Source organism: Sarcophilus harrisii, chromosome 2 (genome assembly GCF_902635505.1).
Source record: "Sarcophilus harrisii chromosome 2, mSarHar1.11, whole genome shotgun sequence".
NCBI lineage: Eukaryota > Metazoa > Chordata > Mammalia > Dasyuromorphia > Dasyuridae > Sarcophilus > Sarcophilus harrisii.
The window spans coordinates 453,078,295-453,222,473 of NC_045427.1; the positions used below are offsets into that span (position 1 = coordinate 453,078,295).

At 36.3% G+C, this 144,179-nt stretch overlaps 2 protein-coding genes across 2 annotated transcripts; one reads left to right on the plus strand and one right to left on the minus strand.

Annotated features, from left to right (window-relative positions):
• Positions 1–18,099: 18,099 nt before the first annotated feature.
• LOC100913383 (cathepsin L1-like) lies at positions 18,100–92,459 on the minus strand. Its single transcript, XM_031949329.1, has 9 exons — positions 92,388–92,459; positions 89,037–89,146; positions 86,793–86,856; positions 85,877–85,999; positions 23,331–23,480; positions 22,876–23,091; positions 21,419–21,584; positions 18,850–19,003; positions 18,100–18,399 (listed from the first exon to the last, which is right to left on the minus strand). The coding sequence occupies exons 1-9, from the start codon at positions 92,457–92,459 to the stop codon at positions 18,300–18,302; spliced, it is 1,155 nt and encodes a 384-aa protein (XP_031805189.1). The 3' UTR covers positions 18,100–18,299.
• A 31,711-nt stretch (positions 92,460–124,170) lies between these two features.
• LOC100917819 (olfactory receptor 10A5-like) lies at positions 124,171–125,118 on the plus strand. Its single transcript, XM_012540789.1, has one exon. The coding sequence runs from the start codon at positions 124,171–124,173 to the stop codon at positions 125,116–125,118; it is 948 nt and encodes a 315-aa protein (XP_012396243.1).
• Positions 125,119–144,179: the final 19,061 nt, after the last annotated feature.

Sequence of the window (144,179 nt, forward strand, 5' to 3'; positions counted from 1 at the left end):
TGGAAGAGATCCATGTCCATCAGAATTGATCATCATGTAGTATTGTTGTTGAAGTATATAATGATGTCCTGGTTCTGCTCATTTCACTTAGCCTCAGTTCATATAGGTCTCTCCAAGCCTCTCTGTAGTCATCCTGCTGGCCATTTCTTATAGAACAATAATATTCCATAATATTCATATACCACAATTTATTCCACCATTCTCCAATTGGTGGGCATCCTTTCAATTTCCAGTTTCTAGCCACTATGAAAAGGGCTGCCACAAACATTTTTGCACATATGGGTACCTTTCCCTTCTTTAATATCTCTTTGGGATATAAGCCCAGTAGTAACACTGCTGGATCAAAGAGTATGTGTGATGACCATGTATTTTAAAATCAGCCTGAATCAGGAATTCATGTTAAGGGAAAATCTTCAATCTTTATTCTCAGTAGAGGTAAAGAAGTATTGGAGGTAAAAGAGGATCGGAGGTAAAGGGAGATTAGCAATGTCAGCAGCTGCCTCAAGAAGCCAGCCAGACCAGAAGCCAGGAGACCAGAATCCACCAAACCAGAACCCAGCCAGCAGTCTTTCTCTGCCTCTCTTCCTCCCCTCTGCCTCCACCCACCAAAATCGTCATTTCCTATACAACACATCAGGATTTGCACAGAGAGTGGACGGGGGCCATTCTTTCTCCAAGCATATATATTAATCGAGTATGGTCCAATTACTATTTAGCCTCACGTGTTTGGGACCTCAGTGCATCAATTCAAGCCTCAGCCCATCACAGGTATGCATAGTTTGATAACTTTTTGAGTATAGTTCCAAATTGCTCTCCAGAAAGGTTGGATCCATTCACAACTCCACCAACAATGCATCAGTGTAATGGGCTGAGGTTTGAGTTGATGCACTGAGGTCCCAAGTACATGAGGCTAAATAGTAATTGGGCTATACTCTATTAATATACATGATTGGATAAAGAATGGTCCCTGCCCACTCTCCGTGCAAGTCCTGATGTGTTGTATAGGAAATGACAATTTTGGTGGGTGGAGGCAGAGAGAGAGACAGGAAGAGAAGCTGGGAGAGATTAGGCCTGGGTTTGAGACTCTGAGCTGCTGGTTGTGTGGCTGCTGGTCGAGCTAGCTTCTTGACTCAGCTGCACACATTGCTATCGCTGATTCTCTTCCACCTCTGATCTTTCTTCACTGAGAATAAAGACTGACGATTTTCCCCTAACCTGAATTCCTGACTCCCGTCGATTTAAAAATACACGATCTTCACACATCAGTGTCCCAGTTTTCCCACATTCCCTTCAACATTCGTCATTGTTTTTTCCTGTCATTTTAGACGATCTGACAGATATGTAGTGGTATCTAAGAGTTGTCTTAATTTGCATTTCTCTGATCAACAATGATTTGGAATATCTTTTCATATGATTAGAAATAGTTTCAATTTCTTCATCTGAAAATTGTCTGTTCATATCCTTTGACCATTATCAATTGGAGAATGGCTTGATTTCTTATAAATTAGAGTCAATTCTCTATATATTTTGGATATGAGACCTTTATCAGAACCTCTGAATGTAAAAATGTTTTCTCAGTTTATTGCTTCCCTTCTAATTCTGTCTACATTATTTTATTTGTATAAAAGCTTTTTAATTTAATATAATAGAAATTTTCTATTTTATGATCAATAATGATCTCTAATTCTTTGGTCACAAATTCCTTCCTCCTCCAAAGGTCTGAGATGTAAACTATCCTATGTTCTTCTAATTTATTTGTAATCTCATTCTTTATGCCTAGATCATGAACCCAGTTTGACCTTATCTTGGTGTACGGTGTTAAGTGTGGGTCAATGTCTAGTTTCTGCCATACTAATTTCCAATTTTCCCAGCAATTTTTGTCAAATAATGAATTCTTATCTCAAAGCTGGGGTCTTTGGGTTTGTCAAACATTAGATTGTTATAATTATTGACTATTTTGTACTGTGAACCTAATCTATTCCACTGATCAACTAGGTTATTTCTTAGCCAATACCAAATGGTTTTGGTGACCGCTGCTTTATAATATAGTTTTAGATCTGGTACAGCTAGGCCACCTTCATTTGATTTATTTTTCATTAGTTCCCTTGAAATTCTTGACCTTTTGTTCTTCCATATAAATTTTGTTGTTATTTTTTCTAGGTCATTAAAATAGTTTCTTGGGAGTCTGATTGGTATAACACTAAATAAATAGATTAGTTTAGGCAGTATTGTCATCCTTATTATATTCACTTGACCTATCCAGGAGCACTTAATATTTTTCTAATTGTTTAGATCTGACTTTATTTGTGTGGAAAGTGTTTTGTAGTTTTGCTTATATAGTTCTGATTTTACCTTGGCAGATAGATTCCCAAATATTTTATACTATTAACAATTATTTTAAATGGAATTTTTCTTTGTATCTCTTGCTGTTGGATTTTATTAGTAATGTATAAAAATACTGATGATTTATGTGGATTTATTTTGTATTCTGTAACTTTGCTAAAGTTGTGGATTATTTCTCATAGCTTTTTAGGAGAGTCTCTGGGGTTTTCTAAGTATACCATCATATCATCTGCAAAGAGTGATAATTTGATTTCCTCATTACTGACTCTAATTCTTTTAATTTCTTTTTCATCTCTTATTGCTGAAACTAGCATTTCTAATACAATATTGAATAGTAATGGTGAAAATGGGCAACCTTGTTTCACGCTCAATTTTATTGGAAATGGTTCCAGTTTATCACTATTGCATATAATGCTTACTGTTGGTTTTAAATAGATGCTACTGATTATTTTAAGGAAAAGTCCATTTATTCCTATACCCTCTAGTGTTTTTAATAGGAATGGGTGCTGGATTTTATCAGATGCTTTTTCTGCATCTATTGAGATGATCATATGGTTTTTGTTAATTTGATTATTGATATAGTCAATTATGCCAATAGTTTTCCTAATATTGAACCAGCCCTGCATTCCTGGTATAAATCCTACTTGGTCATGGTGTATTATATCCTGGAGATGATTTTCTGTAATCTTTATGCTAAGATTTTAAGATTTTTGCATTGACGTTCATTAGGGAGATTGGCCTATAATTTTCTTTCTTTGTTTTCAACCCACCTGGTTTAGGTATCAGTACCATGTCTGTATCATTACTCCTTCATTTCCTATTTTTTTAAATAGTTTACATAGCATTGGAATTAATTGTTCTTTAAATGTTTGGTAGAATTCACATGTAAATCCATCTGGTCCTGGGGATGTTTTTTAGAAAGTTGATTAATAGCTTGTTCTATTTCTTTTTTTAGAAAATGGGACTATTTAACCAATTTACTTCTTCCTCTGTTAATCTGGGCAACCTATATTTTTGAAGGTATTCATTGATTTCATTTAACTTATCAAATTTATTGGCATAAAGTTGGGCAAAGTAACTCCTAATTATTGCTCTAATTTCCTCTTCATTAGTAGAAATTTCTCCCTTTTCATTCTTAAGACTAACAATTTGATTTTCCTCTTTACTTTTTCTAATCAAATTTACCAAGAGTTTGTTTATTTTATTGGTTTTTTCATAAAACCAATTCTTAGTTTTATTCATTAATTCAATAGTTTTTTTACTTTCAATTTTATTGATTTCTCCTTTTATTTTTAGAATTTCAAGTTTAGTGTTTGATTGCGTTTTTTAAATTTGCTCTTTTTCTAGCTTTTTTTTAGTTGTAAGCCTAATTCATTGATTTTATCTTTCTCTATTTAATGTAAGTAAGCCTCTAGAGATATACATTTTTCTCTTATTACTGCCTTGGTTGCATCCCACACATTTTGGTATGATGTCTCATTATTGTTATTCTCTTGGGTGAAAGTATTAATTGTGTCTATGATCTGCTGTTTCACCCAATCATTCTTTAGGATGAGATTATTTAGTTTCCAATTACTTTTTGGTCTATTTTCCCCTGGCTTTTTATTGAATGTAATTTTTATTGCACTGTGATCTGAGAAGGATGCATTTACTAATTCTGACTATGCATTTGAATTTGAGAAGACCCCAGCTTTTGGGATAAGAATTCACTGTTTGACAAAAATTGCTGGGAAAATTGGAAATTAACATGGCAGAAAGTAGGCATTGACCTACATTTAACACCATACACCAAGATAAGGTCAAAATGGATTCATGATGTAGGCATAAAAAATGACATTATAAATAAATTAGAAGAACATAGGATAGTTTACCTCTCAGACCTGTGGAGGAGGAAGGAATCTGTGACCAAAGAAGAACACAAAATAGAAAATTTTGTTTATATCAAGTTAAAAAGTTTTTGTACAAACAAAACTAATGCAGACAAGATTAGAAGGAAGCAATAAACTGGGAAAACATTTTTACAGTCAAAGGTTCTGATAAAGGCCTCAGTTCCAAAGTATGTAGAGAATTGACTTAAATTTATAAGAAATCATGCCATTCTCCAATTGATAAATGGTCAAAGGATATGAACAGACAATTTTCAGTGAAGAAATTGAAACTATTTCTAGTCATATGAAAAGATGCTCCAAATCATTATTGATCAGAGAAATACAAATTAAGACAACTCTGAGATACCACTACTCACCTCTCAGATTGGCTAAGATGACAGGAAAAGATAACAAATGTTGGAGGGAATGTGGGAAAACTGGGACACTGATGTATTGTTGGTGGAATTGTGAACGAATCCAGCCATTCTAGAGAGCAATTTGGAACTATGCTCAAAAACTTATCAAACTGTGCATACCCTTTGATCCAGAAAAGATGAAATTCAGTACTGAATAAAAAATACTACACAGTATGTTGATGAGATGGAGACAGTCTTCTATTTAGAATTACTGAATTTCGTCTTTTCTTTTCCAGAGGTGATAAGAGTTTAAAATCTCTGCTCTCTGGAGACTTTAAGAAAGAAATTTCCTTAGGGAATGATTGCCTATCCCTACTGGCAAGATGAACCACTTTCATTCACAGGGACTATTCGGGTACCATTGGGAAGGAAGTGATGGCCTCATACCTTACATCTGCCAGAGATCACACTTCACACTCAATGTGTAATGAATCCAGTTCTCCAAACGACATTCACTTTATTATTTTCAAGTGTAGCATATTCAGCCATAACCTGAAACAAATATTTGTGGTAATGAGACAATTCCACCTAGCTAAGAAAGTACATAGTTGAGAGTATGTGGTTTGTTCTTAGGTATTAGGGTCTCTCATTACATCTGTGGCCTAGAAGCATTGTTCACTTTGTTTCTTACAATTTAAGCATATCCAGCTAACATTTGTATCCAATATGTATCCTAAGGGTCGATGAAGAGGATTTCTTTTTCTGTAGGCCACAAATTCTAGTTGCTAGCAGTGATGAATTCACTGGGTTATACCAAAAGATACTTGATTTTGGTAGTAATATAATTATTTTTCATTCCTTTGCCATGAAGGTGTAACCTTGGTCATTCCATTCTTCATTCCACTTGAAAAGCAATATAGAAGTCAGATAGCAATGGGATTGTCTTATTCATAAGTGAGGAAATGAGAATTAAAAAGAAATTTTTCCTTTTCTCTTCTCAATCCACTCAATCTAGAGAATGTGACATTGAACCATAGCAGGGTGCAAATAAAAACTTAGAATATAGTGAAAAAAGATTAAATTCCCAGAAATTCTAAAACTGGCCTTTAGCCATCTTGGTAAGGTGAAAAGACATTGTCTCCATATCCAGATTTCCTAATTGAGGACAACTTTCCCAACTATTAGAATTCAGATTGTGATTTTTTTTGACGAGGGAAGCTAATGGATAGAAAAGTCAACTATGTCAAAGATATACCTCCCCCCAAAATGCAGTGAAGGAAGATGAAAAATCTTATTGATGTCCCTAGTTTCCATAGTCTCCAAGCAAAACTACATAACCTACAGAAACTCCCCTAAGTAGGAGGAAAGTGTACTCCCGTTCCCTAATTTAGATCCCATCTGAGAAGCTTCCACTCTTGTACCAAAGCCATTATTTCAATTTAGACTGAATATATGCAAACATGACAATGTTTCCTACCAATTTTTAATGATCCAGACTTCTTCCTACCTGGATTTTCTGTTTTATATATATATATGGCCCATAACCACGATCCATGGTCCAATTGCTGCAATACTGTTCATATTAAACTCCTGGAAAATACAAGGTAGTAGTAAAAATAAAAATCTAGGGCAGAATTCTGCATAGGTTCACTACATACTTCATTGACAAAAACCAGTAGGATAACCTCCTGCTATTAATTGAGCAACTAATACAGATATTGGCTTCAGCCATACTTTGCATGACAGAAAATCCATCTTCGGGGCAAGGTCTGCAAGTCCAGTGACTTTAATAAGTGCATACTCAAGTCTTTTGGAGTACTTGGGATATTTCTGAAATAGAAAATTGCATGTGAAACTCTCACTTTCCAAATCCATGAAGTCATCTATTCCAAATTTCAAATTGTGTTATATAACATATGATGGTCAGTTATTGTCTTATTTTTCTCTAGTATTCTCTAATATTTCTCATTGGTCTAAAAGAGTTTTTAGTTATTATATGTTGAGCCATATCAACCAGTTCCTACTTCATTTAAAAATGTGTTTACCATACACTTACCAAGTAGTGAAAAACATTTAACCCCACCTTATAGCTGTGCTTTTCCTTATTATATATGATTGTTATTATTAATGATTTTCAGATTCTTCTACCACAATAGCCTCCTTCTCCAAGGCTCTTTTTGCTATGGGAAAATTCTAAATTTTCCCATAGTAATGCTAAGATGTGACTTGCCATAAGCTCTCTTTGCCTTAACATTCTGAATGTTCAAGAACATTGTCTGGACTCTGAAAGCTTGGGCGTGTTTCATAGGAGACATAAATTGCCTCAATTCAAATAAAAAAAGATCTGAACCCTATGGCCCAGACATATGATTCTAATATGTGGAACTGGCAACTTTAACCTAGGAAATAAGTTAGGGGTCATCCAATTCATACCTAAGCAATAACTTCCTCTAAAATATTCCTGTGGAGCTGTCTTTCTTCTTGAGGACCTCAGTCAATTTAGACAAGCAGTGGTAGCCTAAGTCATGAATAGCTCAAATTGGCAAGCAGTTTTTCCTTTTTGTGAAGCCAAGAGCTAATGTTTCAAGCTTTGCTCTGGGATGATTTAGGCAGAAATGTAAGCCAAGTTGATTGGTTTTCCACATGAATATGCACTGGAATACACCAATTGTACCCATATATCCTTTTCTTATGTCCTCAGTTTTCCAAATGGCTTTAATCAAGCAAGATGTATCAGAGTTTGGAACTTTCTCACTGTGGTGCTAGCCATCCTCTGGTAAAAATTCAGTTTATTAGCCAATATCTTTTCTTCAATATGTCACTAAAATTGACAATACTGTAGTAGAAGGCTTAGTAGGAGGTAGTTCAAGGGAATTATGCCCTCTCTCAGTTTTGGATTACAAACATTTCCATCACCTAGAGCAGGAGTGGACAATGTCTGATCTGCAGGTTACATCATTTGGTCTGACCCTGACAAGGCAACCACAGGCAAAACTTGAAATTCAATAAATCTGGGGGCCTTTTTAATAGCAAGGGACAAGCAAGGAATTTCCATTATAGGTTAGGGCAGGACACAGACAAGTACATGACAGAATAGACATGTATGCTTCTCATTGGCTGCCTTTGGCTCCATCTGCCAGTATTGTAGTGACTTCAAGGACAGTCAATGCCAGGCAAGCTGGAAGTATAGATGTTGCAAAAGTGTTAAAACCTTGTGGTAAAACTATGGCAATCCAGTAATGATGAGACTAGAAAGAATAGAATCATTTCAGGTTTGATCCAAATGATTAATTTATATGCCCCTGCATCATACAACAAGAAAGTCTGTGTACAGTCCTCGTGGCTCAACAATGTGATGTCATAAAATTTTGCATAAAATTTGTCAAAAGTAGAGGATTTAACAGCCACCAAATTTACCAAGTTACTGAGTGATCTTGACTCTGAATATCGTGATCTTGTTTATCACTATGAGGTGAGGTGACTTGAGTCATGAGATTATATGAATTGTGGGATCAAGTCAATCAATTCATGGAGATGAAGGGAAAACCTGTCAGGGAACTCAATGACAGCCAAGTAGCTATGTGCTCTGATTATTCATGGGGAATATTACCAAGAACCTCTGAGAACTGAACATCAAGCTGCGGGGCTCCAACCAGCTTCTTGACTCCCTCTTTTCAAATGTGAAATCATTTGAAATTAAATTAAGGCTGTGGAAAGTACAACTGGAAAAGAATAATGATGCATTTCCATACTCTGGAAGACCAAAATCCTTCTATGACACTTGAATATGATAAATATGCAAAGCTAATTGATTCATTTAGTGAAAGATTGAAGGATATGAAAAATAAACACATGGAATTGAACATCTTTGTTATACACTTCAATGTGGAACCAACTAATGTGTCTGATAACCTAAAATATGAAATCATTCAGCTGAAACATGATGATGAACTGAAAGCTAGATACAACAACCTTCTACTGCTTGAGTTCTATAAACATTATATAGGCAATAATGAATTTCCCATTTTGGGGAGATATACATTGAAATATGTATTTGTGTTTAGAAAAACTTACTGCTAAGAAGAGTTCTTTTCAAAATTTAAAATCGCAAAAGTTGACTGCCCTCCAGATTGACTGATGCAAACTTGGAAAAGCAGTTTTGTGAGTACCAACATCAATATCAGCTAACAAGACAAGTAGTTCTAGCCATCACATTAAGGGTGAGTTAATTAAATGTTTGACCAAATATATCATCAGATTAATTTTTAAATTGACAATTTTGTGTGGCTCATGAGTGATGTTATAAATATCCAAATGGACCTTGCCAGAAAAAGGTTCTTTATCGCTGATCCAGAAGAGGATTCTCCCAGAAGAGAAGACATTCTCTACTTCAGAATAGTTCCTCCCATATGTGGACTTGTACCATTTCTAGTCATTCTCCAGGACTATATATAAAACTTCCATACATGAACCAATTTTGAATGCTCAACAAAAGGAAGTAAGTCCAAGAGAAAGCCTCAGTGGAGATGCTTTCAGTACTAGAGAGGTACTGTCTATTGACATGGATGAGGCAGAATCTACATACTATATAATGCTAGTGACCTTCCTTTATATTTTCCCAATGCTTTAAAATAGAGATGTCTCCTTTCCAAAGACAAGTGGCAGTATCCTATGTCTATCTCCCTCTCCTGTCCACTACCTCTATCAGCTAGTGAGTGGTAAATCATGCCAACAATAATCCAGTCTGATTCATATAAGGGCTAAGTAGCTGAGACTGGACTTAGATGAATGTGGAAAAGATTTGGAGAAGGTGGAAAAAGGTTAGTGAATCTTCAGATTTTTGGCACCTTTACCCCCAATATTCTATTCCTAATCTCATTCCAGTCTTCCCTTATATTATTTATTTTAGAATCTTTAAATGCTTACTCACCTGATTTGACCTTGTCTAAAAGTCTTAAGAAGCTGTAAGGATCAGATTTAACTTCCCATATTTCTTAAGGTCCCAGATACCTTAAAATCTCATTCAAGGATTTATTTTGAATGACAGTAAGATTAAGTAATTACAAACATACTTCAGAGATATGGTGGGATTAGTTAAAAAATTATCACTGCAAGTTATAGATTTTTTGTTCTCCATATAAAAAGTTAAGTTTACTTTATATTTTAGTTTATTAAGTGAACAGTAGTATGTCTAAAATGTAAATGCTTTAAGAAATATTTTATTGATAAAAGAAATATTAACCATCATTTGAATTTTCCGTGAATCTTTATAAATAGAGGGTCTTAATACCGATGCTAATGATTGCTAACTCATCAAAGTGAAAATACCTCTGAGACTAATGTCTCTTTCCCATAAATTTCTTTACTATACAGATGTAATGGGCACAGAGTAAACCTTTTTCCCCAATGGAACCAATTAGGAGCCTGAAGTAAGCCAAAAATGTTGCTCTATACATCTTTGCTGGTGTTTGCTGGATGATATTGCAGAGTTGTGTACCTCAAACTGGCTGGCTTAAATCAATCTTATGGTCAACCTTTGCTGCAAAACATTTTGCTTCTCTGTCCCATCTAGACAGGACTATCCATTCTCCACTATAAACCCTACCCTTTGTGGTTTTCAAGCATTACTTACCCTCTTCTGCTGTGGGCTCCTTTGTACCTCAGGATATGGGGGCCTGACATGCATACCTCTTTCCCTTTTAGTAAATAATTTTACTCAACCAGAACATCTCTATATTGGAGGAGTGTTTCTTTTCTTTTCTTTTTGTATTGAAAGGATGTGGTTGCTGAAGGCTGGAATGGTGGTGGCAATTTCTTAAAATAAAAAGAAGTGTGCTGCATAGACTGACCCTTCCAGTTGAATACTTAGAAGCCATGGTAGGGCTATTAATTGGCCTAATTTCAACAGTATTTTTATGTCAGGGAACAGGCAAGCTCCAGAAAGGGATAGAGACAGAGGAATGGCTCAGAAGTACATCAATCAGAACATAAATAACAATTACAGATTGCTTGCTATTTTACATGGATATGGCTCAAGGCACTCCAAAAACCATTATAATAATAATAGCAAAGATCACTGATCACATATTACACATGTGTAATCACATATGTGTGAAACACATAGTGATGAAAATTTTGAAATACTGCAAGACACAGATGTGACACAGAGATAGGATATAAACACTTTGCTTTTGAAAAAAAAATATCTTGCTTGACGCAGGATTGCTGAAAACCTTCACTTAACTAAAAACATTACCTGTGAAGAATAATAAAAGAACCATAAAACAAAGTATGCTTGTACATCATAAACTTCACATATCTACATAAACTTTCTCAAGTTCCATCCCTACCTCATTCTTTTGCCAAGATAACAACCAAATTTCTTATGCTTCCCAATTCTGCTTGTTCTTCTAGGCTTCTGCCCCATGACTATGAAAATAAGGCTCAAAAAAGACCTATAATTCACCTGGAGAAGAAAGCAGTTGTAAGGGAGCTGAGGAACGGACCTCAGTATAGTTGTGGATTTTGGCCTTCTCAAGTCCCTTAAATTCTATTTAGATCTGTGCTTTGGGATCAGCTCCACATGGGTTTTGTGGGCTAGCCATCCATGACTTGTGTAAGCATAGGGAATAATTTGAAACAGACCAAAATGCTTTGAATGAATATCTGGAAGACAGCCTAAATACAGGCATAAGCAATATATATATATATATATATATATATATATATATATACACATACATATACATACATATATACATATATACAATTGTAAATATCATAGGTAAATTTCTTTTTAAAAATAGATTGTACTTGGGATTTTATATTCATTTCTGCTTAGTATCTTGTTGAGGGCTCATTAAGTATTCCCATAGTTGGGGGAAGTGAGCTATTTTGTAAGAAATGATAGATTAAGTGAGGGGAATGTGAAAAACTCAAGTAAGTTCAGTCCTGTGAAATACTTTCAAGTGTGCCTCCACTCACGTTCAAATCATCTTTGGATGAGCTCTTTTTTTTTTTTTTTTTTTTAAATTTAATAGTCTTTTATTTACAGGTTATATGCATGGGTAACTTTACAGCATTAACAATTGCCAAATCTCTTGTTCCAATTTTTCACCACTTACCCTCCATCCCCTCCCCCAGATGGCAGGATGACCAGTAGATGTTAAATATATTAAAATATAAATTAGATACACAATAAGTTTTGGATGAGCTCTTAAACCCTTGTTCATATATATAAAGTACTTGAATTTAGTAGCTGAACATTCCTGGAAAAGTTAGGCTGTGTATTAATATCTTTTTTTTTTTTTTTAACAAAATCTCATTAGACTTTTTTGATTTCTTTTTATTTGTTAGCAGTGGTTAGTTCCTACTCCTTCATCACATTTCAACAACCTTAGCTCAGGTCTTTATCTTATATTTCTAGGCTATTCTGAACCACTAACTGAAACCCTCTTTCTGAATTATGGTTTCACTTTGACATTTAGCAATTGTATTATTTTCCCATGAGAGTTTTATTTGAGATTTTCAAATGATAAAAGCATTTATTTATTAATTGATACTTTGTGTTAAGCACAATGTAAAGCATGGGGGGGGGGAGTTGAAAGTAAAACATTCTTTGCTTTCAAAGAACTCTCATTTTATTGAGGGTAAATATCAGAAGTTTTTCACAAGTTTGGAGGCAGATTCACAAGAATATTCCTTTCAGGTTTTTAATACAAAGGTGTCAATGCTCAGCTTCTTCAATACAGGGATCTTGCTTTTCCCAACCATACCTAGCTCAGCTTTGTCCTTGACACATAGTAGTAGCTTAAAAGTATATTAACTGGGAGCAGCTAGGTGGTGCAGTAGCTAGAACACCAGCCTTGAAATCAGGAAGACCTGAATTCAAATCTGGTCACTTAACACTTCCTAGCGTTTGACCTTGGACAAGTCACTTAACTCCAATTGCCTCAGTAAAAAAAGTAAATAAATAAATTGATCCATGCTAATCATTACTTTATATGTAATGCCAGAGAAACTGAGGCAAGATAGAGATTAGAGAATTATAATATTTTATTTATTGGAGAGCTTAATTAATTTGACTGGATCAGGCTCATGTCTCAAAGTATCCAGTAGCGAATGTGAGATTCTAGAGATTCTTTATAGGGTTTAGTGATAACAGAGAACAAAGACAGAAGGGGTGGGGTGGTGCAGAATGAGCACTGGACATTCTGATAAATTGGGAAGGTCTGGAGTCATGATGTCTAAAATAGAATCTTCCCCTTATCTGGGATTAAACATTTACAGTTTATAACCTTGGAATAGCAGCCCTAAGTTATATCAACCCTAATGGTCGGGGATGGGAAAGGAGGAGTGTTGCAACCAGGGGGACTGAGGCAGAACAATTAAGGAAATTGAGGCAGAACAATTTAGAGAAACTGAGGCAGGACAAAAGGAAATTGTGGCACAACACATAGGTTTTGCTTATATGCCCTTTAGCATATATATTTATGCTAATGTCTTTAGCTTGTTCAAAATCCCTCGTATCTCTAGGCATATATTTTTTCCTGGACCCATAATTAAAAAAAAAACGATAGATTGTTTTTAACTCATTCACATTTCTACCTATATCTTTTCTCTTTTCCTCCCAGAGAGCTATCCTGTATAATAATTTATTTTAATCTTTAGATTTTTAATATATTTTTATTATTTATTTTATTAGATTTTTAATTGGTTTTTTAATTTTTAAAATTTCTTTTAAAAAACAGTAAGAAAAAAAACAGAAAAGAAATACAAAACAAAATAAAAGAGAACACTGTCATGTGCTCAGCAGCACATCAGAGAGGATTCAAAATATATAATAACAAAGGACCAGATCAAGAAAGTATATATATTAGTAGAAGAAATCATATTCATGAATGTCCTTTTTAAAATTTCTGATAAATTGTTCTTTGGTTTTCTGTTGTGCAACTTATTTATTCTTTTTTCCCCCCTTTCACTTCCTTACCCTTACCCCAAGCAAGCTACAGTTAAGAAAAGATATATTTATGCATACATATGTAGATATATACATACACACACACAATGACACTGCCCCTCCACATACATACAGGTCTTTCCTATCCCTGCTAACTCTTTAATTAAATTGTACTCCATAACTTGTCTTGCTATTACTTAACCTGCCCCTGCCTATGGATCCCTCTCTTGTTTTTTTCCCTCACTCTTTGCTTCCCCATCTGCCCATCCCTTCCCTTGATTTATTTTTTTTTTGAAGATGTTAAACCCTTCATGGTATATTGCCCATTGAACCCATTATCGAAGTGAGTAGATTTTCAGAACTTCAAGCCCTCCTTCCCCCTTTTAATATCTCTGTGTCTATTCTTCTTCTGCACCTCATTTGTATACTTTAAGTCTGCCAATCTTTCTTTTGAGCTACTCTATTGTTGATGTGAATCTTAAACATATAGTATACATTTCCCATGTAAAAAAAAAACAAACAAACAATTTGTCCATGTTTAAATAGTTTGTCCGTGTTGACTGATTTCCTTAAAAATTGATCTTTGATTTTGGCTCTTATATGTTAAATTTTCTGTTAAGTTCAAGTTTGGTTGATAGAAAGTCCTAAAAATCTGCAAGTTCGTAAAATGTCCATTTTTTCTCATTCAATATTATACATAATTTTGCTAGACATGATATTTTTGACTGCAGTTCTAATTCTTTTGATTGTCAATAGATATGATTCCAGGATCTATGGTCTTTTATTGTGGCTGCTAAGTCTTGTATAATCCTAATTGTAGCTCCAATGTATTTGAATTGTTTTTTTCCCCTTGTTTCTTGCAAAATTTTCTTTGATTTTTTTTTTTTTTTGGAAATTTGGCAATAATATTTCTGTGTTTTCCACAAAAGATCTCTTTGAGGTGGTGATAGGTGGGCTTTTTCTGTATCTGCTTTCCCCTGATCTACTTATTGCTCCAAGACAATTTTCTTGGATTATTTTTTATATTCCTACAAGGTTCTTTTTTTGGTCACAACTTTCTGGTAGTTGAATTATTCTTATATATACTTTTCTTGATCTGTTCTCCAGATCTATCATTTTTATTATAAGATGTTTCATATTCTGTTCTATTTTCTCATTCTTTATAATCTTTTTTGGTTATTTTTTTGGTCTCTCATTTATTGGCTTCCCCTTGCCCAGTTCAAATTTTCTTTTCCTTTTTTTTTAATTAAAGCTTTTTGTTTTCAAAATATATACTTGGGTAATTTTCAACATTCACCCCTACAAAACCCTGTGATCTAATTTTTCCCCTCCCTTCCCTCATCTTCTCCCCCAGTTGGCAACCAATATATATTAAACATGTGCAATTCCTCTATACATATTTGTACAAGTATCATTTTGCACAAGAAAAATCAGATCAAAAAGGAAAAAAATGAGAGAGAAAACAAAATGTAAGCAAACAACAACAAAAAGAGTGAAGATACTATGTTGTGGACCACATTCAATTCCCATGGTTTTCTCTCTGGATGAAGATGCCTTTCTTCATCATAAGACCATTGGAATTAGTCTGAATCCAGGTTCAAATTTTCGAAGAATTATTTTCATCTTTGAGACTGTACTAGTCTCAAAAATGCTAGTTAACTTTTTTCCATAATCTTCTTGCTTTTCTTTAATGGTTTTTATTTTTTGTTTTTAGTTTTTCCTCTCATTTGATTTTAAAATTCTTTTTTGAGTACTCCAATATATTCTCTTTGGGCAGGGAGCCATGTTTCATTACTCTTTGGGGTAGAAGCTTTTTTTTTTTTTTTTTTTTTTTTTTTAGTAAAATGTCCTTCTCTGAAGATGAACCCCTTGTCTTCCCTATTCCCATAATATGTTTCAGTGGTGGGGTTCTTTCTTCTTTGCCGGTTCATTTTTTTTTTTTTAAATAAGAGGTATTAGTGTAAGCACCCTTAATTGTGAGGTGAGAGGATGATTCCTCAAGCTTCCCTTCAGCTCCCCACTCTGACCAGGAACCCCAAGCTCCACCCTCCATCAAATGCCCACAGTATCTCTGCCCACTTGCTTTTGCACTCATCGGGTGCTGCTGCCTTCTCATCAGCTCAGCTGGGCCTGGCATTCCTTATCACATTGCTTCACTCAGTCCTGGACTCAGACTCCAACTCGACAAACAGGCCAGGAGGTTTCTGTGGGTCTTGATGAGACTCCAGCCAGTTTTAGCTAGCACACTTGATGTTTAGGCAGAGCTAGCCCAGAGGTATTTGCCCTTCGGACAGCTTAATACCTAGCTCCAAGGTATTTCTTCAGATCTTCTAGGGTTGCAACCAAAGGACCCCTGTTCTGTCCCAAATCTGCTTGATTTTTCACGAGTCTGTGTTCACTCCAAGGGGCAAATTTGTTTTGTTTGTGGAGGAAATCGAAAGCTTGAAATTTACTGACGACTTATCCCATCTGTCTAGATTCTTCTCTCTAATAAAGAATTTTTAAAAGAAAAAAAAATGAAGGCAGAAAAACTAATCCATTTATTGAAAAAAAATTTCTTTAAAATATATTCAGTGTTCTATGTCCATGGATCTTCCACCTCTGCAAAGGAGGTGGATGACATATCTTTTCACACCTCTTCTTTGTGGCCAAATTTGTGCTATGTAACAGTAATTTTTGAGTGTCTTGTGGTTGTTCTTTCCATTTACATTATGGTAATTGTATTTAATTTTTCTGTTTACTTCACTTTGTTCGTGTAAGTCTGTATGATTCTCTTATCATTTTCTGTAGAATAGTAATATTGAATGATAGTAATATAATCACAAAATTTATTTAGATATTCTTCACTTGATAACATCTACTTTGCTTTTAGTCCTTTGCTACCAAAAGACCTAGTATATAGGGCCTTTTTATAGCTACCCTTGGTATGGTACTATGACTGGTAGTAAGCTAGATGGTATGGGAAGTTTCAGCATTTTATTTGTATAATTGGAATTACTTTCTAAAATGTTTGTATTATTCTAGGCTTTTGCTTTCTATCAGATTGTTTCCTTAAAATATAAGAACCACATTCTTGAGAGGCTTACCCACAATTCCAATTGTGTCACAGAAAGGTTAGATCATGCTAAACAAGAATATCTGATTTCAAGATTCTTTTGATATAGGAAAAAGTGCCCAGGAATATCCCCAATTCATTTATTTGCTTAACCAACATTTATTGATTTGCTTGTGTGTGTGTGTGTGTGTGTGTGTGTGCGCGCGTGCATGTGCCCACGTGTGTGTTAAGAAATAGAATCAGGTATGAGCTAGATCTTGCCCTCAAAGAATTAAAAGACTAGTAAAAACAATATAAAATATAAATAACTACAAATTAGGGGTCTTTGTAGTGAGTCATGTCAGTGGCAAACACAAAAACATCTGGAGTGATTACTTTCAGTTAAGTTGACCAGGGAGAATTTGAGGGATATAAAAACTTTGAGATTAATCTTATTATTGGTTTTCATTCTCAAAGAGTTTTAAATAAAATGAGCATTCCCATTTATATAATAGAACAGAAATCTCTATTGTGTATAGTTTTTTTTTCTTTCCTTTTTTCTTCTTTCCTCTTTTCCTTTTTCTTATTTCTTACAAAAGCTAGCTAACCCCTCTGAGAGCCTGCTCAAATGATTCCATTCCATTTATTCTAACAGATTGCCCTTTCTGTCACTCCCATGATATCACTTACTTTTAGTCTTTCCTTGTTTAGTGATCCTTCCCTACTGCCTACAAATATATCTATGTCTCCTCATCTTGAAAAAATCCTCAATCCTTTCATCCTATAGTTCCTCTTCTTTGTTTCTCACTTTAACTCCTTACAATCTTTTTTTTACCTTATCATTCTACTAAAACCTACTCTTCCTAAAATTTGCAATGATTTGTTGCCAAATACAATGACTTTTTTTCAATCTTTATTTTTGTTAACCTCTCTGCAAAGTTTGATACTATTGATTACTGCATTCTTTGATATTCTCTCCTATCTATCTGAGTATACCTTCTCAGTCTCCTTTGCTAAATCCTCACCTAGATCATATCCTATAATTATAAATGGATTCTGCCCTGGGTCCTTTTTTTCTTCTCATTTTAGGGTACTTTTGCTTAATGAGCTCAGCAGCTTGAATTTATTGAATTGAAATAGTATGAATTAAATATCATTTCAATGCTAACAATTCTCAAATCTATCTTGCCTTAATATCTCTACTAACCTCCAATCTTCCATCTCCAACTACCTTTTCACCATCTCAGATTGATTGTCCAATAGACATATTAAACATATCCAAAATAGAATTATCTTTACTTCTAAATGTATCCCCTTGTCTTCAACTTTCCTAAATGTGGTATAAGATAATATTATCTTTCCAGTTCTTCATGCTGACAACTTAGGAGTTATCCCTGACCCTTCAATCTTTTTCCAAAATGTATTAATTTGGTCTTTGCAACATCTTTTGATTATTTGCCCTTCACTCTCTGACAATGCATGAAGAAAAACCCCAGTTTCTTTTAAAATATCTATTTTATTTTATTTTATTTTTTTTACAATTTTGGTACAGTCAGCTAACATCTAGATCCCACATTTGTGGCAAAACAATATCCCAAGTTATGAAAGTGCATTGTTATTACAAGATTTGCTCCCAGGTATTGGGGTTTTATATTACTGCTGAATGAATGAATAGAAGAGCATTTCTTTTCTTCTACCAATTACAAACTTCAATGACAGAAAATTATCTTTCCATTGAGTTACAGAATAGGATAGATGGCACGCGTAGCAACACCACAGTGGTTGTTCTTGTCTTTTGCAATGTACACATATCCTTTTTTACCCCAGTTCACACCCCAGCTGAAAGGGGAAAAAGCTGGATTAGTAGTATATAGATAGGAAGTGAGCCTTAGAAATGGAAGTGGATCATTTTCATTCTTTTATTTTCATTCCTGTGAGTGTGACAGGGAGACTAAGGGCTCAAACACTAGAATTTGGGAAAATCCTAAAGCTCGGGGAAGATGAGAGATTGGTTTCATGTCTGACCTATTACTAATGCAGGGGAAAGAGAAATTTAGTATGAAGATTCAGAGGAACTAAATTCCTTATTTATCAATAAAATCGGGGGGAAAAGGCATCTGTCAAAGTGATATAAAGGTCTCCCTCACACAGATTGGTTTGAGATGAAAAATTCAAATGTGAGACCCGTATCTTAAATGTACGGAAACCTCACAGAATAAAAGATCATACTAGGTCCCTCCCTCCTCCCCAAGGAACTGCTATACCTTTGTCATCTTTCATCTTCCATACCTATTTTTAAGAATCCAGAATTTTGTCTCTTCATATTGGTTTTCTTCTTCCAATCTGCTCTTTTTATCTTTTGTTCCTTCCTTATATCCATATCCAACCAATAGTAAAGCATGATTTGTGTAACGTGGTTTGCATTTTGGTTCAACATAAATTCCTAGGAAATGCAATATTATGGTAAAGAAAAAAGCTCTTTGGATTAGCTGGGTACTTCAATGAAAAGAGTACCAGACCTGATGTTACAAAGACCTAAGCTAAAACAGATACTTTGTAGCTGTGTGATCCTGGGGCTAGTCATTTAATCTCAGTTTGGTTCAGTTTCCTCATTATTTTTCTTATTTTTTGTAAATACAAATATAAATATATTTTTTCTCAATATTGTTTTGTTTTTCCAAATACATGTACAGATAATTTCCAACATGAATTTTTGTAAGACTTCATATTCCACAGTAACAACAAGATTATGTGATGATCAACTATGATGAACTTGGTTCTTTTCAACAATGAGGTGATTCAAGGCAATTACAATAGATTTGTGATAGAAAGAGCCATCTGCATCCAAAGAGAGAACTATGGAGACTAAATGAAGATTAAAACATTATTTTCACCTTTTTTTTCTTGTATCCCCCCCCTTTTGGTCTGATTTTTCTTGCATAACATAACAAATATGGAAATATATTCACAAGTATTGCACATGTTTAATCTATATCAGATTGCTTGCTTTGTTGAGGAGGGGGAAGGTTAGGAGAGGAAAATTTGGAACAGTCTTTTTTTAAAATAGTATTTTATTTTTCTAAATATATTTTAAGATAATTTGCAACATTCATTTTTATAAGACTTTGTATTCTAAATTTTTCTCCTCTCTCTCTTCCTCCTCCTACACCCCCCCCCAAGACAGTAAACAAATTGATATAGGTTAAATAAATGCAATCCTTTTATGAAGACTTGTCATGTTGTGCAAGAAAAATCAGATCAAAAGGGAAAAAAGCAAGAAAGAAAAAAACAAACAAAAAATAATAATAACACAGAAGATGAAAATACTGTGCTTCAATCCACATTAAGTCTCCATAGATCTTTCTCTGGATATGGAAGGCATTTTCCATCCTAAGTCTATTGGAATTGTCTTGAATCATTGATGAGAAGAGTCAAATTTATCACAGTTGATTATTATATAATCTTGTTACTGTGTGCAATGCTCTTTTGTTTCTACTCACTTCACTATATAGCAGTTCATGTAAGTCTTTTGAGGTTTTTCTTAAATTAGCTGGCTCATAGTCTTTTATAGAATAATAATATACCATTACATTAAATATACTATATCTTATATTCAGCCATTCTCCAACTGATGGGCATCCATTTAATTTCCAGTTCCCTGTCACTACAAAAAGACCTGCTGCAAACATTTTTGCATATGTGGGTCCTTTTCTCTCTTTTATGATCTTTTATGAGCAATTGTGAAACTGCTAGATCAAAGGGTATGCACAGTTTGATAGCCTTTTGAATATAGTTTCAATTGCTCTCCAGAATGGTTGGATCATTTCACAATAATGTAATAGTGTTCTAGTTTTCCCACATCCTCTCCAATGATCTTTTCCTGTCATTTTAGTCAATCAGAGGTATGGAAGTTTTCTTATTTATAATATGGGAGTGATAACAGTAAGTACCTCCCAGTTTTGTGAGGATCAAATAAAAGATAGTATTTGCAAACAGCAACTAGCAGCGTGCCTGCTACTTAGTAGGGTTTATATAGTTGTGATTATTATTAAGCTTAACATGACCCACTTGGGCATTCATTTTTTAAATTATAAACTTTTATTGTCAAAATATATACATCTGGATAATTTTTGACATTCATTCCTATAAAACCCTGTATCCTAATACCCTCCTTTTCCCCTTTCCCCTCCTCTAGATGGCAAGTGATCCAATATATGTTAAACATGTGCAATTATTCTATACATATTTCCACAAATAAGCTGCACAAGAAAAATCAGATCAAAAAGTAAAAAAACTGAGAGAGAAAACAAAATACAAGCAAATAACTACAAAAAGAGTGAAAATACTATGTTGTAGTCCACATCAGTTCCCACTGTCCTCTCTCTATGTGCAGATGGCTTTCTTCATCACAAGATCATTGGAATTGGTCTGAATCACTTCATTGTTGACAAGAGCCATGTCCATCAGAATTGATAATCATATAATCTTGCTCTTGCCATGTATAATGATTTCCTTGTTCTGATCATTTCACTTAGCATCAGTTCATGTAACTCTCTTCAAGCTTTTCTGAAATTATCCTGCTGATCATTTCTTATAGAATAATAATATTCCACAATATTCACATACTATAACTTGTTCAGCTATTCTCCAATTGATCGGCATCCACTCAGATTCCAGTTTCATGCCACTACAGAAAGAGCTTCCACAAACATTCTTGCACATACAGGTCCCTTTCCCTCCTCTAAGATCTCTTTGGGATATAATATATGCCCAGTAGAAACACTGATGGATCAAAGGGTATAGGCATTCATTTTTTGACACCACATCTAACTGCCATCATACCTGGTTCATCCCTTACCTCCTTTGTAGAAGTGCAAGGACTTCTGTGCATTCAGTGACACAGACACCGGTCCCACGATTGCCACAGCCTCCATCAGAATTTCTTCATTTCCATAGGGGAGTACCACATAATCTCTGATTTTAACAGCTGCACATTCACTTCTGTATGAGCACAATGAATTTTTCTGAAAGAGAGAGTCAAATGGAGGAAATCAGTAGGTTTGGTAAGGGAAGACACAGTAATACATAGTTAAACTTTTATACAGAAATGACTATAGTCTTGCTGTCATATTTGTTTATTAAGTCTCAGGAAACTCTGCCTAGGATTCTGAGCTGCCATTTCCTTGGGAAAGCAGAACTGTAAGACTTAACCTGTTTACTAGAGGGACTGCTTAAATTACTGGCCAATTTTCTTCAGACGTGTATAGATTTTTAAGAAAAGGCCATACTCACAATTTCTGTCAAACTTTCTTGAGAAATTTTTTCTTCCTTTTTTTTTCATCTTTTTTTGGTGGTTGTTGTCATGTGCTATGTGTATGTCCTTTAAATCTAGAAAATATGCCTTCCATAAACCTTTTATTGGATTTATGAGCAACTGGGTCCCCTAGGTTTTATCCACAAGGCAGAAGTTTTTTTTAAAGAATGTTCTTTAATATCCATTAAGACTCCATCAGTTCTTTCTCTAGAAATAGAGGACTTTTTTGGTCATGAGTCCTTCAGAATTTTCTTTTTTTTATTATATAACTTTTAATTTACAAGCTATATGCATGAGTAATTTTTCAGTATTGACAATTGCAAAACCTTTTGTTCCAATTTTTCCCTTTCTTCCCCCACCCACTCCCCCAGATGGCAGGTGGACCAATACATGTTAAATATGTTAAAGTATAAGTCAAATACAATCTATGTATACATGTCCATACAGTTATTTTGTTGTACAAAAAGAATCGGACTTTGAAATAGTGTACAATTAGCCTGTGAAGGAAATAAAAAATGCAGGCGGACAAAAATAGAGGGATTGGGAATTCTATCAAATGGTTCATAGTCATCTCCCAGAGTTCTTTTGCTGGGTGTAGCTGGTTCAATTCATTACTGCTCTATTGGAACTAATTTGGTTCATCTCATTGTTGAAGAAGGCCATGTCCATCAGAATTGATCATCATACAGCATTGTTGTTGAAATATATAATGATCTCCTGGTCCTGCTTATTTCACTCAGCATCTCAATTCATGTAAGTCACTCCAGGCCTTTCTGAAATCCTCCTGCTGGTCATTTCTTACTGAACAATAATATTCCATAATATTCATATACCACAATTTATTCAGCCATTCTCCAATTGATGGGCATCCACTCAGTTTCCATTTTCTGGTCACTACAAAAAGGGCTAAGGCAGAAAATTTATTTAACTTTTCCCAGTCTTGGCAAAATTGACTAGTCCAATATTCAAGAATGGGAATTCAAAATGAATCTGTCATTTACCTTGGCCACATAAGGGTAGCACTCCTCAGAGACAATGCCCTCATTTTTTTTAATATATTTGAAAGCACTAGTGACAGTTCCTCCATGACAGCCTTGGAATTTAGAACAGTCAATTAAGTTCTGTTTACTCAGTTCCACAAGTTTGCCTGTTTTCAGGAAGAGCTGGCCTTCCACAGCTCCAGTTGCTGAGAATGCCCAGCAGGAGCCACACCTTCCCTGAAAAAGAAGACGATAACTAAATGATCTTTGAACTCCAATGCCTAATTAGTGCAAGATTCTGAACGTAACAGGACAGATCAGTTTCTGTTGGAAGGACAAACGAATTCATGGAAGTAAATAAAGTTCTGCTTTTTCTGTCCCCTGAGTAGGATTTGTTCATCTTAATTTTATCCTGATCTTCAGTAAATCTTCAGTAAATGCAAACCTTAAGAATAACATTAGATGAGGGATAATACCTGCTGTCTAACAGGAGTGATGAAACCCTTCTCCCTCCAGTCCACTGATTTGGGAAGGTGAGAAAAAATGGAAAAATTCTTGGTAGTAGTATCTCTTCTTACCCTCTGTAACATGCTAGGATTCAGCATTATCTTGAATTCCTTATCAGTCTGAAAGAATAGCAAAGTGGGCACAGAATCAATATTTCTTATTGAATGAAGATAATTGTCTTTGATGTTACAGCTTCCCTCTTTATCCTCTACATCAGTACTGGCTGTACCTTCTTTCATTTATCCCTTGCCTCACATTGCCACTTTTCATTACATTTTTTTTTCTCACTAGATGACCTTTCTTTCTTTGAGGTTCCTGCTATTCATATCTACCCAATCAAAATCCTGGTAACTGTTGTTTATAGGTCCTCTAGGTCACTCCCCTTTTATCTTTGTTTAATTTGATACCTGCCTTATAGGTTTTTTTTTTCTCTTCTCCAAGTCCTACCCTCATACTAGGGGACTTCAACATATATACTGATGCTCCCTCAAATAACCTAACCATCCACTTCTTCAACTTGTTTAAGTCTCATGAGCTACTCCTTTTTCCCACCTGTGTTACATAAAAAGATGATCCTACCCTCAATTTTGTCACTACCAAACAAATGTAGCACCTTTGTGTTCAAGAATTCTAAAATTCCCTTATCAAACCATTATCTTTTGGCTTTTCATCTCTCCTACCTTCCCTTTCATAACCCTATTCTTCATCCTCAGCATGACCTCCGATCCCTTGACTCATTTCTCTCCCAGGCCATGTCCTCTGCACTGACTTCTCTTTCTTCTTCCCCTCTAGATTTCTTTGTGAACCATATCAATTCCACATTGTCCTCCTGTCTCTGAGTCCTTAGTCTGCCTATCATATTATGATTATGCCCTTTTAAGCCTCATTCTTGTATCACTCCCACCATTCATCTTTCCTCATTCATATATGCTGCTTTTAAATGAAGGTAGAGAAAATCATACAACCATTAGTGATTGTGTCCATTATAAATTATGTTACATACCCATTCCATCCCATTTCCTCCAACATAGATTCCTCTGTCATCTCCATGATTTCACTTATTTTCAATCTTGCCCTGCTTACTGGCTCATTTCCTACTATCTCTAAAATATCCATATCTCCACTATCCTTAAAAACCCTATCTTGATCCTTCCATCCCTGATAACTGTCATCTGGTTTCTCATTTTTCTTCATCAAAATTTATCCAAAAGGCTAATTGCAGCTGTTATTGTTAAGTCGTTTCAGTTGTGTCCAACATTTTCTTGGTAAAGATAATGGAGTGTTTTGCCACTTTATTTCTCCTGCTCATTTTACATGTGAAGAAACTGAAGCAAACAGAGATAAATGACTTGCCAAGGATCACACCTAAGTAAGTGTCTGAGGCTGGATTTGAACTTGTGTCACATCGGGTGCCTGGACTGTCCCTTTACTTCTCCAAGTATTTACAATAGGTGCCTCCACTCTCTCTGCCTTCTTCTTAATTTCTTACAATCTGGTTTCCAATATTAACATTCTGCCAAATCTGTTCTCTACAAAATTACTAATGGTCTTAGTTTCCAAATTCAATGGCTTTTTTTCAGTCCTCATTCTCCTTTACCTCTCTGCAGCCTTTGACACTGTTGATTCTCTTTTCTCCTTGAAATTTTCTTCTCTCCAGATTTTTGGGACAGTACTCACTCCTGGTTCTCTTACTCATTTGACTACTCTTTTTTCTTCTTTATGGAATCCTTTTCCAGATCATGTCCTCTAATTGTAGGTGTCCCTCAAATGTCTGTTCTATGCCCTCTTCTCCCTCTATACTACTTCACTTTGTAATTTCAACAAATCCCATGGATTTAATTATCATCTCTATGCTGATGATTCTCAAATCTGCCTCTTCTGCCCTAGTCTCCCTGCTGAGTTTCAACCTTCAATCTTAAACTGCCTATCAGATTATCTCAAATTAGACTTCTGAAATTCAATATGTCCAAAAACTGATCTCATCATCTTTTCTCCAAACCCAAGCCTTTCCCTCTTCCAAATTTCCTATTATTGTAGAGGACAACAGCATCCTCTCAGTGCTTCAGGCTTATACCTAAGAATCATCCAACATTTCTCAATATCTCTTACTCCCCATTCCAAACATTTGCCAACAGCTGAAATTTCACCCTTGCAATATCTCTCCAATATACATCCTCCTTTCTTGTCATTACCATCCTCCTGATGTGGACTTTTATCTCATGTTTAGTCTCCTGCACTAACCTACTGGTAGGTCTGCTTGCCTCAAAGCTCTGCCCATTTCAGTTTATCCAGTTTATCCAGTTATCCAACTATCCTACAAATAAGGTAGTCCAGACTTTTTCTCTAGTTGACACTCATTCCTCTAATACTACCTCCTCTGCTCTACTACAGTCTTCTTTTTAACTCTCTGTTGCAATCCCACCATCTTTAGGAAGCCTTCTTTAATCTCTCTTAATTCCAATGTTTTCCCTCTTTTAATAATTTCCTATTTGTCTTCCATAGTACTTGCTTTGAATATATGTTTGCATATTGTCTCCCTAGTTAGGCTGTGAGCTCTCTTTTGATAGAGTTTGGGCCTCTACTCAGAGACTTAGGTTTAAAAGTGGCCTCAGACACTAATTGAGCAAGTCATTTAATCTTATTTACCTCAGTTTTCTCATCTATAAAATGAGCTGGAGAAGGAAATAATAAACCACTCCAGTATCTTTGTCAAGAAAACCACAAATGGGCTCACCAAGAGTAGGACAGGACTCAAGAACAATAGTGGCTTTTGCCTCTTTGTATATCCAGCACTTGGCAGAGTGCCTGACACACAATATGTGCTTGATAAATGTTTATTTAATTAACAAATGAATGAATTTACCACCCACTTACCAGGTCTCCCAAATTATTCATTCCCAAGTAGTAACTCAGCTTCCCCTCTTTGTAGAGAAGATTTTGGTCATTAATGAACTTCATGTTCTTTTCCCACACCTGTTTCCTAAAAGACTCCTCTTTCTATGGGAAAATTTAGAAATACAAGCAGAAAAGTTAACCAATGGTTAGCCATGAGCACTCCTTTTCTTCTTCTTCTTCTTCTTTTTTTTTGTAAATAGTGTTGGATTTTTTTCAATTACATAAAAAGATAATTTTTAATATACTTTTTCAAAAATAAAAATCTTTTCAGTTCTAAATTTTTCTCCCTCTCCTTCCTCTACACAAAATGGCACAGAATATGTTATAATCTTCAATCATGTTAAACATATTTCCACATTACTTATATTGTGAAAGAACACAACAAAAGGGAACACCTCTCCTCAAATAAGAAAAACAGTTAAAAAAAAAAAGAGATAATAATATGCTTTGGTTTTAACATTCAGACTCTATAGTTTTCTCTCTGGATGTGGATAACATTTTCGAATATTAGTCTTGAAATTGTCTTGGATACTGTTGAGGAGAGGTAAGTCTCATAGTTTATCATTGTACAATGTTGCTCTTATTGTGTAAAATGTTCTGCTGGTTCTTCTCACTTCAAGCAGCATCAGTTTTGAACTCTCTTTGCTCTAAAGTTCCTAACGCTCAATCATATTTTCTAGATCCTTAAAATATGGGTATATCCCAGTGGGAAGATAAATTGCTTCTTAATACCAAGGGAAAGTTTAATTACCTTAAATGGTTTCTATTTCCTTATGACATATAATTTTAAGATGAAAAATTGACAGCTTTAACCTCAGAAGGATCAAAGGTCTTCTAATCCAATCCATACCTAAGCAGAAATCTTTAAAATATTTTTGAATAACTTCTTTCCCTTTGAGGTCCTTGAGGACAACTTAAGCCATTAGGGACAGCTCAACATGTAGGCAGTTTTTCCTTATAGAGCTAAAATTTCTACATTCCAAGCTTTTCTTAAAAGGTTGTTTTGTGCAGAAAAGTAAAACTAAATTTGGTTACCTTCCCATATGGACATGCACTAAAAATCACTTATCATAGTCATACATGTTACTCTTTTGACTTGAACTTTCCAAGTGATTTCAATTAAGCAGATTGTTGTAAGGGTTTCAAGGTCCCTCACCTTGGTGATAGCTATCTTATGGCCAAATTTCATTCTCTCAAGTGATTTCTCGAATTGGTTACCAGAAATTGAACTCAGTATTACAGTGAAAGGTCTCAGTAGGGTAGAGTTCAAGGAAATTATACCCTCACTCAGTTTTTGTGGTATGAAAATTCCCATCCATTACCTAGAGGGTTCTCATAAGAGATACTACTTACCTCAGTATAGTTCTTTTCATATGTTGACTTAAACAGTTCCCATTCACTATCTAGCTCTGGATTTCTGGTTGAAAAACAATATGAAAATGCCCCACAAAGTGAAATCAGACAAAATAATAGTCTCATGGTGGCTCTCCTTTGCTGCCAATAGAATTTTCAGATTTTTCTGATTGCTAGAACCTATTTCAAAAACACCCAGATGTGATGACCGCGTATTTTAAAATCAACCGGAGTCAGGAATTCAGATTAAGGGAAAATCTTCAATCTTTATTCTCAGTAGAGGTGAAGAAGGATCGGAGGTGAAGGGGGATCAAGAAGCCAGCCAGACCAGAAGCCACCAGACCAGAAGCCAGCCAACCTTCTCTCCCCGCCTCTCTTCCTGCCCCTCTGCCTCCACCCACCAAAATCGTCATTTCCTATACAACACATCAGAACTTGCCCAAAGAGTGAGCGGGGGCCATTCTTTCTCCAAGCATATATATTAATAGAGTATGATCCAATTACTATTTAGCCTCATGTGCTTGGGACCTTGGTGCACCAACTCAAGCCTCAGCCCATTACACCCAGAGATCTTTTACACAAAGTCAAGGTCTGATTCCTGTTATGGGCCAGAACTCTGAACTTGAAACAAAGGATTCTTACAAGGTACAAAGTCAGTGGAAGTGATAGAAACAATGGTTATTTAACATGGTGCTTAACAGTTCTCTAGTTCAGTACATGTACTTAGTACTTACTATAGTTTTACAAGATTCACAGCTTTGATTAGAGAGGATATAAGCTCTAACAAACTCAGCCAGAAGCAGCATTGGAAGATAGAGACTATGGTGGAGGTCCCCCTACCTCCCCCACAGGAACCAAGACACATTCAGGAGGACCTCAAGAAGCTGGCAGAGACAGAGAAGACAAAGGACTGGCGGGAACTAAGGAGAGAGATAGGCTTTTAAGAAAGCTAAACAGGCCCCAGGAAAGGAGACAAGATTTGGAAAGAGACAATAAAGGATTTGAACCTTAATCCCTGGCTATACTTGTGGTGATTACTGAACTGAAAGGAAGGCTGCTCCCAGAGACCCTCAAAGAAAAAGAAACAGAGAACATTACATTTTAGACAGAATATTAGATTCCAGTTTTTTATTCATTTGGAGTTCAAAATAATTGAGAGAGTAAAACTAGTGTGATGAGAGGAGGACCTATCTGTAAATATCAAAATTCAAAGAGAAGCTAGGGCTGGTATCTGTTATTGGCTATTCAATGAAATGCAGAATTTAATGAGAGGGGGGAATCAAGCAACTCCATTCGAATTACAATGGACTATTTCAAAACTTGTTTTTTCAGAGCTGTATTTTAAGAAATCATAAATTAAAATGATGCACACACACCGAGTCAATTGTCATAATCTTTTGAAGGAAAAAAAAACCTTATCAGGCCATCCTCAGCAACGAGATCAACCAAATCATTTCTAATGGAGCAGTAATGAACTGAACTAGCTATACCCAGAAAAAGAACTCTGGGAGATGACTAAAAACCACTACATTGAATTCCCAGTCCCTATATTTATGCACACCTGCATCTTTGATTTCCTTCACAAGCTAATTGTACAATAATTCAGAGTCTGATTCTTTTTGTACAGCAAAATAATGTTGTGGTCATGTATACTTATTGTGTATCTAAGTTATATTTTAATATATTTAACATCTACTGGTCATCCTGCCATTTAGGGAGGGGGGGGGTGGGGTAAGAGGTGAAAAATTGGAACAAGAGGTTTGGCAATTGTTAATGCTGTAAAGTTACCCATGTATATATATCCTGTAAATTAAAGGCTATTAAAAAAAAAAAAAAAAAAAAAAAAAAAAAAAGAAAAAAAAACCTTATCCCATGGCCAAAAATTATATTACTTTAGACGGCACACATACAAGTAAGAGTATAACTCCTCATAAGGACACAGAAGGCAATGAGAGAAGAAGAAGGAAGAGCATAAGAGGCCATAAAGGGAAGGGTAGAAAGGGAAGATGAAAAACAAAAGAAATAGCAGCATTGCTCAACTCAAACTGGCCATTTGAGTCCCTTGAGGGCAGCAACCCCTACACTCAGATTGTTACTTGTCCTTCTTTCCTTAACCTAGGAAGGATCTTACTAAAAGTTGGGTTATCATTGGGCTGTGTATCATTTTTATTTATGATTGACAATGGCCATTCTTTTTGGCAAAAAGTAGATTTATTTAGGGCAATAGATTACAGACAAAATAAAGGGATACTGTAGACACCTGTAATAAGGTCTTCAATGTTAGTTTGGTTAGTTGAGGAATTGATAAAAGTGATTCCTGAGGCAAGCAGTCAGGCTCTGATAGAGATCAGTTTAGCTCTATGGTCCCAACCTTTGGGAAGGTGGCTGAAATCCAAATTTTGTCAAGTTCCTGACTCCCACTTTCTGTAGAAATCCCAGTCATGTCCTTAAGGACATGTAGATATTTCATATCTAGCATTCCTAGTGTTTATTGTCCCCCTTCATTTTGTCTGTAACCTATTCTTTAAATAAATTGTAATGCTGGAGAAACTGAGTCAAGATAGAGATTAGAGAGTTTTTAATATTTTGTTTGAAAGGGAGAGATTTATTGGCACCAAAAGGATCCATGGTTTGGTCCCAGGGCTGAATAAGACTGTTGTCTGCAAAATTCCAGCATCCAGCAGCCAATGTGAGTTCTCCATGACATTTATATATATTAGTAGCTAAACAAAGGCAGCGGGGTGGAGTCCAAATTCTGGTGATTGAGAATCTCCAGGCAGGAACCATTAATCTGGTTCTGACAGGTTGGGGGGGGGGGAGGGGAGGACCATAAATTCTAACAAACTGGGAGTTAAGAAAGTGGCTAGAGCCAAAAAGTCTGGATTCCCCCAATTTGAGTTTACACATTGACAATTTATAACCTCTGAGTTATACCAGTCTTAATAAACCAGAGGGGTGGGGTGGGTTTACAACCAAGGGGATTGAGGCAGAACAATTAAGGAAACTGAGGCAGGACCAATTAGGGAAATTGAGGCAGAACAATTTAGGGAATTTAATCAAGATAATAAGGAAAACTGAGGACAATAAAAGAGAACTGTGGCACAACAAAATCTACCTTTTGCCAAAGAGAATGGCCATTGTCAATTCTTCATATGACTAAACCCTAACTTTTGGTGCCTGTCATCATTTGGTGACAAACCTCATGCCATAGATCACATCACTGGGAATGGTTCCTTAATGGAACTCACAATTACCCAGTAGAAAGGGAGCATCCCATGATGTTGGGGCATGTCCTTAGCTGGCAGGCAAAATCCTGAAAGGGACTTAGCACCCTAAAAGAATTAGTCACCTCTAAGGAGAGGTGGGATTGGGAAGCATAGTAGAGTAAGAAGAGAGACCACATGGCATGGGGGAAGACACCATCATGCAGAGTATTGTGGCAGGCTGTCCCAAAGGAAGACAGCAGCCATAGGATGGCCCATAAATTGATTCTATTGGGAAAATTTAACCTCAGAGTCATGACTGGGATTTCTGACAGAGTATAGCAAGGTAGGTCTCAGTAATTTGATATAACCTGAATTTCAGACAGACTGTATCACCTCCCCAAAGGATAGGGCCATGGAGCTAAACTGATCTCTATCAGAGCCTTCTGCTTGCTTGCCTCAGGGATCAAGTCTTAAGACTCTTGGTTCAAAAAACCATTCAGGACTTGAGCAGCAGCACTGCTCAACTCAGACTGGCCATTTGAATCCCTAGAGAGTATCAACCACTACTTTCAGAGAGTTGTTTGTCTTTCCTTAAAGAGCACCAATAACATCTGAAGGGTGTTGTCTTGTTCAGAATGCAGCCTTTTTAAGCTGAGATCTGTTCCAGGAATCAATTTGTCTGAGGCACTACCCATTCACTCATTAAGGGCTAGGTAAGAATTGAGAGAAAAGATGACCTACATTTCTGGCCAAAACAGAAAAAAAAATTGTTGTTAGAGGTATTTTGAACCATCAAAAGTCAAACATTGAGCAAGAAAGGTTTATTTTTGGCTGTTCAAGGAAAGACAAAATGGATTGTTTAAAGAGGCAAACAAGTAATTCCATTTGAATCACAATGGACTTTTTCAAAGCCTGTATTTTAAGAAATCATAAATGGAAACTATGGAAAGTACACATAACAAAGAGTCAATTGTTCCAGTCTTTTGACGAAAAAAAAAGGGAAAAAAAAAAAACCCTCCCTTCCCCTCCCCCCGAGCCCCATGAAGTTTTCTGAAGTATGAAGGACCAAAAAATTATATTCCACAGGTAAGGGACATCCTTCATCTCACTACAGGAGATGGACTCCCTACATGGACATAGGAAACTCATGAAAAGGAGGAGGAGGAGGAGGAAGAGCAGAAGGTGATAGAGAAGGAAAAAGGGGAGAAAGAGAAGATAAACAAAGGAAAATGGCAATGTTGCTAACTCAAACTGGCCATTTGAGTCCCCAGAGAGCAACTACTACTACTCTCAGATTATTTGTCCTGAAACTGTCCTCCCTGACTTGGGGGGTGAACTCTGAGAAACTCTCCTCTGGGAGAGGTCTGCCTTAGGGAATCAAGATAAGGGGCCTCATTCGTTATCTTAGTGGGACCAGCTGCAGACCTATTAAGTTGAAAATTAGTCCAGGATCACTTCTAGTTAGCTTGAATTTAAATGGTCTCATTCAGTTGGAAATCTTGGCCTGGGAGCAGTGACAACGTTGAAGGAATCTCCTTCAATTGAAACCTCCATTTCAAATATCAAAGAGAATTTAAAATTCATATTTTTGCAGAAGCTCGAAGTAGGAATTATGCTTTGCCAAGAGAACCTTTCCTCTTGGAACAGCTGCCTACCAGGACTCCGGCCCACTGTGAAGACACCTTCTTCTCAGTGATAACCTTTTGTTATTTCTCTGCCAGGACCTTATCACTAAGAAATATGCCTTCCTAGCAAAGATGGCTTCTCAGTGTTAATAGAATAAACTTCCATTTTGCCATTCAAACTTTTCAGATTGGTGAATTCTTTCACATTTGACTTGTGTCTAACAGAAGGGGTTCCCACAACTCTCTGCACTGCCACTAACCATCAATATTACAAGAGTGTTGTGTTGACTTGTGAGTGGATTGAATTTTAGTTAGGCATGTATGAGACAGCAGTGACTGTAGAGGGTCAGGAGGTAAGATTCATCTCCAGGTTTATAGTTACTTGGCTCACCAAAACTCCCTTATTGAAATAGCAGAGACTGCTTGTCAATATAATAAATTAATAATCTAGTGACTGAAGCAAAATGCAAACACTACTCTTTGGATTAAAAGCTAAAGTTTTGGATTTAGGACAGGAAAGAATGCCCACAAGGAGACTAAAGGTTTTTGGGAGAAAAATACCTGAGATAATAGTATAATAAACTTTACTCTGATGTGTATTTCAACTATTTACATTTCTGTCTTAAGTTACCAAGATCTGGGGCTTAAGGAGTTGAATCATTTACATCATAGTAGAATTTTGTTAGGCTATAGAAATTTTAAAAGAGTGTACTTTGTATCAAACCTCTGAGTATTTGAGGTATACATATTTGTGTCTCTGATCAATAAACTTCGAAAAGTCCATAAACAGAACTTCTCCACCTGGCCCTGGTATGTCACATCCTTCATCTCACTACAGGAGATGGACTCCAACAAGCAACCACAAAAACAGAGACTCTCAGAGTAAGAAAAAGCAAAAAGGGGTTTATTTCAGTCTCACAAGAAGGGGCATCTACCATCTAATAAGGTGTTTTATCAGTAAAGAAGCCTAAACTGCAAAACACAAGATTAAATAGAACAGAAGCAACCCCCCTCTTGACCTATTCTCCCATTGTTTGAGGGAATCCAGGCTTACACCCTAACCCAGAAATCTATTCCAGAAACAAAAGAATATAAGTCAATAATAAACTCTTAACATGAACTTCCCTAGAGAAGTGCTTTACAAGCAGCTATCCTCATATGAGAGAATTCAAAACTATCAACATCTTTAAAAGAAATGAAGAGGTTGTGGGTAACAGGAGGGGAATGTTCATTCAAGACAATCTAACATCTGCAGCTTTTTAGGTATTGTTCAACTTATTAAAAAAAAATCAAGCCATAATTAGGTCAATATTCCCATGAGAGGGTCTTCACTTTTTCTTCAAAAGACTGGGAACAATTGACTTTTTGTTATGTGTAGTTTCCATTTATGATTTCTTAAAATACAGGTTTTGAAAAAGTCCATTGTGATTCAAATGGAGTTACTTGTCTGCCCCTTTAAACTTAATCCATTCTGGCTTTCCTTAAACAGCCAAAAATAAACCTCTCTTGCTCAGTGTTTGACTTTTGATGGTTCAGAATACTTCTAATAGCAATTTTTTTTTTTTCTGTTTTGGCCAGAAATGTAGGTCATCTTTTCTCTCAATTCTTACCTACCCCTTAATGAGTGAATGGGTGATGCCTCACATAGGCATAACTGTTCAAATTCATCAGTCTCATTGTCATGGTCACTTTAGTCCAGTGGCAAGACAAGAGTCAAGTTAATAAAGCCATGGCTCAGAATGAAGTGGGTAACCTTGACCTTTTTAAGGTGAGGCCTATTCTAGGTCTCAGTTTGTCTGAAGCACCACCTATTCAGTCATTAAGAGCTAGCTAAGTTTGGGAGAAAAAGTGACTTAGTTTTACATCACAAAGAAATCAATCCAACTCTTCCACTCCTGGAGTTCCTGCACTAACCAACTAACATTTGTATCTAAGGTGGCAAACATAATCTCCAAACTATAAAGATTCCCTGCTAAGGTGGGAAGATTTGATCCCAGGTATAAAGTTCTTTTATAACAATTGAATGCTTGAATAGGATTTCTTCTGTGGGCTGCAGATTCCAGTTGCTGGTAATGATGATTTTGTTATATTTCACCAATGGATAGTTACCACTGGTATTGATGCGGGGAAAGATTCCAATCTTTGATTCCCAACCCCCCCTAGCTAATGTAAATTACTCTTTGACTCACAAATCCTGGTCCCTTTGAATTCCAATAGAAGATCCGGACCTGTCCCAGCCCCACACAGATCTGAGCCAACTTTGGGGCTACACCCCAAAGCCCCTAGAGCTAAGTCTCTGACTTAAAAGGACCATACTGGGAACCCCTCTTGGCAGAGATTCTAAACATGGTAGCCATGTGAGGACCCTGTGTCCACTGGACCCTCTGTCCAGTGCCCTCCTTATCTCTATCTTCACCTATCTCCTACTTCTAAACTCAGTAATAAACCTCTTTTATCAATCTAGCTCTCCGGGCCAATAAATGCTTTTACTGGGAATTCCGCGCCGCTACTAGACCTCATATACTGCCGTATCCTTGCTCCGAATTCAAGAGGGTTGCAGGGGAACTCTGTTTGACTCCCTGTACCCCAAACCTGCCACTAGACCTTAACTAAACCCTAAGTTCATTTAGGTACCCCAAGTCTAGACCTCAACATGTGGTCTACACCTCAACATTTGGTTCCTGACCGCAACATTATTGTCCTGGTCCTTTGCCAGGAGGGTATATGTACTCTTTGTCATGCCATTCCTTATCCTTGCTGAAAAGCAACATAGAGCCCAGTTAGCAATAGAATCCTGCTTAGCATATAAATGAGGAAATGAGTAGGAGGAAATTTTCCTTTTCTCAGGAAGTGTGACAATAAAGCCCAAAGGCCCAAATAAAAACTTAAGACTTGGTGAAGTAATAACTGAAGTCCCAGAAATTCCAAAAAAAGTGAGTAGTCTTGGGTGAGGTAAAAAGACATTGATTCCATGTCTTAAAATTTCCAACTATGGGCAAATGAAACATTGACCATGTGGGGATTCAGATTAAGAACCCCTTTTTTTGACCAAAAAAGCTAGTGGATGAAAAAGTCAACTATATCAAAGATAAATCTAGATCTAGTTCCCCTCAAAAGGAATAAGGTGACATGAAAAATCAAAGTGATGTTGATGAGGTTTAGGTTTTGGGGCTCCCTTCTATTAGGGAACCAAATGATAAGGTCTAGATTTAGGGAACCAAAATGAGATTAGGGTTTCTGGAGGTCAGGAAGTTAAATGATATAGTCTAGTGGTAGGTTCGGGGGTTCAGGGAACCAAATAGAGAAGTTAGCCTCCTCTATACCCCCTTGGGATTCGACCCAAGGGATTTGTGAGTCAAAGGGTAATTTACATTAACTGGGGGGGGGGGGGGGTTGGGAATCAAAGATTGGAATCTTTCCCGCATCAATACCAGTGGTAACTATCCATAGGGAGTTTTGGGGAACCCTCTTCTGGCAGTTCAGGATTCTCTGTAAAGGAATTCTTATAAACTCGAAGAGGCTAGATTGATAAAAGAGGTTTATTATTGGCATTGGGAAGTTAGCCTTTATTATGCACGAATAGGAAGATTGAATTTCTCAGTGGAGGAGTTCTGGCAGAGAAGTGAAATTTAGAGAAATCCTGTCAGAGAGGCAAAAAGTCTTGTTAGGGAAATAGGTAAGGGAAATAGAGAGAGGGTAGCGCTGGAAGAGAATATCATCCCAGCCGGCCGAGGTTTCCATAGCATAGCATAACATAGCATGGCATGTAGGACCTCTGCAAAAAATTGTTTCAAGTTGTCTCTTTTTATCTACAAGCTGGGTTTCAGCTATAGCTGGAATTTGAATAGAATTGAATGAGTCTCTTTAATTCAATAGGGTTAGAATTCTTTAGCTCAGGACTGAACCAACCCCACCTAGATAAACCATTTTATCTGATTCCCTGGGGCAGGCTCTCACAGAGGCAGAGTTGAAGGAGACTTTCTCCTTGGAGGAATTTTAGAGTTTTGGGATCCCTTCTTCAATGTCACCAGTTCCCATAGTCCTCTTAACAAAACTACATAGTACAGGCAAACTCATCTGTCAACTCTGAAAAATAAATTATCAAAGAGTTCACAGAGATTGTAGCTAAAAATCTTTATTCCATTGGGGGAGAGAAATTAAATACCTGTACATGTAACTGTAGAAGTTATGAGACTGAAACAGAAGTAATATTCTTGGTGTAAATTATGAACCATATGGACAGAAGATGTGTTCATCATCATTGAGGATATTTAGGAAACATTATAGAATTGGTAGAAAGGCATGATATAATAGTGATAGAGGGGTGCAAAATTGTTAGATTTGTCTATTTCCCCCAAAGAAATCAACTAACATATTAGTTCTCTCTTTGAGTTTGTGAGAGAGAAGGGTTTAGTTTATGCACTCTAGATTGGGGAAACCAAAGTTAAAGTTATCCAGAGAAAGGTCAAGGAGGAGTCACATAGGCAAAACTCCTACAGAAAAACTTAACTGATGAATAATACCAATCTTTCAGTAATAAGATTCTGAAGAAATATTAACAATTATGCTGAGGAGGGAGATGTCATTAAAAGTCCAATGTGAATGCAAAGGAAATCTACAGCCAATTTAAACTTTTTAAAAAAATGCATGCTTAATGTATAGAAGAAAAAACAGATAATTGAAGAGAAATACAAGTGAGTATTGGTCTGTGAGAAGTGTGTTAGGAACAGTATTTGGGAATGTTGAGAACAATAAAAAGGTTCTTTAGTTATGCTGATGAAAATAGCATGTTTCAAGAAGGCGTGGTCTCACACCTTCAGGTGATGGGCTAATGATAATGGATAGAAAGTAGAATTACTCAGCTTTTTTTTTTTTTTTTTTTTTTTTAAATCTCTGACTGACAGTAGGGCTCAAGATTGTGTTGTATATATAAGGATCAATGAAAGGAACAAACTAGGTTTGTTTTTTGTTTGCAAATGCCACAGAAGTGACAGAGACCTAAGGTACAAGGGTTGGGGATTCGCTGGCATGGGATGAGAATGGAGAGGCCTTCCCATCCCTATGGATTGTTGTTGGGAGCATGTAATTAGCATGGGCCCTGAGAAGTGCTGTGGGCCGTTACTTTGGGTCTTCTATGTACAATGTTGTGGTGGGAGATAAACTCTGAAATGTGCACCTGGGGTTAGTTCATTAATATATCCATCTCATCTCAACACTGGTGTTCTGCTGGTCTTACTTTGGATGTCTGGAGCTCATCTGAGGCTCACAAACCATCAGCAGTTCTCAGGTCCTTACATCTTAGACAAAAGTCTAACTGGTTCCTCCTGGGTTAGCTCCTGTCTCAGGAGGGGATTTTATAAAATTTGAGACAGTGTACAAGTACATATTATTATGTTTCTTTGATCTATGGGTCTCTTTATAATGACTTCCTGCTTCCCCTTTGCAATTATACTTTCTGTTATTGTATAGTGACTCCTTTTAAACTTACTATTTTAACTAGAAAGTTGAGTAGAGCAGTCAAAGGAACTGTAAAAATAAACAATTTTAACGTAGCTGTGATCTAACTGGACTCCTTTTGATACTGGTCATAATGGTCTGGCAGGAGTTTTGCTCCTTCTTTCTTAAAGTTATCATACATTTGATTTTTATCTTGGACTTGAGAATTCAGGAAAGTGTGAAGCACCTGGTGAGGAACTCCCTCTACTAACTGAGTGTTACCTCAGTCACTTATGAAGAAAGAATTGTCTGAGGCACTTGATTTGTCCTGGGGTCCTGAAAGGGCCACACAAAAGCATGTGCCAAAAGTAAGCCTTGATTCAAAGTTGCCTTGAGGGTATATTCTGTATATTACATAATGCTGTCTCCTATAGAACAATAGCTGTTATTTACCACTAAATGTGGTAAAACTGATAAGAGGAAATATTTGAAGTTAATATTATGTAGGATGCTAAATATTTTAGTAAGTTTTTTAGTGTGGATCCAGTTGGAGTGTATTTCAAGAAAGATGTAAAATCTTTATAGCTCAGGAACACATGCTTACCTCTCTAAATTGGCCCTTTCTCATTTAGCTTTTTAGTACTGGACAGAAATGACATTTGCTTAGAAACTTAATGAAAATGACATTAGAATTGTAGCACTACTTTTCTGATAATTTGTTTAGAAACTTAATGAAAATGACATTAGAATTGTAGCACTACTTTTCTGATAGCATTGTTGCTTCAGAGTTCTAATTCTTGCCTAGTATTGTAATGAATTTGTTTGGGATAAGCCCTTTTATTCAGACATCTGTTTCTGCTTGTTCTGCTCCTAGTTGCAGTTGCCTTCTTTGATCCCCAAAGAGATGGTATGTAATGGCTTCTTTTCTCCAGAGGTAACTCAGGTTTTCCTTTAACTTAAAGTTCCATCCATGATTCTTTAGTTTTGACTCCTTTATGGGTTAGGATATCTACTGTTATAAGATTTTATTCCATATGGAATATCGTCATTATCCTGGGGATACAACAATTGATTAAGCTGTTTTCCTGCTTTTTTCCTTTTCTCCAAATCTGCCCACAAGCAGTATCAGTGCACTAATCAGTGAACCTTCTTTCATCATATACTGTTTTAGCCTCTAGGGATACAAAGGTAAAGGAGGACATGGACTTCATTTACTTAAAAGTTTAATCATATCTAAAAACTGCATGAAGTCCCTTTGCCTTCTTCCTCTGTCAGTGAACAAGAACAATAGCACCAAAAGAAAGAAAAAGACATCCTATAAGAAATATGCATAGGAAAATAAAGCAGATTCTCTCAGTGATGAGTAAAAATGAAGTCTCATCCTGTATTTTGAGTCTATTCCCTCTTCATCAGAAAGTTGGTGATTTTCTACATCTTTGTTCTTCTGGAAATGATTTGTGTTTTCATCATCCTAGAGTCTTTCAGATTTGTTTTCTTGATAATATTATTGTCATTCCATAAATTGTTCTGCTGGCTCTGTTCAGTTTACTTTGCATCAGTTCAGAGGCTAATCTATTTTGCTATAATACTGTCTATTTCATGACCAGCAGGACGAATACAGAGAGGATTGGCGTGACTTACATGAACTGATGCTGAGCAAAATGAGCAGAACCAGGAAATCATTATATACCTCAACAGCAATACTGTATGAGGATGTATTCTGATGGAAGTGGATTTCTTCAACAAAGACAAGATCTAACTTAGTTTCAATTGATCAAGGATGGACAGAAGCAGCTACACCCAAAGAAAGAACACTAGGAAATGAATGTAAACTGCTTGCATTTTTGTTCTTCTTCCCAGGTTATTTATACCTTCTAAATCCAATTCTCCCTGAGCAACAAGAAAACTGTTCGGTTCTGCACACATATATTGTATCCAAGATCTACTGTAACCTATTTAACATGTATAGGACTGCTTGCCATCTTTGGGGAGAGGATGGAGGGAGGGAGGGGAAAAATCGGAACAGAAGTGAGTGCAAGGGATAATGTTGTAAAAAATTACCCTGGCATAAGTCTGTCAAGAAAAAGTTATTTAATTAAAAATAAAATAAAATTAAATTAAATTAAAAAAAATACTGTCTATTTCATCACTTCTTATGCAAAGTAATATTAAACTACTTTAATGTATCCTAATTTGTTTGGTAATTCTTCAGTATGTAGGCCTCCTTATAATTTCCAGTTTAGTGAAAACCTTAGTGGCTACCAGGCAAGCAGCTATCATGATGAGATTCATCATCAAAGTACCCCAGCTCTTGGCTCACGTGGTCCAAATACTGTATTTGGGAAAGATGGCAAAGTCCTAACGATAGTCCCTGTTATGGCTCATGTTACTACCGCCAGCCAGATTCCAAAAGAAGGAAAAAAAGGGATTTTAGTTAGCAAGAATTTGCCTTATTTATGAGTGAAAAGATGTGCAGCCATGAGCAAGGATGGTTTAGAATATCAACTTTTGTAAAATATAAAGGGGAAGGGTAATGAAAAGAAATCTTCCTGAAACAGAGAGAAACAGTGCTAGTTATTTCCATTTTGAAAATAACTTCTCAAGAGACTAAGCTAAGCCAAATTATAACAAATTTTTAAAGAGGAAAATGGAAAGAAGATATCAAATAATACAATTTCAAAGGGTTTTCATATATATGTGTGTATGTATATATGTATACACATACATATATGAAAACCCTTTGAAATTGTATTATTTGCCTATTTTATACTTTTTCACATATATTTTATACCTTTTCACCAACCAGATCTGGAGTCAGCTTGCTTACATCTCTGACATCCTAGTCTGGATTAAGATTATCAAGGAGTTAAAACTGGAATTATAGAAAATAATGATGAAAAAAGCAGGCGTATTGCTAAAATTGTACATAGAAACAGTTTATGTTGGAAGTCAGAGACTTATGAAAGTACAAAATTTATTAAGTAGTTACTGAAAAAAAAATTTTGTGTTATTAATGTCAAAATATGTGACTAAGAATATATCAATGGAGAACTGTCTTCCCATATAATATTTTTTTTAATTTCATGAACCTAATCTATATCAGAAATAAAAGCAAGAAAAAATTCTTTTTTCTATGAAGTTTTAAAATTTTTTTATCATCTCTTTTTTTAATTAAAAGTTTTTACTTTAGAAACATATGAATGGATAATTTTTCAACATTGACCCTTGTATAGCTTTGTGTTCCAAATTTTCATAAGAAAGATGCAATGTTATCCAGATATGAACACGGTCTGTAGTAATTTCTTTTCCTACTTATCCTAATAGGTTTCTAAAATACAATGCTTTCAATTGTGAGAATGAGAAGCTGATGAAATGCTAGGTATTTACATACATGAATGCTCTTCAAGGCAGTTGTTCAGAGCTGGAATAGGCTGTAAGACTACTGTATTAGTTCTTTACAGGCAGTTGTCCAATGAATTACAATTACAGAATGTAGTTTAACCGGCATCAGGTATTGGGGCTTGACATATGGTATATATGATGCAGCGTCCCATTCAGTGAGAATTGAAGGAAATTTGGAAATTTGGATCCCTGATAAACGTTGCAAAATGAGGAGTCGCCAACGGGTTGAAGGTAACCTCATACGTAGGAGGAGATAACCTGTGCTTCATTCATAAATGCCATCAAATACCTCCTTGTTCCATGTTGTTGTTTGTTTCCCTCTGCTTTACAGCGATGACCCCTTCTTTTTGAGGTGGTCCAATATCCTGGTATTATTTATTAAAATTGAACAAACACACTTGGCATCTCTTTGCAGGTTTCAAATATTCTTTTGCATTTTGAAAGGTCCTCGTTGCACCACTTGTAATGGGAGAGGTTGAAAATATCACTCCAGTGTCAGTCAGATATGGGATAATGATACCGAGAAGTTAGCAACGATTATGGGATTATTATTAACTTTCTGGGATAAGGCAGCGATGTCTTAAGCAATCATTATTATCAGGCCAAATATGATCTCATCTCCCAGAGTCTCTCTTGTATGACAAAGTTGCGTAACATAGGAAGGGAGAGATTCTTCAAGATTTTGCATCTAGCTAAGAAACTTACAAAGTGTCAGACGGCTTTTGGACAAAGTTCTGGGGACAGGTTCACTTTCTGTATTCCAATACAAAAGTAGCAAGAATCTCGATCCCAATCCTCTCTCTACAACGAGATTCATACCGTAGAGGAAATGGTTCTGATAACTTACAATGAGCAGTTTTCTTTTCACCTGGGATTGACAGCTCCTCAGAAATAGTGCTTGTGGACACGATGGATAAGAACGGTGGTCCTGGGGTCAGGTAGATCTGATTTTCATCTATTATCAGAAACACACTGTTTCTCTGATCCTGGGAAAGTAAGTCACTTAGTGATTATGTCAGTTGATGATACAGAAATATTGAGTTGTCCATGCCCTCTAGATTATGGAAAACAAAGTTCAAGGTGTCAGAGAAGGTCATGGAGTAATCCACATGGATAGAAATTCTACAAAACATTTAAGAATAGAAATTTCGCAATCTTTCAGTAATAAAATTATAGAATACTAACAATTCTGCTGAGGAAGGGATCTATCTTTCAAAGTCCAGTGTGGGTCAACTGGTAGTATAATGGATAGGTACTGGTCCTCTCCTCCAGGAGGACATGAGTTTAAATCAGCCTTAGACTCTTAATATTTCTAACTATGTGACACTGGTAGTGTAACCCATACCTCAGTAAATCAACAAAAACGTCCAATGTGAATAAAGGAACTCTACAACCAAATTTGTACTTTCAAAATGCATGCCTAAAATATTGAAGAAGAATTAATTGAAAGGAAATACAAATTATGCTGGTCTGTGAGATGTGTTTTGGGAACCTTCTTTCAGAATACTAAGGACAGTAAAAATGGTTCAAGAAGGTGTGGTCTCACAGCTTTATGTGGATGCCCTTAATCATAATGAATAGAAAGTAGAATTACTCTGCTCTTTTGTTTTTTTTCCTATTTTTAATGAGAAGAAAAAGATCTGTGACTGGACAGAACAGTGAGCCTCAAGATTCTGCTCTATGTATGAGGATCAATGAAAAACTAGGTCTATTCTCAAATGCCTGAAGGGACAGAGACTCAAGATACATGGGCTGGGGACTCAGTGGCAGGGGAATGAGAATGGAGGTCTTTCCATGGCTATGGATTGTTGTTGGGAGCACATAAGTAGCATGGGCCTGAGTGCTATGAATGGGTGCTTTAGATCTCTAATATGATGTTGGTGGGGGATAAACTCTGAATTGTGCACCCTGGTGGAATTTTAGTTCAGTAATATATATATATCCATATCACCTCAACAACAACTGGGTGTCTGGAGTTCATCTGAGGCTCACAACCATCTACAATTCTCGGGCCCCAAAGTTTAGACTCAAGTCTAACTGGCTTCTCTGGGTTTGGCTCACCTGTCTCAGGGGGTGATTTTAGATAATTATGAGACACTTTGCAAATTACATTTATATGTTGTTTGATGTGGGCATTCTATCATGACTTCAGGTTCCCTTTACTAGTACATCCGCTTCTGTTTATTGCCTCCTTAGAAACTTCTTATTCTAACTAGAGTGTGAGTTGAATGTTCAAGGAACTAGAAACAAAAATGCAGTTTTAATGTAGCTGTGATCTAACTGGAGTCCTTTTTAATGGGGGTCCCAATGGTCTGGCTTGGGAGTTTGCCATTTCTTTCTTAATCTTATCATATGTGGGTCCGTACCTTTGTTTTTTTCCTTGGACCTGACAATTCAGGGGTAAACACCTGGTGAGGAACTCCACTCTACTAATTAAGTGTTATCTCAGTCACTTATGTGGAGAATGACTGAGAGCATGACTTTGTCTGTGGGCTGGAAGTCACACAAGCTTATATGCCAGAAGGAAGCCTTGTTCAATGTTGCCCAGAGAAACTTCTGTATATTGCATCATGTAGCCCTATAGACAATGGCTATTAATCATGATATTTCAAGGCACTAATCGTGGTAAAACTGTTAGGAAGAAACATTTTCAAGTTAATCTCATGTGGATGCTCCTTATTTTAATAAGTTTTAGTACAGGATCAGTTGGAATGTATTTCGAAAAGATGTAACATCTTTATAGCTCAGAAGCACATGCTTCCCCTTCTAAATGGCCCTCTCTTTAGCTTTTAGGACAGAGCAGAAATGACATTTGTTTAGGAAACCTAGAAACTTAATGAAGTGACATGAGAGATCTTCTTTTCTTTTCTGATATTGTTGTTTTCAGGATTCTTATTCTTGCCTAGTATTACAATGATTTATAGGATCATCTGGAATAGCCCTTTATTCAGACATCAGTTTCTGCTTGTTCTACTCCAGTTGCAGTTGCCTTCTTTGATCCCCAAAGGAAATGGTATGTAATGGCTGTATCTTTCTGCTGAAACTCGGTTTTCAGCTAGCTTGAAGTTCCATCAAGTTTTTTAGTTTTGGCACCTTTACTAGTTAGGATATCTATTGTCTAGTTTTATTTCATAGGAAATATCATCCTTATCTAGGGATATAATATTGATTAAAGTGAATTTCTATTTTTTCCCTTTCTCAAATCTTCTCACAAGCAGTATCAGTGAATTAATCAGTGAACTTCTTTGATCCTTTTTGTTTTAATACAGGATACAAAGGTAAAAGGAGGGCATGGCCTCAAAGAATCTTTCATTTAATTAAAAGTTTAATTATATCTAAAACTGCATATAATCCACACTTCTTCACTCTCCCAAGGAACAGATTCTTAGCCCCAAAAGAAAGAAAGAAAGACATCCGTGTGAAACATGCATAGGCAAATAAAGCTTAGTTCTCTCAGTGATGGGTAAAAGTAAAGAGTCTTATCTTGTATTTTGAGTCTATCCTTTGTATCAGGGTTAGTGACTTTTTACATCTTCTTCTAGGTTGATTTGTATTTCATTATTCTAGAGTCTTTCAAATTGTTTTCTTGATAATGTTAATTTTATTCTTTAAATTGTTCTTAGTTCTATTCAGTTTACTTTGCATCAGTTCAAGAGGCATTACCCTCTTTTTTTGCTATAATGCAGTCTATTTCATCACTTCTTATGGTGAAGTAATATTAAACTATTTTAATGTATCTTAATTTGTTTGGTAATTCTTCAGTATGTAGGCAAACTTACAATTTCCAGTTTAGTGAAAACCTTAGCGGCTACCAAGGAAGACAGCAAAGGCAGCTATTATGATGAGAGTCATCATCAAAGTACCCCAGCTCTTGGCTCATGTGGTTGAAATACTGTATTTGGGGAGGATAGCAAAGTACTAATGATAGTCTAATTCTGGATCTACCATGTTTACTTCTACCAACTGACTTCAAAAGAATAAAAATAGGATTTTAGTTAGTAAGAATTTGCCTCATGTATGCGTGAAAAGATGTGCAGCCATGAGCAAGGATGGTTATGAATATCAAGTTTTGTAAAATATAAAGGGAAAGGAGAATGAAAAGAAATCTTCCTGAAACAGAGAGAAGCAGTGCTAGTTATTTCCAGTTTGAAGATAGCTTCTCAAGAAGACTTAGCTAAATAACATATAACAAGTTTTTAAAGGAAAATGGAAAAGAAGACATCAAATAATACAATTATTTAATATATTGATATTATTTTATTCTTAATATATACGTTATATGTAAATATATACATACACACATGTATTTTATATCTTTTATAAAGCAGTGGAGTCAGCCATTGGAGTCAGCTGCAACATTCTGGCTCTGGCCAGGTACTTAACTTCTTGCCCCCAGGGTCCCTGTGCTTTGGTCTGGGCTTGGATGACTGGCTCCTGCCTATTTGAAACAGACTTATCCTGAAGTTGTTCAGTAGAGAAGCTGATACTAACTAAAATCCTATTTTTTATTCTTTTGAAGTCAGGCTGGTAGTAGCTAAAACATGGTAGATCCAGAAACAGGGACTATCATTAGTACTTTGCTATCCTCCCCAAATACAGTATTTCAACCACATGAGCCAAGAGCTGGGGTACTTTGATGATGACTCTCACATCATAATATACTTTGCTGTCTTCAACTTAGTGGCCTTAGGTTTCACTAAACTAGGTAGCAAGTTTGCCTACATACTGAAGAATTACCAAACAAATTTCTTCCGGAAATGTGTTGTCCTCAGATGTTGTAGGTTCTGTCACTCCAAAACCAGGTTAGAGGCTTCATCTGCTTTTGGTTTGAAAGAGTCAGAGGGGTATAGAAAATCCTATCTCTCTAACACCATCTTGACTCCACTCACCATTAGACCAACATCAATACAGACTGGCTTCCCATATCTCAATTTTTTTAGCTTCATGAGCCCTAATCTATGCAGAGCATTAAAAGCATTCTTGTTGAGAGAGGAAGGATGTTCCATTACAATATTATTCTATGATACAGAACACTTTTTAAGCACACAGGTAACTGAAAGATGCAGATCTCAACACTTGCATTCTCTCTGTCATATCTAGAAATATTATAAAAATCACAAACCTTTTTAGCAAAATGCAGTCCATCCAAGAAAGACTATGGATTATGACTGCAAATTGAAGCACTTTCAAATGTTTCTTTTCTTTCTCATGTGATTTTCCTTTTATACTGTTTCTTGTTATATACAAAACTAATATGAAAGTATGTTTTACTATGTACTATGATTGTGGAAGTGCACAAGGAAGGAACTATTCTGAGCCATGGGATATTTTCTCACTCTTCCAGAATGCACTAGGTGGTAGACATAGCCAGAACCCAGAACTCAGATGACACCATAGCATTATGTTCAATTATTTGTGACACACTAGATGAACTGAAGAAAGAACTGAGATTTGACCAGTGGATACATACTTCAGAGTGAATGGTTCAAACTCATGTATAGTTTGTTTAGTTGAAGTCTCATCTGCAATATTTAATGTAAGAATAAGATGTGTGGAATACTTCTCGTTATGGAAAATAGAAAATCAGTAAACAAATTAAAACTCCATGATGATCATCTGTATCATAGCATTTATTGAATTGACAAAATTCAAAATTGAAAGGAGAGGCAGCACCTCAAAGGAATGTTTTAGAAGAAACTGATATCTAGAGATCATTTTCCTGATTCAAGTTGCCCAATTCACAATTAGAGAAAAATATGTCTCAGTGACATAGAGACCATGGTAGTTCAGGTTGTTTGTATTAAAAGAATAGATTAATTACTAATAGGACATACATGTGCCTTAAGTGTCTGGACAATGTCGTTGGACATTCACAATACTAGGCCAAAGAGAGCTTAAAGAGTAAGTCGTATCTTATCTTTATTGTTTGTGGTTTTGAAGGAATATAGCTTCTAGGGGAAACTGGAATTTTAGTCAGAGGACCTTGGGAAACTATTGTAACAGTCTGTCAACAATTCTAAAGTCTTCTGGCTTTGGAGTCAGTGATTCCAAAGTCTGTCCCTCTCCCATCCCAACCTTAGAGAGCTATTGTTTTAACAATCTGTCTGTCCATAATTATAAAATCTTCTGGCCTAGAAACAAAATAATAATTCTTCCCTTAGACTTTAGGGAAGATATATTAGTGATTCTGAGACACACCAACCTTAAAATGCTACTGTTCTGACTATCTGTCTGTCAGTGGTTCTAAAATCTTATGACAATAGCACAGTTGTAGATATGATACTCAGTGATAAGCAGATTCCTGAGACCAGTTCCCAGTTCAACCTCTAGCCATCAAATTAGTTTATCAGTGACATGAAGAACTGGATAAATATATTGCATTTCTCCTAGTTCTTTGGTAAATTCTTTGGGAATTAGCCTGCTTCAAAAGGCATTACAATTACAAAAAACTTTGCCCTTTGACTTGGATACAAGCTCAAGCATGCAAATAATTTGAGAGACCATGAACATGGAACTATGACATGCAATCTTTAGGAGTCCTTTCTGAGCTCCAACAGTTTTAAATTTTCCCATAGTAAGAATAATTTTGTTGGAAACTGTTTTAGGTAAAGAACTTGAAAATCACTAATGATCATAATCTTATGCAAAATGAGAAGCATAGGAACAAACTGGGGCTGTATCTTTTGGGGACAGGGTAAATTTATGGAAAGCAAAACAGCTTTTCACCGAAGAAGGAACTTTCGTTGATTCTCTGCTCCACAAAGAATAACTTAAAACTCTTTCAGACTACTGAGAAAGACTAGAGAATGATGGAAAAGAAGGAGATAATAGCTGACCATTCAAATTTCTTATATGATATGGAGAAGAACACTTCAAGCCCGGGAATAGGTGACTTCATTGACTTACAAAGAGTATGAGGTTGTTTTCTGCTGAAGAAGGAAGAGTGATCAACATAAATCATTTTATCCTTTCATGTTAATGAATAAGATTCAAACAATGGAGACTAACACCTGGGAAACATAATTCTTTCAATTAGTGTTTGAGAGCTTAAAAACATTTGAAAGTCCCAAGTTTCAGGAACTGGAGGAAGCATGACTACCTGAAATCCAAGTACAGTTCTTGTTTTCCCATATCTTTATAGTCTTGGATTAATATATTTCTTTGGTATCCCCAAGTGCATAAATTGGATCTCTTCCTTCTTGAGGAAGCTGCACAGCCTGTAGTTGACATCATTGGGAGCAGGATGTTGACTGCCCTGGATCATCTTCATGGAAAATGACCAGACAGTAGGAAAGGACAGGAACATGAAGTGAAGGCATCATAACCTGGGGATGGTAATAACAGTCACTTTTGGGGACTTCCCTGGAGCTCTGCTTCTTTTGCATGAATTCTTTTCCTTCTACAAAATAATTCCTGATGTGTTTTATTTACTTTGACCATATGGAGTAGCAGTCATTGCAATATCTCATTTTCAGAATAAATGTTACTTCTGACAGACAGTCAGCCCAATCAAGTCTCTTTGAAGGTCATCTTTCCTGGGAAACAGACAAATTTGTGGATCACAGTGAAGAGAACCTGAATCAAAATTTGGCATATGGTTCAAACATGTTGCTTTTAATTACAACATGAAGAAAGAAGGCATTTCTTCTGAGGAGAGCCAACCTCAGAAGGCAAATGGAGAAATTCTATGATGCTGTTCTTCACTTTTGGCTGTGCACAGTTCACAAAAAGTCATCCCAGATTTGTCCCTGGGAATCGCATGGGACTTGAGGGAAGAGGATCAGGAAAATGATAAGGAAGTTCTGCAGCAATGATGACCATTTTATTCTTGTAATTCAAGAGAAATTACTTAAGGAAGATTGTTTATAGTACAACAGAGTGATATGATTTTTAAAAATGAAGAGGAGAGAGTTTGACTAAATTGTGCATTCACTATCTTTCCAATGATTAGAATCTTATTACATTTAAAAAGTCTCCAAAATTTGAATGAACTGAACAATGTGATGGGAAGCCTTCTATTACAAAGAGTAGATTTGGTCTTATGTTAAAACTTCATTTGATAGACATGAATAGTGAACCAATGGACAGATTTAGCTGTTTTTTTTCTATACTAAATTATGAAAATAAGGATACTTCCCTGGAGGAATAAAAGTGAATTTTTGATTCTTCTTTAAAAAGTATTTGTAAAGTTTTCCTCAGATCATTGATGTTATTCCATGGACAGCCACTTATATGTCCATATCCAATTTAGTATATTCCAGAGATAAGGAGAGTACTCCTACATAACTGAGTGTGCTTCTTTTAACTTAAGTGCAATGGTAGACATTGGCCAGAAGATGAATTACTCTTATGCAAAAAGTTGCTGATGCCATTATATGTATCAGTTGATTAGTTGAGAGCAGGTGGCCATCCTTCCACTATTATCAGTAAAGTATGAAATGGACATGTTCAGCATTTCACTGCACCTTGCATTTTCCAAAAATTTACTAGGAGCCATACACAGGGTTTGGACAATGACTTTCTGCTCATGGACTAAGAACATAGAAACAATTTAGTAGGACAGAAGGGTCATCTCATAAAAAAAGTCACATTGCATTGTGACAGTTCTACATATATTATCCGAGTCGAAAGAATGGCTTAATTGTAGAGCAGAATCATGTCAAAGGAGGATCCAAGCTTGGTGAGGGTGGGGGGTTCCTTCACTCTACTTAGATGACTTTCCCTGGATTATGTACTTTTCCCTGAATTATGTACTTTTAACAGATATTATAATGATGAAAACATGTAAAATATGTTGAAAGGATTATCAACACATAGGAAAGAAACACCATGTAACCTTTAGTTCTGGGGGAAATGGCACCTATAAACCTGCTTGATACAGGATTGTTGAATCTTTGTTTTGTTAATAAAAAGAAAAAGAAAGAAATTTTTGGAAAGCATAAAAAGCAAAATGAGTTATGAATGCATCATGAAGTTTATCTCCATTGTAGTGCTATCTGAGGGTCCAAGCTACGTTATTTAATCCATTTATGAAAATCCTATCAAATAGTTTTTGCTCCCCTAATTTGCTTACCATCTAAGCTTCAATAACAAGATTATGAGGAGAAGGCTTTGAGAAAACCCATAAGGCAGTTGGAAAAGGAAGCAGCAGGAAGGATATAGAAAGATGGTCTTCAATCTCTTTGTAGATTCTGGCCTTCTCAGATCCTTCAAATTCTGTTTAGACTCTGCTTCAGGCTCAGCTCCATTGTGTTCCCTTGTGCTGAATTTAAATCTTTTTTTCATTATTTTTTTTTTCAAATCTAAGTATCTCTTCACTCCCTTGTAGAAAGGGCAAATTTTTCTTTCCTTTCAGCAGAAAAGTTGTTAGGGACTGGCAGAAACTCCAACCCTCCCAAGATTATAGTCTAGATTTTTTCCAGTATTGAATAATTAGATTACTTCAGGCTAGATGAAGATTGCTCTTCTCATAGGCTCACCATAAACACTGAATGTCTGAGTATGTGTCTTCATTTATTCCCAGAGTACTTTAGGTGTGGGAATGGTGGTTGGGGTGAGGATGTTTTGATCTAAGTCAAGGTAAATCTTGGTAGTTAAATTTCTAGTTATTTTAGGCTAGCCTGTTGTGATTTGAGTAAAAAGTCAGGTGAACATATAGAGTGATTTGTAACAGACTAAAAGGAGGAAAAATCATGCATTTGAAAGACTAAGTAGGGACTTAAAGTAATGGACGTCAGTGTGAATGCCATAAAGAAGCTGTTCTTTTTAAAGCAATATCTATCTGTCACCAAGCACATAGTAGATGCTAAATAAATATCAAATGATCTGTGTGCAATCATGATTATTATAGGTAAGGATTAAAAATATTCATGCAGAATTTACTATTACTTAATTTGATATAGTTAGAGAAGCCCCATTGTTTTGCTGCATGGTGTGATGAGAGAGACAGATTTTTGCATGTGTTAAATGCCATTTGTGTGAGAGAGACTGAGGTGCAAATCAGTGGCAAAAGAAATATTGTCTTCATGGAGGATACTAGGCAATTTGGATCTGCAAGTGGCTGGTTGAAATATAGAGGATTGCTGGTACTTGCATGGGGGTTCTTCTCAATTATGGAATACAAATCTTCTTCTCTTATTTAAATTATGTGGAGTCCTGGTAAGCAGGTAGATCTCAGTGATGCTAATTTTCTGGCTTCCATTTAAAAACACTGAGAATGTTGTGGTCCTCTCATGGCTAAGATACTCTAATAAACAATGAAGCTCAATATATCTATACTGCTTTCTCTCTTAGAAGAACTTTCAAGATTTTCATCTGCTGGATATCAACCCTTCTAGCTGCAATGCAGAGAAAAACCCCAGTGCTGTTTAAAATTATGATATTTTAAGGGGCAGCTGAATTGCACAGTAGTTGAAGCACTGGCCCTGGAGTTGAGAAAGGACCTGAGTTCAAAAAGTAGGGTCAGATACTAAATACTTCCTGGCTGTGTGACCCTGGGCAAGTCACTTAACTCAATTGCCTCAGCCAAAAAATCGAACAAAAAAAAAAATAAAATATTTGCTTTAATACAGAATATTGTATCATCTGGATCCTTCATTGGTAGCAAAGGAATAAGAAGCAGTTGTGAAAGTCCTTTGTTAGGCTGAGAAGACTTGATCTTAGATATTAGAGTCTTATCTCACTGGTGAATGCTGACAGAATTTCTTCTTCTATGTACTTCCCAGAACATGCAGGGAACGATCTCTCGCTCAGCTTACACAACAGGATAGAGAGAATCAGATGCAATACCACAGTGGTTGTTCCCGGTCCTTGCAAGACGCATGTAGCCATTTTCACCCCAGGCCTCACCAAAGCTGAAAGCAAAGAGATCTGAATTATTACATGGATAGCTATTAAGAGAATCAACCTTGCAAATGAAAGTGTACGTTTTGTCCTCTATCTCCATTTCTGAGAGTACAATGACAGTGAGTCTAAGGCATCCATACAAAAGACTGGATTTGGATATCCTGAGCCACATGGCAAATGGGAAATTGGCTCAATCCCCAAATGCAGCTGAGGGAGGGGAAAGAGGAATTTATTATCAAGGCTCAGAAGGAATCAATGCCAGCTTGTGAAACACAGCAAGTGGTAAAAAGCCAGCTCTGTCAAGGAGATATGATACTCTGCTTTTCATGGACTAAGCGTAGATAAAAAATCCCAGTGGATGTCCAGGTTCTTAAATGTAGGTAAACTCCACTGACTACAAGAGTCCTCAAAGCTCCTCCCTCCTTCACAAGGCAATTCTACAGCTTTGTCATGCTCCTCCTTCCATACCTATTTTTAATAATCCAATATTTCCTGCCTCCAAGGTGGTCTTGGTCATTTAACTTATCTGAACTACAAGAGTTTTCTTCTAATTTCATTAAGTTATTGTTGGATTCTTCTTCTCCATATCCAATCAGCACTACAGCATGGTTCAAAAGATTCGGGTCACAACTTGGGTCACTGAAGAATCCTAGAGAAGGCAAGAAAAGAGCACTTTGGGTGAGTTAGGTGGCTCAGTGGAAAGGGACCAGAGCTTGTGTTGGGAGGACCTAAATGCAAAGGGACTCTTCCTAGCTGTGAGATGTTGGTCAAGGCACTTATTTGTGTTTTCTTAAGTTCACTCTTTTTAATCGGGGAATGATAATAGTACTCATCTTCCTGATTTTGGAAGAATCAAATGAAAGATAATTCTTATAGAAACGCCAAGCGTAACGCACAGCAGTAGAGTCAACATTTAGCTCAGTCTGCCGCAGTTGAGACTTTATTTTTTGGACACCATAGCTGACTGACACCAAGTCTGGCTGATGGCTTACCTCCTCGATAGAAACGGAAGGACTGTGTGGCGTGCATCGCCACAGACAATGGCCCCACGGTTGCCACAGCTTCTATCAGAGCTTCTTCATCTCCATGGGGCTTTTCATAATCTCTCAATGTAAAATGTGGACATCTAGGTGCGGAGTAGCACCACTCATTTTCCTGAAAGATATTCACAAGGAGGAAGTCAGCAAAGGTTGGGGATGAAGAGAAGGACATCATTTCCAGGAATCTGAGGAAAGCTCAATTATCTTGTATTTATATTTACAAGTCAGACCAGCTGGGTTGCTGTCTTAACCTGCAGGTTAAATGTGTGGAGAGGGGGCCCTGGAACATCTGGCATGCAGCCCTTGGTCTGAAAAGGGTAAAAGAGTGAAGTTTGCCATTCTGTCAGCGTGGTGAGGACTTCCACCACATGCTGAGCCCTCCCATAATACAGGGGAAGAGAAGAGATCCCCAAACCCCATTTTTATTCACTGAATAGAAGCTTGCCAAGTCAGCAGACAGCATGGAAGCCTAAGGATTTCTGGCTGTTGTACTGAAAAAGCATTTAAGGCAATCAGGTGATAGAGGACTTCAAATACTAGTTTGTTCATTACTGAAGTTACATGCATTTGTGAAAAAAAAGAATGGCATAGTCACTGTCTTAGTTGAATTTCTACCAATTTTCTGGTGGTTATTTGCCATTATTTGCAGTTAGGTGCTATGTGAGCATGCTTAAATTATAGAACTTGTCCCTCCCTTCAGTGCAGCTCCCTTGCACATTGGGACATCAGCTCCCAGAGGTCACGGTCCTCTTGGAGATGGAAGGACAAACACCCTCATCCCTTCCACAAACGTTTTCTTGGTTTCAGGAGCAAGTGGTTTCCATGGCCTTGTGTGAGGCAAGCCTGGATGTATTTCCTCAACATGGCCAGGCCAGCCCGTACTTAGGATAGAAGGTTTCCTCATATACCTGGCCCTGGTATGGGTAGCAGAACTCAGTGGTAATGCCTCCCTGTTGTATGATGTAATCGTGGCCTCAGTCATAAATCTAGCACAAATTACTTCTTTCTGTACAGTCAATGGCTGCACTGTTGCTCAATTCCACAGTTTTCCTGTTTCAGGAAGAGAGTGGCCTTCAGAGCTCAGTTCTGCGGGCTTGTAGCAAGGAGCCACAGCTACCCTGAAAGAAGAGACAGCATTAAGTGAGCCTTGTGCTCAAGTTCCCGAGGGGCTGAGTGAGTGCAAGCTTCCGACCATGACAGGACAGGTCCACATTGGTTGGGAGACAAAAGAATCCAGGAGAAGCAGTTAACATTCTAGTAAGAGTCGTGGTTTTCTGTCTCCTGAGAAGGACTTTGGGGGTTCTGTTCCATGGCTCATCACTTAGTGGGAAGGAGACATGGCCAGGATCGGGACCCACAGCTAAGTCCCTTGATGTCTCCCCTATTTCTGTTGATTTTTGCAAGTTCAGACGCTGTTAATGAAATACGCTCAATAAATGCAGCAGAAATCCTGGAAAGCGGGGAATACCTGGTTTACCACTGGTGTTTGAAAAGCCATGCTTCTGATCTACTGATCAGGGGTATCACGTAAGGTAGATGACCCTGGGTTTTGGTGTGTCTTCTTGTCCTCTGTGTTATGGGCTGGCTCATCAGGACATTGAATTCCTCATCAGTCTGTAAGAATGGCTTTTATAGTCATGGGGCACATGGAATCAGTCTTCGTTTCAGAGAAAGTAATTGGGGGGGATGACCCATCTCCCTGAATCCTAATCTAGGATTGACTGCATCTTCCCTCACTCCTCCCAACTCATTGGTTAGAACTTTAGGAGTTAGAATACTCTTGACTCCAGTGCTTCTTATTTTCCTTCCCTTCACTGGGAACTTCTCTTCCTTTGTGGCTGCTGCCATTCACCTTCCTTATGTAGTATGACTTTATCTACAAACTGCCCCCTAAATCACTCTGCTTCGTTCTGTGATAAGTTTGATGCCTGGCTTACAGTTTGGCTCTGCTCCCCAACTGCTGTCCCAATACTATGGGACTTGTATATCCTTACTTAGGTTTCCTCCAGTTCTTAATCACTCATTTTCTCCACCTTGTCTCCTTCCATGAGGTGCTCCTCCATCCGTATCAGCCTCACACTAAGATGATCACATATTCAGTTTTGCCATCTCCCACCAAGGAGCCCTTTTAGGTTTCAGAATTCAGAAAACCTGTTGTATAACCATCATCTACTGGCTTTTCTCCTCTCCTTTGTTTTCCCTTACATAACCCTATTCTTCATCCTTACCATGACCTCCAATCCTTTAAGCTCCCAATTCTCTTCTAGGTTACTTTGTTTGGGGGCCTTCTCCATTACAGTGGAAGCTGTTTGAGGGCAGGGCCTATGTTTTGTCTCTTTGTATCCCCAGCTACTTTAGTGTGTTAAAAGCACACTGCCTGGAATTATAATAGATGTGATAAAAGTTAGTTGAATTAATGAATTTATATCACACACATACCTTGTCCCCAAAGCATTCATTTCAGGTAGTAACTCTGGTTCCTATATACTGAGTGTGCTCCCTCAATCAACTTCAAGTTTCACTCCCATACTTTTCTCTAAATGTGTCCTCCTCCTATGAAAATTGAGAACCAAGGGTAATGGTAATAGACATGGCCATAAGTTCTGTGCCCTAGAGTTCTGAGTGCCCTACCACATTGCCATGATTTTCAAAGCATAGATGTTACCATGGGGAACATAAATTGCCTCTTCAAAAGCAAGTCAAATTTAGTCACCTTCCATTGCTTCTCTTTCCTTGCAATGTCTGCTTCTATGATGTGCAATTATTACAACCAGGCAGTACCTCAGGGCTTCATTAATCAATACATACCTAAATAGTCAGTCTTCTCTGAAATCATTTTCTTCTATACATGTCAACTTGATCCATATAATATATTTCAAGTCACTTTGCAATAACATTTATTATAGGTCATTTCTCAGCAATTAAGAAGATCTCAGATCTGCCATTCAAACAGTTCTAAAGCTCATGTGCGGAAACAGCTAAATTATGAAATAAGCTTTGTGCCTTCCTATAAGTACATATTCTAGAAGTCACCATGGCAGTCATAACTACTTAATTCTTTTGACTTTCAGCTTCCAAGTGACTTCAACTAAACAGCCTTTGTTAGTGTTTCAATTTTTCTTATTTTTGTAGTAGCCATCTTATGGTCAAATTCTTTGTCACGGTGATTGGTTGCTAAAAACTGAACTCAATGCTGCAAAGAGAGGTCTCAGTAGAGCAGAGTTCAGAACTATCCCTCACCCCAGATCTTTGGTATGCAAGATCCGTGTGTATTCTGAGTTCTCCCAAAATACTGAACACTTACATAATATAATTCCTTCCATGGGTGGACTTAAACAGTTCCCATTCAGTGTCAGCTTTGTGTTTCTTGTTGGGAGACAATAAGAGATCCCCAAAAAGGGAAACAAGACAAGGGATAGTCTCATGGTGGCTTCCTTTGCTAACAGGTGTTCAGAGACTCTTCTGACTGCTGGAGCCTATTTCAAAGACATTCAGTTTGTGTTATACATATATCAAAACTCTTATATCCTATAATATCTTTTGGACAAACAGTGTTTAAGGTCAAAGTTGAACTTTAGAGTGGACACTAGTTATGATGGATATTGAGAATATGATTCTAGTCATTGCCTCTAAATGTGTGCTCACTTTTCCTCTGTTTCCTCACTCTTGTTTCCTCTTTAGGCTTTATATGTCTTCCATATTCCTAGATATTTACACATATCTTTCTCTATACCATAATCTCTTTTCAGTAAACATTTTTCATTTAGTCATATAATGGATGAGAACTAAAAACTTAGAACTCTTTGAAATTATTTCCAAAATATTTGCCTGATTTCTCCTGCTCTGCATTTGTTATGTCTGAACATAGGCCCACACTGGAAAGACAAGATCCCAAATATTCTATATATATAACTCCTGTAGGGAAGTAGTTGCAGTCTAATGGAAAAGTGAGAATGGTTCTTCAACAGTGTTGAGAAGTCTGCTTTTCTCACATCCACCAAACTCTGAGTTTAGCTCCTTGTGTTTTTCCCATCCACTATTTATATGTGTTTTTTTTTTCCTAACCAGCCTGAAGGCTGCGTATCATATCTTATGATTTCACTTTGCTCTTGGTTTAATACCTGAGGCATTAGGAAGAAGTTGAGGAAAAACTCAAACCTGCTTATCTTTGCTAAGTCTCAAGTCATTTTAGGTAAAATTACTGATTGATGTTTTATTGAGGCAATTATGAAAATTCATAGGTAGATGCTTAGAAATCAAAAGAGAACCTGAGTATAAAACTGTTCTTAGAATTCTGCTCATGGAGGACTTGAAGTGCTTCTGTCCCAGAAGTTTGCATGGTCAACTAGGGACCTCATAATAGTATTACCATAGGTTCCCTCTTCTCCATTTACTCATTTCAGTGTATAACTGAGGAATTACCTCCTTTCCTTTGTGACAGCAGACATTAATGGTGGCTTTTATCTTAGGAAATTATTAGACCAGGAATGGAATGGAAAGATCACTGATTTTAGAAGGGTCCCATCAGGGCAGCTATCATTCAGTTGGAGGTTCTTAGCCACTTTGGGTAATCTTAATCTCTTTCATAAGAAAGATGCAATGTTATCCAGATATGAACACGGTCTGTAGTAATTTCTTTTCCTACTTATCCTAATAGGTTTCTCAAAATACAATGCTTTCAATTGTGAGAATGAGAAGCTGATGAAATGCTAGGTATTTACATACATGAATGCTCTTCAAGGCAGTTGTTCAGAGCTGGAATAGGCTGTAAGACTACTGTATTAGTTCTTTACAGGCAGTTGTCCAATGAATTACAATTACAGAATGTAGTTTAACCGGCATCAGGTATTGGGGCTTGACATGTGGTATATATGATGCAGCGTCCCATTCAGTGAGAATTGAAGGAAATTTGGAAATTTGGATCCCTGATAAACGTTGCAAAATGAGGAGTCGCCAACGGGTTGAAGGTAACCTCATACGTAGGAGGAGATAACCTGTGCTTCATTCATAAATGCCATCAAATACCTCCTTGTTCCATGTTGTTGTTTGTTTCCCTCTGCTTTACAGCGATGACCCCTTCTTTTTGAGGTGGTCCAATATCCTGGTATTATTTATTAAAATTGAACAAACACACTTGGCATCTCTTTGCAAGAACTTTCAAATATTCTTTGCATTTGAAAAGTCTCGTTGCACCACTTGTAATGGGAGAGGTTGAAAATATCACTCCAGTGTCAGTCAAGATATGGGGATAATGATACCGAAGTTGTAACGATTATGGGATTGTATTAACTTTCTGGGAGTAAGGCAGCGATGTCTTAGCTTAATCATTATCAGGCCAAGCCATGATCTCCATCTCCCAGAAGTCTCTTGTATGACAAAGTTGCAGCAACATAGGAAGGGAGAGAGATGCTTCCAGAGAATTTTGCATCTAGCTTCTAAGAAAACTTACCTGAAAATGTCAGACAGCTTTTGGACAAAGTTCTGGGGGACAAGTTCACTTTCTGTATTCCAACCCTGCAAGAAAGTAGCAAGAATCTCACAGTCCCCAATCCTCTCTACGAACAGGAATTCATACCGTAGAGAAATGGTTCTGATAACTTACAATGAGCAGTTTTCTTTTCACCTGGGATTGACAGCTCCTCAGAAATAGTGCTTGTGGACACAGTGGATAGAGCAGTGGTCCTGGGGTCAGGTAGATCTGAATTTTCATCTGGCCTCAGAAACACACTGTTTCTCTGATCCTGGGAAAGTAAGTCACTTAGTGATTATGTCAGTTGATGATACAGAAATATTGAGTTGTCCATGCCCTCTAGATTGTGGAAAACAAAGTTCAAGGTGTCCAGAGAAGGTCATGGAGTAATCACATGGATAAAATTCCTACAAAAACATTTAAGAGATAAATTTTCGCAATCTTTCAGTAATAAAATTATGAAGATACTAGCAACAATTCTGCTGAGGAAGGGGATCTATCTTTCAAAAGTCCAGTGTAGGGTCAGCTAGGTAGTATAATGGATAGAGTGCTGGTCCTGTCCTCAGGAGGACCTGAGTTTAAATCTAGCCTTAGACTCTTAATATTTCCTAGCTATGTGACACTGGTCAAGTCACTTAACCCCACTTACCTCAGTAAAAATCAACAAAAACGTCCAATGTGAATGCAAAGGAACTCTACAGCAAATTTGTACTTTCAAAAATGCATGCCTAAAATATTGAAGAAAAGAGAATTAATTGAAGAGAAATACAAGTGCCTGCTGGTCTGTGAGATGTGTTTTGGGAACCTTCTTTCAGAATACTAAGGACAGTAAAAATGGTTCAAGAAGGTGTGGTCTCACAGCTTTATGTGGATGCCCTTAATCATAATGAATAGAAAGTAGAATTACTCTGCTCTTTTGTTTTTTTTTCCTATTTTTAATGAGAAGAAAAAGATCTGTGACTGGACAGAACAGTGAGCCTCAAGATTCTGCTCTATGTATGAGGATCAATGAAAAACTGGGTCTATTCTCAAATGCCACAGAAGGGACAGAGACTCAAGATACATGGGCTGGGGACTCAGTGGCAGGGAATGAGAATGGAGAGGTCTTTCCATGGCTATGGATTGTTGTTGGGAGCACATAAGTAGCATGGGCCCTGAGAAGTGCTGTGGGCCGTTGCTTTGGGTCTCCTATGTACAGTGTTGTGGTGGGGGATAAACTCTGAATTGTGCACCCTGGTGGAATTTTAGTTCAGTAATATATATATATCCATATCACCTCAACAACAACTTTGGGTGTCTGGAGTTCATCTGAGGCTCACAAACCATCTACAATTCTCGGGCCCCAAAGTTTAGACTCAAGTCTAACTGGCTTCTCTGGGTTTAGCTCCTGTCTCAAGGGGGGTGATTTTAGATAATTATGAGACACTTTGCAAGTACATTTATATGTTGTTTTGATGTATGGGGCAGTCTATCATGACTTCCAGGTTCCCCTTTGCAAACTTACATCCCGCTTCTGTTTATTGCCTCCTTAGAAACTTCTTATTCTAACTAGAAGTGTGAGTTGAATGTTCAAAGGAACTGAAACAAAAGTATGATTTTAATGTAGCTGTGATCTAACTGGAGTCCTTTTTAATGGGGGTCCCAATGGTCTGGCAGGAGTTTTGCCATTTCTTTCTTAATCTTATCATATATTGGGTCCATTACCTTTGTTTTTTTCTTGGACCTGACAATTCAGGGGAGTGTGAAGCACCTGGTGAGGAACTCCCTCTACTAATTAAGTGTTATCTCAGTCACTTATGTGGAGGGAGTAGCCTGAGGCACTTGACTTGTCCTGTGGGCCTGGAAGGTCCACACAAACACATATGCCAGAAGGAAGCCTTGATTCAATGTTGCCCAGAGGAAACTTCTGTATATTGCATCATGCTGCTTCCTATAGACAATAGCTGTTAATCATGATATTTTCCAAGAGCACTAATCGTGGTAAAACTGTTAGGAAGAAACATTCAAAGTTAATCTCATGTAGGATGCTCCTTATTTTAATAAGTTTTTAGTGGGGATCCAGTTGGAATGTATTTCAAGAAAGATGTAACATCTTTATATAGCTCAGAAGCACATGCTTCCCCTTCTAAATTGGCCCTTTCTCTTTAGCTTTTTAGGACAGAGGCAGAAATGACATTTGTTTAGAAACCTAGAGGAAACTTAATGAAATGACATGAGAGATGTAGCACTGCTTTTCTGATAATTGTTGTTTTCAGAGTTCTTATTCTTGCCTAGTATTGCAATGAATTTGTAGGATCATCTGGGGCAAACCCTTTTATTCAGACATCAGTTTCTGCTTGTTCTACTCCCAGTTGCAGTTGCCTTCTTTGATCCCCAAGGAAATGGTATGTAATGGCTGTCTTTCTGCTGAGGAAACTCAGGTTTTCCTTTAGCTTAGAGTTCCATCCATGATTTTTTAGTTTTGACACCTTTACTGGTTAGGATATCTATTGTCATAAGATTTTATTTCATAGGAAATATCATCCTTATCCTAGGGATATAATAATTGATTAAGTGAATTTCCTATTTTTTTCCCCTTTTCTCCAAATCTTCTCACAAGCAGTATCAGTGAACTAATCAGTGAACCTTCTTTGATCATACACTGTTTTAGCGTCTAGGGATACAAAGGTAAAGGAGGGCATGGCCTCAAAGATCTTTCATTTAATTAAAAGTTTAATTATATCTAAAAACTGCATGTAATCCCTTTGCCTTCTTCCTCTCCCAAGGAACAGGAACAACAGCCCCAAAAGAAAGAAAGAAAAAGACATCCGTGTAAGAAACATGCATAGGCAAGTAAAGCAGATTCTCTCAGTGATGGGTAAAAATGAAGTCTTATCTTGTATTTTGAGTCTATCCCCTTTGTATCAGGAGGTTGGTGACTTTTTACATCTTCGTTCTTCTGGAATTGATTTGTGTTTTCATTATTCTAGAGTCTTTCAAATTTGTTTTCTTGATAATGTTAATTTTATTCTTTAAATTGTTCTGCTGGTTCTGTTCAGTTTACTTTGCATCAGTTCAAGAGGCATTACCCTCTTTTTTTGCTATAATGCAGTCTATTTCATCACTTCTTATGGTGAAGTAATATTAAACTATTTTAATGTATCTTAATTTGTTTGGTAATTCTTCAGTATGTAGGCAAACTTACAATTTCCAGTTTAGTGAAAACCTTAGCGGCTACCAAGGAAGACAGCAAAGGCAGCTATTATGATGAGAGTCATCATCAAAGTACCCCAGCTCTTGGCTCATGTGGTTGAAATACTGTATTTGGGGAGGATAGCAAAGTACTAATGATAGTCCCTGTTTCTGGATCTACCATGTTTTAGCTACTACCAGCCTGACTTCAAAAGAATAAAAAATAGGATTTTAGTTAGTAAGAATTTGCCTCATGTATGCGTGAAAAGATGTGCAGCCATGAGCAAGGATGGTTATGAATATCAAGTTTTGTAAAATATAAAGGGAAAGGAGAATGAAAAGAAATCTTCCTGAAACAGAGAGAAGCAGTGCTAGTTATTTCCAGTTTGAAGATAGCTTCTCAAGAGACTTAGCTAAGCCAACATATAACAAGTTTTTAAAGAGGAAAATGGAAAGAAGACATCAAATAATACAATTTATTTTAATATATTGATATTATTTTTATTTCTTAACTATATATACGTTATATGTAAATATATACATACACACATGTATTTTATATCTTTTATAAAGCAGTGGAGTCAGCCATTGGAGTCAGCTGCAACATTCTGGCTCCTGGCCAGAGTGCCCAGCTTCTTGCCCCAGGGTCCCTGTGCTTTGGTCTGGGCTTGGATGACTGGCTCCTGCCTATTTGAAACAGACTTATCCTGAAGTTGTTCCAGTAAGAAGTAGTTCTTACTAACTAAAATCCTATTTTTTATTCTTTTGAAGTCAGGCTGGTAGTAGCTAAAACATGGTAGATCCAGAAACAGGGACTATCATTAGTACTTTGCTATCCTCCCCAAATACAGTATTTCAACCACATGAGCCAAGAGCTGGGGTACTTTGATGATGACTCTCATCATAATAGCTGCCTTTGCTGTCTTCCTTGGTAGCCGCTAAGGTTTTCACTAAACTGGAAATTGTAAGTTTGCCTACATACTGAAGAATTACCAAACAAATTTTCTTCCGGAAATGTGTTGTCCTCCAGATATTTGTGGGTTCTGTCACTCCAAAACCAGGTTAGAGGCTTCATCTGCTTTTGGTTTGAAAGAAGGTCAGAGGGAGTTATAGAAAATCCTGTCTCCTCTATACCATCTTGGCTCCACTCACCATTAGACCAGCATCAATACAGAACTGGCTTCCCATATCTCAATTTTTTAGCTTCATGAGCCTAATCTATATGAGCATTAAAAGCATTCTTGTTGAGAAGAGGAAGGATGTTCCATGCAATATTCTATGATACAGAACACTTTTTTAAGCACACAGGTAACTGAAAGATGCACAGATCTCAACACTTAAGAATTATGTCTTAAATAGTAAGCCCATATAGGATGGTGAAAGAAGAAATATTTATAAAAATCACAAATATTTTTGGCAAATGCAGTCCACATCCAAAGAAAGACTATGGATTATGACTGCAAATTGAAGCACTTTTCAAATATTTCTTTTTCTTTCTCATGGATTTTCCCTTTTATACTGACTCTTGTTATATACAAAACTAATATGAAAGTATGTTTACTATGATTGTACTATGATTGTGGAAGTGCACAAGAGGAAGGAACTATTCTGAGCCATGGGATATTTTCTCCTCTTCCAGAATGCACTAGGTGGTAGACATAGCCAGAACCCAGAACTCAGATGACACCATAGCATTATGTTCAATTATTTGTGACACACTGGAGAATGAACTGAAAAACTGAGATTTGACCAGTGGATACATACTTCCAGAGTGAATGGTTTCCAAACTCATGTATAGTTTGTTTAGTTGAAGTCATCTGCAATGTTGAAATATTAAGAATAAGATGTGTGGACAGCATAGGTGCCTTCTGATAAATACTCATGTGGGAAAGTAATCAAACTTGGGTTGCTTTTCTGCTGGTCACCATGTTGAGTAAAGCTTTGAAGATAGAGATATTAGCTCCATAATAGGTAGGAATAATTTGCACTGCCCCAAAGTGAAATCTGCTGTCATAGCATTTATTGAATTGACAAAAATTCAAAATTGAAAAGGAGAGGCAACTCCTCAAGAATATTTTAGAAGAAACTGATATCTGAGATCATTCCTGAGTTAAAGTTGCCAATTTCACAATTGAGAAAAATATGTCTCAGTGACATAGAGACCACTTGAAGGTAGTTCAGGTTTGATTTTGTATTAAAGAGCCAATTGATGCCCCCAATAGGACATACATGTGCCTTAAGTGTCTGGACAATGTCGTTGGACATTCACAATACTAGGCCAAAGAGAGCTTAAAGAGTAAGTCGTATCTTATCTTTATTGTTTGTGGTTTTGAAGGAATATAGCTTCTAGGGGAAACTGGAATAATTTTAAGGTCAGAGGACCTTAGAGAGCTTCTGTTGTAACAGTCTGTCAACAATTCTAAAGTCTTCTGGCTTTGGAGTCAGTGATTCCAAAGTCTGTCCCTCTCCCCTCCCAACCTTAGAGAGTTATTGTTTTAACAATCTGTCTGTCCATGATTATAAAAATCTTCTGGCCTAGAAACAAAATAATAATTCTTCCCTTAGACTTTAGGGAAGATATATTAGTGATCCTGAGACACACCGACCTTAAAATGCTACTGTTCCGACTATTGTCTGTCAGTGGTTCTAAAATCTTATGGCAATAGCATAGTTGTAGATATGATCCTCAGTGATAAGCAGATTCCAGAGACCAGTTCCCAGTTCTACCTCTAGCCATCAAATTAGCTTATCAGTGACATGAAGAACTGGATAAATTCTTTGGGAATTAGCCTGCTTCAAAAGGCATTACAATTACAAAAAACTTTGCCCCTTGACTTGGATACAAGCTCAAGCATGCAAATAATTTGAGAGACCATGAACATGGAACTATGACATGTAATCTTTAGGAGTCCTTTCTGAGTTCCAACAGTTTTAAATTTTCCCATAGTATGAAGAATCTTGATGGAAACTGTTGTAGGTAAAGAACTTGAAAATCACTAATAATCTTAATCTTATGCAAAATGGGAAGCCAGGAACAAACTGGGGCTGAATCTTTTGGGGACAGGGTAAATGTATGGAAAGAAAAACAGCTTTTCACTGAAGAAGAAACTTTGGCTGAATCTCTCCTCAACACAGAATAACTTAAAACTCTTTCAAACTATTAAGAAAGACTAGAGAATGATGGAAAAGAATCAGACAATAGCTGACCATTCAAATTTCGTAGATAATATGGAGAAGAACCACTTCAAGTCTGGGAATAGGTGATCTTATTGACTTTCAAAGAATATGAGGTTGTTTTCTGCTGAAGAAGGAAGAGTGATCAGCATAAAGTCATTTTTTATCTTTTCATGTTAATGAATAAGATTCAAACAATGGAGACTAACACCTGGGAAACATAATTCTCATTTAGTGTTTGAGAGCCTAAAAACATTTGAAAGTCCCAAGTTTCAGGGACTAGAGGAAGCATGACTACCTGAAATCCAAGTACAATCCTTGTTTTCCCATATCTTTATAGAGTCTTGGATTAATGTATTTCTTTAGAGTATCCCCCCAAGTGCATAAATTGGATCTCTTCCTTCCTGAAGGAAGCTGCACAGCCTGTAGTTGACATCATTGGGAGCAGGATGTTGACTGCCCTGGACCATCTTCATGGAAAATGACCAGACAGTAGGAAAGGACAGGAACATGAAGTGAAGGCATCATAACCTGGGGATAGTAATAACAGTCACTTTTGGGGACCTCCCTGGAGCTCTGCTTCTTTTGCATGAATTCTTTTCAATCTACAAAAGAATTCCTGATGTGTTTTATTTACTTTGACCACTGTGGGAGTAGCAAAGATCCATTGCAATATCTCATTTTTCAGAATAAATGTTACTTCTGACAGACATGACAATGAAATCTCTTTGAAGGTCATCTTTCTTAGGAAACAGACAGATTTGTGGATCTCAGTGAAGAGAACCTGAATCAAGGAAATTTTGGCTGTGGTTCAAACATGATGCTTTCAGTTGCAACATGCAGAAATGAGGCCTTTCTTCTGAGGAGAGCTAACCTCACAAGGTGAATGGAGAAATTGTATGATGCTGTTCTTCACTTTTGGCTGGGCAAGGGTGCACAAATTCACAAAATGTCAACCCAGATGTCTGCCTGGGAATCACATGGGACTTAAGGGAAGAGGTTCAGGAAAATGATAAGGAAGTTCTGCAGCAATGATGGCCATTTTATTCTTGCATCTCAAGAGAGATTACGTAAGGAAGATTGTTTATAGTACAACAGAGTGATATGATTTTTAAAAATGAAGAGGAGAGAGTTTGACTAAAATTGTGCATTCACTATCTTTCCAATGATTAGAGAATCTTGGCCAAGGCATTTAAAAAAAAGTCTCCAAGATTTGAATGGACACAGACAATGTATTGAGGAAGCCTTCTGTACAAGGTAGATTTGGTCTTATGTTAAAACTTCATTTGATAGACACTGAGTCATTGAACCAATGGATGAATTTACAACTGTTTTTTTTTTCTATACTAAATTATGAAAATAAGGATACTTCCCTGGAGGAATAAAAGTGAATTTTTGGTTCTTCTTTAAAAAGTATTTGTAAAGTTTTCCTCAGATCACTGACATTATTCCATGGAGAGCCACTTATATGTCCATATCCAATTCAGTCTATTCCAGAAATAAGGGGAGTACTCCTACATAACTGAGTGTGCTCCTTTTAACTTAAGTGCAATGGTAGACATTGCTCCAGAAGATGAATTACTCTTATGCAAAAATTTGTTGATGCCATTATATGTATCAGTTGATTAGTTGAGAGCAGGTGGCCATCCTTCCACTATTATCAGTAAAGTATGAAATGGACATGTCCAGCATTTCACTGCACCTTGCATTTTCCAAAAATTTACTAGGAGCCATACTGTAACACAGGGTTTGGACAATGACTTTCTGGTCATGGACTAAGAACATAAACACAATTGAATAAGACAGAAGGGTCATCTCATAAAAAAGTCACATTGCATTGTGACAGTTCTGCAGGTATTATCCGAGTCGAAAGAATGGTTTAGTTATAAAGCAGAACTATGTCAGAGGAGGATCCAAGCTTGGTGGGAGTAGGAGGTTCCTTCACTCTATTTAAATGACTTTCCCTGGACTATGTACTTTTCCCTGAATTATGCACTTTTTAACAGATATTATAATGATGAAAACGTGTAAAATATGTTGAAAGGATTATCAACACGTGGGAAAGAAACACCATGTAACCTTTAGTTCTGGGGGAAATGGCACCTATAAACCTGCTTGGTGCAGGGTTGTTGAATCTTTGTTTTGTTAATAAAAAGAAAAAGAAAGAAATGTTTGGAAAGCATAAAAAGCAAAATGAGTTATGAATGCATCATGAAGTTTATCTCCATTGTAGTGCTATCTGAGGGTCCAAAACTACGTTGTTAATCCATTGTGAAAATCCCTATCAAATAATTTTTGCTCCCCTACTTTGTTTACCATCTAAGCTTCAAAACAAGATTATGAAAAGGCTTTGAGAGAATCCACAAGAAAGTTGGAGAAGGAAGCAGCAGGAAGGATATAGAAAGATGGTCTTCAATCTCTTTGTAGATTCTGGCCTTCTCAGATCCCTCAAATTCTGTTTAGACTCTGCTTCAGGCTCAGCTCCATTGTGTTCCCTTGTGCTGAACACAAATCTTTTTTTCATTATTTTTTTTTTCAAATCTAAGTATCTCTTCACTCCCTTGTAGAAAGGGCAAATTTTTCTTTCCTTTCAGCAGAAAAGTTGTTAGGGACTGGCAGAAACTCCAACCCTCCCAAGATTATAGTCTAGATTTCTTCCAGTATTGAATAGTTAGATTACTTCAGGCTATATGAAGATTGCTCTTCTCATAGGCTCACCATAAACACTGAATGTCTGAGTATGTGTCTTCATTTATTCCCAGAGTACTTTAGGTGTGGGAATGGTGGTTGGGGTGAGGATGTTTTGATCTAAGTCAAGGTAAATCTTGGTAGTTAAATTTCTAGTTTTTTTAGGCTAGCCTGTTGTGATTTGAGTAAAAAGTCAGGTGAACATATAGAGTGATTTGTAACACACTAAAAGGAGGAAAAATCATGCATTTGAAAGACTAAGTAGGGACTTAAAGTAATGGACGTCAGTGTGAATGCCATAAAGAAGCTGTTCTTTTTAAAGCAATATCTATCTGTCACCAAGCACATAGTAGATGCTAAATAAATATCAAATGATCTGTGTGCAATCATGATTATTATAGGTAAGGATTAAAAATATTCATGCAGAATTTATTATTACTTAATTTGATATAGTTAGATAAGCCCCATTGTTTCACTGCATGGTATGATGAGAAAGACAGATTTTTGAATGTGTTAAATGCCCTTTGTGTGAGAGAGACTGAGGTGCAAATCAGTGGCAAAAGAAATATTGTATTCATGGAGGAGACTAGGCAACTTGGACCTGAAAGTGGCTGGTTGAAATATAGAGGATTGCTGGTACTTGCATGGGGGTTCTTCTCAATTATGGAATACGAATCTTCCTCTCTTGATACAAAATTTTATTGGAGTCCTGGTAAGCAGGTAGATCTCAGTGATGCTAATCTTCTGGCTTCCATTTAGAAACACTGAGAATGTTGTGGTCCTCTCATGGCTAAGATACTCTAATAAACAATGAAGCTCAATATATCTATACTGCTTTCTCTCTTAGAAGAACTTTCAAGATTTTCATCTGCTGGATATCAACCCTTCTAGCTGCAATGCAGAGAAAAACCCCAGTGCTGTTTAAAAATTATGTTTTAGGGGCAGCTGAATTGCACAGTAGTTGAAGCACTGGCCCTGGAGTTGAAAGGACCTGAGTTCAAAAGTAGGGTCAGATACTAAATACTTCCTGGCTGTGTGACCCTGGGCAAGTCACTTAACTCCAATTGCCTCAGCCAAAAAATCGAACAAAAAATAAAAAATAAAATATTTGCTTTATTACACAGAATGTTAGCATGTCTCACATCTGGATCCAACATTGGTAGCAAAGCAATAAGAAGCAGTTGTGAAAGTCCTTTGTTAGGCTGACAAGACTTGATCTTAGATATTAGAGTCTTATCTCACTGGTGAATGCTGACAGAATTTCTTCTTCTATGCACTTCCCAGAACATGGATCCAGGGAACGATCTCTCGCTCAGCTTACACAACAGGATAGACGGAATCAGATGCAATACCACAGTGGTTGTTCCCGGTCCTTGCAAGACGCATGTAGCCATTTTCACCCCAGGCCTCACCAAAGCTGAAAGCAAAGAGATCTGAATTATTACATGGATAGCTATTAAGAGAATCAACCTTGCAAATGAAAGTGTACGTTTTGTCCTCTATCTCCATTTCTGAGAGTACAATGACAGTGAGTCTAAGGCATCCATACAAAAGACTGGATTTGGATATCCTGAGCCACATGGCAAATGGGAAATTGGCTCAATCCCCAAATGCAGCTGAGGGAGGGGAAAGAGGAATTTATTATCAAGGCTCAGAAGGAATCAATGCCAGCTTGTGAAACACAGCAAGTGGTAAAAAGCCAGCTCTGTCAAGGAGATATGATACTCTGCTTTTCATGGACTAAGCGTAGATAAAAAATCCCAGTGGATGTCCAGGTTCTTAAATGTAGGTAAACTCCACTGACTACAAGAGTCCTCAAAGCTCCTCCCTCCTTCACAAGGCAATTCTACAGCTTTGTCATGCTCCTCCTTCCATACCTATTTTTAATAATCCAATATTTCCTGCCTCCAAGGTGGTCTTGGTCATTTAACTTATCTGAACTACAAGAGTTTTCTTCTAATTTCATTAAGTTATTGTTGGATTCTTCTTCTCCATATCCAATCAGCACTACAGCATGGTTCAAAAGATTCGGGTCACAACTTGGGTCACTGAAGAATCCTAGAGAAGGCAAGAAAAGAGCACTTTGGGTGAGTTAGGTGGCTCAGTGGAAAGGGGACCAGAGCTTGTGTTGGGAGGACCTAAATGCAAAGGGACTCTTCCTAGCTGTGAGATGTTGGTCAAGGCACTTATTTGTGTTTTCTTAAGTTCACTCTTTTTAATCGGGGAATGATAATAGTACTCATCTTCCTGATTTTGGAAGAATCAAATGAAAGATAATTCTTATAGAGAGCACTTAAGCGTAGCACCTGACATTAGGTCAACATTGTATTATTTAGCTCAGTCTGCCGCAGTTGAGACTTTATTTTTTGGACACCATAGCTGACTGACACCAAGTCTGGCTGATGGCTTACCTCCTCGATAGAAACGGAAGGACTGTGTGGCATGCATCGCCACAGACAATGGCCCCACGGTTGCCACAGCTTCTATCAGAGCTTCTTCATCTCCATGGGGGAGCTTTTCATAATCTCTCAATGTAAAATGTGGACATCTAGGTGCGGAGTAGCACCACTCATTTTCCTGAAAGATATTCACAAGGAGGAAGTCAGCAAAGGTTGGGGATGAAGAGAAGGACATCATTTCCAGGAATCTGAGGAAAGCTCAATTATCTTGTGACATATTTACAGAGAGTCGGAGCCAGCTGAGTTTGCTGTCTTAACCTGCAGGTTAAATGTGTGGAGAGGGGGCCCTGGAACATCTGGCATGCAGCCCTTGGTCTGAAAAGGGTAAAAGAGTGAAGTTTGCCATTCTGTCAGCGTGGTGAGGACTTCCACCACATGCTGAGCCCTCCCATAATACAGGGGAAGAGAAGAGATCCCCAAACCCCATTTTTATTCACTGAATAGAAGCTTGCCAAGTCAGCAGACAGCATGGAAGCCTAAGGATTTCTGGCTGTTGTACCCTTGGGGAAAAAGCATTTTAAGGCAATCCAGGTATTAGAGGGACTTCCAAATGCCTGGTTTGTTCATTGCAGAGTTGCATGCATTTTGTGAAAAAGAATGGCATAGTCACTGTCTTAGACGAATTTTCTGCCGGTTTTTCTGGTGGTTGTTGCCATTGTTGCAGTTAGGTGCTATGTGAGCATGCTTAAATTATAGAACTTGTCCCTCCCTTCAGTGCAGCTCCCTTGCACATTGGGACATCAGCTCCCAGAGGTCACGGTCCTCTTGGAGATGGAAGGACAAACACCCTCATCCCTTCCACAAACGTTTTCTTGGTTTCAGGAGCAAGTGGTTTCCCTTGGCCTTGTGTACAAGGAGCAAGCCCTGGATTAGCCTTTCCTCAGCCTTGGCCAGAGGGGCCAGCCCCGTGCCCAGGATAGAAGGTTTCCTCATATACCTGGCCCTGGTATGGGTAGCAGAACTCAGTGGTAATGCCTCCCTGTTGTATGATGTAATCGTAGGCCTCGGTCATAAATCCCCCAGCACAGGTACTTCTTTCTGTACAGTCCAGTAGCTGCTGTTTGCTCAGTTCCACAAGTTTTCCTGTTTTCAGGAAGAGGTGGCCTTCCAGAGCTCCAGTTGCGGAGAACGCCCAGCAGGAGCCACAGCTACCCTGAAAGAAGAGACAGCATTAAGTGAGCCTTGTGCTCAAGTTCCCGAGGGGCTGAGTGAGTGCAAGCTTCCGACCATGACAGGACAGGTCCACATTGGTTGGGAGACAAAAGAATCCAGGAGAAGCAGTTAACATTCTGGTAAGAGTCGTGGTTTTCTGTCTCCTGAGAAGGACTTTGGGGGTTCTGTTCCATGGCTCATCACTTAGTGGGAAGGAGACATGGCCAGGATCGGGACCCACAGCTAAGTCCCTTGATGTCTCTCTATTTTCTGTCCCAGTTTTTTGCAGGTTCAAAGGGCAGCTGTTAATGGAAATACGCTCAATAAATGCAGCGCTTAAGAAGAAATCCTGGAAAGCGGGGAATACCTGGTTTACCACTGGTGTTTGAAAGCCATGCTTCCTCCAGTCTACTGATCGGGGAATGTTACGTAAAGGTGAATGACCCTGGGTTTTGGTGTGTCTTCTTGTCCTCTGTGTTATGGGCTGGCTCATCAGGACATTGAATTCCTCATCAGTCTGTAAGAATGGCACACTTGGTCATGGGGCACATGGAATCAGTCTTCGTTTTCAGAGAAAGTAATTGGGGGGGATGACCCATCTCCCCTGAATCCCCTGTCTAGGATTGACTGCATCTTCCCTCACTCCTCCCAACTCATTGGTTGGGGCACAGGAGTTGGAATACTCTTGACTCCCAGTGCTTCTTATTTTCCTTCCTTCACTGGGGAACTTCTCTTCCTTTGTGGCTGCTGCCATTCACAAATACCACCCCTTGAAAATACTGGAAACTTTTATCTACAAACTGCACCCCTAAATCACTCTGCTTCGTTCTGTGATAAGTTTGATGCCTGGCTTACAGTTTGGCTCTGCTCCCCAACTGCTGTCCCAATACTATGGGACTTGTATATCCTTACTTAGGTTTCCTCCAGTTCTTAATCACTCATTTTCTCCACCTTGTCTCCTTCCATGAGGTGCTCCTCCATCGATATCAGCCTCACACAACGATGATCACATACTCAGTTTTGTCATCTCTCACCAAGATGCCCTTTTAGGTTTCAGAATTCAGAAAACCTCTTGTATAACCATCATCTACTGGCTTTTCTCCTCTCCTTTGTTTTCCCTTACATAACCCTATTCTTCATCCTTACCATGACCTCCAATCCTTTAAGCTCCCAATTCTCTTCTAGGTTACTTTGTTTGGGGGCCTTCTCCATTACAGTGGAAGCTGTTTGAGGGCAGGGCCTATGTTTTGTCTCTTTGTATCCCCAGCTACTTTAGTGTGTTAAAAGCACACTGCCTGGAACATAATAGATACTTGATAAAAGTTGATTGAATTAATGAATTTATCACACACTTACCTTGTCCCCAAAAGCATTCATTTCCAGGTAGTAACTCTGGTTCCCCACCTTATACTGGTGATTGTGCTCCTCAATCAACTTCAGGTTTTGCTCCCATACTTTTCTCCTAAATGTGTCCTCCTCCTATGAGAAAATTGAGAACCAAAGGGGTAATGGTAATAGACACATGGCCATAAGTTCTGTGCCCTAGAGTTCTGAGTGCCCTACCACATTGCCATGATTTTCAAAGCATAGATATTTACCATGGGGAACATAAATTGCCTCTTCAAAAGCAAGTCAAAATTTAGTCACCTTCCATTTGCTTCTCTTTCCTTGCAATATACACTTCTATGATGTGCAATTAGCTACCTTAAGGCAGGAAGTACCTCAGGGCTTCATTTAATCCAATACATACCTAAATAGTCAGTCTTCTCTGAAATCATTTTCTTCCTTGCATGTCACTTGATCCATATAATATGTTCAAGTCACTTTGCAATAACATTTATTGCTAGGTCATTTCTCCTTATTAAGAAGATCTCAGATCTGCCCATTCCAAGCAGTTGTCTAAAGCTCATGTGCGGAAACAGCTAAATTATGAAATAAGCTTTGTTGCCTTCCTATAAGTACATGTTCTAGAAGTCACCCATGGCAGTCATGACTGTAATTCTTTTGACTTTCAGCTTCCAAGTGACTTCAACTAAACAGCCTTCGTTAGTGTTTCAATTTTTCTTATTTTTGTAGTAGCCATCTTATGGTCAAATTTATTTTTTGTCCCGGTGATTGGTTGCTAAAAACTGAACTCAGTGCTGCAAAGAGAGGTCTCAGTAGAGCAGAGTTCAGAGGAACTATTCCCTCACCCCAGATCTTTGAGGTATGCAAGATCCATGTGTATTCTGAGTTCTCCCAAAATACTGAACACTTACATAATATAATTCCTTCCATGGGTGGACTTAAACAGTTCCCATTCAGTGTCAGCTTTGTGTTTCTTGTTGGGAGACAATAAGAGATCCCCAAAAAGGGAAACAAGACAAGGGATAGTCTCATGGTGGCTTCCTTTGCTAACAGGTGTTCAGAGACTCTTCTGACTGCTGGAGCCTATTTCAAAGACATTCAGTTTGTGTTATACATATATCAAAACTCTTATATCCTATAATATCTTTTGGACAAACAGTGTTTAAGGTCAAAGTTGAACTTTAGGTGGACACTAGTTATGATGGATATTGAGAATATGATTCTAGTCATTGCCTCTAAATGTGTGCTCACTTTTCCTCTGTTTCCTCACTCTTGTTTCCTCTTTAGGCTATATGTCTTCCATATTCCTAGATATTTACACATATCTTTCTCTATACCATAATCTCTTTTCAGTAAACATTTTCATTGTAGTCCTTAATGGATGAGAACTAAAAACTTAGAACTCTTTGAAATTATTTCAAATATTTCGATTTCTCCTGCTCTGCATTTGTTATGTCTGAACATAGGCCCACACTGGAAAGACAAGATCCCAAATATTCTATATATATAACTCCTGTAGGGAAGTAGTTGCAGTCTAATGGAAAAGTGAGAATGGTTCTTCAACAGTGTTGAAGTCTGCTTTTCTCACATCCACCCAAACTCTGAGTTTAGCTCCTTGTGTTTTCCAGCATCCATATTTATATGTGTTTTCCTAACCAGCCTGAAGGCTGCTTCTTCTTTTTCCTTTTTTGGTTTTATTGAGGCATTGGAAGAAGTTGAGGAAAAACTCAAACTCTTATCTTTGCTAAGTCTCAAGTCATTTTATAAAATTACTGTTGATGTTTTATTGAGGCAATTATAAAATTCATGGTAATGGCCCAAAATCCAAAGAAACCTGAGGTATAACTTTCTTAAATTCTCTCATGGAGGGACTTGAAGTGCTTCTGTCCCAGGTTTGCATGGTCACTAGGGACCTCATAAAGTATCCATGGTTCCCTCTTCTCCATTTACTCATTTCAGTTATAACTGGGAATTCCTCCTTTCCTTTGTGACAGCAAATTGGTGGCTTTTATCTTAGGAAATTATAGACCAGGAATGGAATGGAAAGATCCTGATTTTAGAAGGGTCCCCATCCAGGGCAGCTATCATTCAGTTGGAGTTTCTTAGCCACTTTGGTAATCTCTTTCATAAGAAAGTTGTTATCCAGATATAAACACGGTCTTGTAATTTCATTTCTTCCCTTTAATAGGTTTCCCAAAATGCAATTTTCCAGTTGTAGAATGAGAAGCTGATAAATCTGAGTATCCATACATGAATCTCTTCAAAGGCAGGCTGGAAGGCCCCGTAGGCCTTGTTATTCTTTTTGACGTTGTCCCAAGAACACAATTACAGAATTGGTTTCCCAACCATCCAGGGGGGACTTGACATGTGGTTATATGATGCAGCGTCCCATTCAATTGAGTGAAGAAATAAACTTCCAAAATGAGGGGTCCCAGTAGGTTGAAGTGTAATTCCATGGGAGTAACCTCTCTTCATTTATGTAATCAGCCCTCGGAACAGTTCCTTGTTTTGTTTGATTCCTCCTTTTCACGTGCCCTTCTTTTGGTTTGGTCCAGCCTCCTGGTTTTTATATGAACAAACAAAACACTTGGCGTCTCTTTGGAAGGGCTGTCAAAATATCCTTTATTTGAAAAGTCTTTTCCATTTGTAATGGGAAGGTTGAAAATATAATCCAGTGTCAGAAATGGGGATAAGATACCCAAGTTTCATTATGGGAATTATTCCTGGGAGGGGGGATGTTTCTTAATCAATTAGACCAAATATCTCCCCTCCCGAAGTCTCTTGTTGATAAATTTGTAAAACATAGGAAGTAGGAGGGATGCTTTCAGAAATTTTGCATCTAGGTTCTAAAAAACTTACCTGGTATCAGCACTTTTGGAAAAAGTTCAGGACAAGTTCCTTTCTTATTAACTCTCCCAAAGTGCTAATCTCATAATTTACCCTTCCACAGTAATTTATACCCTAGAAAATCGTTTGATCACTTACAATGGCAGTTTTCTTTTCACCTGGATATTTGGCTCCTCAGAAAATCTTTGGACACAGGGGATAACAGTGGTCCTGGAGTCAGGTGTTGGGTTTTCCTCTGGCCTCAAAACACACTGTTCCACTGATCCTGGGCAAAATTTGTGACCATCTCGTTGATGAAAAAGTATTGGCCCATGCCTCAGTTATGGGAAAAAAAGTTCAAGGTGTCCAGAAAGGTCATGGAGTTCCCTTGGATAAAATTCCTAGAAAAAACATTTAAGAGATGAATTTTGGAACTTTCCGGTACTAAAAGGGAGGATAGAACCCGAAACAATTCCTGTGAGGCAGAACACCTATCTTTTAAAACACCCTTCTTTTAAGTCCAATGTAGGGTCCAAGATAGTATAATGGATATGGCCCTGTCCTCGGTGGACCTGGGGTTCAAATCTTGCCTCAGACACTTAATTATTTCCTAGCTATGTGACACTTGGTCCAATTCCCACCTTCCCTTAAGCAAAAATCAACAAAAAAGTCCAATGTGAATGCAAAGGAACTCTACAGCGAATTTGTACTTTCAAAAATGCAGGCCTAAAATATTGAAGAAAAGAGAGATAATTGAAGCGAAATATAAATGCCTACTAGTCTGTGAGATATTTATTGGGAGCCCCCTTTCAGAATACTGAAGACAATAAAAATGGTCAAAGAAGATGGAGTCTCACAGTTTATGTGGAGGCACTTAATAATCATGAATCGAAAGTAGAATAACTCTTCTCTTTTATTTTCCTTTTTTTTTAATTTTAAAGAAAAAGAACTGTGACTAGACAGAACAGTGGGCCTCAAAGATTCTGCTCTATGTATGAGGATCAGTGAAAAACTGGGTTTATTCTCAAATCCAAGAAGGGACAGAGACCAAGGTACATGGTCTGGGACTGGTGGTGGAAAGAATGGGGAGGCCTTCCCCATGACTATGGTTTATTGGGGAGCATGTAAGGGCATGGGCCCTGAGAAGTGCCGGGGCCATTGCTTTGGGTCTCCTTTTGTACAGTGTTGTGGTGGGGGGATAAACCCTGAATTTGGCACCCTGGTTCAGTAATATATCCATATTACCTCAACAACAATTTGGGTGTCTGGAGTCATAAAGGCTCACAAAACCATTCGGGCCCCCAAAGGTTGGGACTCAAGTCTAACTGGATTTCTGGTTTAGCTCCCCTGTCTCCAAGGTGATTTTAAAGGTTTAAAGGACACTTTGGTACATTTATATGTTGTTTTTGAGTTTGCGGCAGTCTATTATTGCCTTCCACGTTCTGCATTCTTACTTCCCTGCTTCTGTTTTGCCTCCTTAGAAACTTCTTATTCTAACCAGAAGTGTGAGGAGAATGTTCAAAGGACTGAAACAAAATACAATTTCAATGTAAGCTGTATCTAACTGGAGTCCTTTTAATGCGGGTCCCAATGGTCTCAAGGGAGTTTTGGCCATTTCTTTTCTTTACCTTATCTATTTGGATTCCTTAATTTTTTCCTGGACCAGAAATTCAGGAAAGGGGAAGCTCCTGGTGAGGAACCCCCACTAATTAATTTATCTCAGTCACCATGGGAATAGCCTGAGGCCTTGTCTTGTCCTGTGGGCCTGGAACCACACAAACCAATGTGCCAGAAGGAACCTTGATGCAAAATTGCCCAGGAGGAAATTCTGTCTATTGCATCATGCTGCTTCCTTGGAACAATAACCAGGTTAATCATGATATTTTCCAAGAGCGCTAATCGTGGTAAAACTGATAGGAGGAAACATTCAAAGCTAATCTTATGTACGATGCTCATTATTTTATTTTATTTTATTTTTTATTTTTATTTTTTATTTATTTTTATTATTATAGTAACTTTTATTGACAGAATCCATGCCAGGGTCATTTTTTTTTACAACATTATCCCTTGCACTCACTTCTGTTCCGATTTTTCCCTCCCACCTTCTACCCCCTCCCCTAGATGGCATGCAGTCCTATATATGTTGGATATGTCCTAGTATATCCTAGATACAATGTATGTGTGTAGATACAAACAGTTTTCTTGTTGCACAGGGAGAATTGGATTCAGAAGGTCAAAATAACCTTGGGAAGAAAAAACAAAAATGCAAACAGTTTTTACATTCATTTCCCAGTGTTCTTTCTTTTGGGTGTAAAGCCTTTCTGTCCATCATTGATCAATTAAAACTGAATTAGGTCTCTTTGTCAAAGAAGTCCACTTCCATCAGATTACATTTAATACGTTGTTACGATATAATGATCTCTTGTTCTGCCATTTCATTAGCATCAGTTCATGGAATTCTCCAACCCTCTTGTATTCATTCTTGGTCATTTCAAAACAATAATATTCCTAAATTCATATACCACAATTTACCCAACCATTCTCCAATTGATGGGCATCCACCAGTTTCCAGCTTCTAACTACAAACAGGGTCCACAAACATTTTGGACATATTGGCCCTTTCCTTCTTTAATATCTCCCTTGGGGTAACCCATAGAAACACTGCTGGGATCGGGTATGCAATTTGAAACTTTTTTGGGCATAATTCCAGATTGCTCCCAGAATGGTTGGTTGTTCACATCCACCAACAATGTGTCAGTGTGTTTTCCCTCCCTCCAACAATCATCATTATTTTTCCGTCACTTAGCCAATCTGACAGGTGTTTTTGGATATTGAGTTGTTTAATTTGATTTCTCGATTTAATTTTTTTTATGGGGTGGTTAATTTCTTTCCTCTGAAAATTGTTTATTTAATTTTCTTGGAGAAGGCAAAATTTGGTGCTATTTTTAAATGTGGTTTATGAATTTAATGTGAAAATGTTTTCCCGTTTGTTGCCGGATTAATGGTTTTGGTTTTAGTCCTTTCTTTCCTCCCGTTTGGGATAAAATTTGTTTTTTTTTTTAATTTTTTTTGTTAAACGGCCCATTTTGATTTTTTGGATGGTGTTGTTGGGGTATGCCTTTTCGCCTACTTTTGTTTTGGGAGTTTTGGAATAATGAATTTTTCCCGTTAGGGTTTTGGGTTTGCCCTTTTAAATTTTATTTGCTTGGAAAAGTTTTGTTTTTTTTTGAATAAAAGGTTTTGGCTGGTAACGTTTTGTGGGGCGTTGGCCCCGTTTTTTTTTTGAACTTGCCTTTTTATTTTAGTTTTTTGGATTTTTGTTAGGAATTTTTTGCCTTTAATTTTTTTTTTTTTATTAATTTGGAATGGATTGCCCTTTTGCTGGTTTTTTGGTGGGGGCCAAAAGTTTTTTGTTGTGCCCAAAATTTTATTGTGGTTAATTGGGTTTTTTTGACCCGTTTTGGTTTTGTTGGGAGAAAAAGCGGGAATTTTGGGGTTTATTTTTGCCTTTGTTAAAGTTTGGCTTAAGCTTTTTAAATTTGGTTTTAAGACTCCATATTGAAGGGAAGTTTGGTTTTCCGCCTATTTTTTAAATTCCTTTTTTGATTTAGGGGTGTGTTTTTAATAAATTTGTAATAATTTAAGTGGGCAAATTTTTTAGATTTTTTATGGGTTCCCGTTTTTATTGAATAATTGATGTTTTTGTGGTTTTAAAATTAAAATTTTTGAAAAAATTTATTTAACTTAAGTTTTTTGAAGGTTTTGGTTTTTTAAATTTTGATTATTGGATGATTTGGTTTTGTTGGTTGTTTTGGATATAGTCTTTGCAATAGTTTTTTTTGAAAGGGATTTGGTTAAATTTTGCTATGTTTATTAAATTTTTGTTAATTTTTGATAATTTTTTTAAGATTTTAATGATTTCTTAGAGGGTTGGCAAATTTTTTTTCTTTTTGCCTCCTGGTTTAGGTAGTCATGTTGTTTTAAAGGGTTTGGGGGATTATTTTTTTTTTAAATGTTTATTAGATTGGGTTTGTTTTTTGGGTAGAATTTGTAAATATTGGTCCTGGGGTTTTTTTTTAGGGATTGGTTTTTTTTTTTTTTTTTAAGATGGGATGTTTGGGAATTTTCTTTTCCTTTAATTTGGGGGGTTTTTTTTGAAGTTTTTCCTTTTTTGTTGTTTTTATTGCCATAAAAGTTGGGGTTAATTTTTTTGTTAAATTTCTCTTTCTTTAGTGGTGGTTCTTTTTTCTTTTTGAAAAATTTGATTTTTTTTTTTTTAAATGATTTTGGGTTTGTTTTTTTGTTGGTTTTTAAAACTTTAAATTTTTTTTAATTAATTCTAATTTTTTCCTTTTATTGTTTCCCTTTTTTTTTTAAATTTGTTTAGTGTTTACTGGGGGTTTAATTTGTTTTTTCTTTTTTTTAAGTTGTTTTACCTTTTTTTTTTTTTTGAAGTAAGCCTAAGAGATAAAATTTTTTTCCGTTTTTGGTGATCCCCATTTTGAATTGATGTTTTTTGTTTTTTGGGGGTTAATTATGTTTGATTTTTGTTTCCCCTATTTTTAATTGGTTTTTAGTTTAATTATTTTGGTTTTTTCCCTGACTTTGTTGGTGTTTTTTTTGGCATTGGGCGGGTATTTTTTTTCGTTTGCTTTGGTTGAGGTTTTTTGTTATAGGTTTTTTTTGTTCGGTTATGAATGCTGGGGTATTTTTGTCTCTTTTCTTTTTCTAGGGTTTCTATTAACTTTTTCCAGTTTTATTTTTTGACTTTTTTTTTTTTTTTGTTTTGATTTATTTTTGAGGTGGGTTGATTCTCCCCTTTTGTTTGCTATTATTTCTTTTTGGCTTTTAACTTTTAAATTTAGATGCACCACGGTTTTGGAAATTGGCTTCAATTTAGCATTTTTAGAAGTATATTGTTTTATTTTTATACTTTTTGTTTTTGTTTTTGGATGGATGGCATTTTTTGATTTCCTAAGATGTAGATTTTTCCCTCCTTTTTTTTCCCATGTTCTCCCTGCTTAGGTGTGTTTTTAAAACATTATTTGTTGGATTTGGCTTTTAATTTTTAATGTTTTCTTTTTGGGGGGAGTTTTTTTTTATGGTTTTCCAATTTGTATTATTATTTTTAATATTTTGTTTTTTTTTTTCCCCTTACCCCCTTTTTTTGGGAAATTTTTTCCCAGTTTTTTAGTATTCCCCCTTTCCCCACCTTGGATTTCCCCTTTTATTTTTTCCCTGTTTTGTTTTTCTGTTAGTTTTTTTTTTTCCTTTTCCCTTTACTTTTCAATGAGATGGGAGAAGCCCCTAATGTATTTTAAAATTTTTTTTTTGTTTTTAGGAGTAAAATACCCCTAAATTCCCCATTTTTAGTTTAGGTTTTTTTTGGAGTATTACCCCCTTTTCCCTTTTTTGATAAAATTTTTTACCTTTTTTGAAGATAAATGTTTTTTTTTTTTGCAGAAAATAGTTCCCAAGATTTTTTTTCCTTTGTAGGTTTTTTGAGCAATTTGGATTTTTTGGTTTGTTTGTTTTTTTTTCCCAAAATGGGTGAAATTACTTTTTGTTGAATGACCATTTTTCCCTGGAAAAGATGTTTCTGGGTGTTTTTTTGGGCTGAGTTTTAGTTTGAATTTTTGGTTGATTTTTTTAATGTGGATCGTGATTTGGGTGATCTTTTGTGGTTTTTATTTGTTGGGTTTTTTAGGCCCTTGGAGTATTTTTTTTTTGTTTGAGGGTTTCCCTTTGGCCCTTTTTTGGTTTTGTTTAGGGATTTCTGGGGTGTAATGAATTTTTAATGTTTTTTCCCTTGTTTTTGATTTGGGAGTTCTTTTGAAATTTTTGGAAAAATGTTTTGGTTTTTTTTCTGTTTTTTCTGGGCCCCAATTTCAGAAGCTCTTGACCTGTTTTCCAGGTTGTTGTTTTCCCCGGTATTTATTTTTCTATTTGGTTTTTTTTTTGTTTTTGGCTGATTTTCTTGTTCCTTGAGCTTCAATTATTTGTTTTTTCTGATTTTAAGGTGTTTTTTTCCCACTTTTTTTAAATTCTTTTCTAATTGTCCAATTTGTTCTATGGAATGTTTTTCCCTTTGCCCCTTTATTTTTTAGTGAGCTATTTTCGTTTCCCAGTTACTAATCCTATTTTTCGGATTTGTTTTTCTTTTATCCCTCTGTCTTTAAATGAGTGATGCTCCCCGACCTCTTTGCCCCCCTCCTTTTCCCATTTTTCCAGCTCCGGAGCCTTTTTAATTTCTTCATGGATTCATCTCGCGAGGAACAGACGATCCTCCTGGGGATTACCAAGATAACTTTTTGTTCCTCAGGGGTTTAGAGTCGTTCTGTCCTTAAAAGCTGTAATCGTTGCCTTAACTTTTTTGCTCATTTTGTCGGAAGAGTGAGACAAACTAGCAAAAAAAAAAGGAAAAAACCCCCAAATGGAATCTACTTTTGGGGGGGGCGGGGGTTACAGCTTTCCACAGATGGGGGGGCAGCGAGGCACGCAGGACGGCGGCCTGGCTCTGAGACTTGAGGCGTGCTGGGACACTGTGGGGAGGGGGCGATCACAAGGAACCCACTGTTTGGGGTTGTTTCTTCACCCCGGTGTTTTAGCCTCTGCTGGGCTATGACTTGCGCCAGGGGGTATCCAATCCTGGGGCTCCCCCGCAGAGAGGTGAGTCACACCCAACCCCCTCCGGTCTGCTCGGCTGTGAGCTGCCTGCCAAGCTCCTGCTGCCGCTGCCCTCAGCCTGTGTCCGATCTAAAACCGTCCTGCCCTGGAGCAAAAACAGACCTTTCCTGGCGAATCTCAAGGATGTCTTCTCTTGGTAACTGTTTGTGGGGTTTTTTTTTAGTCAGGCATTAATTCAGAGGCTTGTAATGAGATGGATTCTGAGAGAAAATGCGGAGCTTACACAGCTGTGTGCCTCCTCGCCGCCATCTTGGCCGGAAGTTCCGATGCTCATTATTTTAGTAAGTTTTTAATGTGGATCCAGTTGGAGTGTATTTCAAGAAAGATGTAAAATCTTTATAGCTCAGGAGCACATGCTTACCTCTGTAAATTGGCCCTTTCTCTTTAGCTTTTTAGTACAGAGGCAGAAATGACATTTGTTTAGAAACCTAGAGGAAACTTAATGAAATGACATGAGAGTTGTAGCACTGCTTTTCTGATGGCATTGTTTTTTTCAGAGTTCTAATTCTTGCATAGTATTGCAATGAATTTGTGGGATCATGTGGGGCAAACCCTTTCATTCAGACATCAGTTTCTGCTTGTTCTACTCCCAGTTGCAGTTGCCTTCTTTGATCCCCAAGGAGATGATATGTAATTGCTTCCTTTCTGCTGAGGTAACTCAGATTTTCCTTTAGCTTAGAATTCCATCCATGATTCTTTAGTTTTGACTCCTTTTCGGGTTAGGATATCTATTGTCCTAAGATTTTATTCCATAGGTGTTGGAATCTTTACGAAGTGTTAAGTGATTAGAATTGATAGAAACAACAATTATCTAATTTAGCATGGATCAGTATGATTGATCTGATCCTACAAGGAGATGTTATGGGCCAGAATTTGAAACAAGGTACTAAGAGGAATTGAGGAGACAATGTTTAAATTCTAGTTTAGAATGGATTTAATCCTACAACAAATAATGGTTTCCCAGTGACATAATGATTGGTGTGTACTCTGTGTAGAATATATAAGCAAGAAGCTCTCAGGGCCAGACACAGAGCACTCTGGGAGATACAGAAGCCCCCTCTCAGAGGCGGAGTCACATTCATTCCATTTTCCACCTTTGTGCTGGCTGGAGGCTGAAGGACAAACCTTTGCATTTAGGGACATTTGGAGAAATCTCTTAGAAACAAGGAGAGAGATAGGTCTCTATTAAAGCTAACTGGGCCCAAGGAAAGAGACAAGACTTGGAAGGAGAAAATAAAGGTTTGGATTTTATCAGCTGGCCGTATTTGAAGTAATTATTACTTTGAACTGAAACTAAGGCTGCCTCCAGAGAACCTCCCCCAAGAAACCTGCTCCCAGAAAGAACCATTATATTATAAAAAAGAAGAGAACACTACACATAGGGAATATTGTCCTTATCCTGGGGATATAACAATTGATTAAGTGAATTTCCTACTTTTTTTTCCTTTTCTCCAAATTTGCCCACAAGCAGTATCAGTGCACTAATCAATGAACCTTCTTTGATCATACACTGTTGTAGTCTCTAGGGATATAATAGTAAAGGAGGACATGGACTCCAAGTTCTTTCATTTGATTAAAAGTTTAATTATATATAAAAACTGCATGTAGTCCTTTTGCCTTCTTCCTTTCCTAATGAAGAAGAACAACAGCACGAAAAGAAAGTAAAAGACATCCGTATAAGAAACATGCATAGTAAAGAAAAAGCAGATTCTCTCAGTGTTGGGTAAAAATGAAGTCTCAACCTTTATTTTGAGTCTGTCTCTACATCAGGAGGTTGGTGGCTTTCTACATCTTCAGTTTTCTGGAATTGATTTGTGTTTTCCTTATTCTAGAGTCTTTCAGATTTGTTTTCTTGATAATGTTATTGTCATTCTTTAAATTGTTCTACTGGTTCTGTTCAATTTACTTTGCATCAGTTCAAGAGGCATTACCCTCTTTTTTGCTATAATACTGTCTATTTCATCACTTCTTATGGCAAAGCAATATTAAACTACTTTAATGTATCCTAATTTGTTTCATAATTCTTCAGTATGTAGGCATCCTTACAATTTCCAGTTTTGTGGAAAGCTTAGTGGTTACCAGGGAAGACAGCAAAGGTAGCTATCATGGTGAGACTCATCATCAAAGTACCCCAGCTCTTGGCTCATGTGGTCTAAATACTGTCTTTGGGGAAGATGGCAAAGTCCTAATGATGGTCTCTTTTTCTGACTCATGTCACTACGGCCAGCCAGACTCCAAAAGAAGAAAAAAAATTTTAGTTAGTAAGAATTTGCTTCATTTATAAGTGAAAAGATGTGCAGCCATGAGCAAGAATGGTTTAGAATATCAAGTTTTGCAAAATATAAAGAGAAAGGAAAATGAAAAGAAATATTCCTGAAATAGAGAGAAGCAGTGCCATTTATTTGCAGTTTGAAGATAGCTTCTCAAGAGACTTAGCTAAGCCAAGTTATGACAAGTTTTTAAAGAGGAAAATGGAAAGAAGACATCAAATAATACAATTTATTTTAATATATTATTAATATATTTATGTCTACACAGTATATATATGTATACATACACACATATATTTTATATCTTTTATAAACCATTTCATTGGAGTTAGCTGCAAAACCCTATGTCCCACCCCTAGCTTCTTGCCCCAGGGTCCCTGTGCTGAGGTCTGGGCTTGGCTGACTGTCCTCCTGCCCATTTGAAACAGACTTGTTCTGAAATTCTTCCAAGGTATTTTTTTCTGGAAATGTGTTGTACTCCAGATATTTGTGGGTTCTGTCAGTCCAAAACCAGGTTAGAGGCTTCATCTACTGTTGGTTTGAGTGAAGGTGAATAACCCTGGGTTTTGGTGTGTCTTCTTGTCCTCTGTGTTATAGGCCGACTCATCAGGACATTGATTTCCTCATCAGTCTGTAAGAATGGCACACTTGGTCATGGGGGCACAGAATCCATGTTCTTTTTCAGAGAAACATGATTGGGGGTATGACCCATCTCCCCTGAGTGCCCTGTCTAGGACTGGCTGCATCTTCCCTCATTCCTCCCAACTCATTGGTTGGGGCACAGTAGTTGGAATGCTATTGACTCCCAGTGCTTCTTATTTTCCTTCCTTCACTGGGGAACTTCTCTTCCTTTGAGGCTACTGCCATTCACAACTACCACCCACTGAAAATGCTGGTAAATTTTATTTACAAACTGCACCCCTAAATCACTCTGCTTCATTCTGTGATAAGTTTGATATCTGGCTTACAGTTTGGCTCTGCTCCCCAACTGTTGCCCCAACACAAGGGAACTTACATGTCCTTACTTAGGTTTCCTCTAATTCTTTATTCACTCACTTCATCCACTTCTCACCTTCTGTAAGGTGCTCCTCCATCCATATCAGCCTCACACTATGATGATCACATCCTCAGTTTTGCCATCTCCCACCAAGGAGCCCTTTTTGTTTCAGAATTCTGAAAACCTCCTATAAAACCATCATCCACTGGCTTTTGTCCTGTCCTTCTGTTTTCTCTTGTATAACCCCATTCTTCACCCTTACTATGACCCCCAATCCTTTAAGCCCCCAATTCTCTTCCAGGTTTTCTTCTTTGGGGACCTCCTCCATCACACTGGAAGTTTTTGAGGGCAGGGCATATCTTATTATCTCTTTGTATTCCCAGCTACTTTAGTGTGCTAAAAGCACACTGCCTGGCACATAATAGATGCTTGATAAAAGTTGATTGAATTAATGCATTTATCATTCACTTACCTTGTCCCCAAAAGCATTCATTTCCAGGTAGTAACTCTGCTTCCCCACCTTATACTGGTGATTGTGCTCCTCAATCAACTTCAGGTTTTGCTCCCATACTTTTCTCCTAAATGTGTCCTCCTCCTATGAGAAAATTGAGAACCAAAGGGGTAATGGTAATAGACACATGGCCATAAGTTCTGTGCCCTAGAGTTCTGAGTGCCCTACCACATTGCCATGATTTTCAAAGCATAGATATTTACCATGGGGAACATAAATTGCCTCTTCAAAAGCAAGTCAAAATTTAGTCACCTTCCATTTGCTTCTCTTTCCTTGCAATATACACTTCTATGATGTGCAATTAGCTACCTTAAGGCAGGAAGTACCTCAGGGCTTCATTTAATCCAATACATACCTAAATAGTCAGTCTTCTCTGAAATCATTTTCTTCCTTGCATGTCACTTGATCCATATAATATGTTCAAGTCACTTTGCAATAACATTTATTGCTAGGTCATTTCTCCTTATTAAGAAGATCTCAGATCTGCCCATTCCAAGCAGTTGTCTAAAGCTCATATTGTGGAGAAAAGCAACTAAGTGAAATAAGCTTTATTGCCTTCCTATAAGTACATGTTCTAGAAGTCACCCATGGCAGTCATGACTGTAATTCTTTTGACTTTCAGCTTCCAACTGACTTCAACTAAACAGCCTTTGTTAGTGTTTCAATTTTTCTTATTTTTGTAGTAGCCATCTTATGGGCAAATTTCTTTTTCCTCCAGGTGATTTCTCCTATTGGTTGCCAAAAACTGAACTCAGTGCTGCAAAGAGAGGTCTCAGTAGAGCAGAGTTCAGAGGAACTATCCCCTCACCCAGATCTTTGAGGTATGCAAAGATCCATGTATGACCTACAGGTTCTCCCAAAATACATGAACACTTACCTTAGTATAATTCCTTCCATGGGTGGACTTAAACAGTTCCCATTCAGTGTCCAGCTTTGTGTTTCTTGTTGGAAGACAATAAGAAAGTCCCAAGAAAAGGGAAACAAGACAAAGGGATAGTCTCATGGTGGCTACCTTTGCTGCTAACAGAGTGTTCAGAGACTCTTCTGACTGCTGGAGCCTATTTCAAAGACATTCAAAATTTGTGTTATACATACCTTGAAAATATATCAAAAACTCTTTCACTCTTCCCACTCCTGTCCAATATCTTTGGATAATTAGGTTAGAAGCAAGGAGAAAATTTCAATGTTTTATTCACTTGGAAGTCAAAGAAGTTGAGAGCAAATTTAGAGTGGACACTAGTTATGATGGATATTGAGGATATGATTGTAGTCGTTGCCTCTAAATGTGTGCTCACTTTTCCTCTGTTTCTTCATTCTTTTTTGCTCTTTAAGCTTATTATATTTGCCATATTCCTAGATGTTTACATATAATTTTTATAGACCTTTCTGTATACCATAATCTCTTTTTAGTAAACATTTTTCATTGAGTAGATATAATGGATGAGAACTAAAAGCTTAGAACCCTTTGAAATTATTTCCAAAATACTTGCATGATTTCTCCTGCTCTGCATTTTGGCCCATGTCCCCAGACATGAGCCCCACTGGAAAGACAAGATCCCAAACTTTCCTATAACTCACCTGTAGAAGAAGTTGCAGTCACAATGGAAAAGTGAGAATGGTTCTTCAACAGTGTTGAGAAGTCTGCTTTTCTCACATCCACCAAACTCTGAGTTTAGCTCCTTGTGTTTTTCCCATCCACTATTTATATGTGGTTTTTTTTCCCTAACCAGCCTGAAGGCTGCATATCCTATCTTAAGATCTCACTTTGCTCTTGGTTTAATACCTGAGGCATTAGGAAGAAGTTGGGGAAAAACTCAAACCTGCTTATCTTTGCTAAGCCTCAAGTCATTTTAGGTAAAATTACTGATTGATGTTTTATTGAGGGCAATTATGAAAATTCATAGGTGAATGGCCCAGGAAATCCAAAGAGAACCTGAGGTATAAGCTGTTCTTGGAATTCTGCTCATGGAGGGGACTTGAAGTGCTTCTGTCCCAGAAGTTTGCATGGTCAGCTAGGGACCTCATAAGCAGTGACTGCCATGGGTTCCCTCTTCTCCATTTACTCATTTCAGTGTATAACTGGGAATTACACTCCTTTCCTTTGTGACAGACAAGGTGTGGTAGCTTTTATCTTAGGGAAATTAGTAGACCAGGAATGGAATGGAAAGATCTGCTGATTTCAGAAGGGTCCCCATCCAGGGCAGCTATCAGTCAATTGGAGGTTCTTAGCCACTTTGAGTAATCTCTTTCATAAGAAAGATGCAATGTTATCCAGATATGAAACACGGTCTGTAGTAATTTCATTTCTTGCTTATACTAATGAGTTTCCCAAAATGCAATGCTTTCAGTTGTGAGAATGAGAAGCTGATGAAATGCTGAGCATCTACATACATGAATGCTCTTCAAAGGCAGTTGTTCAGAGCTGGAATAGGCCCCGTAGGGCCTGTGTTAGTTTCTTTTTAGACAGTTGTCCACAGGGAACACAATTACAGAATGTGGTTTCCCAACCATCCAGGTGGCGGGACTTGACATGTGGTATATATGATGCAGCGTCCCATTCAGTGAGGTGAAGGAAATTTGGGTCCTGATAAACGTTGCAAAATGAGGGTCGCTAGCAAGTTGAAGAGTAACCTCGCCATGTAGGAGATAACCTCTGCTTCATTCTATAAATACCCATCACAGGCTACCTCCTTGGAACAGTTCCATGTTGTTGTTTGATTCCCTCTGCTTTTACAGCAGTAAAGCCCCTTCTTTTGAGAATTGAGTCCAGCCTCCTGGTACTATTTATAGAACAAACAAACACACTTGGCATCTCTTTGGAAGGGCTGTCAAATATCCTTTGCATTTGAAAAGTCTTGTTGCACCACTTGTAATGGGAGAGGTTGAAAATATCAATCCAGTGTCAGTCAAGATATGGGGATAATGATACCCAAGTTGTAACGATTATGGGATTGTATTAACTTTCTGGGAGTAAGGCAGTGATGTCTTAGCTTAATCATTATTAGGCCAAGCCATGATCTCCCATCTCCCAGAAGTCTCTTGTATGACAAAGTTGCAGCAACATAGGAAGGGAGAGAGATGCTTCCAGAGAATTTTGCATCTAGCTTCTAAGAAAACTTACCTGAAAATGTCAGACAGCTTTTGGACAAAGTTCTGGGGGACAAGTTCACTTTCTGTATTCCAACCCTGCAAGAAAGTAGCAAGAATCTCACAGTCCCCAATCCTCTCTACCTACAGGAATTCATACCGTAGAGAAATGGTTCTGATCACTTACAATGAGCAGTTTTCTTTTCACCTGGGATAGTTTGACAGCTCCTCAGAAAGAGTGCTTGTGGACACAGTGGATAGAGCAGTGGTCCTGGGTCAGGTAGATCTGAGTTTTCATCTGGCCTCAGAAACACACTGTTTCTCTGATCCTGGGCAAGTCACTTAGTGATCAGTTGGTGAGCGAGAAGTATTGAGTTGGCCATGCCCTCTAGATTGTGGAAACCAAAGTTCAAAGTGTCCAGATAAGGTCATGGAGGAATCACATGGATAAAATTCCTACAAAAACATTTAAGAGATGAATTTTGGCAATCTTTCAGTACTAAAATTATGAAGATAGAACCAGCAATAGTTCTGCTGAGGAAGAACACCTATCTTTTAGAACACCTATATTTTAGAAGTCCAATGTAGGGTCAGCTAGATAGTATAATGGATAGAGTGCTGGCCCTGTCCTCAGGAGGACCTGAGTTCAAATCTAGCCTCAGACACTTAATATTTCCTAGCTATGTGACACTGGTCAAGTCATTTAACCCCACTTACCTCAGCAAAAATCAACAAAAAAGTCCAATGTGAATGCAAAGGAACTCTACAGCAAATTTGTACTTTCAAAAATGCATGCCTAAAATATTGAAGAAAAGGCAGATAATTGAAGAGAAATACAAGTGCCTACTGGTCTGTGAGATATGTGTTAGGAACCCTTTTTCAGAATACTAAAGATCATAAAAAATGGTCCAAAAAGATGGAGTCTCACAGCTTTATAATTGAAGAGAAATACAAGTGCCTACTGGTCTGTGAGATATTTATTGGGAACCCTCATTTCAGAATACTAAAGACAATAAAAATGGTCCAAAAGATGGAGTCTCACAGCTTTATGTGGATGTCCTTAATAATAAGGAATAGAAAGTAGAATAACTCAGCTCTTTTATTTTCCTTTTTTTTTAATTAATAAGAAAAAGAACTGTGACTGGACAGAACAGTGGGCCTCAAGATTCTGCTCTATGTATGAGGATCAGTGAAAAACTGGGTTTGTTCTCAAATGCCACAGAAGGGACAGAGACCCAAGGTACATGGGCTGGGGACTCGGTGGCATGGAATGAGAATGGAGAGGCCTTCCCATGACTATGGATTATTGTTGGGAGCATGTAAGTAGCATGGGCCCTGAGAAGTGCTGTGGGCCATTGCTTTGGGTCTCCTATGTACAGTGTTGTGGTTGGGGCTAAAGTCTGAATTGTGCACCCTGGGCTTTAGTTCAGTAATATATCCATATTACCTCAACAACAATTTTGGGTGTCTGGAGCTCATCTGAGGCTCACAAACCATCCAAAATTCTCAGGCCCCAAAGGTTAGACTCAAGTCTAGCTGGATTCTCTGGTTTAGCTGGAGACAGGAGGTGATTTTAGGCAATTATGACACACTTTGCAAGTACATTTTATTATGTTGTTTTGATGTTTGGGGCAGTCTATCATGACTTCCAGGTTCTCCTTTGCATTCTTACTTCCAGCTTCTGTTTATTGCCTCCTTAGAAACTTCTTATTCTAACTAGAAGTGTGAGGAGAATGTTCAAAGGGACTGAAAGAAAAATACAATTTTAATGTAGCTGTGATCTAACTGGAGTCGTTTTTAATGCAGGTCCCAATGGTCTGGCAGGAGTTTTGCCATTTCTTTCTTTACCTTATCATATATTGGATTATCTTTATTTTTTATCCTGGAGTTATAGAATTCAGGAAAGTGTGAAGCACCTGGTGAGGGACTCCCTCTACTAATTAAGTGTTATCTCAGCCACTTATATAGAGAGGGTAGCCTGAGGCACTTGTCTTTTCCTGTGGGCCTGGAAGGTCCACACAAACACATGTGTCAGAAGGAAGCCTTGATGCAAAGTTGCCCAGAGGAAACTTCTGTCTATTACATCATGCTGCTTCCTATAGACAATAGCTGTTAATCATGATATTTCTCAAGAGCACTAATCGTGCTAAAACTGATAGGAGGAAATATTCAAAGTTAATCTTATGTACGATGCTCATTATTTTAGTAAATTTTTAATGTGGATACAGTTGGAATGTATTTCAAGAAAGATGTAACATTTTTATATAGCTCAGAAGCACATGCTTACCTTTGTAAATTGGCCCTTTCTCATTTAGCTTTTTAGTACAGAGGCGGAAATGACATTTGTTTAGAAACCTAGAGGAAACTTAATGAAATGACATGAGAGTTGTAGCCATGCTTTTCTGATGGAATTGTTTTTTCAGAGTTCTAATTCTTTCCTAGTATTGCAATGAATTTGTAGGATCATGTGGGGCAAACCCTTTTATTCAGACATCAGTTTCTGCTTGTTCTACTCCCAGTTGCAGTTGCCTTCTTTGATCCCCAAGGAGATGATATGTTATGGCTTCTTTTCTGCTGAGGTAACTCAGGTTTTCCTTTAGCTTAGAGTTCCATCCATGATTTTTTAGTTTTGACTCCTTTACTGGTTAGGATATCTATTGTCATAAGATTTTATTCCATAGGGAATATTGTCATTATTCTGGGGATATAACAATTGATTAAGTGAATTTCCTATTTTTTTTTCCTTTTCTCCAAATCTGCCCACAAGCAGTATCAGTGAACTAATCAATGAACCTTCTTTGATCATACACTGTTTTAACCTCTAGGGAAACAAAGGTAAAGGAGGGCATGGCCTCAAAGATCTTTCATTTACTTAAAAGTTTAATTCTATCTAAAAACTGCATGTAGTCCCTTTACCTTCTTCCTCTCCCAATGAATAGGAACAACAGCACCAAAAGAAAAAAAGAAAAAGACATCCGTGTAAGAAACATGCATAGGCAAGTAAAGCAGATTCTCTCAGTGATGGGTAAAAATGAAGTCTCATCTTGTATTTTGAATCTATCCCCTCTGTATCAGGAGTTTGGTGACTTTCTACATCTTCGTTCTTCTGGAATTGATTTGTGTTTTCATCATTCTAGAGTCTTTCAAATTTGTTTTCTTGATAATGTTATTGTTATTCTTTAAATTGTTCTGCTGGTTCTGTTCAAATTACTTTGCATCAGTTCAAGAGGCATTACCCTCTTTTTTGTTATAATACTGTCTCTTTCATCACTTCATATGGTGAAGTAATATTAAACTATTTTAATGTATCCTTATAATTTCCAGTTTTGTGGAAAGCTTAGTGGCTACCAGGTAAGACAGTAAAGGCAGCTATCATGAGACTCACCATCATCACATGAACTGTTCGCTCATGTGGTCCAAATACTGTATTTGGGGAAGACTGCAAAGTACTAATCATAGTCCCTGTTTCTGGCTCATGTCAGTACTGCTAGACAGACTCCTAAAGAAGTAAAAAAAGGATTATATTTAGCAAGAATTTGCCTCATTTATAAGTGAAAAAAATGTGCAGCCATGGGCAAGAATGGTTTAGAATATCGAGTTTTGTAAAATATGAAGGGATAGGAGAAGGAAAAACCATCTTCCTGAAACAGAGGGAAGCATTGCTAGTTATTTGCATTTTGAATATAGCTTCTCAAGAGACTTAGCTAAGCCAAAATATAACATGTTTAAAAAGGAAAATGGAAAGAAGACATGAAATAATATAATTTAATATATATTAATAATATATTTATGTCTACACTATATATATATATATATATGTATTTATACATACATACATGTGTTTTATAACTTTTATAAGCCAGTTCATTGGAGTTAGCTGCAACACCCTATCTCCCACCCCCAGCTTCTTGCCCCACGGTCTCTTTGCTGAGGTCTGGGCTTGGCTGACTGTCCCCCTGCCCATTTGAAACACATTTGTTCTGTAATTCTTTCATGGAATTTTCTTCCGGAAATGTGTTGTACTCCAGATATTTTGTGGGTTCTGTCACTCCAAAATCAGGTTAGAGGCTTCATCTGCTTTTGGTTTGAAAGAAGGTCAGAGGGAGTCATAGAAAATCCTGTCTCATCTTTACCATCTTGCCTCCACTCACCATTAAACCAGCGTCAATATGGAACTGGCTTCCCATATCTCAGTTTGTTAACTTCATGAGCCTAATCTATATGAGCATTAAAAGCATTCTTGTTGAGAAGAGGAAGGATGTTTTATGCAATCTTCCATGATGCAGAACACTTTTTAACCACACAGGTAACTGAAAGATGCACAGATTCCAACACTTAAGAATTATGTGTTAAATAGTAAGACCATATGGGATGGTAACAAAAAAAATATATAGAAAAATCACAAAAATTGTTGGAAAATGCAGTTCACATCCAGAGACAAGACTATGGATTCTGAATGCAGACTGAAGCACTTTTCATATATATTTCTTTTTCTTTCTCATGGGATTTTCCCTTTTATACTGACTCTTATTATATACAAAACTAATATGAAAGTATGTTTACTATGATTGTACTATGATTGTGGAAGTGCATAATAGGAAGGAACTATTCTAAGCCATGGGATATTTTATCCTCTTCCAGAATGCACTAGGTGGTAGACATAGCCAGAACCCAGAACTCAGATGACACCATAGCATTATGTTCAATTATTTGTGACACACTGGAGAATGAACTAAAAAACTGCGATTTGACCAGTGGATGCATAGTACCAGAGTGAGTGGTTTCCAACTCATGTATAGTTTGTTTAGTTGAAGTCATCTGGAATGTTGAAATATTAAGAATAAGATGTGTGGACAGCATAGGTGCCTTCTGATAAATACTCATGTGGAAAAGTAATCAAACTTGGGTTGCTTTTCTGCTGGTCACCATGTCGAGTAAAGCTTCGAAGATAGAGATATTGGCTCCATAATAGGTAGGAACAATTTGTGCTGTCCCAAAGTGAAATCTACTATCATAGCATGTATTAAATTGACAAAAATTCAAAATTGAAAAGGAGAGGCAACTCCTCAAGAATGTTTTAAAAGAAACTGACATCTGAGATCATTCCTGAGTTAAAGTTGCCAATTTCACAATTGAGAAAAATATGTCTCAGCGACATAGAAACCACTTGAAGGTAGCTCAGGTTTGATTTTGTATTAGAGAGCTAATTGATGCCCCCAATAGGACATATCAGAATCCTCCCCACTTTTTGAAATTTTTATCCACTCATACCTCTGCCTTAAAGCTTTCCCTTATCACCTTAGAATATCCCTTATGCAGAAATGAATTCTTCCTTTCCTGGACTCTTCCAACATTTACTGATGATTCTATTCATATACCCCATCATATAACTTGTATTTATGTATATCTTCTCTCACCTATTAATTAATGGGTAAGCTCATTAAGACAGAGACAGTGTTTTATATTTCTTTGTGTCTTCCATATTATATAGCATCACACCATTATATTAGGTGTTCAGTAAATATTTGTTCAATTAGTGAATAAATAGAGGCATCTGGGTGATATAGTGGTTGAAATACCATCCTTAGAGTCAGAAGGACCTGAGTTCAAATATGGCCTCAAATACTTAATGGCTGTGTGACTAAACAAGTCATTTAACCTCGATTGCACTCCACTCAAATCAATGAATGAATGCGGTTGCTTTTTGAATCCATTTAATCCTGGCATGCATTCATTTCTAAGGAGCTCATAATTCTTTGTAAAATGATTTGTCATTATTTTCATCACCTCTTAAAGGGTAGAGTCTTTTGTAAGAGACCTAACACCCTTCTGTGAGCAAGCAGATCCTTTTAAATAGTTTTTTTTTGATGATAATGTTTTCACTGAATTGTAACTTCTTTTGTAAAGTTGACTGTAAGCTAAGGGGAGCCATGACAAAGTCCTGATCAGGATCGTGGTCTTTCGCAGTGAGGTGGACATGTTGAAAATTAGATCTGAGTTCAAGAAGTATGGAAATTCTCTGTATTAGTTCATCCAGGTAAGTCTGGAAAGGTATACTTTTGACCTGCTTTGTATGCTTCCTGAGAACCTTTTTTTGTTAGATTGTCTTAACGGATGCCTAAGGAAGGTAGCAGAGGAATGCCATTGCATCTTTTACATTGTAGGAAATTGTTTTAATTAGCTTCATCCTTTTTTTTTTCCCATTCTCCTCTTAAATAAATAGTTTTCTTTGTGGGTCTCACAGTTCTTCTCTGATAAAGTCTCAGAAAATACTATAAACTCTGCTTCATTGAAAATACAAATAACTTACATTTTTAATTCAACTGAACCAAACCCAAACTGGCCTCTAAATTGTGGATGGTCAGATCTGAATACAACTGACTAGACACAGAAGAGTCAGAAATCAAACAGAAGTTTAATCTCAAAATGAGGGAAATAACTTGCAAGCAAAAAGAGAAATTGGATGCATGTGCTGTGACACTAACCCTAGTTGAGGAGACAATTGGATGCATGTGTTGTTACCCTGACCCTAGTTGGTGTCCCAAGGCAGTGTAGAAAGATCTCAATATTTACATCAGTGGCTACACAGTGAGCTGTAACCCTGACAATAAAGGGTATTAGCAACAGTGAGACAAGTTTGATTCATAATAGCACTTCATGATGGAACATGGGTACTTATCTGAACTTGTATGGTGCTTGTCCGAGTTCAAATAACCCTTGGTGCTGTTAAAAGGAATACAAAAATTATGTGATTTTGCCAGAGGGTGAGATAATCCAGAGATGAGTTTAAAGGATTGCAGTTATGCAAGCTCAGCTTGCTTGCTGGCCCTTAGCTCTGGAGAACAGTGTCTCCTAACATCTTGACATATTAAGGTTTGTGATGCCCCCTTTTCTGACAATATTTATGCAGAACGTTTATGTCTTTGATGGAACTATGCTGTTGTCATAGTGGATACTTTGCTCAATGATGCAAACCACAGTCCATTTTGGCATTTTTATCCTGTATAATTCTTGTTCATGTGTCACCAGGAAATCCTTCAATGTATTTGGGAGTTTCACAAACAAATTACAAAAAATTTTGCTTACATCTATATCATCTAGTTAGAAGGCTATGAATATGAATCATATTTGTGATCAAACTTTGAAAAACATCCCTTCCCACCCTGTCCTTGCTGACACTTGTGAGGTTAAGTTTATTAGGAAAAAAAATGACCTCGGGGCAGAAGATTTTTAAACCTATTTCTGTTCTTCAAATTACTCAGGCTTCCTTTTGATGAAATACTTTGGCTTTTTATTCACATATGGTTTATTTGACTTTTTTTCCCCATCAACCACTAAAAGGAAAATCCTACTGAGAGAATGCATTTTCCAAAGTCTCTTAGCAATGAGGCAGAACATATTATAACCATTGAATTCTCATTGTTCATTCTATTTATTGGGAAAAAAGCCTGTAGCCTATTTTCTTCTACGTGACTACATTTGAGCAAGCAAAGTTTATAGAGATGACTTATCTCATTACAAGAGTGATTTGTTATCTCAGCATCGGTAAGCAATTTCACCAGACATTCCTGGATGAAGAAAAGCTTTGTACCAATGACATGACTTCATCAAGCATTAAATTGGAGGTGCCTCAGAAAAATATTACATTTTGTGCATTCAGTTAGCTTGATTGTGACTGAATTTTGTCTACTAAAGACAGCATTTCTGTAAGAAAACAGAAACATTCTCTATGTCAGCAGGTTTCCCTGAACAGAAAGACATGCTAATTTTATTCTTTTTCATTTGTTCTGGTCCTTAGCTTTGGGGTTCTAATCTTTCCTCTAAGAGTGGGTCTTTAACTAGGGTGAGGGTGAGGAAGAGAATTGGCTGTTAGTCATTTTGTTTAATGGTAGTTGACAATTAGACTAACTTAGAATGCAAATTGCTCATCTTTAATTCAAATGAAGATGGGATATATCTGGTAGCAATATTTTGTTTTAGAGATTCATAACTACCTCTTCTCTTGCCATTTATTTTTTGTGTTATTTTCTCTCTCCCATTCCATCTTCATTTAAGTACCTATTGCTTTTATCTAGGATCTAGGATCAGGTAAGTTTTGCTATCCGTGATATATAAGTTTGTGTGAGTATGTCACAGTATCATCTCTTCCTAAGGCTTTTGCATTTTAAGGCAAAATGAAGCAAATTTATAAATTTATGAGCATTTATAAAATATTCATGAATATGTACAGGATTTCTTAAATCAGTGGTCCTCAAAATGTAGTCCAAAGAATTTTTGGGGTCTCTGAAAGCCTTTCATAGGGTCTACAAATTCAAAATTATTTTTTATTTCTAATATAGTAAATAGTTATAAATATAACCCATGTGAACAAAAACTCTTTGAATAGATCCTCGATATGAAGATACTGAGAACAAAAGTTTGAGAACCACTGTCTTAAATCTTTAAAATCACATCAGGTTAGGTAACTATCTATATTGCTTACATAAAAAAGATAGCCCAGTCTAAATGATTGGAATAATGGATAGTCCTTCTATTCACTTGGTATTCGTTTATAGACCTGCATTGAATTTAACTTCAGTTAAAGCATGTGAGGTAGGACTTTGTGCCCTGGTATTTTGAAGACATGTAAGGAAAACTTGGGAAATATTCTTGGTTATAATAGAGTCTGGGGAATAGATTTTTTTCTTTTTAAAATTATTCCCTCCAAAAAATATCCTTATAAGAAGTCATTGAAATGAGGCAGTGTAACATTATGGAGAAACTACTCAATTTGGAATTAGAAAACCTATCTTTTGGTCTTGGCACTGCATCTTACCATCTGTTTGACTTAGGGCAATTTTTTTAAATGTTTCTGGGCCTCAGATTCTTCATCTATAAAAGGAGTGTTGGATTAGAAAATCTCTAAGCTTTTTAAACTTCACATATGATCCTTTAAGGTTCATGTTGTTGGGGAATCTTTAGGGGAACTTAGAAATATTTTAAGTACTTAATGTTTTCTACATATTCCAGGAAGTTTGGACAAGCAATTCAGCTACAACCATTTTCTTAGGTCCCTGTAGAAATAAAAGTTAGAATAGTTAAACTTTGAAAGATTTCAAAGCAAGTAACACCTGCACATCTTTTCTCCATTTGCCTTTTCTCATTATGAAACTCATTTTTTGTAGAGAACTTTTAAAGAAAATGCCATAGATTTTTTAAAGTACCTAGTATAAATGTATAAGAAAATTCTATTTTTTTTTTGATACCTCAATCTGAAATTAGGCTTATCAGACTTCTGGGAAAACATAAACAAACAATTAGATAAATAGATATACAACTATATATGCACATATGGATATTCACAATACATAAACATATATTTGCCATTTGCTGACTCCCCCCACACCTTTTAGAGGTGATAATTATCTGAGTGCAAATTAACAGTTATTGAGAGCCTAAAATGAACTCTACAAAGTTAAAAGACAAGATCTGTTCCCTTAAGAAATTTAGAATTTAATAAGAGAAATAAGATTTGAGATTAAAATAATTATAGTGCAAGACAGCATATAAATAATACAGAAGTAATGATGGAGTTCAGGGGAGAAAGATCACTTTCTTTCTCCTCCTGTACCTGAAATTCTCACTAATTGTACCACCTTTCTGTGTTGAGGTGTGTGGTGTTCTTTTTCCTAAACACAGCCAGGTGATAAAAGTTCAGATCTTTTATTGTCCTTCAATATAGCCCGGTTAGCTCAGAGACCTATCTCTCTGCTTGAGCTCTTGCAGCTTTGTCCTTGGCTTCTGCCTCTGCTTTCTTCAGCCTCCAGCCAGCACCAAGTTGGAAGATGCAATGAATCTCTTGCCTCGAAGATAGGGCTTGTGGGCTTCCTCCCAGAGTGCTCCTCTCCGACCCCAGTCAATGTTCCCAAGAAAAACTCTATCCAGCTCTAAGAGCTTCCTGTATATATATATGATCTCCCAAAGGTTAACTCCTCCTTCTGGAGAGAGAGGGATTCTGGGTTATCTCCCAGAGTCCTTTCTGGCCCTAAGGGAGGTGTGAATTCCGATATCTCATACTAAGCCATACTAAGCCCTGAAATCTCCCAAACGTGTGAACTCCATTGAGTACTTAGATACTTATGAGCTCTCTAAAGGTGTGAACACAAGCATTGTTTCTATCAGTTGTACTTAGTACCTTGTTTCAAGTTCTGGCCCAAAATATCTCCTTCTAAGATCAAATCAATCATACTGAACCATGCTAAATTAGATAATTATTGTCTCTATCAACTCTAATGGCTTAACACTTTGTAAAGATTTCAACAGAGGTGGAAGTTCTTAACTGTTTGTATGTATGTGTGTGTGTCTGTGGGCGTGTGTGTGTATGTGTGCGTGTGAGAGAGAGAGAGAGAGAGAGAGACTCCTTTGACAATTCAATGAAATTATGAATCCATTCTGAGAAAATGTTTTAATATTTTATTTTTCCTTGTTTATGTAAAAACAATTTTTAACATTAATTTTTAAAATTTTGAGTTCCAGATTCTTTCCCTTTCTCCCTCTCCAATCCCCTCCCACTGAGAATGCAATATAAGTTTAATATAACTTTAAATGTGTAGTCAGGCAAAACATTTTTATAATATTCATATTGTAAAAGTAAACATGAACCAAAAAAGAACCAAAAAAGTTTAGTTTGGAAACAGCTGTTTGGAGAACAGAAGCTCTTGAGCACCAGGCTGGAACAAAGGTAACCATGTATGTAATAGATGCTTAGTAAACATTGGCTGATCTGGACCATCTCATTCAATCATCCTTACATCTTTCCAATGAGTGCTACAGTTGTTGAAGAATGATTTTTCTTTCATCTCTTCACTCATTCATTCTTTAGGGAGAACATAATTATCTCCTGCAGGGGAAGCTGGATGGCTGCCCTTGGAGGTGTTTCAGAGAAGACAGGGTTCCAAATGCCTTAGAACTGGGATTTCAGGACAGTATGTGTTGATAAGATTGGATCACAAGAGGGCACTCTAACAAAGCGCCTAGCACCCTGCTGCAAAATCTGGTTGGCTCGCCATAAACATTCTGAGAATTCTGACTGATCCCTGAAAATTGTAATTTTAAAACAAAATGCCAGCCTCCCCAAATGGCTTCGGCTTCAGCTTCATATAAAAGGCTTTTTGAGGGCGGTTGGGAGCAGCACAGTAGAATTTCAAGTAATATCTAGTTTTTTTGTTTTTTTTTATTTCAGGTGATGAAAAGTCCTTTTTCAGAGTGGATCAATTATAGAGGCAGAAAAAAAGATGTTGGAAATATAAGTACTTTTATATATACTATGTGTATATATATGTAAATGCTTTAAATACTTTATAAATACTGTGTATATATGTATATATATACATATATAGTATGTATATATATATAGTATACATTCTGTGTGTGTACTGAATATACATATATACATAGTATATATATGCATAGTATACATACACAGAATACATACTATGTATGTACTGAATTTTTTAGTTACAACTACTATCAGATGCATTCTACTAAATCACAGAGAGGTTTCAATATATCTTTTGGTTGAGAACTAAGTATCATAGATTAATAGTAATAATATTAACAATAATAACTAGCATTTATATAGCGCTTTAAGGTTTGCTAAGTCCTATGCAATATTTCGTGTGATCCTCATAACAACAATAATTGAGATAGAAAGAGGTTAGGTTTTCCAGACTCTAGGATTTTATCCATTTCACCACTTGGCTGCTTCTAGATGCTTGGAGTATTGAAATAGAAACAACATTTCTAATTCCTAACTGTGTCTTTTACTCATATACTTTTAGATGAATATTTTCCAGCTGTATGTAAGTGGCTAGCTTACATTTCTCCACTCAATAAATCCTAGGTGCTACTGACAAAAATGAGTTGGTCTTAAACAAAAAGATGCCTCTCTCTCTCTCTCCTCTCCCTCCCTCTTTCCCTCTCCCTGCCCCTCCCTGTCCCTCTCTCCCTCTTTCCCTCTCTCTCTGCCTGTCTTTCTCCCTCTCCTTCTCCCTCTCCCTCCTCCTCCCCCCTCTCTCTTTCTCTTCCTCTCCTTCCCTTTTTTTCTCTTTCCCTCTCTTCCCCTCACCTCTTGACAACAGATCCATCTTGATATCATCCCAACTGATGGATTGTTACAAGATTGTTGCCAGGCCTTGGTTTTTGCCACTCTTAGTTTATATTACAATTTCATTGAACCCTCCCAAAAAATTCTCAGAAAAAAAATCCTGCTAAGTAATCTTCCTTTCCTAACTGTTAATGTACTTCCCATCATCAGTGAACCACAGACTTTGGAACTGAAACTAGCTGTACCAATTTCCCCTTTTTACAGATGGGGAAACTGAGAATCTGGGAGGACATACTCAAAATCTAGATAGCAGCCAGCAGCAGAGGTAGGATTCCACGTCATCCCTAAAATAGTTACTTAAGAAATATTTTTCTGATTGATTGAAGGCTATTATTATTGATTGTGTGACTTGAGAGAACAGAAATGGAGGCATAAAAGAAAATAAATTGCTCTTGTGTAATTGTTGGATAATATTTATCTCAAATAAGCATTAAAAACATAAAAACATAAAAAACCCTCATCATTTTCTCTTTTCTTTCTCCTTTGTATGTTAGTATCCTTATTTTCATAGGAAAACAATATCCCCTCATTCTGAGCTGACAATATGAAGCTGAGATTTATTTTGGTGTGGGTTCAGCAGAGACTTGACTGAAGGAAAGAGGAATTTGAAACTCAAAATTTTAAAATGAATGTTAAAATTATTTTACATGGAATTGGGAAAAATATAATTAAAAAAAAGAAAACCAAGTGAGTTCACCAGTTTTCATATTCCTCCTAGTACATTTGTGTAGTAGATGAAGTTAAGTTCCCCTTTCCACTACTTTCTTTAAAAGTTGCTTCTCATATATACATATTTAGCAACCTTTCCATACTTGTTTTACTTCCATCCAATACTTTCCAATCTATCCAATCCAATACTTTCATCTATCTGGGTTTTCTGCATATCTATAACCCCTGATCAGAATGGCACAGTTCAAATGTAAGCTGCTGACCATTTAGTTCATAATAAATTTCTGAAAAAAAAATGCAAGGTAGTAATAAAAAATAGAAGAAATTCAGTTTGACACTTTAAGGCTAAATTTGGGGCAAGTTCTGTTCTATATACAGGTATACAGTTCACTCTGTATACCTGATTGATAGAAGCAGAAGGATGGACTTCTAGCATCAATTGCTACAGATATTACCTCATAAGTGCTACAGCTTGCATGAGCATCTATTAAGAAAGGCTAATCACAAATCCACTAACTTAGGAGTCACATACTTGGGCCTGTAGAAGCACTGTGGTACTTTCTCAATCAGAATGTTGGGGGGAGTGGGTCTTTGGATCCTGGGCCTGACTTATCTGCTCCCTGTCAAATTATGGCAGAAAGTGATTCCCTAAGACAAAAATGATAACTGCCCTCAAAGAGCCTAAATTCTCTTATCTATGACACAAATACAGACAAGTAAAATCATGGATAATCTGAAGAGACTGCAGACACTAACAAAAATGGAATTAAGGAAAACTTCATAGAGGAAAGGGAAGCTGAGCTCAGTTCTGAAGAAAGATAGGACATGGAGAAGAGGAAGGAAGAATTTCTTTTTGGGCATGAGTAGTGCTAGTGATGGTGGTGGTGGCTACTTCTATTGAGTTAGGCCATGTAATGTTGAGCTTATGGAATACATGGAGCATTCTGGTTAAAACACAGAGTCCCTGAATATGAAATAGTATTAGTAGTTTGAATGCAGACTGTGGAAGGCCCTAAAGTCCGGGTTAAGGAGCTCATATGAAATTTTAGAGGGGAAAAGGAGTCAATAAAGGATTTTAAGCATGGGAATGACATAGTCAGAACTATCCCTTTAGGAAGGTTAATTGACAGCTGTATAGAGAGAAGAGAGACTGAAAAGATGGGAGCTAAATAGGAAATCATGAACCCTTTGCAAGAGCCTTTAAGAGAGGTTATGTGGGCCTGAATTTGAATATTCTCTATGTTCAGGCAGGCAGGAGAACAAGGAGAGGATGGTGTCCCAGAAATTTCACATAATATATGGACTGAGTCATTACATTTAGCAGTTAAGCGATTTGGAGGATAGACCACTAAGGAAAGAGCTACCATGAGTTCTTGGAATTCAGTAATTGAATAAGTGCTTATGGCAAATTCGTTGGCAGATATTTTGGGTAGGGTCAAATGGAAACCACTTGATGCAGCCAGAGACAATCTGTCTAGTTAATCCCAAACAATCCCAGATTCTAGGATAGGTAAAAACTGTTTCCTTAAATTATGGTTGTGGAGATGAAAGAGGCAGAGTATTTCTCTAAGTAGTTTTTACAATAGTGAGGAGGTTATTTGGCACCTGATGACTTACCATGTACTACAGGGAGCTAAACAAAATAGCCATAACAATTCCTGAGGTCATTTCTGACTTTCTCAATATGATGAACATTCAAGCCCCACAGCAATGGAATTGAGTAATCGGTTTTATTGCTTTTTTTTCTCTTTCTGTTTCTATGTTCCTAATCAGGAACAGTTTATATTTCCATAGGAAGAATTCCAGTGTATCTTCACAAAGGCACTCCCAGGTTCTACCTGAACTCTTCCTCTTAGTGTCAGTCTGGTGGACAGATACCTCACTTCCTGAGGAAAATTACATCTACTACTATATCCATGACATAATGTGGGACAGACCAGACAAGGCCATGGTAACCAAGGTTCTAGATTGGATTGTGGCCTAAAGAAGGGATGAGTTCTGGGAGATAAACACTGAAAAATCAAAGGACCAACAAACCAAATAGGTTTGATCAAATTTGGGGAAGACAGTGCATGAGGAGAGGCTAGATGAACTTGTATCCAGTCCAGGACATTTGCTAATGCAATAGACATTGGCAGTGTATACCAGGAGTAGCATAAGTTTTAGAAAAGTGGACAGCATCACAGGCACTGAAAACCTTCACCAACAGAAGCATTTTCAAAGATTCCAGCATTAACAGCTGCAGTGCAAAGCAGCAGAGTGCACTAGGAGCACCAGGAGTTGATAGTATTATTGGTAATATTCATGGACAGGCAGGATCTTTTTTTTTTTTAGAGGCCTTAGCCTCTCTAGTCTTAATGCTGACTTTAATGTCTTTCTTCTGTTAGCCCTTCCTGTCCAGAGGGCCTGATTCCTGCAGATCTGTTTGTCCTGGTTCACTAACAATTCCTCCCTCTGCAAGAGAAATATGCATAGGAGCCAACAATAATCCAACAACAGATGCTACCATGAGGACAGAGCTTTTACCAGGGGGCTAAGATAGGGTAACATTTGTAGGATAGGGGGATGGTGCAGATAAGCCTGCACTGATTCCTGGACAATAGATATGGGTCTGACACCTGGAGGGAACCATTTGACTAACTAAAGGCCCTGTAGGAATTTGACCAATGTTTCTTTCCTCCATGAGTTATTTGTAGGTCATATTCTGTCTCTATAGGGCCATCAAACACTTTTGTTAATATGAAAAATCTAGTCAAATTCTTTACAAGAACGGTATAGGTTGAAAATGTCAATCCATTACCAGTCTGGATATAGGGTAATGATACTAAATTATAATGGTGTGGGATTGTATCATCTTTCTAAGAATAAGGCAGCTATGTTTGCTTAAATGGCTTAATCATTATCACTCGAAGCCATATTCTCCCACCTCCCGGAAGTCTCTTGTATGATAAATTTGTAGCAACATAGGAAGGGAGAAAGATGCTTTCAGAGAATTTTGCATCTAGCTTCCAAGAAAACTTATCTGAGAATGTCAAACTGCTTTTGGACATAGTTCTGGATGACAAGTTGACTTTCCTTATTCTATCCCTGGAGCAAAGTAGCAAGAATCTCAAGGTCCCCACTTCCCTCTGCCTACAGGAATTCATACCCTAGAGAAATGGTTCTGATCACTTACAATGAGCAGTTTTCCTTTCACCTAGGATAGTTTGACAGCTCCTCAGAAAGAGTTCTTGTGGACACAGTGGATAGAGCAATGGGCCTGGGGTCAGAAAGATATGAGTTTACATCTGGCCTCAGGACTCTGATCCTGGGCAAGTCACTTAGTAATTGCTTTTGTTTCTTCAGTTGTAAAATGGGGATAAACATAGCACCTTCCTGACAGAACTGTTGTGAGGAACAAATGAGTTAATATTTGTAAAGTAGTTCACATAATTTCTGTCACATAGTAGGTATTTCATATATGCTTGTTCACCTTCTCTTTTCCTCCCTTAAAAAAGATAGAATTGTTGGAAGATGCTTTGTTTTATATTAGCACAAGGGAAGTAAAGCTGTCTTTGCAAAATTATAGAGAATGTCTATTTACCTGGAAGAAAAGGAATCTTTAGCTGATGACTGAATTCTTTTTTTCACTTTTTTTTCAATTAAAGCTTTTTATTTACAAAGCATATGCATGGGTAATTTTTTCAACATTGACCTTTGCACAACCTTTTATTCCAAATTTCCCCCTCCTTTCTCCTACTCCCTCCCCTAGTGAGCAGGTAGTTCAATATATGTTGTATATGTTAAAATATATGTTAAATTCAATATATGTATACATATTTATACAGTTATCTTGTTGCACAAGAAAAATCAGATTAAGAAGGAAGAAAAAGAAAAACTGAGAAAGAAAACAAAATGCAAGCAAATAACAACAAAGAGAGTGAGAATGCTGTGTTGTGGTTCACATCATTTCCCATAGTTCTTTCTTTGGCTATAGGTGGCTCTCTACATCACTGAACAAGTAGATCTAGTTTGAATCATCTTATTGTTGAAGAGGGCCACGTCAATCAGAATTGATCACTGTATAATACTAATGTTGCCATGTACAATGATCTCCTGATTCTGCTCATTTCACTTAACATCAGTTCATGTAAGTCTCTCCAGGCCTCTCTGAAATCCTCCTGCTGTCCTTTCTTGCTGAACAGTAATATTCCTAGAGCACAATTTATTCAGCCACTCTCCTATTGATGGGAATCCACTCAGTTTCCAGTTTTTAGCCACTACGAAAAGGGCTGCCACAAACATTTTGGCATATGTGGGTCCCTTTCCCTCCCTTAAGATCTTTTTGCATTATAAGCCCAGTAGAAACACTGCTGGATCAAAGGATATGCACAGTTTGATAACTTTTTGAGCATAGTTCCAAATTGCTTTACAGAATGGTGACCCAGTTTTCCCATATGCCCTCTAACATTTTTCATTATCTTTTCCTATCATCTTAGCCAATCTGACAGGTGTATAGTGGTATCCCAGGGTTGTCTTAATTTGCATGTCTCTGATCAATAGTGATTTGGAGCAATTTTTCATGTGACTACAAATAATTTCAACTGCTTCATCTGAAAATTGTCTGTTCTTATTCTTTGACTACTTATCAATTGGAGAATGGCTTGAACTATTATGAATTTGAGTCAATTCTCTATATATTTTAGAAATGAGGTCTTTATCAGATCCTTTGGATGTAAAAATGTTTTCTCAGTTTATTGTTTCTCTTCTAATCTTGTCTGCATTAGTTTTATTTGTATAAAACCTTTTTAACTTAATATAATCAAAAATCTATTTTATGATCAACAATGATCTTTAGTTCTTCTTTGGTCACAAATTCCTTCCTCCTCCATGAATCTGAGAAGTAAACTATCCTATGTAGTTATAATATCATTTTTTATGTCTAGATCATGAACCCAATTTGACCTTATTCGGTAGTAGGTGTGGGTCTATGCCTACTTTCTGCTGTAATAGTTTCCAATTTTCCCATCAGTTTTTGTCAGACAGTGAATTCTTATCCCAAAAGCTGGGGCCTTTAAGTTTGTCAAATACTAGATTGTTATAGTCATTGGCTATTTTGTCCTGTGAACCTAACCTGTGAACCTAATTTGCTTTTCTCTTCAAAGGATTCCTTTGAAATTCTTGACCTTTTGTTCATCCAAATGAATTTTGTTGTTATTTTTTGTAGGTCAGTAAAATAGTTTCTTGGGAGTTTGATTAGTATAGCATTAAATAAATAGATTGGTTTAGGCAGTATTGTCATTATTATTTTCTCTCAACTTATCCATGAGCACTTGATATTTTTCCAATTGTTTAGATCTGACTTTATTTGTGTGGAAAGTGTTTTGTAGTTTTGCTTATGTAGTTCCTGACTTTCCCTTGGCAAATAGATTCCCAAATATTTTATATTATCCACAGTTAATTTTAAATGAAATTTTTCTTTGTGTCTCTTGCTGTTGGATTTTGTTAGTGATGTATAAGAATGCTGATGATTTATGTGGATTTATTTTATATCCTCCAACTTTGCTAAAGTTGTGGATTATTTCTAATAGCTATTTTAGTTGATTATCTGGGATTTGCTAAGTATACCATCATATCATCTGCAAAAAGTGATAATTTGGTTTCCTCATTACCTACTCTAATTCCCTTAATCTCTTTTTCTTCTCTTATTATCAAGGCTAGCATTTCTAATACAATATTGAATAGTAATGATGATAGTGGGCAATCTTGTTTCACCCCTGATCTTATTCAGAATGGTTCCAGTTTATCATGATTACATGTGATGCTTTCTGATGCTTTTAAATAGATGCTACTGACTATTTTAAGGAAAAGTCCATTTATTCCTATACTCTCTAGTGTTTTTAATAGGAATGAGTGTTGGATTTTATCAAATGCTTTTTCTGCATCTATTGAGATAATCATATGGTTTTTGTTAATTTGGTTATTGATATAGTCAATTATGCCAATAGTTTTCCTAATATTGAAGCAGCCCTGTATTTCTGTTATAATCCTACTTGGTTGTAGTGTATTATCCTGGGGATGATTATCTGTAATCTCTTTGCTAATATTTTATTTAAGATTTTTGCATCAATATTCATTAAGGAGATTGGTCTATAATTTTCTTTATCTGTTTTTGTCCTACCTGATTTAGGTATTAGTACCATGTCTGTGTCATAAAAGGAATTTGGTAGGAGTCCTTCATTCCCTATTTTTTCAAATAGTTTATATAGTATTGGAATTAATTGTTCTTTAAATGTTTGCTAGAATTTATATGTAAATGGTTGAATTCTTGAATGAAAGTGATAGGTAGAAAGGGGAGCCCCTCAGCTGAGGTTTTTACAATGGTAAAAATTTAATGTGACCTCTTATCTTAGGAATGTGGAGTTCCTGTTTGCATGACTTGAGAACAATGAATAGGTGGTGGGTAAATTTTGATGCTCACCCAACACCAGGACAGGCTCCATGTAAGAGAGTGATAATTTCTTAGATAATGCCCTACAAGGATTTTGAATCATGATGAGGATCAATGACTGTGCTGGAAATGTCATCATCTGTGCTGTGAACCTGATGTTCTCTCTTGCTTATAGTCTCTACTGTACCCACTTGGAACTGCAAAGATCCCACATCACTCATCATGTGGATCAGATCATCAAGATTCTATGAAATGGGGTAGACATAGCCTCAGATTTCTGATTTTTTTTCCTCTCCATATTTAGTCACTTATCCTGAGGTTGGAGAGATTGTTATATTGTTTATTGTTTTTTTTAATGTTCATTTTTAATGTTCATAATGAACATTTAATGTTCATTCATATGCTAATATCAAATGCTGACTATACCAACCTTATCATTCAGAAGTTAGTGCTATAAAATAATGGCCCTAAAGTCAAGTAAGTAGTAGAAGGTTTAGAAGATCATTAGCATCTTGCCACTAAAGGATAGGATATAATCAGAATATATTAACAACAAATACAAATGCTGAGCTAGAAAAAAAATTAAAAAACAAAACAAAACAAAACAAAAAAACAAAAAACAAATGCTAAGCTAGTTTTCATCTAAAAGGAAGGAAAATCATCTTCCAGGATTTACTGGATCAGGAGACCAGGGTGCCAGATTCCCCTTAGCCTGATCCAGGAGAAATTGATGCCTCTTAGATTTGACAAGTATCTCACTACTTTGTGAAAAAAACACACTCCTCTGACTAAATACATTTCTACCTGGAGATGGAAGGACCTGCATCTAACTGAACCAGTGCTGTATCCTTGCTGAATGTCTTTTCCATGGTATAACTAAGTAAACTTCCTTTATCTTAAACAGATGGTCTGTAAGTATTTAATTTCATTGCAATTTTTAATCTAGCCTGAACCACTGAATGACCCAAAAGAGATCTAGATTGAGAAAGTGAATTTGTAAATGCCAGTAAGGATTCCAAAGCACAAAGGGAAGTTAAAGAAAGAAAAAGAATGTATCTAGAGAGTATTAGGATTGAGCTGGATGGGTAATAATGGGACCAAAGTTAGCACCCTGGGAAAAGAAGACTGAATCACTTGATCCTTAATATCTATCATCTTATTTTTCTTCTGTTCTCATCAAAATTCCTATCTACAATAAGTGCCTCCACTTACTCTCCTCTCTTCTTAACCATTAACAGTCTGGCTTTCAACCTTATTCTTTCAAATCTGCTTTCTCCAAAGTCACTAATGATCTTAGTTCTTAAATTCAATGGCTTTTTCTCAATCCTCATTTTCCTTTATGTCTCTGTAGCTTTTGATCCGGTTTAATCACTCTCCTCTGTGATATTGTTTCCTCTCTAGGTTTTAGGAATATCACTCTTTTCTGGTTTTTCTCCTACCTGACCATTCCTTTTTTTTGTCTTCTTTGCAGAATCTTCTTCCTGGTCATTCTTTTTAACCACAGATGTCCCTGAGGATTCTGTCCTGAACCATTTTTCCTTCCTTCTATACCACTTCTCTTGATGAACTCATCAGGTCCTATGGATTTGATGACCACTTCTATGCAGATGATTCTTAAATTTCCCTTTCTTTCCCCCATCTCTCTGCTGAACTCCAGTCTTCCATCTCTAATTCCCTTTTAGACATCTCATCCTAACATCTGAAGCTCAAACTGTCCCAAACAGAACTCATTATCTTTCTCCCTAAACTCTTCTCTCTTCCTACATTCCTGATTGCTGTTGAGGACACCATTCTTTCAATCCCTTCATGTTCACAACTTAGAAGTCATTCTTGAGTTCTCATTACCTCTCACTCCTCTTATCCAAACATTTGCCAAATGCCCTCAAGTTTTTCTTTGCAACATCTCTCAAATATGTCACCTCTTTCCTTTTATACTACCACCAAATCAGTCTGGCCCTCAATACCACATGCTTGGACTATTGGCAGTAGTCTGCTTTGGGTCTGCCTTTCTCAAATCTTTCCCCACTCCATTCCATCCTTCATTCAGTCATCAGTATGTTTTCCCCTGTTCAATAAATACGTTTGTGTTGCCTCTGAGAGCAGATACAAAATGCTTTATTTAACATGCAAAACTTTCATATCCTATCTCCTTCTATCTTGCAGTCACATTACATCTTCTCAAACTCTGCCTCTCAGCTGCAGACTTTTTTCTCTGGTTTTCTCCCTTGCCTTTACTGCTTCCTCTTCTGTTCCAACTTGACTATTGACATTTTTGTCTTTCTTTAAGTCTCAACTAAAATCCCGTCTTCTACAGGAAGCTTTTCTTTATTTCTTTTAATTCCAGTACTCTACCTCTTTTAATTATTTCCTATTTATCCTCTTTATAACTTGCTTTGTATATATTTGTTTGTGTGTTGTCTCCTCCATTAGATGGTAAGCTTTTTAAGGGCAAGGATTGTCTTTTGTCTCTTTGCAGCATAGTGCCTGACACAGAGTAGGTGCTTGATCAATGTTTATTGAAATAATGAATGAATGAGTTTACCAAATACTTGCCATGTCTCCAAAAGCATTTATTCCCATGAAGTAGCTCTTTTTTCCTTTTCTTTTATAGGAGCTTGTGGTTATTAATGATTTTTAGGTTCTTTTCCCATACATTTCTCCTAAAAGACTCCCCCTATGGGAAAATTTAGAATCACAAATAATAATATTGATTAATGGCTTGGCTAACATCTCTCTTTGTTTAAAGTTTCCAGCATGGGTGTGTCCCATTGGCAATATAAATTGCCTCTTCAACACTAAATCAAAGCTGTCCTCTTCAAGAAATATCTATATCCTTGTGACAAAATTCTAAGATGTGGAATTAGCAGCTTTAACCAAGAGAAACCTCAAGAGGTCAGCTAACCCAATCCATACCTAAGCAGTTTTCTCTAAAATAGTTTTGAGAAACTGTTTTTCCCTTTGAGGTCCTTGGTCAGCCTAGTATATACTATGGCAGCCTAAGCCACTTAGGGACAACTCAAATTGCTAGGCAGTTTTTCCTCATTATGGAGTCAAGGGCTATACCTCCCAAACTTTTCTCTGAAGGCTACCTTATGCAGAAAAGTAAAATAAAGTTTGATGGCTTTCCCACATAGACATGTATTAGAAGGCATGTATAATAGTCATAGGTGTTACTCTTCTGACTTGAACCTTTTATATGACTTCAACTAAGCAGGATGTTTCAGAGTTTTGATGTCCCTCACTTTGGTGGTAACCATTCTATGGTCAAAATTCAGTCAAAAATCAATCCATGTGATTTCTCCAACTGGTTACCAGAATTTGAACTTAATGCTATAGAGGGGATCTCAGTAGATCAGAGTTCAGAAGAATTTACCCTCATTCAGTTCTTTGAAGTATGCAGATTCTCTTCCCACCCATTCCCAGAGAGTTTTCACAAAAGATATTTCTCCTATTTCAGTATAGTTCTTTTCATTTCTGAATTCGAACAGTTCTCATTCAATATCTAACAGGTTTTTTGTGGGAAAGCAATATGAAGTCTCCAGAAAATAGAAACCAGAAAATAGTTTCATGGCAGCTACCTTTCATTGCTTATGGAATTGTCAGAGTTCTTCTTAGTGCTGGAACCTAAGTCAAAAACATTCACAATCTTTTATACAAATATCATAACTCACCCTTTTAAAAGATATGAGAACCTCCCTCCCCCTCCCCATTCCTGTCCAATACGTTTGGATAGTTGAATAAATGATAAGGGTTTTCATTTCAACTTTTTGTTCATTTGGGAGTCAAAGTAGTTTAAAGAGTGAGAAGTGATGAGTGGAGAATATGGGGGTATTCATTCTTTATTCTGTCTTCCATTTTTAGGTCTAGTCTGACTCCATTATTCCTAGGCTTTACTTCTTTCAGAATCCAAATTTTTTAAACTCTAATCTCTTGCAAAAACAATACAAAGATCATTATTGAATGACACAAAACATGGGCAGCAATACCCTGCCACATTGACTTCACCTTATTGAAATCCTTTCCAAAATCCCTGGCAGATTTCCTCTGTTCCCTATTTTTGCCTATGCCCCCAGATGTCAACTGCAAAGATAAGGCTCAAAGCTGTCCCATAACTTAGTTACAAGGGAGTAAAGAAGGCTCTTGCACACTGCTGAAAAATTTGTTTTTCTAACATCCCTCAAACTTTTTGTTCAGCTTTGGGTTTAACTACATTCTTTTTCTTCATCTTATATTTATACTACATTTGTATTTATATTATAGCCTAATCAACCTCAAGGCTGAATATAGCTTACAAAGTCACAATTTGCCCTATCTTTAATAATTGGGGCTTTAAGGAGGGTATGGAAAAGGCTTCCTGTGGCACTTCCCTTTGCTTAGATAATGATGCAATTTGTGATTGGCTTTCATTTACCTCTTTGATTGGAATTTGTTGTCAGAGAAGATTAATTACTGGTGGGAAGGGGAGAGAAACCCTTTTCTCTCCTTGCTAGAAACCCAAGGGATAGATAGTGCTAGACCCAAAATGAGTGATTGAAAAAGAGAGATGGACAGACTTTTTATACCTTCTCTAGGCTGCTAAGGGGTTCACCCCTTAGAGATCCTTTAAAGATCCTTTAAAGGGGTTCATCCTTCACCTCTTAGTAATGTATTCTCTTATTGTTTCCCACTTCTTTACCATCTTGGCTCTTCAGTAACACTTTAAGTATGTAAAGGAAATGAATACATAAAGTTTTACTTGAACATAACTCCTACTCCCCCTCAAGGCGAAAGTGATCTTTTTCTCGTTTTTTTTAAATGGCATTTTTCTGGAATTTCTTCAAACTCCCTTCTTTCTAATTTAATAATTATATTAGATAGCAGATCTATAGAAACATATCTATTCCTCTTAGGTGACTATAAATCCTTTCTTTTTTAAATTTTAAAATCAAATTAAAAAGGCTGCAAAAAGAATTAAATTAGGCACTCAATGGTGGAAGCAATGGGCCTTTTGATTTCATATATTTAAAGGAAATCTTCAAAGGAAAGGCCACATGTTTCACCCCATGACAACCAAAGAAACAGGAGGTAGGAAAACAAGAAAAGTTTACTAATGGAACTCATAATCTTTTACACAGGGACCAGCACTGATACCTCCAAGGTAGGGCAGGATTTTCAAAGGAGGGATAATATATCAACGTGGGGGTACTAGCCAAGAAGAGAAGATTTGACTCAAGTCATAGATAGCTTGTGGATCAAAGAAATACTGGGTCAGAAAAGCACCAAGTTTTTCCAGACTACAATATCATCTTTGAATCTCTGGTTCTTAGCAAAATGCCCTGTTCATAGAAGGTGGTTAATATGTTTGTTAAATTTAATCAAATTCAAATTTTGCTCCTTTATAGTATATTATCTTGAGTCTACAGTAGATTCTCACTTTGATTATTATATTTGTGTAGTTCTCTATTTCTCTTTCAATGTTTTACTGCATAAATTTCTTTATAAACTTTCATCTGGTTTACTCCTGAGACTTCTCTATGGCCCTGAAGGGAAGCTGAAGGAAGGTCAATTCTCATTCAGGGAGGAAGGGGATCTGGGAGAGTCTGTATCCTCTAGGGAGGGAGCTGTCTCTCACCTGGCCCTAAGGACATAGGGAAAGGATTCATTGCTAGGGATAAACACCTTGGTATCTCTGGAAAAGAATGAGTTCAGGGTTATTCCTCATGTGGCCAGTTCCCAGGCCTGCTACTTCATTGTGTTTTCTGAGGCTGAGATAAGGTAGGTTTGGATTTCTAGCTCCCAGTCATTTCAGGCCAACATTATAACTGAAAGTAAGCTTTTTTTCCCCACAATATTCCTGTGGCTACTGAAGACACTGAGAAAATGCAGTCAAACAAGGCAGGTCTTCCTCCACCAGAGAGGTAAGGGTCTGAGCAAAGCCTGGGCCATACCTCTCTCCAAAACCATTAGGTATAAGTGGGTGCTCCGAAAAGTGGAGGATACATAGATGCCTTTTAATCTCTATTTTCATCAAGCTGGGAAGACCTCAATAGTATTTTCCTAGATTTCAGTTTATTTTGCTTGTATCAGGAGGATAATTGATATCTGGCATATGGAAGGTACTGAGGTAGCTCAGATTTCCTTCAAAATATAATGCTTCAGGAAGTTCCCAGGTCAAGAGGGCCCTCCGGAATTCCAAAATAGTCTCCAGTACCTCATTTTCCCTTCATGTAAATAAATGTTCTACCCTATTTTATTTTGTGAGATTAGTTGGATTTTATTACATATATATGTATATGTATGTATATATTTCATATATATATGTATATATATACATATATATATGCATATTTCATATGCACACATATAGTGCTTTGTAAATGATAAAGCATTATAGAACTGCCAGTCAACATCATCATCATCTTATTTTGAACAGACTTATGATTTCACTGGCATAAGGAACATCTGGAACTTCTACCAATGCAAATCAGCAACTGCTCTACAATATATTTTATATAATAATATATGGAACACTCAAAACACACAAACAAGTAGAACTTGACATATAGGTCTTCTTTATTTGGATGTCAGTTCTTTATCCACTATATTATGCTTGATTTCTGGTTATATCAGGAAAAGAGAATCAATTTATGGGATAGATGTGGCTAACAGTAAGAGGTTCCATAACTTACAATTTGGGTGGAAGGATGAAATAGGAAAAGTAATTGGTTAAAAAAGATTTGATTCCTGGAGAGAGGCAAAACACCAGAGGCAATAGAGATCTCAACAAATTAAAGAAGGATTAGTTATACATATATATATATATATATATATATATATATATATATATATAATATATATAAAATTACACCCCCAACACACAAATATATACATACATATAATATACTTTACACACACACACACACACACACACACACACACATACACACACACACCTAGTTCTATCAGGAAGGTCTGGAGAGAGTGATTGAAAATCATATATGTACATTTTCTCCTGCTATTTGTCTTGCTTTTTCATTAAGTATATGAATAATTGTCAAATGCACTATAGATCATAGAACAGTTCAGACAAAATGGACCTTAGAAATGATCCCATTCAATTCCTTAATTTTGTAAATGAAGAAACTAAGGATTTAACTTGTCACAGGCACATCATCGTGAATTAACACAATTGCCAATACTAGAACCCTGATCACTTACCTCTCAGTTCAAAGTGCTTTCCATCATGCTCTTCCAAACTTATCCCCAAGTACTTACAGTATAAATAATCATAAAAGAAGCCTGTGGATAATATTTAGCATCATCATTACCAAAGTATTTACTACATACAGGGCAATGTTCTTAGTGTTGATTAGGAGATATAAAAATAAATAATACATAATCTCTATCCTCAAGAAATTTACAATCTAGGTGGGGAGAAGAAATACATATGCACATAGATATATAGATACAACACTATATAACACAGGATGATTTCCACTTCCTTTTTTGAATGACTTATAGTAGAACAGAGATAAATCTTGATGAGAAGACATTTGTTTCATCTGACTGACATTGATGCTCCGAGGATCAATGGGGCAATCTTTAGATATAGGAGCTATATGAGGCACATGGCACATTAATTTGCATGTGATAAATATGAAGTACTTATTTGTTCTGTTGGTAAATTATTGAGATAGTGTTATATGTTGTAGGTAGCAAAAATGTTGTGTTGTGAATTGATAGATATAATATATACATTGATAGGAAAGAAAAGAGAGAAGGAAAGAGGGAAGGAAGAGAGGAAGGAAGAGAGGAAGGGAGGAAGGAAGAGAGGAAGGAAGGAAGGAAGGAAGGAAGGAAGGAAAGAAGGAAAGAAGGAAAGAGGAAAATGAGTTTTTATTAAGCATCTACTGTGAGTTGGCATTTTCTTAATAACTTTACAAATACTATCTCATTTAATCCTAACAATTTTGGGAGGTAAGTGCTATTACTATTCCCATTTTACCAATATAATCAGGAAAATGGATGTAAACAAAAGTTAAATTCCCCTTTCAAGAGTTCCATCTTGATTCTTCCAGTTGTTTAGTGCTGCCTCTCATAACTGTGAATAGCCTGTATTTATTCACTTGTGAATATTTTGCATCTCATTCTTCCCTACTTTACTCTAGAAGGGTTTCAACAGTCTTGAGGGAAAGGAATGTCACAGTTTTGTATTAATTTTTTGGTGTTAGGTCCAGTTCTTGCATTGAGTACACATCTGATCAATATTTGCTGATTGGTTTTTCCCTACTCCACTCCCTCATTTCCAGCCTTGATGATCACACTAATCAATAGACTTTCTCAGTTGCATTGCTGTGATATGACAAACAAATTTTCCACAATCCCATAAAATATAGTTTTAAAATGTAGTTTTTATCTTTGGCATCTAATATCATTAGAATGCTGTGAAATTATAAGAGTCAAACTTAGTCTCAAAGAAATTTGAGAAATCAGTTTTCCCTGCTTCTGTGCAGAGGTGGAGAAGGGTAGATGTAGAACACTGGAGACAATGAGGTGGTGCAGTAGATAGAGCATTGGACCTGGAGTTAAGGAGATAGATCTGAGTTCAGATCTGGTCTCAGACTTTTGCAGCTGTGTGACCCCAAGTAAGTCACTTAAACCTGTTTGCTCAAGTTTTCTCAACTATAAGTTAGGGAAAATAGCATCTACCTCTCAGTGTTGTTGTGAGGATAAAAAAGGGATAATACTTGTGAAGTGCTTAAAGGGCCAGGATGATAGTAGGTGCTTAATAAGTATTATTGATTAATCAAGTCACCTTAAGGTGAGCATGTAAGTGGAAAGGAAAAAAAAAACATTGACATGTATTGAGAAGGTATAATAGACAATAGGCAATGAAGAGTGACAGTGAAAAGTCAAAGATTACTCCTAAGTGAACCTGATTGACGGGAGAGTGGTAGTGCTCATTACAAAAATGGAGCAGTTTGAAGGAGAGGTATTTTTAGAAGAAAAAAATATGATTTCTACTTCATACAAGTTTGTTTTGGAATGTCCACCAGATGTCAACAACTCTGGATTAAATTATCCACAAGGAAGGTGGCAATTCAGAACTGGAGTTCATGAAAGAGATGAGGTCTAGAGATGTAAATTTGGGATATGTCTACAAAGAGGTGATAGTTAAAACCATGTGAACAAATGAGATAATTAAGAAATAAAGAGAGTGTGGAGAGAGTCTAGGATAGAGACTTAAGGTATATACAGGCATGAAAGTTAGAATATGAATGATAAGCCTGCAAAAGACATAAGAAAGGTGATTTGACAAAGAAAAAGATATAAAAGTTCAACTCAGAATATATGCAAACAAAAGCTCAAAACTAAAACTGAAAAAGAAATCTGTATTTTTCCAGAGTACTAAAATCCAAGAGGTTGAGAAATATGGAAAGCTAGATAAAAAGAGAGAGTTTATACTTCAGAGAAGTTATTAAAGGATTAGACATTAGTCTTCAAGGAATGATGGTGAACAATTTTCCTAACAACTACTTTACTGAGAGGTCCAAGTATTTTGGCCACACTTCTAGAGTCATGTGCTCAAACATCCTCTCTTCCTTCAAAATGACTCCCATCTTTGAGGTTATGTCTTATGGAGAAGACATTAGAAGAATGTTTCTAGGAATTCCATGGCATATATACTTCTTTCAGCCCTTGTTTGTCCCTTGACTCATTCTACTATGAAACTATTAGATAATAGTTGAGGCTCTGGCACAGTCATATATTGGTAAGGAGTTAACAATGATCTATCCAGGGAGGGAGGGAAAGGTAAGTTTAATCTGTATTATTAACATCTTCTCCAGTTTAGACTATCAACATAATAATAAATTGCTGGTTTGTAGCATTGCTAATTTCCAAAGTATATATACTCACATTAAAAATTTAACAGTTAGCTTTTGCAGATCAGTACAAATTTGTTCTAGCACACCTCTGACATTTTCATGTATCAAAGGAATACTGAATAGTATTCATGCCCAATCAAAATTACCTATGATGGGTTGAGGACTTATAGAGTGTTGTTTGGGGATACAAGTGGGCTTATCATAACAAAGACAAGTAGAGCATGAAGTATATTCAGAATCAGGTAGATATTTCCCACCGATTGTGATTTACTACCTGAATAGTATATCCTGCTAGTTTTTTGGATGGTGAAACAGAGTTTTGTTCACAGAAAATTAGACTTGGCTCCCATTATTCAAGGGACCGCAAAGGACATAGTGACAACACTTTGGTGATATGTAATTTTGATTACAAGTTAACCTGGTCAACCTTTAGCTTTCACAAATAAAAAGACCAAAGGAATTATGATGCATATAAAAGGTGAGAGGAAAAGCCAAGAATAGAAGCCATTCTTCTTGGAAAAGGGAATGTTATAAATGAAAGAATAGTTTGTTATTAAAACTAAGTTTATGAGCGTTCAATAGAGCTGACTAGTCATTCCAACAGTTGTAGCACCACAATTATAGTTCTAGCATTTGGTTCATGTGATACATCATGTGTGTATTCTTTGGAGTGAAGGTACTATTTCATAGAAAGATAAATCTTTACCTTGAGAGTTTTGAATAACAGTTCAGAAATATGAGATAAAATAGGTATCCTGAATAAAAACTAAAGTGTGGATGAGGAGGCTATGGAGTCAGATTTCCTTTAGGAAAAAGTAGGTGCCTAAGTCATAGTGGAAATTGAGGAAGAACAGAAGTGAACCATTTTGGTGAGACTGTCTACCATCATTTAGATGGCATTATATTCCTAGATGCTATATTATACCTTTCTCCTTCAAGTTCCTTTTGCATAATAAAATTTATAGAACACAGAAAGAAAGGAAATTGACAGAGGTTGCAACAATTCTGTTAAAAGTCCTCCTGGATTCAAGGAAAGGTTATACAACGTAACATATAAGAATCTAGGTGGCAGTCATGATTAATGAAAATTTCAGACAATTATAAGATCTTAAAAAAATCATTTTTGTCCAATTGCCATGGTTTTGTGACAAATATGAATCATGGACCCCCAGGTTCAAACAAGGTACATACAGAAGTGTAAGAGTCCATCTGAGAGTAATTTTCGCTCATATGCAGGCATCAAGCCCACTTAGAAAATGAATAATAGCTTTATTATAGATTTCCCGTTCCTACTATTGGAAAATTAACTAATAAGTCTAATTAAAACTTAATGGGAGCTTTATTGTACTAAATTATTTTAATTTAATGTATTTGTAATTTAATTTAATTTAATCAAAATTCATCTTACACCTTATTCTGCTTTCTCTTATTTATTCATAAACTGTTCACCTACACATAAATCTGATAAATAATATATTCTTCAAATTTTCTTATAATATCCCTCTTTATATCTAAGTCACATATATCCATCTTGACCTTATCTTGGCATATAGTTTAAGATATTTGTTTATGTACAATTTCTGCCAAACTGCTTTCCAGTTTTCTCAACAATTTTTTTTATGAAATAATGAATTCTTATCCCCAAATCTTAAGTCTTTACATTTTTAAAATATAAGGTTACTACATTTATTTGCAGCTGTAAATTGTGTGTTAACTCTGTTCCACTGATCTACAGTTTTAATGAGGTTTGCCTTATAAAATAGTTTAAGATCCAGTACTACTAAGCCTCCTTTATCTACACTTCTTTTTTTTTCATTAGTTTCTGTGATAGTTTTTATTTTTTTTTGTTCTTCCAAATGAATTTGGTTATTATTTTTTCTAATTCAGTAAAACAGTTTTTGGTAATTTAATTGAGATGGCATTGAATAAATAAATAAGATAAAATTGTCACTAATATTGATCTTGTCTACCAATGAACAATTAATATTTCCCTAATTATTTAAATCTGATTTTATTTGTATAAAAAGTTCTTTATAATTTTGTTCTTATAATTCCTGGATTTGGTTTAGCAAGTGCACTCCCAGGTACTTTATGTTATTTAGAATTAATTTTAATGGGGCATTTCTTATTATTTCTTCTTGCAGAATTTGTTTGTGATATATAGAAATGCTGCTGATTCATGTGGACTTGTTTTATATTGTGCTATTTTACTAAAATTACTTGTTTCTACTAACTTTTTAATTAAGCCTTTGTAATTTTCCAAGTATATCATCATGTCATCTGCAAAAAGAGTTGGTTGTGTTGTTCATTTCCTATTCTGAGTCTATTTTTTTCTTATTGCTATTCCTAAGATTTCCAATGCAATACTGAATAATGTTGGTGACAGTGAGCCTCCTTGTTTCACACATGATCTTACTGGAAGGGTTTCTAGCTTATCCCATTATAAATAATGCTTGCTGATAGTTTTAGATAATTTTTAATCAATTTAAGGAAAAATAATATTAGTATCTATACTTTCAAGTGTTTGTTTTTTTTTTAATGAAAACAAATTCTGTACTTTATCAAAAGTTTTTCTGCATCTGTTGATGTAATCATATAGTCAAATATGTTAATAGTTTTTCTTATGTTAAACCATACCTGCAATAATTCCTGGGATAAATCCCCTACATAATACATAATAGATTTGCAGTTTGGCATGTAGTAACTTTTTTATATTATACTATGTTACGTTTATTTTATTCAAATATTAAAATAAATAAAAGTTTAAAAAAATTAGTGGCTATTATGTTAATATTTTCTAAAAGGATTGGTCTATCAGCCATTAAAATTTAAATTTTGAAACAGAACATATGCTCATAAATTTTATTGTCCAGCAATGCAGATAATAATGAATTTGAGCCTATCAAAGATAATGCCATGTGGACCTAGAATCAAATGAACTCTTTGTTGATTTGAAAGTACTCTGTGTCCCTAGCTTAATGTGAACAACGATACATTCTGTATGCTTTAACCATTGCTTCAGCTGTGAATTGCTCCTTTCAACCTGTATGTTTCTTACATCAAAGAGGAAATTTCTGGGGGTAAAAGGTTTGGGATGGGACATTGTGTTTTCTCAGCACTTTCTATAATGGTCTACTAATTTTTTTTTTTTTAAATCATAGCACTGGAGTGAAAACACCTTTTCTAGGAAAGTTTCTTTCTATGTATTACATATATGTGTATTTATTTTTTGCTCAGAAAATGCTATTATTACTTTTAAAATTGTACTGTTATTTATTCTTAATTAGCCCTTTTAGAGTAGACACTGTTTTTCTCTTTGCATTTCTCCATAGAGTGAAATGCACAGTACACACTAAATAAATAGTGACTGACTAAAACATTGATGGATATGCTTTGTGATTGAGTATAAAAATCTGTAAGTTGGTCCCTTATCTTTGTTAAATACCTGTGAAGAAGCACTAACCAATGGAGAAAGAATTCCCTTCTTACAACTGGAAGCAGCATTTTGGGTAGAAGATCACAATTATTGGTGTAAGGAATATGTCTTTTAGACTTCATTTTCCATAATACTTGGAAGTGACATCATGGTCTAGAGAACTTTGTGTAAGTAAAGTAGTGACTTCACCAACTGAGAACTCTGATTAATGAGGAAGCCTTCAGAATAATGGGAAAAGAAATAATTTGAACATTTAAAGAAATTCCTACTGCCATAGGCTACATAGTCTAAATGGGCTCCAGTGAAGTTTTAAATGTATTTGAAATTTATATAGCCTCCCTTCTTTAAAAAAGTTATATAAAATAAAAGATTAAACATATCATTTATAATTTAATATGAGTAACTTATGATCTACTTTTTGGAAGAGGTCAATCACAAGGTTAAGCATGGTAATGTGATTGGGTTACTGTAGAGCATTCCTTAGGCAATTACACATATTCAGTTCCTCTTTTTCAACTTTGCTAGACAAAAAAAATCTAATGTCTAAAACAAGAAAATTATCTTTTCCTCTCCCCTTCTATCCTCTCCTCTTTTTTTCTCTTATTTTTCTTCAATTCTCAATATTAAGTAAAATGAAACAAACAGATCAGGCTTTCTGCTGACCAATAAGCTTTTAATCAGATTGTTTAAAATTTAGGAATAAAATTTAGGAATTTAATATTTAAAAGAAAGACTCGAACTATCTAAAGCTATGTGGAAGTCTGTTAAGTGGAGCTGACAGGAATAGAAAAGGAATAAGGAATTAAAGTGAGTAGATAGCCCATGGGAACTTTTGATTCCATGTGAAGGGAAAAAAAAAGGGAAATAAAGAGCATATCACTCTTTTTTTCTCCAACTCACAGATTTTGCCCAGTTCATACTTAAATTCTTCCCTCTGGTTCAGGAATCATTGCCCTGCTTACACTGACTAAGACATTCTAAATGTTTGTTATGGTTCTTCTCCCATATCTTGGGATTTCTAATGTTCCTGCTTCTAATAGTTGTCTCTTGGATAACCTTGATCTCAAAATCAGGGGCAGGAGTAGAACTTGGCAATCTTGGTGACCATTTTAACAATAGGTCTATACATTTCAAGTTTCTTTTTTGTTTTCATATTCTCCTACTCCCTATTCTGGGTATGACTAACCCAGGGTATATGATTTAGCACCTTTAAAAATCACCCCTGTGACTATTACGAAGGCACTGATTTTTAAAATTAGACTGTTAATTTTATACATATATAATAATTTTCTTCTTAAAGTGAATGAATTTTTAAAAACAAATGTAAAAAATCCCAGAAGTCCTCATTAGGTTTTTCTTTAATTAAAATCATTTGTATTATAATTATCCATAATTAGGGTTTTTAATTTTTTCTAAATGAAGAGTATATTTGATTTCTTTTTTTCAGTTGGTAAGTATATACTTGTAGTTTATTTAATAAATTTACTAAATTATATATAATATTGTTTAATAAAGGCTATAATAATCAAGTGCAGAGAGAAGAAAAGAACATATAAGGTTAGATGCCATGTGTGGGTATATTAGGTGAGGAGATGATGTGGCTTATGAAAAAATGGACTTCATATTGATATTCAACAAGAAATCAATTGACAAGCTTCTATGTGTCAAGCACTGGGGATAAAATGACAAAACTAAAACAGATGCTATTCTTAAGGGGTTTATATTCCAACACAGGAGATGACATGCAAATATAAATATGCACAAAACACATACAAGGTAATCTGGAATGGAAGGCGATAGCAGCTGGATGTATGCACTAATACTCTTGACCTCAGCTAAGAGGAAACTCCGAGGTCAAAGCCTTAGCCATGGGCCATATTTCCACAGAGCAGGTTCACAATTTTAGCCTTCATATAGGTAAACCTTATTCTGCAAGCAATTAAGAAACAAACTACAAGGAAATTTCTCAATGAAATAGTTTGCTACAGAGGAGGCAATTTGGTTTATTATAGAACAGTTGGTTTTTAAATTTAGATCTTCTAATTAGCTTTGAAAATTTTGCCAAGACATACCCTCTATGTTCTCCAGTTATTTCATGTATAAATTGTTATATTTTAGCAGTTTAGGTAATTCACAGGTATAAATTGTTAAGGAAATGAAGAATTAGTTTAGGGTTAAGGATTAGTTTAAGGATTATAATGGTCTAACTCTAATCTTTTGTCAACAAAAAACTCTGACATCTTTTATAACATTCTTAAGATATAAAATCAGGTCTCTTTTTATAAAACAGCCTTAGTTATTACATTCCAAGACCAATTCCCAGACTGGATAGACCATAAGTCTGACCCAGAATATCAATCCTTACCTATTTATATTTGTAGGAAGAAGTCTGTGCCATTTCTAAAACTGACCCACATCCTATTTTCCTGAGTACAAGCTCTGCCTTTCTTCATTGTATCCTTAATATTATGCCATATTAGAAACCCCCCTTTTCCTACCAATATTTTTCTGTTTCCATGTCTCTACTCTAGGAGAAGGAAATCTAAACTGGGAAATTAGAATGTATCCTCCTAGTAAAAAACATTTCTCTGTCTCTGCAGCTGGGTACCAATTTCTGTGCTGATGGCTGGGAGAAATTGGACAACAGTGAGCGAGTTTGTCCTCCTTAGCTTCTCTGCCCTGCAACCCCAGCTTCAGGCGTTGCTTTTCCTACTTTTTCTGACCATTGAACTTATTACCCTGATGGGCAATGCCCTTATTATACTGGTCACTACAGCTGACTCTGGCTTGCACAGTCCAATGTACTTCTTTCTCAGGAACCTGTCTCTCCTAGAGATTGGCTTCAACCTGGTCATTGTTCCCAAAATGCTGGCAACTCTGGTTGCCCATGACACAAGCATCTCTTTCCTGAACTGTGCGGTTCAGATGTATTTCTTCTTCTTCTTTGGGGCTTCAGAATGCTTTCTGCTGGCAGCCATGGCCTATGACCGCTATGTGGCCATCTGTGACCCCCTGCGCTACCCAGTCATCATGAGCCCCAAGGCTTGTGTGCGGCTGGCTGCTGCCTCCTGGTTATCGGGACTTCCTGTGGCCACAGTACAGACCATGTGGCTCTTCAGTTTCCCATTCTGTGGCTCTAACCAAGTAAACCACTTTTTCTGTGATAGCCCCCCTGTGCTGAAATTGGTCTGCGCAGACACAGCACTCTTCGAGATCTACGCCATTGTAGGAACTATTCTGGTTGTCATGGCCCCCTGCTTATTGATCTTGGGCTCTTATGTTTGTATCGGTTCTACCATCATCAAGATGCCTTCAGCTGAAGGAAAACGTAAGGCCTTTTCCACCTGTTCTTCCCACCTCCTTGTTGTCTCGCTTTTCTATGGATCTGGCAGCCTTACCTATTTCCGACCTAAGTCCAATAACTCCCCTGAGAGCAAGAAGATGCTGTCCCTATCCTACACAGTGGTCACCCCGATGTTGAACCCTATCATCTATAGCCTGAGGAATAAGGAGGTGAAGACCACACTTAATCACATTCTCCATAGAAGCCTAGGATCCCGGAAACATTGATCTAAAACTCCAAATTACTCCCCCTCTGACATTATAATTACAGGATCATTGATTTAGGGATGGGAAGGACTATAAGGGCCTCATGAAGAAGGTAAGGAAGTTTGATGAAAGGAGAATACCTTTGACTTGGAGGATTCCTTTCCTCTCTGTCCCACTTAGTGGGAAGATCAAGAAAGACAAAATATTTCTAGGATCTCCCCATAACATATAAAGTGGAGAGAAGAAAGCAAAAGGATAAATGAAGGGTCAGGAGGTGATCCTACCAAGCAGCCAAGAAGTTGATGGTGAGACTGTCTTTCCCCTGATGTTTTGTATCCATAGTTCTCACCACTGCCAGTGGAATTATGGCACAACTTGACCCAAATATGCTAAGTATGTTCATTTACACATTTGCCAGAAGGATGTGCATTCTAGCCAAGTTATAATCTCTTTGTAATAGGAACCTGTGGAAGTAGAAGGACAACCAGATTCTCTGTTCAACTTATTAGTACTGCTGCCTCCAAAGATAGCTGTCCTTCTGTAGCAGAGATAGGCAGTTCCTTTCTAATTCAATAAGTGTTTGAATGCTTTCTAAGCTATGGAAATTTAAAGAAAAAAACAAAACAGTCCCTGCCCCCAAAGAGTTTGTATTCCACTGGGGGGACAGAACGAAATGAAAATTTTTTTATTAAGTATTTACAGAGGATAGTGAATATGAGGGTTTGAGTGGACACAGAATTGGGGAAGGGTTTTTAACACATTAGATGAGAAAATGTATGTTTAACACTGTGGGAATTGAGCAATGGGGCAATAGGGGTTGGACTAAGAAAAGGGAAGTCTATGGTTTCCTATGATGGCATCCAAGTGATGATGGTACTTGCCATTCCCTTGCATTCCTACCACTTAGCTTACTGCTTGATACATCATAAACTCTTAATAAATTATTTTCCATTTTATTTTATTCCCTTGGTGGAATGTAAAAATTCTTGAGGACTATTTTATTTTTGTTTGTGTATTTCCATTGTCTAGCAATTGTGTATTTCTTAAATATTTATTGAATCAAATTATAAATATTGAATGTAAAGGAATTATTTATCTCTGCAACAGAAGAGTAATGCCTGCCAGTGCTCTGGCAGGGGACTAATTAGTAAGTTTGCAGAGAAGTAAACATATATTTACAGAGAAGAGAACTTTGGGTGAGATCCATTGTGTGAATTAGAAAAGGTAAGGAAGAAATTTAAGGATTCTAAGAGATGGAAGTGAGGAGAGAGTGAATTCCAATGAGACAGGACAGCCTATACAAATGAGAAAGGACAGCCTATACAAAAGCATAGATATGAAAGGGAGAATACCAAATTTGGGGAAATAGCTGATAGTGCAGTTTGGCTGGAACATAAAATGAATGAGAGGGTATAACTCTTCTTATTCCTTGACATCCAATTTAATGTCTCAGAACCAATGTTGGCTTTTTTGCTGGTTGTCTTTTTTCAAGATGGTTAGAGGAAAAATAAGTCTCTAATGTCAATATACTAAATCCAAATCCATAGTCCTTCACTGAATAATTTCCTAGAATTTCTACTTCTTCTGATGAATGATCCCAGCTCTCTCTAGATCCTGTTTTCCAGTTCTCACATCTTATGAAAATTTTCCTCTTAAATCATGCAATACAAATAACAGTTAAGAAACTGAAAGAGAAGAATTGCTATATTTCACCAAATAGAAATTGAAAAATTCATATTAAAGCCAACACTTTACATATACTCCAGGACTGATTCTCAAGATATATCAAAGAATAAAAATTCTATAGAATAGATGGAAACTATTTTAAGAGGGAAAAGCTATTAACTATCACTAAGACATATGTCTGATTTCTCACATCTGTAAAATCTTTATGAGAATTATATATATACACACAAGAGTATAGTTTAGTATTTTCCATGAGACCATTTTAAATTTAAACACAATTTATTCATTTTAAACATTCTTTTCTTTTTAATTTTTGATTTCCGGATTTCCAGATTCTCTTCCTTTCTCTCACTCCCTCTCCCACCTACTGAGAAAGCATACAATGTGATATTTAATTATATTTATGAAATCATGTAAAACATATTTCCATGTTAGCTATATCACAAAAAATGAAATAAGAAAATTATACTTCAATTTGCATTGTACATCAGTTCTCTCTCTGGAGGATAATATTTTTTCATCATTGAGCCCTTTAGAATTGTCTTGGATCTCTGTATTAAACCGATCAATCAAGTTTTGATCATCATTACAAGATTGCTGTTATACAACACTGCATAATAATCTCCAGATTCTTCCCACTTCATTTTGTATCATTTTCTAAAAGTCTTGCCATGGATTTACCCCCTGAAACCACATCCACCCCATCATTTCTTATAGCCCAATAGAATACCATAGCAATTATATATCACACCTTGTTCAGTTTTTCAATAGATGAGCTCATTGTCCAATTCTTTGCCACAAAAAGAGTTGATGTGCATGTATGTGTGTGAACTTTTCTTTTTAATTTCATCTCTTTGGGGGTACAGACCTAATAGTGGTATTGCTGGGTCAAAGGGCAACTCAGTTTTATAACTCTTTGGACATAGTTTCTGATTGTTCTCCAGAACAATTAGACCAGTTTAGTACTTCACTAATAGTTCATAACGTACCTATTATCCCTCATCCCTCTCCAACATTTGTCATTTCTGATAAGTGTGAAATGTTTTTTAAGAATTATTTTACTTTGCCTTTATATAATAAATAGTGATTTAGAATATCTTTATATGACTATAGACAACTTTGATTTCTTCTTTTGAAAACTGCCTGTTCATAGCTTTGCTTATTAATTGGGGAATGGATTTTACTTTTATAAATTTGGTTCAGTTCTTTATCTGAGAAATTTGCTACAAAATTTGATATTCCTTCATTGTCTTTGGTACCTTTTAACCAAATACAGTTTCCTTTGTTATATCTTTCAATTAGATCTAGTTTTGCTTTTGCTTTATCTGAGATCATAATTGCCATTTTTGCCTTCTCTTCAGTTTGTATGTTTGTTTTAATGTTCAAAATATGTCTTTCTACACAATATATTGTTGGATTCTGGTTTTCAATCCATTCTACTACCACTCTCATTTATGGGTTAGCTTATCACATTCACACTCACAATTATGATCACTAATTATGCATTTCTCTCTATCCCATTTTCCTCTATTTATCCTTTTCTCTCTCCTTTTATCCTATCCCTCCTCAAATATTTGTTTTGCTTCTGATCAGTGCCCTATATTTTGTATTCCCTTCCTTACCCATCTCTCTATTATATAAGATAAATTTCTATATGAGTACATATATAGAAATGTGTGCATATATACATATATGTATGTATCTATATATATGTATACATATATATAGATGCATATATGAGTGTTCTTCCCTCTTTGAACCAACTCTAATGAGAGTGATGTTCAAACATAGTTTACCACCACCATTTTTGCATGTCTCTTTCTTATCTTTACATTCTTTTTGGGAGATCATCCCAAAATTATCAACTCACACTATTTATATAGTGTGAGAATTTTTCTAATTGTCCTAATAATGATTAAGTTCTTAGCAATTGCATGCATTATTTAACCATATAAGAATACAAACAGTTTAATTTCATTGTTTCCTTATGATTACTCTTTCATGTTTACCTTTTTATGGTTCTCTTGAGTCTTCTATTTGAATGTCATTTGAATGTCATGAATGATTCTAGAGTATCAGTGTTTTCCTTTATACTATCTTGAAATGTGGTATCTAGGATTTTTTTTTTGTGATTGTGACTTTCAGGTAGTCCAATAATTCTTAAATTCTCTCTCCTCCATCTATTTTCTAAGTCAGTTTTTTTTTTCCAACAAGATATTTCACATTTTCTTATATTTTTTATTCTTTTGATTTTGTTTCATTATTTCTTGAAATATCATGAAGTCATTAGCTTCCACTTGCTCAATTTGAATTTTTAAGAAATTATTTTCTTTAATTGCACATTTTAACATATATTGGATTACTTGCTATCTAGGGGAGGGTGTATAGAGGAGGGAGAAAAATCTGGAACACAAGGTTTTGCAAGAGTCTATGTTGAAAAGTATTTTTGCATGTATTTTAAAAAAACTATTATAAAAAAAAAGAAAAAAGGAATTATTTTCTTCAGTGAATTTTTGTACCTTTTTTTCCCATTTGGTCTATTCTGCCTTCAAAGGAGTTTTTTTCTTCAGTGAATTATTACATCTCTTTTTACATTAGGCCAATTCTGTTTTGGAAAATATTTTATTCAGTATTTTTGTTCCTCTTTCATTTAGCTGTGAATTCTCTTTTCATAATATTCTTGTATCATTCACATTTGCTTTTCTATTTTTCTCTCTATTTGTTATGGGAGTCACCTGCTAGTGGCTGCCAGGGATCTAATTCTGACCAGCAGAAGAGATTGTGTCATGTGGAAAGACAAGAATGATACAAGGAGACAGAGAGGCAGTTGCAATGAAAATCTCTTAACCTCTCTCTTTATTCCATTCCCCATACAGAATATATAAAAGTTTTTTTAAGTACTGCAAGGCTATTAAAATAAAAGCACACATTCTTTCACAAGCAACATCTGCATCAATAAATTTGTTTTAAGACCTCCAGACTCTTATCACTGAATGCCAGTGTGGGTCAAAGCAGTCTCTAAAGTCAGCCGGTTCTGCTCAGAGAGTGAGATAAAGATTACCAAAACATATCTTTTAGTCTCTCTAAGTGTGTTGTGATTCACAGCTGTAGGGACTGGGATTCTCAGCTGGGGGCGTGTGTGCTTTGGAGAAATGATCTGCTCTTTAAATATGTAGTTCCCTTGAACCTTTTTACAGGATTTTCTGGGTTACAAACACTTGTGTGGCCTTCAACAATTCCCTGTTTTTGTTTTAGAGAAGCTAAATGAAATTGGGTGCCAATATGACTGACAGACCAAAGCAACACTTTCAATAACCCTCGCAAGCAGAATAATAATAACACAAGCACTATAAGAACTAGTCCAAAGTGGATCAAAACAGAAGTTATGCTGCCTAAAGGATTTAATTGTTGTATGACAAATAATATATTTTTTGCAACATTTCTAGGATCAATTCCTGGTTTTTGATTATGTTCAATGTTATTAATTATTGCATTCAAATCCCTCATATCCAATGTGATATTGGAAGAATGCCAAACACCTTTAAGGATTGTTCTAATTTTATCCCAGATAATGTTAGAAGTAATATTATCATACCTACTGGGTGTGACACAAACATATATATGAAATCTGTAATCACATCTGAGGGATAACTGTTGTTTAATCACTTCTATATCATCTCCTAGATATAATACCAATTTTTCTAATCTATTTTGTTTTCTAAATCTGTTTTTATTTTCTGTGGTTCATTAAATGCAATGGAAATATTTTTTGCTAATTCTTCAGCAAAGACAGCAGATTATACACCAGTTTGCAAAGCTTCAGCTGAAACAGTAGTACAAGTAATTAATGTAGTAAGAAGACTTATTCCTATAAGAAGTCCAACAAATCATTTTATCCTTTTACTAAGACATTAGATAGCATTTGTAATGAATAATCTCTTGCTAATTGATAACAGGAATGATTCAGTGAAGTAGGGAAAATAGCAAAAGAGGGCTGTCTAAACAGGATGCTTAAAAGCAATTTATGCAAGTAATATTAAATGTTCCTGATACTTTATTGTATTTTATAGATAATTCTCTTTGTTTCCCTCTAGTAGCAATGAATGATTGAGGGTAATTTGTGTAAGCATGTACAGAGGATCTTCTTCCTTCTATTAAAAATATGCCATTTTCACTCTTGTACAATTCACCCAATCAAGACCAGAAAAAGCCCTCCACAAGATGGGGAACTCTTTTCCATCTCTAGCTTGTATGAGATCCTCCACTAGTGTTCCTGTGTGTGATAAATAAGGCTTTGTGTATTCTCTTCCCCAATGAAATAGTGTATTTGGTAAAAGGCTGTCTGTAGTGACAGTGAGATGTAAGTTATAGCATTTTTCTCATGATGGGCAATAGACCCATACTGTGGAAATATCTTTACATGGTAGTATTTGGGGGTACCTAATGAAATTATGGTTTTTATTAATGGCTACTGAAGCAATATATATTTTCCATATTCCCCAATATTTTCTTGATCCTATAACATGTTCTTTTGGTCATTCTTCATGTGATACTAACTTAAGACACCAGATGTCAATTACATTTTTACCAAAGCAAACAGGAACATGATTAGCCTTGCCTGTAAAGTTAAAAACTATTGGATCTAAGTTTCCCATAACACCATTGTATTATTTGTAATTATGTCAGTAAATCACAGTTCGTACCTACGGTGGAAAAGAAAGTAAGTCCAATATTGTGCAGTGGCTGTTATCCAAGTCTGCTAGCTAAAGGATGTAAACAGCATTGTCAGAGTCCCAGCAGAACTTAAGCCTCTTGTTCTCTGCCGCCTTCTTTTGGACAGTCACTTCTGGTAAGGAAGCTCACCGAGTTTGTAGGGTGAGACGCTCTGGAAGCTGCCAAATCTTGTGGGATGTTTGCTTTCTCCCCATGATGTGGATGTGTCTGGTTGGAATCCATTTTTCTTCTCTATCACCTGTTAAAACACCTGTTTTTACCCTTGCCCCATCTCAGTAGATATGATGGTCTGCACCATATATTGGTGTGGGGTTTTGCCACATGGCCACAATAAATTGTGTCTCAGGGCAGAGTGGAGATGGCATCTGAAACAACTCTGATAGGAGGGGATAAAACTTATCTGTGGGGTTTAAGCATTGTCATCAACATCAGAAAATTAATGGTGAAGATAACATAAGCTGGCTGTTGTGATGGTGAGCCCCGACCCGTATTATTCATTTTTTTGTTTTTGTACAAGTGTCTTAAAGCCTCTACGATGGTGTTCCACAATTCCTTGACCTTGTGGATTATAAGGAATGTCAGTAACATGTGAAATATACATCTCTGTACAAAGAGCTTTGAATGAGACTGAAGTATAAGTGGAAGCATTATCAGTTTTTAACACTACTGGAAAGCTCATGAATTGTGCAGCAACACAAAGATGATTTATAACAGCCTGAATACCCTCAGATTTGCTAGTGTAGCATAAGTAAAAACCAGAGTATGTGTCCACTGACACATGCACATACTTCTGGGTTCCAAAAGATGGTATATGATAAGGAAATATTTTGCCATGTTGTGCTTTTAATTGTGTCTGTATTTCAACAAATAACTGGAATATAGGAGTTGGTTAAAATGTAAGATGTGCTGTTTCTAAATACTTTAAAGCAAAAATAGCATAAGCACTGTCAGAAAGAAAATTAATGTCCATAGGCCAAATCTTTAAAGCCCGTAAAATAGCAAATAATTAATTTTGTTGTGTAGACTCAAAAGGAGTATAAGACTCATGTTTTTGATTGAGAGAAGGACAAAAACAGGTTGCTTTATTATACTTAGTAGCATCAGTAAAAAACATTAAGACCCTGTGGAATAGGTTTGTCAGTAATTATTCTGGGTATCACCCAGGCCCATATAGAATACAATTTTGCATTAGGTAAAGAAAAGCCATGTAAATAAGACAAGGGATATTATAACAACTGCCATTCTGACGATGTCTGAAATAAATTATTTAGGAGTCCTGTAGAAAAAGTGATATATATAAAAATTACAGGTCATATAGTCAAAATAATGATCCTTTTGACAACCTTGAATAATAATTGAATAATAATCTGGCTATGATGGTAACATATGGGGTTAATGAAGAGTTAAACTGCATCAGTGGTGTCATCCATTCTATAATAGTTTTTTCTCAATGTAATATCAAAGTAGGATATTCAGAAGTATTCAACAGGCTAATACTTAATCCTTTGTCTGGGTTGATGAGATCTGTTTGAGTCTTTTCAATGCTTTGTTCAACTGTTTGTAGTGCTTTCATAGCTGGATAATTGGTGTGGAAATTTTAAATCTGAATCTCCTCTCAAAATATCATATAAAGGAGTCAATTGTTCATTAGACAATCCTAGTTTTGGATGAAGCCATTGTATGTCACCCATAAGCTTTTGAAAATCATTTAAACTTTTTAATCTATCTTTTCTGATCTGTAATTTTTGTGATCTTACAACATCTGTTGTAACCTGAAAGCCTAAGTACTGAAAAGGAGAGTATTTTTGTACTTTCTCTGGGGCTACTACTAAACTATGCAATTTTAACTGTCTTATCACTTCTTGTAAAGCTTGCTCTAAAATAAAAATGTCCTTATTCAACCAGCCAAAGCTTTTTTACAATCTACATTAGATTTTTCTTCAGGCAGCTGCTTCAGGAGTACTTCTGCTACTCCTTCATTACCAATTGATCCGGCCAGGGCTTCATTAAGGGATCTAAGAAAACCAGAAAACAATTCTTGTGGTCCCTGTATGATTTTTGTAAATGAAACTCCTTGATCTTTCCTTCCTGGAATTTTCATCCAAGTGCCTAAGGTACAAGAAGCTATCTGCTGCTTTTTTTGTTTCTTGTGTTTCTGGTTCTCCAAGTTTGGGAGCCACTTGTTACCGGAGCCACCTGCTAGTGGTAGAGATAATGGCCATTAAGTACTTTTCAGACAAAATGTTTCACTCATATGTCATTTTCCTCAAATATAAATGGAGGAAGTTGGAGTTGGCTAAATCATTGCCAGCTCTAAATTCTATGATGCTGTAATTCCAGAAAAACTGAGGCAAGACAGAGATTAGTTTTTAATATTTTAATTGTGGAGAGTTAAGCTAACTGACCAAATCGAACTCATGTTCAGAAATCATCAGGTCCTGAGCAACTGAAGCAGGAACCTTTTATAGGATTTTTTTTTTTAAAGCTAAATAGGATATATGGCCTGAGTACACAAGGCAGATAAAGGATGTGAGGACAAAGGGTCAGTGGACAAGCCATAATTCCAGGAGAGGACCATAACTTAGGACAGGATGAGGGTCAAGATAAGAAGGTTAAGGGTCGGAGACAGCAAGGGGAGGGGCAATACTCAAATGGAGGGGGAATTATCCAGGATGGATTTAATGCACCTAGATTTTTTGACTCAATGGTATGCCAAGGATTTTCCTGACTCAATTCTCTCAGCCCTAATGGCAAGGAAAAAATGAGCAGGCTATAATAATTTTAATAATTCAGGGATGTTTTATGGTGATTTGAAACTCCAAATGCCCCAAACCAACCTTTTCTCCCAAACCTTTTTCTCCACCATTTTTTGATAGTAGTAATCCCTGTTCTTTCATGTTCACCACCATGGTGAACTCTGACTCATTTCCTCATCCTAACTGCCCATATGCAGTCACCATTTTTGTCAATCCTGGTGGGAATAACATTTTAAGAATGGGTTTTACCACAAGTGGACTAGGTAAAAGGGTGCCCCTACCTGCCCTTGCTTCACTAAGCTGCTGAAAGGCTATCCCAGCTGAAGCTATCCATTAGCTCCTAGACTCTTAGTCTTCACACCACAGAAAGAGGAGCAATCATGGAAATTCTTGAGGATTAAGGTGAGAAACACAGAGGTGTTGGGATGCCCAGGGCAAAAGAGAAACATATTTTAAAAGAGGAGAGATCTTTAGTCAGAAAGTAAGGTGCAGCTGACATTTTTTTTATTATTTTCTGTGTTCAACAGAAGATTTAATAAGTTGAGAGTTTGAGGGGTTTCAGTTTGAGCCTCTCTATTGGGTCACATCCAACTCAGACCTCAAAGCCCTTTTAGTTAACTTTGCAATATTTTGTAAATCCAAAGGTGGTTGAGAAACTTCTGGATTGGTTAACCCTATGATGGAAGCAAAGAATGAGATCTAGTGATCCCTTGTAAGACTTTCTCTCTAAAAGTTTTTGATAGCTTAGTTCAATGAGAAATGGAGAAATTATCATTTTTTAAAACCCCTTAACATAGCTGATCCCTTTTTTCTCTCACAAAAGTCTTGGGACAGGGATAAATCCATATGTAATATAGATATGGATAGATGTAAATATGGGTACATAGATATATAGATATATGAATATCAATATAAATATGTTATTATATATAGATATGGATATATTTTCCCTTTATTTTATTGATGTTGCATGTGAGACCTGGAGAACACAAGGTCTTAAAGAACCCAGAACTAGTTAATAACAAGAACTTGGATCAAAATCTAGGTCCTCTATCTCTAAAATCTATTAGGAAACAATTCTCAGAAAATAAAGTTGGTGACATATCTTTCAAATTATTTTACTCAAAGAACTCAGTACATTGACTCGTTTTTTATAAAGAGATTTTTATTGATTTTTTTTTGTTTTTATATTGTCTCTATTTTCCCTTGTGTCCTTCCCATTCACCCCTCCCAGAGAGCCATCCTATTTTTATGGATTAGATTAGGAAATTAAAATACTTTTCTTCATTAAATTAAAGGATAGTTTAGGAATGGAGACATTGACTTATCCAATAGCATACAGAATATGAGGAACAAAGCCATATTCACTTTTGTAAACCTGTTTCTTCATGCTGTATATAAAATGCCTCCCAGAGTTGTTGAATCAATCAATTCTTATTTCTAGACCATCACAGTGACATGGAGTTTCAGAAAACAGTGGCCAAGACTTTTAATTCTGGAAAGGATGAAGGTTCTGTTTCCAGTTTTCTATTATCTTTGACTCTTGTAATGACAGGAAAGTATGAGCATCAGCTTTAATTTGTCTGTAGGGATTTCTTGTCCATTTATTTTGGGCAATTCAACATAAAACTCCTTTCTCCAGCTTTTAGTTCTTATATTTCTATCCTTCCTTAAAAGAGAAGTATAAAGGAGGGAAACAAATAAAATGCTATACTTCTAAAAGCTGTGTTTCAGGTGAGTTGAAGTTTATTCTGTCTCCTGAAATGCCATTTCTATTCTCAGCACATAAGCATATTCTTTGCGGTCCTCCCCCCACCCCATCCTAGTACTCTTTCCCAACAACCAAATCAGGAGGGAGTGAATGGGAAGGACACAAGAGGAAATAGAGACAATATAAAAATAAAAAAAAATCAATAAAAATCTCTTTATAAAAATGAATATGATTTCCCTTGTGTGGAAGACTGAGGTTATATTGATATAAGGTATATCTGGTATATGGTATATATAAATAAAAAGTGCTTATTTACTTTTTTTTTTTGTTCCTCTTTTGTGATTTCTTTCCTTTTCACTCAGCATTCATTCATTTAACAAATCCTTCAAATCTACCACAAGCCTCAGTACTCTTCTAGGCTTTATGAACAAAAAATATATAATATTCCAATTTTTGCTCTAAAGTTTAGATTAAGGAAATAAGACAGATTCATAAATGAGAAAATAATTCAGTGTAAGAATGTACTTAAGAGGACTAAATCTGAAATTGGACTTTGGATATCTATTAGCTCTGGTGTTTTCTAGAAGCTTACATTTATTTTGTCGGGGGAAACTAAGTACAAAGAGGGGAATAATGTGCAATATATCTGGAAAGGTATTCTGGAACTGAATTATGAATATATATATATATATATATATGTGTGTGTGTGTGTACATAACATAAACAAAGAACTTTCAATTTATCTAAGGGATGCAGCATGGAGAATCACTAGAGTTTTTTTGAGGGGAGGGATAACATCAGTCCTGTACTTCATTTTAGCAGGTGTTTGATGTATTGAAGATGGGAGACACTCTAGGTGATGGGGAGGCCTAAAAAAGGAGAAAGGAGATAGAAGAGAGCCCAGGACATGGATGTGATCATCCATGTTATAAATGTTGATGTTATAAATTGAGATGTGGATAAAAGTGACTATATTGATTCAGTATTGCTATTTCCTTGACATTTAACAACTTTAAAACATTTTCAAAATGAAAAACCTAAGGAGCTACCTTAGACAACAAACATCTGATCTTTTTGCTAAAGGGAAAAAAAAAAAAACAATAACCATTACTAGCAACACTGAATTAAAGAACAATTTCATTTGCAAAACATTCTGGAAAAAGATGATAGAAGATTGTGAGCAATAATACCTTAAAAATAATGAATTGCCAGAGGGGAAAAACAAAACTTCAAAAATCTTGGTGCAATATCCAACTAAACCAGATAATCCTGTGTGCATGTTTCAATAACAAATACAAAATTAAATGACAATTGAAGTTACTGAGTTGTTTAAAATGTTTTTGAGATAATATCTAAATTTAAATTAAAAGATGATTAAAAGATGCATGTTTCAATAACAAATACAAAATTAAATGACAATTGAAGTTACTGAATTGTTTAAAATGTTTTTGAGATAATATCTAAATTTAAACTTTAGGGGACATTTATTTATCTTGTTTTACTATTTGTAGACATAAAATTGCATAGAAAGTCGAAGTAAAATATGAATTACTGAAATATCATCCATTAAAATACTTTTACAAAGAAAACTATCAAGTGTATATTGCTTATATGTAGGCAATTATCATCATTGAAGTTGGTTGGGAAGCGGAGTTGAGTTGGAGGCCAGGATAAGTAATAAGTCTAGTTTGTATAAGTGTTTAAGGAGAAAAGTAGAAATGCATAGCTAGACCTAGAATGTAAGTTCTATGTCAGAATTGGGTATATACACATAGCAGAAGCTTTGATAAGAAGCTGTCATAACATATAAAGCATATAACAAGGTCAAAATCTTTATTATCTTTATTATGGACTGTCTGCTTCATTTAAGCTGGTTTCTTTCTGTTCCACCACTTATGACATGCTCTTTCTAGTCGTAGGCAATTAGTTGATAGTTTTCTCATAATCTAAATTCACACACACACACACACACACACACACATCTTTTGCTATTAAAGTTTACACATTTTTAAAACCAGCTGAAGTCTCACCTTTTCTGCTAAGTCCTCCTTCACAAGTCAGACCCACAGTAATATGTCCCTTCTTTGAAGAATTCTTTTCTGTATCACCCAATTTAACACTTCATTATGTATGATCTTATGCTTATCACTAGTTTTTCATGGGCATAAGTAACTTTTTCCCAAGTAAAATGTGTATTCTTTTAGGGTAGAGACCTCATCTCCTATTTGTGTATTGTTTACAATCTAACACTGTGCAAGTAAATGTTTGCCTTGGAGAACATTTAGAACTCTGAACACTTTTAGAACCATTTTTTCTCTAGCTCTTTCAATGTTGCTATCACAGGATTCCCTTTCTCTAGGATTCTTGAGGAGGGAAGATTTTTGAGGGCTATGTTTAGAATTCATTTCAAGTGCTATCTTCTATATGAGCCCCTTTCTGATTTCATCTTAACCCTTTTAATAATTACTTTGCATTTTTTATATATTTACCTGAGTACATGTTACTTCTTCATATAAAATGAAAGCTACTTGAGTATAGAGACTATTTAATTTTAGTATTTGTAACTCCAGTGCCTGGAACATTGTAAATACCCAGTAAGGGTTTGTTTGCTTGCTTGCTATGTTTACATTTCAGGATTCAAAGTCATTCAGGGATAAATGTGTGAATTTTACTCGAGGAGTGGGTACTACTGGACAGATAATATAGAGATGCTAGAGAAATATAAGAACTACATATTCAACTATAAGAACTTATTCTTTGGATGAGCATATCTTCTTCAACCAATTGTGCTCAATTGGGTGGTTTTGCTTATTTATTTGTTAATGGTAAGTATTTAGCAAAGTTTTGACACAAGCTTCAAAGATTCAGAGATTTTCTAATCTCTTTTGGACCACTAGACTAATGAATTTCTGCTTTTTATTCTTAGGTGAAAAAAAAGATCTTCATTTTGTAGAATTGAAAATGAAGAGTTTTATTGTGTTGCCCTTTAGATTTCAACTTCCCCATTTTCTACTTTCTCAAACTGAAGACTAGATCCTCAATGCAGATTACCTGTGATGGTGATAGGAAAACACTATTCTTCTTGCAAAGAGAGTGGTACAATATAATTTCTGAACTAAGACCCAATCTCTGCTTTTTCCTCTTACCTTTTCTGTAAATATACAATTTATCTATTTTCAAAACTATTTCAAATTATTCTTTGGTCATTCCTTTTTGTCTGCTTTTCACAGGACTTTGGGTTGGATTTTATTACTAGCACAAACTTCCATATGCATTTTCTCTCCCCATAAGCAGGATTTCTATGATGCAGATCGATATGATCCACCATCAGCAGAAAAGCAATGGACACTAGAGGAAAAAATTTTAAATTATAATTACCTAATTAATCTGTAAAATAGTTATTGAAAGTAACATGGATGGGATAGACAGTAAGGGAAAAGAGACTGGAAATAGAACCCAGATGGTCAGTAAAATTGTGACATTTTTAAAATGTTGGCTGGGAAGTTTTCTTCAAATATATGGAGGAAATTAAGAGTCAAGAAATCTGGATTCCAATCACATTTTACTATTAACTAGCTACATGATTTTAAATAAATCATTTAACTGCTTTGATCTTGTTTTCTTATCTGTAAAATAAAAGGGTTGGATAAGATCATTTCTGAATCCTTTTTAGTTCTTAAACTCATGTCCATGAATTTAAATATATTTTTTCATGTCCGTATAGGTGTAACTTATATGTATTTTATTTTATTTTATACTTAAAAACAATATTCTATAGTCCAAGTAGAGGTCAGCCGACAACCAAAGGGGTCCATCACTTTCATCACTTATTCAAAATTATGAACATTTGATTTAGAGGCTCTACTATGTACATAGGACCATATGTACATAAAGAAGTAACTTTATTCTTAACATAAAGACTACTAACCATAAACACTGGACTAAATATTCCAAGAAACACCTTGCTACCTTTGGGAATACAGTAAAACTAATTCTGCATCAATTTCTTTAATTTCCTCTCAAGGAAGACTTGAAAATCATTCTTTTATTTCACTGAAACTTTTTATACTGATAATGTCAATACCAACAAAATTTAGTTCCTTCTGTAGTATGTCTATTCATTAGTTATCATAAAAGTGCCTCATATTTAGAATGTCCACAGCCAAGTTAAATTTATTGATGTTTAAAATTTGTGATTTTTAGTACTCTTTCCCCTTTTCCCACATTCTTCTACCATCACTACAGTAGAGGTCACTTTCCATTTTTGTTTCATGGGTTGCCAAAGCCAGATAATTCATCCTCAAGCAGCAATCTCTTAGTGATGAACACTGCATGTTTAGCTATGCTAGCTCTTAGAAAGCATTCTTACTGTGACTGCTCACTGTTAAAACTTAAATTTAATTTATTCTATTTGAAACTTTTTTTTGCTGTTAATATCACCAAAGGGAATGAAATCCATCTTATTCTGCTATATCTATTTCCATTCCTAAAATTAATTAACCATGTTAAATTCCTGAGTCTATTGAAAAGATGGCATATATCTCAGCCCTTTGGCACCAACATCTTTTCAGTGTTTTGTGTTTGCTAAGAAATGGGTATACACACTTGGAAACAATATGCAAGTATAACTTTATGAAAGAGTACTACTTAGTCACACTAGACTAAGCTAGGTACTAGATGTTATCTAAACTTTAAATAAAGATACCTCTGCCTATCTTAGCCCATGAGCTCTGCAGGCCTGGATATTTCCTCCCTAAGAAACACTTTCTTTATAGTTTACAGAAGAAAATGAAGTCTATCCCTCAAGAAAGCTGCCAATTAATTTGACCTCACCAAGATGAGCCAATGATACAAGTTCATTTATTGGCTTACAATTTGCAATTCATTCTCAACTAACAAAATATGCCTCCTAATTACTCTTATGTAACAGTATGGCTAAAAAAAAATTGTTCCTACCTCAAAGAGATTATAAAATAATTATCACATAAAATTCAAGTTTTTCCTTTTACCTCAAAAAAGAGATAAACTGATCCAATAATCAATTAACTCCCCAAATTCAAAGTTTTCTTTAGTTTGTTAGTGTTATATCGATTTATATAGTTTAGCTTGGATTTGTTAAGATGTATCACATATAGCTCATTAAATAAAATCTATTACTTCTAAAAAAAAAAGATCAGCATCAGTTGTCAGGAAAGTAACTTCCAACTGTAATTATATCTATGTGAACAAAAAATTTGGCTTATATTTTTGTTTCTATCACAGTTTTTCAATGATCATGACTTACATGTGAAAATTATATTTGCTCATTTCCATTGTTCTCAAAGGTTCCTATTAAATTACATTGTTTTCTTAAAGGAATGAGGTTTGTTTTAGTGGTTGTGTTTTTTTTTTTTTTTTGTAATGCCTCAAATATCTGTTTATCATTTTCCTCTGTAGAATAGCACATATCTCAATCAGATGTATTCGATCTGGCAGCTTCTGGATAGTAGCCAAAATGTATAAAGGAGAGAAATGAAATAGTAAAAAGGACTTTTTTTGGTAAAAGCTGTTTTTCCTTCGTTCACATGGCTATTCTCCACTGTGAAGTTTCTGATGTCTGATGTAGGCTGCACTATAACTGAAAGCTTTTCCACATTCGGTACATTGAAAAGATTTCTTTCTAGTATTTCTCTGACTTGGGGTAAGGTATGAAATTTGATTGGGAATTTTCCCAGATTCATAGGATTTGTCTCTATTTTGTATCCTTTCATGTCGAGTAAGACATGTTCTATAGGCAAAGACTTTCCCACACTCAATACATTTGTAAGGTTTCACTTTGGAATGGATTCTCTGATGTTGTACAAGATTTTCTTCCAGCCTATAAGTCTTTTCACATTTATCACATTTATAAGGTCTCTCCAATATGAAGTTTCTGGTGTCTTTTGAGGAATGAAGTTCCACTGAAGGCTTTCCCACATTCATTACATTTATGAGGTTTCTCTCCAGTCCAGTTCTGATTTAGGGTATGATGGGTCTGCTGTAAAAATGATTTTTCATAGCCATTAATTCAGTGTATTTCTTTTCTGTACAAGTTCTCTGGTGTTTAATTAGGCGAGAAATATGTTTGAAATTTTTTTCACATATATCACATTTATGATATCTTTCTCCTGTAAGAATAAAAAATGAATTCAGATTAAAGCATTTTCAAATTCCAATTAAAATCAAGAAACTTCTTCTCCACTGCTTATTTTCTTATGAATTAATGCCCTTGGCTTCAAATTTCTCTCTCATATACTCTACCTAAGTAAAAAATTTCTAAAAAGAGATTTGTCAAAAAATAGGGCCATCTAAGCATAAATTACTTATTACTGCATGTCTCTGAGATGTAAAATATTAGGGATGTTATAAATGAGATTCATGCTTCAAAAAGAGGCTGGGAAAGATTACTAGGGTGCTATCTAGCTCTTAAGATTCCATGATTTTATTTATAGCAAAACACACACACACACACACACACACACACACACACACTATACAGGTCAATGTTGAGGTCTCTTTTATATCCTTATTGTCACCTTCAATATATATTGTCACCTTCAATAGTTTTCTGTAGTCAGAAGATGTGTCTTCTTTATGTTCTTGTTGACAAACTCTAACTGTTCTCTAAATTTAATTCTTTCACTTCAGTTTAATAAGTATTATTTCTAGATGTGACAGTTACTGTGTTAAGCTCTTGAGTTACAAAGGCAAAATAGTCCTTCCCCTAATGGAACTAACAGTCTATTGTGAGGAAATAATTTGTATGCAAGTTACTGAATACAAAATATTTTTGATTCTTCCATATATTGTTTTTCCAAGCAACATCTGGATGTCTTAAGAAAGACCTTGTATACAAAGTGGAAACATAGAAAAGATGAAGAATAGAAGAAGTAAGGCAGGGGGAGAGTTGGAAAGATAGGAGATTATGATCAAGGGAATTTTAGAATTCAAATCATGAAGGTAGTACAATTTCGAATAATGGTGACATCTATGGTATGTAGAAGTCTGAAACTCTGAAAAATTGTGCTTGAACCAGACAACAGAGCACTTAAGGCTAATTATATATTCGCTGTGAGATAATGACTCTATAAGCATATACTTAGATGATATGGTAATGTGAGAGCACTCCTCATGATTTGCACTTGCTGAATGTTTGGTGGTGAGGTAACCGTAGGCAAGGATTAGAGGGCTGAGGGGAAGAGGTCTGGGTTACTTGGCTGCAGAAAGAGAAGAGAGGCCGGAGACTTTGGACTGCAGAATTCACAATACATCTTTGGCAAGCATGGTAGCTTGCCTGCCTCCTTCACTTCTCCCTCTAAAAACCAAGGACTTTGATTGCTCCTGACTCTGGCTGATCCGGAGGCCTTCCAGGGAGTTAGTATGAACATTATAGTTGAGGTCTTTGGATTTATTGAACTCTATGCCATCATGTTCATTTATTTGTAAGTGCTTCATTCCTAATTTAATTCCCTTACCAATTTTCCTATTTTTTTTAACCAATACCAAATACTTTTGATAATTAAGTGTAATTTGAGATCTGGTATTGCTAGGTTGCCTTACCTTTATTTTCTTTACTCCCCCTGAGAATCTTGACCTTTGGTATCCCCAGATGAATTTTGTTATTTTTTTCCTAACTCTATAAAGTAATCCTTTGGGAGATTGAATGGTATGGCACTGAAAAATAAATTATTTTAGGCAGTACTTTGTTTTTATAATATTGGCATATCCCAATCATGAGCAATTAATATCTCTTCATTTATTTAATTCTATCTTTATTTTCTAAATGCAATAAAAACCCAATGACTTTATGAGGTAGATACAAAAGTTATTGCTATCCTACTTTTCCAACTGAGAAAACTGAAGCTCAGTGAGTGATTTACAAATGATTGTTTTTTCTTTTTTTCTTTCTGGTTTGTAATTTATTCTTGTGCTTAAATATCAAATTTTCTATACAGCTTTGGTCTTTTCATCAGGAATGCTTTAAATTCCTCTTTTTCATTAGTGGTCCATTTACCATTGGTATCCTTCCCCCTCCATTAGGATTATAATCAGTTTTATTCTTGGTTATAATCTTAGCTTCTCTGCCTTCCAGAATATGGTATTCTAAGTACTCTGCTTCTTTAAGATGGTGGTTGATAAATCTTGTGTGATACTGGTTGTGCCTCCAAAATATTTAA

Coding starts and splice junctions, on each gene's coding strand:
- LOC100917819 (XM_012540789.1), top strand. CDS start 124,171: ATGGCTGGGAGAAATTGGACAACAGTGAGCGAGTTTGTCCTCCTTAGC.
- LOC100913383 (XM_031949329.1), bottom strand. CDS start 92,459: ATGATTAGTACTTTGCAGTCTTCCCCAAATACAGTATTTGGACCACAT. Junction 23,092..23,330: donor TCACTCCTGTTAGACAGCAG/GTATTATCCCTC, acceptor CTTCTTTTTCAG/GGAAGGTGTGGCTCCTGCTG. Junction 18,400..18,849: donor TTCTGGATTCTTAAAAATAG/GTATGGAAGATG, acceptor TTCCCCTTTCAG/CTGGGGTGTGAACTGGGGTA.